This window comes from Strix aluco, chromosome 4, assembly GCF_031877795.1.
Source record: "Strix aluco isolate bStrAlu1 chromosome 4, bStrAlu1.hap1, whole genome shotgun sequence".
Classification (NCBI taxonomy): domain Eukaryota; kingdom Metazoa; phylum Chordata; class Aves; order Strigiformes; family Strigidae; genus Strix; species Strix aluco.
This window is the reverse complement of record NC_133934.1, coordinates 128,458,300-128,596,696: the sequence shown is the minus strand read 5'-3', so window position 1 is coordinate 128,596,696 and position 138,397 is coordinate 128,458,300. Positions and strand designations below refer to the sequence as shown.

The 138,397-nt window shown below is 54.1% G+C and overlaps 4 protein-coding genes across 7 annotated transcripts; 3 read left to right on the top strand and 1 right to left on the bottom strand.

Annotated features, from left to right (window-relative positions):
• The first annotated feature begins 51,456 nt into the window (after positions 1-51,456).
• On the top strand, positions 51,457-72,206 carry FRMD6 (FERM domain containing 6). 3 transcript variants are annotated; one of them, XM_074821144.1, is made up of 14 exons: positions 51,457-51,502; positions 60,055-60,237; positions 61,052-61,142; positions 61,421-61,500; positions 62,265-62,341; positions 63,052-63,238; positions 64,764-64,919; positions 65,873-65,938; positions 66,025-66,093; positions 66,252-66,426; positions 67,438-67,773; positions 67,889-68,014; positions 69,024-69,115; positions 69,235-72,206. In XM_074821144.1, the coding sequence occupies exons 2-14, from the start codon at positions 60,139-60,141 to the stop codon at positions 69,517-69,519; spliced, it is 1,839 nt and encodes a 612-aa protein (XP_074677245.1). In that variant the 5' UTR covers positions 51,457-51,502; positions 60,055-60,138; the 3' UTR covers positions 69,520-72,206. The 3 variants fall into 3 exon arrangements, with proteins under 3 accessions (XP_074677245.1, XP_074677243.1, XP_074677244.1); XM_074821142.1 differs by having other exon boundaries at positions 61,421-61,563; XM_074821143.1 differs by lacking the exon at positions 51,457-51,502 and adding an exon at positions 55,409-55,492 and having other exon boundaries at positions 61,421-61,563.
• A 5,005-nt stretch (positions 72,207-77,211) lies between these two features.
• On the top strand, positions 77,212-102,168 carry GNG2 (G protein subunit gamma 2). The gene is made up of 4 exons (XM_074821141.1): positions 77,212-77,464; positions 97,078-97,144; positions 98,300-98,415; positions 99,460-102,168. Exons 3-4 carry the CDS (start codon positions 98,329-98,331, stop codon positions 99,586-99,588), a joined length of 216 nt encoding a protein of 71 aa, XP_074677242.1. The 5' UTR covers positions 77,212-77,464; positions 97,078-97,144; positions 98,300-98,328; the 3' UTR covers positions 99,589-102,168.
• A 3,469-nt stretch (positions 102,169-105,637) lies between these two features.
• On the top strand, positions 105,638-119,811 carry RTRAF (RNA transcription, translation and transport factor). Its single transcript, XM_074821140.1, has 8 exons — positions 105,638-105,792; positions 107,761-107,885; positions 109,420-109,519; positions 110,724-110,810; positions 111,905-111,993; positions 115,054-115,122; positions 118,711-118,759; positions 119,478-119,811. The coding sequence occupies exons 1-8, from the start codon at positions 105,732-105,734 to the stop codon at positions 119,630-119,632; spliced, it is 735 nt and encodes a 244-aa protein (XP_074677241.1). The 5' UTR covers positions 105,638-105,731; the 3' UTR covers positions 119,633-119,811.
• A 196-nt stretch (positions 119,812-120,007) lies between these two features.
• On the bottom strand, positions 120,008-135,439 carry NID2 (nidogen 2). Of its 2 annotated transcripts, none has more exons than XM_074821138.1 (22): positions 135,180-135,439; positions 134,258-134,566; positions 131,147-131,379; positions 130,478-130,890; positions 129,480-129,629; positions 129,157-129,402; positions 128,697-128,897; positions 128,314-128,535; positions 127,604-127,747; positions 127,162-127,290; positions 126,939-127,082; positions 126,740-126,859; positions 126,409-126,654; positions 125,511-125,747; positions 125,096-125,317; positions 124,758-124,927; positions 123,210-123,339; positions 122,854-123,025; positions 122,081-122,238; positions 121,709-121,832; positions 120,839-120,951; positions 120,008-120,748 (listed from the first exon to the last, which is right to left on the bottom strand). In XM_074821138.1, the coding sequence occupies exons 1-22, from the start codon at positions 135,396-135,398 to the stop codon at positions 120,738-120,740; spliced, it is 4,113 nt and encodes a 1,370-aa protein (XP_074677239.1). In that variant the 5' UTR covers positions 135,399-135,439; the 3' UTR covers positions 120,008-120,737. The 2 variants fall into 2 exon arrangements, with proteins under 2 accessions (XP_074677239.1, XP_074677240.1); XM_074821139.1 differs by having other exon boundaries at positions 128,314-128,532; positions 135,180-135,438.
• Positions 135,440-138,397: the final 2,958 nt, after the last annotated feature.

Genomic DNA, 138,397 nt, shown 5'->3' with positions numbered 1-138,397 from the left:
CAAGAAATAGTGCTCTATGGATGCCAGATACAGGTGCTGGGTTTGGGGATGGCAGAAATGACCCTGTTTAACTCCTCTGTAATGACTCTGGAGTCCCGCAGGAACAGGATCCCATGCTGTTTCACTGTCCCCTTCAGAGGGAGGGAGTCTGCAGGGAGGTTTTCTAACAGCTCAGCTTTAATTATCCTTTCTGCCACTTGTAGGTCTGAGCCGGGATGGTGAAATAAGGCATCCACTTGCCAATCCCTTGAAGGAAACTGCTTTGCAGGTCAGCAGCACTGCAGGGATGGTGCGAGTGGCTGAGAGTCAGAGGGGGACCTGGGGCTGTTGATGGCCAGCCGGCTGAACATGAGCCAACAGTGTGCCCAGGTGGCCAAGAAGGCCAATGGCATCCTGGCTTGTATCAGCAATAGCATGGCCACCAGGGACAGGGAAGTGATCTTGCCCCTGGACTTGGCACTGGTGAGGCCGCACCTCGATTCCTGGGTTCAGTTTTGGGCCCCTCGCTACAAAAAGGCCATTGAATGACTCGAGCGTGTCCAGAGAAGGGCAACGGAGCTGGTGCAGGGTCTGGAGCACAGGTCTGATGGGGAGCGGCTGAGGGAACTGGGGGGGTTTAGTCTGGAGAAGAGGAGGCTGAGGGGAGACCTCATGGCCCTCTCCAACTCCCTGAAAGGAGGGTGCAGAGAGGGGGGATGAGTCTCTTGAGCCAAGGAACAAGCGCCAGGACAAGAGGGAATGGCCTCAAGCTGCGCCAGGGCAGGGTCAGACTGGCTCTTAGGAAGGATTTCTTTGCAGAAGGGGTTGTTGGGCGTTGGAATGGGCTGCCCAGGGCAGGGGGGAGTCCCCATCCCTGGAGGGGTTGAAGAGTCGGGTTGACCCAGCGCTGAGGGATCTGGTGGAGTTGGGAACGGTCAGTGTGAGGTTCATGGTTGGACTGGAGGATCTTCAAGGTCTTTTCCAACTGAGATGATTCTGTGATTCTGGTGGCTCCATGGGCAAGGGGCATGTCTGTGGTCAGGGCTCCATGGACAAGGGGAACCTGTGCACCCTGGAGGTCCCATCTGCCCCATGGGGCTGCAAGCAGGAAGCACCCAAGGGCTCAGCCTTCCTGAGAAGGGCACTGCCTTTCCTTTGAGTCCTGGGACTAAAAGCTGTAAGCCTTGACTTTTATTTTTTCCTCACTTCTCTGTTCCTCTGAAGCTGCACAGCTCTGATTCATCACCTCGGTCACACTGTCTTTAGCATTGTCCATTAGTTTGAAACTACTGTCATCTTCTGCAGTGTATTAGGTACCGCAGCATCTCTTTCTATATTAGCCTGTCTTACCGTGTCCGAGTCGCTGGATAAATGGAGACTGAAGCAAAGCTTCTGCAGCCAACTGTCTGGTAGGCAATTTAATTTCCCGTGCTGTAGACTGCGTTGAGCATAAAAAGCATGCTGGGGACATGAAGAGCTGGCAGAACACTGGGAGGGAGCAGAAACTTTCCCCACCTGGCTATCACCAGGGATTGGTGTAAGCCCTTGACATCTCATAGAATCATTTAGGTTGGAAAAGACCTTTAAGATCATCAAGTCCAACTGTGAGGGTTGCTCCATGTGAGGGTCTGTAACCTGGTGGCTGCTCTCTTCCCCAGGGAAGGCAGATTTTGGCTGTGAAGTACTGAGTTTTGGTGGCTCCAGAAAACAGCTGGGCAGTAAGTCCCATTTTGGTGTCTGGGGTGGTCGTGGCTGCACCAGCAGTAAATCCTCACTGGAGCTCAGCCTTGCTGTGGCCACAGCTGAGGGCTGGAGAGGGAGGGAGCAGGGGGCTGCTAATCCCATCAGATTTGTTAACGGCTTCAGAGAGCGACTCTGAAGGATCCCTCAGTGTTAGACAAGACCTTCTTAATTGAATTTCTTTTCCATTTAATTTAACCCAGCTAGAAGTAATAGGAAAGGGTCCAGGCATAGACTAATAGTCTCGGTGCCCACGGCTGCACGCGTGCTTGCACAGGCGTGAGTCACAGCCTAGCGTGAGGATGGGTTATCCACAGGCCTGGGGGTGTGGAGGCTGCGCTTTGCTGTTGCCTAAGAGCCCCCACGGGGCTCTGGCCCTGGTTTTTCTCCTCCAAAGAAAAAAAGCCTGGCTCCAGAGGTCTGATGTCTCTAACAGCAAGTTGTCTCTGCTGATGGCCACGCTGTCCCCAGGGTTGATCTTGACAGCCGGCTGCCTCACCGCAGAGCAATCTTCCCAGGCTCTCATCGCGGCTGCAGACGGGGTTGCTCAGGGCAGATGAGTAAGCCTGGAGAGTTTGAAAAGCCAACCTTTTGGGTTTTGTATTTTCAGTTTTACCTGATGGCATAGTCCTATCTTCTGCCCTCTGCCTTGCTCAAACCATCCTGGAGAGCATCCTGCTGTCCCACAGAGGGATGCTTCCCACTCTCCCGTGGCAGGATTTGTGAAGCAATGTGTTGAAACGTGCAGGTAAATAAAGAAAATAAATCCACGGGGACAGGTCCACCTGACTGGATCAAGGAGCACTCAACTGCTGTTTGGCTTGGTTCTCTGGCAGGGTGTTTCGAAGAAAAACCAGCCTGAAAGATGAAAGGTTTAGTCAACGACTGCACAGATGTCTCGGACATCTGAGATGGTTCATCCAGGTTGTGGTTGTGGAGCTTCCCAGTGACAACTGGGAAGGGGTGGATCGTCTTTCATCTCTCACCCAGTGCCTAATTTAGTCATGAAGGACACTTGTGCATCTTTGGAGCCATAAATCACTCTAATGGTTAGGTTTTAATCAGAGACGGCAGGCTCGCATGCTGAGATCGTATCACATACGCTGATGATCATCTCTTCAGTGGGAAATGAGGCATTTGTGCATGTGTATTGTGTGTGTACGGGATAAATGAGTCAAATGGGCTCTTGCTAAGAAATTATGCTGGTTTAATCCCGAGCTTTGTGCATCACAGTTGTTATTCTGTGAGAGATAAATGGGAACAGCAACAAGCTTGTACTTCTAACGGGGGAGTGAGTAAATCTTGATAGAGACCTCAGTGTGTGATCTGTATTCACAACGGCTTGTCTGGCCTCTCCTCCTTGGGTTTTATGTCTGCTTTTTGTTTTAATCATTTAATTGTATTGGATTTTCTGAAGGGAGGAAGGCTCTCTTTATATGAACTCCTCCTATAAGATTGAAATATGGAGTTTAATTATCTCCCCTTTATTTATTTAAATGCCAAGGGCTTGCAATCCTTAGCAGGTGCTTCTGCAAAGCTGCTCTCCTCGACGGGATGCTAAAATGAGACGCTTCCAGGGGACATGACTCATTTGCAGTGTGAGTTACTTGTTCTGCTTCACTGAGAGCATAAGCAATATCAGAGGAGACGCGATTACTCACGGCTGCTCCTTCAGTCAGTACCGAGCTTAGAAACTATGCAGGCAGCACAGGCGCGATCCGGAGTGTGCCTGCACAGTGAATTATTGATAAGGGAATAATAGCAACTGGAGATAATCTCGCTTGTGGAATATGGGGAGTAAATCTTTGCTGCTGTACAGGGAGTAAGTCTCCTGGCTAGAAGAACAGTTCCCAGCCAGGGGAATAACGGCGGTGGGAGGTTTTCCTTGAACGAAGAGCATAGAAAAAGGCCCTGAGAACTACGTGCAGCATTGCAGGGAAGGGGTCTGGCTGCAAGACTGTTTTACTCACAGACCTCACTCTTCGTTTGGGAACTTCAGTATACTTACCCCTGTACTCAGCACTGGTGAGGCTGCACCTCGATTTCTGGGTTCAGTTTTGGGCCTCTCACTCCAAAAAGGCCATTGAATGACTCGAGCGTGTCCAGAGAAGGGCAACGGAGCTGGTGCAGGGTCTGGAGCACAGGTCTGATGGGGAGCGGCTGAGGGAACTGGGGGGGTTTAGTCTGGAGAAGAGGAGGCTGAGGGGAGACCTCATCGCCCTCTACAACTCCCTGAAAGGAGGGTGCAGAGAGGGGGGATGAGTCTCTTGAGCCAAGGAACCAGCGGCAGGACAAGAGGGAATGGCCTCAAGCTGCGCCAGGGCAGGGTCAGACTGGCTCTTAGGAAGGATTTCTTTGCAGAAGGGGTTGTTGGGCGTAGGAATGGGCTGCCCAGGGCAGGGGGGGAGTCCCCATCCCTGGAGGGGTTGAAGAGTCGGGTTGACCCAGCGCTGAGGGATCTGGTGGAGTTGGGAACGGTCAGCGTGAGGTTCATGGTTGGACTGGAGGATCTTCAAGGTCTTTTCCAACCTCGATGATTCTGTGATACTTAGCGAAGAGCTGCAAGTCTTCCCAGAGGAAGAGGTCATTTAAACTTTGGAAATAAAACAGGCATCCCCTTACCTGTCAGGGCAGGCGGAGAGGAGTGGGTGCCCAAAGTAGAAATTGGTAAACAGGGATTCCCTGGACTACCCTTGTCTGAGCCGGCGGGTGGGATGGCCCAGGGTAAGCCTGGTGTTGTGCTTCCAGGAGCAGCCATCAGCCATCCCGGAGATGTGACTGCGCGGTGCCTTGTGTTGCGTGCTCAACAAAGAGCAGTGGGGTGTTTGGTGGCCCCATGTCCACGCTTTGCCTCCCAGTCCCGCTGCATGAAAGCAGGGAGGGGGAAACCCTCCCCAAAGTGGGGAGAGGGAGATTGTCCCCTGCCGTGAGCAGCTTATGATGGCCAGGGACTTGTGATGGGGCATCACAGCACCCGAGGGCCCTTTTGTCTGTGCTGCTGCTGGGGCTCAGCTCACCGAGGATTTAACTGAAATATAAACTCAGCTCCTCCTGGCTGGAGGGCCAATTTTAGTGGCCTTTTAAGGTATAAAAAATACTGATGTGTGGTATCTGGACAGCCAGAGCAGAGCTGCAATTCTGGGGAGACAATCATCAGCTGGCCAGGGAGGTAGGATGGCAGCAGTGCGAGTCTGGCAGGTAACATTTTTTGCTCCCAACTTAAATAATGCAAGTGCATCTGCTGGTTTCAGGAAGTTTTTTTTCTCCCAAAGTGGTTTGCTGCACACAGCAAGGAGAGAGGAATGTCTCATTATGCCCCATAAAGGATGAGAGGTGCCTTGGGGCTCTGCGACCGGAGCTGCCATGCTTCAGATATGCCGTGGGCTGGCATGGGGTTCGTGGATGCGCAGAGCGATCTGTCTGCAGAAAACACACGGGTAGGGCAAGGCTGGGCAAATACTCTTGGCGAAAGGACCATCTGGCAAAAACACATGATTTGCACCAACCTGATGCTGTTTGGAGAACCAGCCTAGCTTTACTGGTTAGCCATCTGGTTTTCACAGGCTGAGTTTGCACCGGAGGGGAGGGAGGGACTTTTTTTTTTTTCCCCTAACCCCAGGGTTATGTTGTTCATGTTCAATATTGGAGAAGAAAAGGCAGGCTGTGACTTGGGGAGGGTGCATTCATTTCCCCATATCCATACAGACCTCTGGCTCTCCCCACGGTGGACCACAGCCTGCCTGGTGGGTTTGCTCTGACCTCTAAGGGCAGCTGAGCCTCAGCTGGAGGAGATGCAGGGCTTCTCTGTGTCTCCAGCACTTTCATTTCCTCAGCCAGAGGACAGAGAGGGTTGTGTTGGCTTTGCTGCTGCCTCCAGCTCAGCTGCTCTGCTGGGAGGGGAATTGATTGCAAAGGTGTGGGATGAGTTGGTGCCTGGGGAAAACTGAGCAAACATGAGATGACCACCTCACCTCAGGGAAGGGAAGAGATATCTGCTGTAGTGATAGGACAAGGGGTTATGGTTTTAAACTAAAGGAGGGTAAATTCAGGCTAGTATAAGGAAGAAATTTTTTATGATGAGGATGGTGAAACAGTGGTGCAGGCTGCTCAGAGAGGTGGTTGATGCCAACTCCCTGGAAACATTCAAGGCCAGGTTGGATGGGGCTCTGAGCAACCTGATCTAGTGGAAGATGTCCCTGCCCATGGCAGGGGAGCTCAACTAGATGGCCTTTAAATGTCCCTTCCAACCCAAATTATTCTATGATTCTATGAAAACGAAGTGGCATGCCTGAGGTTTTGCAAGGCACCTGTGACAGAGCTGGAAAGGGAACTCAGATCTAACAGGCTTCATGCTGGGAGTCATAACCAAAATATAGTTTTCCATTCTGCAGGCAGTGTTTTTCTGCTTGGTGCTTCTCCCAGGGTAATCAAACAGCCCTGTGCACTCCTCTGCCTGGTGAGCCTTTGCTCTCTGTGTTGGTGCCTGGGCTCTGGAGAGCCAGGCTAATTGCTTGCTTCATCTTGCCGTTGAGCTCCATAGCAGGATTAGAAGATTGCAGCCCAGATGAAACTAGTGGGGTGGTTTTTGGTTTTTGGTTTTTTTTAAGGTCCTAGGCACTCTGCTCCCATGTGGGAGCCTGTTGCTGATCCTGAGCTTCTCGCTGCTGGCTTGGCAGGAGCTGAGGGATCGCTGCAGACCCACCATGCCATTGCAACCATCCTGAAGGGTGTCAGGCACTGAGGGTGTGAGCTAGGTGGGCCTCTGTGTCCCACTGAGCACTTCTAATTAGTGCATGCTGAGTATTTGACTATAAATAATACAATAACGTCAGTGTCCCAACTGCAGTTGCCATCGGTGCTTGTTGCCACCTTTGCAAACACGATGGATGGAGGACAAGGTCTTGTATAAAAGGATAACCAGGAGGTACTGTAAAAGCAAAACTTCCTGGTGTGGAGAAGTGAAGGGCAGTCTCACTGGAGCAGTTACTGACCCCCCCATTGCCTTTAGCTCTGCTGGGTTTTCCCTGTACACACACAGGTGTACCCGCAATCACATGCACGCCTGCTGTCGGTGCATCCTCCCATCTGGACCAGTGCAGTGTGTGTAGTGTTGTCCCTTCCCCAGCCGTGTCGGGTAATGGCCTCAAGCTGTGCCAGGGCAGGGTCAGACTGGCTCTTAGGAAGGATTTCTTTGCAGAAGGGGTTGTTGGGTGTTGGAATGGGCTGCCCAAGGCAGGGGGGAAGTCCCCATCCCTCGAGGGGTTGAAGAGTCGGGTTGACCCAGCGCTGAGGGATCTGGTGGAGTTGGGAACGGTCAGTGTGAGGTTCATGGTTGGACTGGAGGAGCTTCAAGGGCTTTTCCAACCGAGATGATTCTGAGATTCTGTGGGGGGACAGTCTGGGGACCACCCATCCCAAAAGTTGCTTCTGCAATGGGGCAGGTGACAGCAGGGATGAACCAATGCTCAGACCCCGATGATGACTGCAAAACCAATGTGTTCCCAGTTCCCTGTGGTTTGCAGGCAGTCAGGATTTAAGTGAGCCATAGAAAGCTGTGTTTTCAAGCTCAGGTGCGTGCACAGGTAAGAAAGAAATCTGGGCTCTGTGTGGATCAAATGAGTTTGCTTCTGGTATCCCTGCTGCAGACCTTCAATGTTGGGAACTGGTAGGGCTCTGTTACCAACCCCATGTTTTGTCAGGTCGCTGGCTGGGTGTTGTCTGGGGCACCCTCTGTCGCTGTGCATGGCTGGAAGGGGCGCTGGGGATGTTTCCCAGTCACAGGGATAGTCATTTCAGGGATTGTGGCTTGGCTGTGCCACCGTGGAGAGCCACATCTGGACCGTATTTCTGGGAATCTATAGAGCTGAGCTCTGTGTTCTCACTCAATTACAGTGGGACACTTGTCAGCAGTTTCTTGTTTTTATTTCCTGCGACTTTCCAAACTTGGTTGTTTGGGTTTTTGTTTAAAAAAAAAAAAAAATATCGGGGTGAAAAATAAAACAAAACAAAACAAGAAAAACTCCAAAGCACATGACATGGGTCTGAAGCGCACCAGGAATGGATTTTTTTCTGGGCAGGAATGACTATGCTTCTGCTATAGTGGTGTGTGTGCGGGGAGAACAGGCTTCCTAGAGAGGTGGTTGATGCCCCAAGCCTGTCAGTGTTTTAAGAGGCATTTGGACAATGCCCTTGATAATTTGCTTTAACTTTTGGTCAGCCCTGAAGCGGTCAGGTAGTTGGATTAGATGATCACTGTGGGTCTCTTCCAACTGAAGTTATTTTATTCTGTTCTTCTCTAAACTGCTGTGGGTAAGAGATGCTCAGTGACCTGTTTGTGGGGCAGAGCCCAGGAGCACCTTCAGACCTTTCAGGGAAAAAGTGGCCACAGAAGGATGCAGAATCTGTCCCCTGATACCCTGGTCCCTGCCTGTGTTCTGCGTCGCCCTCCTGGTATGGGCACTGGAGATGGGACAATCCTTTAGCCAGACCTGTGCAACACGAACCAAAGGTCCTCTTCCAGTAATCTCTGCCTACAAGCACATAATTAATTCTGATACATTGAGATGGGAACTTTATTTAATTGTGGGTGTAAAAACAGAATACTCATAGGGTTGCTGACATCTGCAGTTTTCACTGCCCTGATATGCATAGGAGCTTTTAAATTACAGTTGTCATTAACACCATCAATGCTAACACGTACATTTAAAACAGACTAGTGCTGAATGTTTTTTTTAATTTATTGAACCAAAGTGATCACACTTGGACATTTCCTTGTTTTCAAAAGAAATTGTTGAGCTGACTAAGCTTCTCATTCTGTCTCTCATTTGTAAGGCTTCATTTCATCACCTTCTCCAAAAAGACCTGCTCATATTGTGTAGCTTTAACAGACCTCATAAACATCACAGGGCGATGACTGTCAGTGTTGGACCTTAATTTCCCCCCAAATTCTTGATGCCCTTTGGAATGGGTGCTGTGGAGTCACTGAATCTGGCTTTTGCCAGCACGTTATCCTTGTGTGTGGGCATTGAATCAAACCCCATTTATCAATGCAAGATCATGATTGCTTGGCTTCAACAGAGAGAAAATCCTTCCTGGCCTGAAAACCTTGGCAGCAGGTTGGCAGAGCGGGCAGCCGGGCAGCTTTCAGCCCTCCTTCTGTGTCAAGGCTTGGCTCTGATGCCGTCGGTCCTTCACTGGAAAGCTCCTGCCTGGTTGGTGATGTCAGCCAAAACATTGTTATGACCTGATTTCTAGGGCTTTTTCTAAGCATTTGGCACAAAGGTGCCTCCTGCTGAAATCTCTCATGTATCTTTTTCTGTATTTGTACAGGGTTGAGCATCTTCAGCGCAGACTTGGATCGGTGATCCTGCTCCTCAGGAAGACTGGCAGGAGACCAGCCTACCCAAAATGTTTCCCAGCCCCTCTAAGCGGGTACCAGGAGCATTTTCCTCTGCCTGGAAGGACAGTTGAGGGCAGACCTTGGTGGCAAGAAAAGTCTAGTCTGCTGCTGTAACAAGATTATTTGAGCATTTTCCTTCAGGTGATGCTACTCAAGGCCATTAAGGCTGGTCAAAGCGAGAGTCTATGTCCTGCCAGCTGGTGGAAGCTAATGGGCACTGCTTTGCTGCTGGGATGGAGACAACTGTTTTTCTCCCTTTCTTCACGGGCTAGCTGCAAATCAGCACATCCCAACCTTGTTCCCAAATTTTTGTCTTCCTTGGAGCACCATCACCAACAGAGCTGGCTTTTTGTTCAAGGCTAACCATGATAAAAAGCCCCTGGAGGTGAGCGTCTTCTCTCTGGCAATAAGGGATGCAGCAAATAGCTGAGAGACCCCCATGTTCACAGCTTGGCCATCGACAAGGTCAGTGATATCAGGATCTCCTGGGCTGCAGAAGTTGCACTGGGAACCTCTTGCTTAAAAGCTACTGGTAGAGCTACTGTTTGTGAACTTGTCTTTTCCCTTTTTGGATTTATGAACGTTTTTGGTCTCCATAGTATCCTGCCCAGCAAATTCCACACTTTAGTGATGGGTCTATCCTTTGGTCAGTTTTAAACCAGATGCCTGATAACCCCTCCAGCTGCCTCTTAGTTCTTGCCTTGTGAGAAATCCCAAATTGCCTTCTCCACACTCTGGTACTCCAGTCCTGGTCTTTATAGTGTCTCCTGTCTGCACACCTCTGTGCCTTGGCCATTTCCAAACCACATGTGGACTATTTTGCTCTGAGCCCTGCTCCCAAGTTGTGGAGAGACATCTGCAAAAGAAAAACAAGGCTCTCCTGCAATATTTATCACACAGGAAGGTTCAGCATCTGTTGGTGCCTCTGAAGCTCCCTAGGACCAGCATTCAGCTGCTTTTCCAGGTCTCCTGGAGCCTCTGCTGAGCTTCATGGTGGCCCAAACAGAGGGTGACACCAGCACCTCTGAGAGCTGCTCTGCATCCTGGGGCTGCCCCGTGGTACAATGTGGTGCCCTAGTAGTGCAAAAAAGTTGATGGGGGTAGACTTCTCTACTGTGATTTTTTTTTTTTTTTTTTTCCTTCATCTGCCTTGCAAAAATCCCCACCCAAAACCCTCACAAATTCTGGGTTTTGGAACCTCCTTTGTTGTCTTTTCTTTCCTGTTTGTGGTTTCTGCACAGGACCAGCTTTTCACTGCTCGTATGGCTCTGGGGAGCATAAGCTGTGGGAATCACTGCCAGTATTTGGATGAAAACCAGCCTCAGATCTCTCACTGGTGGGTCTATTTGTTGTTTCCTTCACACTTGTGGTAGTCAATACTTCTAACCTCCTCATTAGAGCTCTCCTCTTGTACTTTATCTCCTGAGTTAATTTGTCCTGTGTCATCTGCTCTCTCCATGCAATTATTTTCTTCAAGGCTGAGGAGGAAGCACCTGACAGGAATCCTTTACCATCTGGGTACCTGCAGACCATGTCTGAGCCCAGCTCTTCATCAGTAAACCCAAAAAAGTTCTGTCGGATGGAGCTTCTGGAGCCTTGTTTTACCAGAGAGGTTTTCTGGCTTGCAAGTGCTGCTGTTTCTGACCCCCAAAATCCACCCAAAATGCTCCAGCATCCCATGGGATTGATCAGTGGGGCTGGGGCTTGATCTCAGAGAAGATCTTCTGCCCTTGTGCGTCCTCCTCCAGCTCTGCAGCATCCCATGGGGCACTTCCATCCACCATGGAGGTGAATGGGGTGCCCTGTGGGAATGGCCAGGGCCCCAGGGTTGGTTTGGGCTCTGCTGGGGTGCTCACCGCTTTGCTGCTTATTCGCTGAGCACCCAAAGGTGTGTTTCTTCTTGGCGCTGACTGGCTGCGTCTCAGGCTTTGCCCTCTCCCATTTGCTGGTCTGAGATGTCTCATTCAGTCTTGGGGCTGCTCTGAAATGCAAATCCTTGAGTCCCTGATCCTGACTTGTGCGTCACCATATAATTCATGGCCTCAGGGACAAGGGGTTCAAGTACAGTCCAGGAGGAGAGTCATGGCACGGGGAGAGAAGAGCGGTGAATGTGTCTGGGATTGTAACACCCTGCTTTTATCTGATAGACCATGGCTGTGATTTGAGCTATATGTGATGCATCACCATCTCCCTCTGAAGCTGGATTCAATTAAGACAGCATTTTGCTTAAAAATGCTATGTTAAGCAGGGGTCTCTGGAGTGGGAGGCATGGTCTGGTGGGGCAACGTCTGATCTGCTGCAGCCAGTCCAGCTACTACAGGCTCATCACCCACAAGTTTGGCGTTGTCAGGCTTTTGGGTCAAAGTCTGAGGATAATGAGCTAGAAGGGACTGCTACCAGCCCTGGGGAAATTGTCTTGGAAATGATGGATAAATGGGGAGGAAGAGGAGAAGGGTCCACCCTTCCCATGCAGCCCAAGACACAGTACCCCTCCATTCCCAGTTTGGGAGTGATGTCACCGTGCAGGGAGGTTTCAGGATGCTTTCCAGCTCTCTGGCAGGCTGGGGGCTGGCCATCATGCGGGCACAGCTCAGTGTCACCTCCAGGAGAGCAGAGGTGTGGGAGGAAAGAGCTTTGGCCCTATAAATTTTCTTCCTCTGTAGGCAGTGTCACCTTGGGGCTGGCAGGTAGCAGCAGCCGGAGAGCTGGACTGTAAATCACTGCTGCCTGGTGTTTTTAGGCTGTCTCCTGTGTTTCAGATCTGTCAGCGGTGAGTCAGAGTGGCCCTGGATGACACCACTCTGGTTGCTCACCATGTGCATCTCCAGGATTTACAAGTGCAGGGATCAGAGCTCAAGTAAAGAGCTGAACAGAGACCAACCGCTCTGTTAACTGGGGAGGCTGCAGCTCTGGGAGGAGCTGGGGGGGCTCCTGGGCTGGGGGAGGTGGAATGTGGTGTGCCCGGAGGTGGATGTGCAGGTGCCTCTGCATGGGGACCAGGCATGGCTTTGCTGGCTGAGCTTTGCTCTGAAGGAACCAAGTGAGATGGAGATGTGCCTTTGAAAACACAGCAGGAGAAAAGGACAATCCAGTCTTTGAAGTGATGCTGAAAATAATTTATATTTTTCTTCTTTTCTCCTGCTCTCTTTGCCTCCTTGTACTCCCAGATGTGTGGCATGGGGACGCCCCATGGGCCTGGGCAGACTTTACTTTGAGAAAGAGTTGTTGATGATAAGGAGAAGAGCACAGGGAGGGGAAATCCCACTGCAGACTCCTAGGGGATTCATTCAGCCATTCTCTCTCTGCCCATAAAATGGCCACAATGAGATGGTTTGGACTTCCTGGTGTTTTGCGAGGAGGAATTCTTCACACACGATGTTTTCAGCAGCTTCAGTAATATTTGTCGGTGCAGACAACAGAGGGAAGAACGTCTCTGCTGGTGCTGGATCAGGTCCTGTGTGTGGTCTTGGGGGGTGGCTGGTGTCGTCCTGAGCCCGCAGACCTTGCCTGGAGACTCACGGCTCTTCTGACGTGCCACATCTCCCCTCCAAGGCTTGAGCTATTTAGCAGATATGTCAGGCAGGAATGCAGAGGGGATTGGGAAAACGGCTCCCCCTCAGGACAGAGGGGTTTTGACATGGACAGGCAGCTAGGCAGGCTGTGCAGATCTGGGGGCAAGGAGGAAGCAGGAGAAAGCAGACCCTTCATCCAGCCCACCCCTTCTCCAGGAGCAACTCAAATGTTTCAAGCTCCTGCCCAGGAGGTTCAGGGCTGGGCACCGCTTGCCCCACCAGACCCTGGCTTATCTGCAGGAAGGACCGAGGGTAGTTTTAAGCCCTTGTTGATAAGCCATCTGATTTACCTGTAAAGCCCAGGGAGGAACGCAGAGCCAAGCCAGTCTGGAAACAAGACTCAGCAAGTCTCACAGCAGAGACCCAAAATTCCTCCGATCCATATCGGGGCAAGAATCATGGCAGCAGAGCAGAGCCGCCCCGGGTCAGGAGCGGCAAGAGCCCCTCGTGGGTGCTGAGATGCTCTGCAGGAGCAAAGGTTGACCTGGGCTGCGAGGAGAGGACACATAAAGATGGGGACGTGGGCTTGAAAAAGCCCAGAGGAGGCAGAGCTGAAATCTTGTTCGAAGCTCTGCTTCATGCTCTTTTTTTTTTTTTTTTTTTTCTGATTTTTAATTGGCATTTATCTACAGCATCAAATTCTGGCCTTGTTTCTTGTTTTGTGCCTCTTGCAAGACCCTAGAGCTCAAGATAAGTCTCCAGGCCTTAGAGAGACAGATCCAGGCTGGTGGGGCGAGAGGTGTACCAGCCTGGGGTCAGATGAGGGGACTCTGGCTTGTCCTTGGATGGGGAGCTCTCACAGCCCGACATCAGGCAGCAGCAAGGGGGTCGTGTTTGTGTGTGGCAGTGCCAGGGTGCTGTGTGCCCTCTCTAAAGTTATTAATAAAATTCACAAATGCATCAAGATCAATCCCCGTGCCAGCTTGGCTCATCAATACTTCAGTGCTCTCTCCTCACCAGTCTCTTTGAAGGGATTATTTTAATATGCACATCGCTCCTCAGACGTGTGTAATGAGGGGTCAGGCCGGATCCCTCAGGCTTTTTGTCTGCAAATAATGTGTCTGCAGCCGTGCTTCTCCCTCCTTGTGGGTCTGGCAGAAGATTTCTCTGTAGCTTCCCAGCTCCCGGACACCCGTGGTGCATCCTGACCTCATGCTGCGTCAGCTGCTGTGACTGGAGAAAAGCTGCGTGCTGAGGACAACAACTCTGTCCTGGGGCTGTGGGGCCAGGGAAGACCCCAGGGCATCTCCCCCCACAGGTGAGTGCCCGTTTCCTAACACGTGGGGTGGTCTTGGGGAAGGTGAGGATGAACCTTTCTGCTTTAGCCCAAGCCAGCTGTTGAATTCGGCTGAGATTGGGATGTCAGTGGACACTTGATCGGGTTAATCTTTTTGGAAACCTCTGCTGAGAAGGTCCCTCTTCCTTCATCCACTCCCGTGGAAGACGTGCCCATCCCACTGCCAAACTGGAGCTTGCCCTGGGCTGCTTGCTCACCCCATGCCAGCTCCACAGGACACTGGGCATGGGGCAAGCAGAGCCCTGCTCCTGGTGCCAGGGGTTTTTGGGATGGGGTCCCATGGCAGCAAGGCTTCTGGGAGAGCTGGAGTTACTGGTGCCATCCTGCACGCCAGCAGAGCTGGGTATGGGCTTGAGGGGGACTGTGATGGTGACCATGGGCCACAGCAAGTGACTGTTTTCCTTCTTTTCCTTACAAGCTGGAGGGCTGGGGCTTGGGGTTTTTTTCCTCATCCTTGTTTGAAAACTCACTTACTGTAATAACAACTCTACTGATGTTTACCTGCTCTAGTGGAAGATGTCCCTGCCCATGGCAGGGAGGTTGGAACTAGATGAGCTTTAAGGTCCCTTCCAACCCAAACCATTCTGTCATTCTATGATGTTTGAAAGACAGGTTTCCACTTTCTAAGCGACTGCTCATCTCAAGAAGTAGGCTGAATGGATCAGGAGGAGGGAACCCTGTGTGCTTAGGGATCTGGTGGAGTTGAGAACGGTCAGTGTGAGGTTAATGGTTGGACTGGAGAATCTTCAAGGTCTTTTCCAACCTAGATGATTCTGTGATTATTTTTTTTTAATTTTTGATAAAGGAACTGGACAATTATTGCTCCAGGGAGTGTATGCAAATCGTTATTAAATGTGAGGTCTGAGAAGGTGTGAGGAAGAATTCCCTCTGAGTGGCTCAGCCCCAGCACCAAGGACGTTACACCTTGATGTGCAAGAGAGTTTGGATGGTTCAGCCCACCTGAAGAGGGGCATCACAAACCAAAGGGCTGGTGTTGCTCCAGGGCATCCATCACTTTGGGGTAAGACTATCTTTGAGGAGACAATTGCCCTCCCACTGTGGAAAATAGGATGTGTTGAACCACAGAAAGACCATCCCCATGTCCTTGACTGCCATCCCATTATTTCCAGCTCACCATGGAGGCTGGGGGAAGGGGCTGGCACAGAAGCTGGTAATAGCCCTCTGCAGTGGTGGCAGCCATAGGGTGACAGCAAACCACGGCCACCACGGCCCCAGCCCTTAGCGGGGTTCTGCACCAACGTAATGCATGAACCCCACAGTGAGGGTGTCAGTGGCAATCCCGTCCTGCTTTTTGCTTTTCTCCAAAAAGGACTGCAATAGTAAAGTCAATAAATAAGCTAAAATATCCTTGAGGAACTGTTGTACAGGCTGGAGTGGGGCATGTGCTCCAGCTTTCCCTTCTGGCTGCAGCTTTCACCTTGACCAGACTCTGTAAGGCTGCCCAAGCCACCAGCAGAGAATTAATTGGGCAAATTATGAAGCATTTTGGTTGCTCTGAGCAAATTATGGTTCATCAAGGAAAACTTTCCAGAAACTCCTTTTCCACAGCACTTCTGCAGGGCTGGTTAGTGTGCAGCTGGGCTGTGAACTGACAGCTGGGGGATATCTGAAGTATGTTTTGGGGGGCCCTCTCATGAAGGATGGTTTTGAGGTCAGCCCTCCGATGGGCTTATTCACGCATGGCTTTTGCAGCCCCTTGGGATGGGACCCTGTGGAGGAGATGACCTCCATGGAGGAGACCATAGAGCAGGTCTGCAGGCATGTGCAAACCAGAGGGCTAAACCCCCTCCAGTGCCATAGAGCCGGGGAATGTCGGCTCTGGGGTGGAGCGGCTGCTGGGACAGGCGAGGTGCAGCAGGCAGGAGGGCAGGGACAGGCAGAGCCGGCTGAGCCGCTTCCCACGCGTGTAGGCAGAGACGCCCTCGGCAGCGGCAAACCTCTCCTGCCCCACCATGACACCCCCGGGCTTGGGCAGTGCTGGAGCCACTGGTGGCATTTCCCTCCCTGCGTGTCCAGATTTTGTGCACCATGGCTGGGTGGGGGGCTCAGAGACACCCCCCTGGGCTGGCAGAGGATGCTGGTGCTTGGTGGGTGTTTGCAGCTCCCCTCCAGCTCTTCCGCCACCACCTCCTCCCTCCCTCCCTCTCTCCTTCCTCCCTCTCTCCTCTCTCCTCCCTTCCTCTCTCCTCTCTCCTCCCTTCCTCCCTCCCTCTCTCCTCCCTTCCTCCCTCCCTCTCTCCTTCCTCCCTCATTCTCCTGCCCAATTTAAGGATAAAAGAGAGCCTACAGGCAGCCCTGGCCCTTGCTACCCACCCTCCCAAAGATTTGGATTCCTCCTTCCCTCTGTCTTTTTGCAGCGCTTGGCGCATGGTCCCTGCTCCAAAGGAGGTGAGCGGTTCCCGGGGCAAAGGGAGGTGGCGCACCACATCAGATGACATCTGATGTGAAGATGCTGGGGGCAGTAACATCGTGGCCCTCGGGGCTGAGCCAGAGATGATGGCATGGTGTGCTCTGCTCCAGCTCTGCTCGCCTTCGGTCCCTGGCATGGAGCTGCAGGGAAGGTGGCTGATGTCAGGTATCACGGCTAACATGGTTCTCCCAAGCGACCCGGCCTCTCTTCCTCCACGTGGACAGAGTTAGCTCATTTTCTTCTAGAAGACAAAAAAAAAAAAAAAAGCAAAGCAAACACCTCGGCCTTTGTTCAGGGAGACAAGGGCCGCAGCCCACTCAGATGGAATTTATTTTGTGCTCAGTAATTCAATCCATTCGGGCTCAGGATGTGGCCAGGAGAGTTGAGCCAAAAAATGCAAGTTTAAAGCAACTAAATTTTATGCTGTGTATACAGTTAAGTTTGGGTTTGGCTGAGACAAGCAGTTTCCATGGTTTTTGCAATTTCTGTTGTAGCAACGAGCTCCTTATGCAATGGAAGGGGTGGGAAGCATGTGGTCCTCCGGCGAGCCGCGGCCGAAGAGGGGCACGGAGGGAACCAAGAGAGCTCAGATGAGGGACAGGGCTCATCACAAGGCGATTAATAGTGGCCCAACTGTGTGACCCTCACTGGGGACAGCATGCCTGGCATGGGTGAGTACATCCCTGTGGTCTGGCCTGGAAAAGGGTGGATGGTTTTCTCCAAATCCATTCCCCCAACCTCCAAACACCTTCAGTGCCATTCAGAGCTGCTGCCGGTGCCAGGATGTGGCTGCTGAGCCACGCTTTTCCTCACCAAGGTATCCCTCTCCCTGCCATTATAATTTTTCAATGTCACTTTAAAGCGAGGGCTGGAAAAGCTGAGCGTTGCCAAGCCGTAGCCCAGCAGCTGGGCTGCAGATGTGCGGAGAAGCCCACACCAGCCAGCAGCACCAGTGTGTGTCCCCGGCCCCTCCGGCCTCGTCTGCCCTCCATGCACAGGGAACGCATCCTTGGACAGGGCTCCTCCTCAATTTTGCACAGCACCTTGCACCTCTGTGTCCCTCCGTGGGGCTGCAGAGCTCCTTTGCAGTCCAGTCTGCAATAAAAAGCATGAGATCAAAACCAGACAAAATCCCAGTGCTCTCAGGAATAACACACATTGTTTTTCCCCTTGATCAGGGGAATTATTATTTCAGCTTGCCAGCTTGCTCGGACCAGCCGTGCTCATCCTCTGCTCATCCTTTTGGCAGTAAGAGCTTCGTGTGCTGCCTGGTGGGTGAGAGACGCACCCCACTGCCTGGAAGAGCATCAGGGCTTGGGCAAAGCAAACCTCTGTAGGGAGGTTTTCTAGTTAAATGGCATCAAGTGGCCCTTTTTGCTCGGGGATCATTCCCATGAAACCGCTGTTTTTTCAAGAAGCTAATCCCAGCAACCCAGCTGAGCCCAAGGCACAGCCAGTGCCTTGGCTGTGATTTGTCCCCAATCCAATGGTGGGCTGGATGGGATTCCCCTCCAGTTATACCCTGTGCCTTGTGGTTACTGTAATCAGGGCCAGTTTACAAAAAAATTATCAGTTCATCAGGCTAGCCACTTGTGTAATATGCCTACCAGCAACCCACAGGCTTGGAAGCAGCTCTCCAAACGCTTGCTTCTCTTACGCTTTGCACTTTTGACTGCCCTGTTGAAGTTAATCCTCCTGGCTGCCAAAGGCTTGTGAGAGCCATTCAGTGATGGATACTTCATCTTACACATCCAGCCCAAGGGCTTCCTGATGGAGCTTCTGTGAATTGAGCAACCCAGTGGATTTCTATCCCCCAAACTTCTCCAGTATCCTTCTGAACCCATGTAGCCATTGGCATCCTCAGCATGGATCTCAGCAAGTTAAACACGTGCTGTTTGGGGACCCACCTTCTTTTGGGTGCTGTGAACGGGGCTCCTGCTGGCATCGTTTGATGCCTGCCTGATCCTGCATCGGCAGAGACAGGGCACAGCCCCTCCTTCCCGAGGCCACCAACATTTCGCAGCCTGCTCTTGCCTTATCTTGCAGCCTCAAGGCACCTTTGGAAATGCCCATCCTTGCCTTGCTCGCCTTTGCCTTCCCTGCACTGTGCCACCCTGTCCTGCCTGTCTCCGAGCTTATCTTCCTAGTATAACTCCTAGTATAACTTCCAATCTGCTCCCTCCCTGCTCCATGTCCACCCCAACACCTGGCACTTGCTGGTGGGGTAGCTCCTCCAGGAAACATGAGATCTGCAGCTTTGCTTGGCCTCAGAGGACTTGCACCATGTGTCAAAGCGATTGGCATCACTTTGGAGGCTGCTGTTGGCCATATGTCATGAAATATTAGGATGCTGGTGCGTTGTTTCAGCCTCTGGCAAAACCTGTCCTGCCTCATCCTCTCCCTGCTTTTCCACCTTGCAGGGCTGCCCCTCGTTCCTGGGTGGCTGAGCCCCTTTGCTGCTCCCTGACCACTGCTGGTACCCTCACCTTGACCCCAAGAGCCTTCTGCATCCACCTTTCTGCTTGGAGGTGGAGGGGGTTGTGCCCTGGAACTCATCTGTGTGCCTGACCCACGCCTGCCGCCTCCTCTTCCTCCCCCATCGCTTCCAGCAGAGGTTTGAGATGAGCTTCTTCAGAGATACTTGGGTGTCCTGGTCCTGCAAGGGGTCAGTGCATGCCTGGGTGACCTGCATCCCTCCAGCATTGCTTTGAGGGTGCTTGTGTCTTACCAGTGAGGTGCATGACACTGCAGAGGTGACACATGAGGTGTGTGGAGACCTCTTGAGAGGTATCTCTGTATACACGAGGAGGGCACGTAGACCCACAGAGCTGCTGAATAACATTTCCACAGGCTGGCCCGTAAACTGTTAACACATTAATTAAAAGAAGAAAAAGGACTTGGTCCCATTAAGCTCACCATCTGTTTTAATTACCCGCTAAAGCTCACAGAAAGCTTTGTACACACTATAATTGCATAATTAAAACGAACTGTTGGGAGATAGATGGCACAGAGATGACTGGGGAGAGAAAAGCAGTCCTTGCTCCTACTCTGCTGTCGCTCACAAGCATCATAATTAAAAAGGAGCAGCACAGCAACTCCTTTTTGGGCTGAGCTTAATATTGCACAGCCCCTGTTGACTTCTGATAGCTTTCTGAGACCAACTGTGTAGTCTCCAGAGCAGAAGCAACAGCGTTGTTAAACCCCACTTTGCTGATAGCTGGATGAAAGCCCCAGGTGCTGGTCCGAGACGGACAATCGTTTCTGTGTGTTGCGAGCAAACTCTGCAAATCCCGAGTTTCCAGCCCAAATCACCACCTGGATGTATCTCACCCCATTGCAGATACAACCAACTGCGTTGCAGCTTCTCCCCTGCCCTTGTGCCTGTGGGTGGGGGGAGCCCAGCAGAGCCAAGAGAGTTTGTTTGACAGCTCCTAAAACCAGGTCACCAGTTCAAAAGGAGCATGGCCAAAGCCTGCCTGGTTGCTCTTGGACATGGCACAGGCTGACTTGTTCTCATGGCAGAGGTTTTAAAATCAAAATATTAGTCTTAAGAAGAAAAAAATAAAAAGTATAACAAAATTCCTGTGAATAGCAGTGGGAATTCTTCCCATTTTCTTTTTTTTTGTTTGTTTGTTTGTTTGTTAGGGTTTTATTATGCTGGTGTTATTGAACTGATATTCTTGTTTCTTCTTACACCTTGTTTTTCCCAGAGCATCGCTCTTTCACGTTCCCTGCAAACCTAATTTCTGGATTAATACTTTTCTTTGCCATTAAACTTCTGATCTGCACTGAGAAAACATGATGAAGTCATTGCAAGTCCTGAAAACTGGAAAAAGTCCCTCTTGTTTGAAGCCCTCTGGGGGTAAGTCTCTGACGAGGTCCAAAGCACAAGTGTTTGCGGACAAAATATGACTCTTGCAATCTGCCCACACTGGATCAGGCTAGTAACGAGTTCATGACAAGCAACGCACTGGAACGTAATTAGAGAAGAACTCTGTAGCCAGCCAGAACCTCCCAACATTTTAAATGTCAGCTCAGAAACACATGAATTGTTTGGAAGGGTCTTCTGGAGCCAAGGTAAACTTTGGGGAATTGGGGTAATCTGCCAGCACGCCTTCAGAGCAGCGAGGTCCTGGTACCGGCTCGCTGCGGTGACTCCTCCTTGGCACCGCTGTGACGGATGATTTCTGCCACATCCCATCTCCCATGGGCTGGTATTTTATTATAAAGTAATTTTCCTGGCAGAAAACAACATTTTCGTCAAGAACGAGGTGTTTTGCAGGAACATGGCTGACCCTCCACACAAGGGCATGCTTTGACTTTTCCGTTAGAGACAAACTTTCCTCTCCATGACAAGACGGGTTATCTTTTTTAATTGGAGCTGGAATAAAAGATCCAGATCCATCCCAATGTCCAGTTCCTCTTTGGAAATTTGTTTCCTAGGAAATTTCAAAATGTTTTTGAAGCAAGTTTGCAAACTTGCTAGGGCACACTCCTAGCAATCCTGGCAGGCAGCAGCTCTGAACACCCACAGCAGAGCCTCCAAGAGATGGAGAAAATCCCTCCACCAGCAATGGTTCATTCATGCAGATGATGCTGAATTAAACGGGCTCCTACTAGAGGATGACCCAAGCAAACCCTCTCTTGCAAGTGATGCTTTTCTTTCTGTCTTCTCCTCTCCTGGAGTTTTCTTCCAGACAAAAAGCTGGCGCTGGTTCCTCAGCTCTGCAAATAACCTGGGGAAGGGAAGGAGAGGGTGGGGAAGCCCTCGGTTGTTTGAGGTCCCGAGCCTGGATTTTGGTGAGGCAGGGGGCTGAATTGGGTTGGGTGAATGTCGGTGACCCAAGTGCAGATTTAAAGACCCAGCTGGGATTTACACAAGATACTTTGTGAGCCAGCCCCAAAGCTGCTGCCTGCAGACACCCATTTCTGTTCCCACTTTCCCAGCCTGGGATGGGAGTCAGGGATTTAATGCCTGGAGTCAGAAATGAAGTCCAAGCAGGTGCCATTGCCAACTGTCATGACTGATTCAGCCCGGCTGTGACCCTGAAGGCAAGAACATCCTTTAACATCCCACCGGGAAGCACATGGGAGAACCCAAGACAGCAGCTTGCAACCCAAATAATGCCAAAGGGAGTATTTTCACACTCACCATGCCACTGGGCCATCCAGCTCATCGCCATGGGATGCTGCTGGGACCAAGAAAACAGCCAAGCTCAAGAAGTGCTTGGATGCTACATTTGCTCATCACCCCGCTTCCAGCCTGGGGAGGCTGCGATGGCTTAGGGCAGCCCAGGTGGGTACAGGCCCTTCACCTTCTTCCTCTCACACTGCCCGAGGTTTGGCTGCTTCTCGGTGTTTTATGAACATAAAACATTTTGCCTGTGAATTTTGGCTAAACAGCACATCCTGTATTTTACCATCAGGCTCCAAGGCAGCTCAGCCGGCTCCCAGGAGGCAGTTCGTTAGGGGAGACCATAGCGAGATCATTTCTTGCTAGAGTGACACACCGGTTCATCAGTGCAGAACAGCACCCAACCCTGCCGAGGCTTTCCTTTATTTCTCATCATTAGAGAGAATTAGAGAGCTCTACAAGATTTTTAACTCCTCCGAGTAGTGGCATCGACACCTAGCAGGAGATGCAGGGGTTTATATCTTCACAGGGTCATGCAAAACGTTGTGAAGTAAAGAAGTGGGTCATAACAGAGCATGGTGGAAACCAGTGAGCCAGAGATGCCCAGTCCTGGGTCAGAAAAGCACCTAATTGGTATTTTCTTGGAAATCCCAGAACTGCCTCCCTGTCTGCCATGTCTGGACCTTTGGACAGATTGCCAGTGTGAGCAGTGACCCTGTTAGATGCCAGTTTTGGGGCTCCAAGGAAGTGCTTGGAAGGGAGTCAGAGACCACAGCCATGCCACGCACTGGCCTCTGGTAAGCGATGCTCACTGGAGCATCCAAAATGATGGATGCTGCAGCTGAACCCCCAAACCAGCAGAGAAGCCCCCAAACAGAAGCCTCCAGATGACTCCATAGGTGATCCTGCTGCCACCCCTGAATGCCAGTGGTTTTCCCAGGCTGGGTTTCCTTGCCTATGTGTCCCTCAGAAAAATCCCAGCCTAGGACTGGGAAGGAAATCTCACGGGTGGCTTATCTCAGATGTATTTGGGTGCAGGGTTCATCTTCTCTCCTTTTTCCTCTTAAACATACTTTAAGATTAATTGAACCAAGTGCTGGAGTGAAATAATTGCCCTTCCTTGGGGAAAAAAAAAAAAAAATCAGGCAAATTTTTCTTTGGAACATGCAGCAATAGGACTTTTTAGCTAGTCCAAAACTCTCTGTGAAACATTTTGAGTGTGCAGTTTGCCAAACCATGCCTTGGTTTTGTTGGCCGTCATAATGGGAAATCTGCTTGCAGTCGCCACGTCCTAGGTCTCTCCCACCACCTATGTGCTCCATGGTGGCCTTCCCTGGAGAGAAGAACGTGGCAATTCACCTCAAATTGACTGCTCACGGGTCAAAATAATGAAGCATCTTCTGGGAAACCTGTCCTCCTTCTGGAGGTGGTCTTATTGGGAAGGTCCATCAGCAGTCATGAAAATGCTGTTGCTCCCCTGGGCAGCACATTGATTTTTAATGTAATTAGGAACCACTGGGGTCTTTCAGCCAGGCATGACCAACAAGCATGTGGTCTCCTGAAGGACGTGTGTCCAGGAGCCCTGCATGGGCAGAGGGGCCAAACGGCCAGCGCTTTGTGCAGAACAGGTGAATGGGCTCTCTGCAATTAATAAAAACATGAACGTAAATGGCAATGATCTCCACAGCCAAGCAAAGGAGGCAATAATGCAGAAAAAGGAATAAAAACAGACTAGTGCTCTGAGGGCTGATGAGGCACTCAGAATTTTGGTGTCTCTTGCACGGTTTATTAATTGGGGTGATGTTTTTCTATTATTCTGAATGAGCACAAGAATCTCAGAGAAGATGAAGTAATGGGGCAGATATGGATGTTTTTGGTGTAGGGGCCAAACCAGAAAACTGGGAGGGTGCTGGCATAGAGGGTCCAAACCAACTGTGCTTTAGAGTTCTCAAAAAAAACAGATTTTTGAGGGCTTTTTATTTCACTATTTTTAACAAAAGCTCTGAAAAACGCCTTGTCTGGACCCACCCAGAACTGCTTGTGGGACCAGCGCCGAGTTTATGCTTCTGGCGTCAGGCTTGCTGACCCTTTTGTGCAGCAATTTTTCTTCCCACTGAGGTCAGCCGCTGAACAGAAAGCACCAGTTGTTTGGAAGCAGAAAGCTTCATGTAGAAAAACATCCAAATGTAACGATTCGACACTGGGAAACCTTCCCTCCCACCCTGGCCTCGCTCAGTTCTCTGCACAGAGCAGCTCTGCTGCTCCCCGGCCCCCTCCCATCGCAAACCCACAACTCATCCCTGTCCCTCTGCCCTGCTTGGGCACGAGGCCACCCAGCACTTTCATGATAAGCACGGCCACGGCGTGCCCTCCCGTCACGGAGATATTGTGTGTTTGGTCACGGGTCAGCTCACTGGGAAGCCCAGTGGTTTTTTTTTTTTCCTAGAAGTGAAGGCGACACCTTGATTTTCCTTCCCAAGCTGAAAGCAGATGTCTGCCACGCTTGGCAGGTATCACAGGAGAAAACAAAGCCATCAGGCTGGAGTTGCAACGGCTCAGATAGCGCTGTCAGAAATTGTCTGTCCCCGTGGAATAATACAGGGCAAACAATTCCCAGCCCATCTGCTTGCTGGTTGGAGGTAGGATGGGCGGTGAGTGGCTCAGGCTGCTGGCGGGCAACCTGTGATGCCGGTGGCACAGCCCTGCCTAAACTCCGCAGGGGACGGGGACATCCCAACACGCAGTGTGCTCATGGCTGTGTGCTCCTCGCCCTCCGCTCAGCCACGGGACGCAGTTTGCAGATCCCCTCTCTGGGCACCTCCTCGGTCTGGGGCCCGTTGTAGATGCAGAGGGAGTTGGTTTCCCACCTCCGCATCACTTTGAATTTGTTCTCCCTGGATTTGCAGGTCACTGCCACGGCTGGCGCAATCCTCCTGAACTGGTCTTGCTCCTTTCTCTGCAGGGACAGTCCCAGTTGATTGCAGGATTTCTCCTGGTGGAGCTGGGCGTAGCTGTTATGTTGCCATTAAAGACCTCCTGACTTCCTTCTCTCCAAATGCCGGTGAGCCACGGGCGGGACAAACCTCCAGTGCGTTGACATGGACAAATCAACCCCTTGTCCTCCTTCGATGCTCCCAAACCCAGGGAGGCTTTTCTGCCCCACACTTGGGCACTGCTACTTCACACCCCATGCTACTGTCTTGCCTCCTTCTCCTTGTCCATGTCATCCATGAGAAAGCCAAGGGAGGAGATGTCTCCTGGACACATTATCACCCTGCAGTGACTTGGACATTGCAGGGCCACCAGTGGCTGAGATGGCTCGGCTGGCATATGCGGGGCAGAGCCCACAGGAGCTGCTGCCCACGCCGACAGCTCTGAGGCCAGCGCAGACCCCACCACCAGCCAGAGGAGAGGCTGCAACACGAAAATTGGAGGCTGCGCCTCCACCCCCCGCCGTGTCTCGTCAAGCCAGGGCTGCTAGTGCAATCCCACACAGTGCAGATTGTTACCAGTGCGCTCCTGGTGGCACCGGGGCTCTCGGGATTGGAAGTGGCTCTGGAGCAGCTGAGAAAAACACAACGTTAATGATGCTCCCCATGGCAATGGCAACTTCACTCCCAAAGAGCAGCTCCAGCCTCCAGCATGGCCCTGCCCAGCCATGTTTCCTAGACCACATGCTGCTTAGTATTTTGTGGTGCTCTCTAGTTTGTTTTTGCTTTTTAACTACTGCCTTTATCAGCCCAATTTAGCATTGCAGGTTTCCCAAGCGGAAATTGTGAGCAGGACAGGTCCCTCCATGCCATGTGCCTCTGCCCCATCACAAGCCAGAGCTGCCTGGCAGAGGCTGCTGGGGCTCTCAGGATGCTGGGGAGCTCAGGATGCTGGGGCTTTCATGAGTCTCTGCTGATCTCCTGGCCAAACACAAATTGGGGAGCTCATCCTTCCTGCTACCCTCCATCTCCATCCTGTGGCACGTGCCACTTCTTGTAGTACGTGCCATGTAGTACACCTCTTCTGTGAAATACATGCCAAGATCTCACAGGGAAACCTGGAAACCAGGCAGAAAAATTTAGGGAAAAATTACCTTGGAATGATCAGCTTGACTGCATTTCCAACATCCTCCCTTACCAGCTGCAACCCAAAGGAGGGAAGATGTAATAAACTGTTTTAAAAGTCATATTTCAAGTTAACTAACCTTTTTCTGATGCTCCAGAACAGCCTGTGCTGGGCTGAGCTGGAGTCTTGGAAGGAAAGTGAAGGGTTGTTCTTGCTTGGTCTGAACTGGTTCGTTGAGTCATCCTCTTAGTTAATACCTGGCATCGGCACAGCACACAGTCGTGCCGGTGGGGAAAAACACACTCAGGGAAAGTTCAAGCCATTTGTGCTCCTCCGAACGGGGGCAGCAGACAAAGACTTCTTGTTTTGCAGGCAGGGAAGAGGAGAGAGGAAGAGACAGACGAGGAAGGGCAAGGGATGGTGGGATGGGGCTGTCAGCCCGGGGCTGGAGAAGAGGCGGGTTCGGGATGCCTGCCCGCGGTGTGCTGCGCACTCAGCCCCAGCCAGCCGGGACACATTTTTGCAATGCTTGAACTGTGTCAAGGAAGAGGCATTCCCCATGCCAGAGGGGTGAGTGCCTCTATGGGGCAAGACGAGACAAAGCGCAGGTCGCAGTGGGGTGGGAAGAGCAGGGTTTGGGGAGGGACATTGGGTCCCTGGAGAAGAGCCCGTTGGTGGTGCTGTAAACGGGGAGAAGCTGGGATGGGAAGAAGGTGCCTGATGCATCGGAGGTGGGCAGGTCGATGGATGATCCATGGGTACAATGGCTCGGAGGCAAGAAGAGGCTCTCCCCACAGAGCAGGCACAAAGCAATTCCCCTGGGAAAATACTGCAGGGATCCTGCGTGCAAGGCTCCCACCAGCCCCCGCTTGCTGCAAGAGCCCCTTCCACCTGCCCCCAACTGCTCCATCCCATGGAAGAAGAGGTGGTGGGAGAGGAGCAGCCGTTGAAGGACCCATGTCCACAGTCATGCAGCTGACCCCAGCTCAGGCACCACAGGAGATCTCAGCAGGTCAGGGCTGTGACGAGACGCGTGGCACGGCATCGGGCAGGCCAGCCTCCTCCTCCTCACCTCCACTCCTCTCATCAAAGGGTGGCAGCTAGGTAAACACCTCCTGCTCTGCTGGCTGCCTTCTAGGGCTCTATTAGGAAGGCAAAACTGGTTTAATTAGGGGTGCCTTCAAGCTGGCCATCGAGCAAGAAGCAGGTGGGTCTCCAGGGCAGATTTATTAGCTCGTACTATGGACCATCACAGAAAGTATTAGCCAAATGTGATCTAATAAGCAAATAAATAATCTGCAAATCAACTGCAGCACTAACAAGTTCCTGCATTTACCCATTGCCCTGGAACTGCTCAGGGCAGTGAGGTTGGGTAATTTCTCTTGCCTCAAATTCAAACCAGTGTTGCTATATGAGGAGCAAATCTGCAAAAGCCGTGGGAGGAAGGGGAACGGCTCCGTGAGCAGAGCGTCCTACCAGCGGTTCTCCTGGTCACCCTGCGCTGCTGCTCCTTGGCCCCTCGTGCTCCTGGACAAGGGCACATCCTGATGACCAGCTCTTGTCCTCTGCCCCAGCCCACCCCCTTCAGCATGACTGTACCCTGTGGGATGAAGACAGCAAACCATGGGTGAACTCTGGCTGGGCAGGGGCTAATAGAAATTAGTCCATAAAATCATGGCACTGCACCGTATATTATCTTTACATCTACGTTGTCCCTCTCATCTCAATGTCGCTGATCATCTGAGTCAGAGTCTGCAACAACTTCTAGACCAGGTTGGAGACAGAGTGAATCATAAAAGTCATTTTGCATTGGCTTGCTCCTTGCATATTCCTAACCTTAAATCTTTACTCATCTTTAAGCAAGGTTTCCACATTTAAAAGGGGTGTTCTTTTTTTATCCCAGTATACTTCCCAAGTAATTCTTCCCCAGTTGCCTCTGTTGGGAAATGAGGCCGTTGTGTAGCTGTGAGTGTGCACCCAAATGGTGTTCACAGCAGACTTTGGATTTAACAGCTGATAGAATAAAAGAAAAAACAAAGCAAAAACTGTTCGCTTGGAAAATGAGAAGTCATTCCAAGGCAATTCAGAGAGCGAACGACATGGCGGGAAAAGACGATGACCACAGAGCCATCAGGGCTGCGTGGGGACAGCAGGATGGCTTCGATTGCTCTGCAGAAACACTCTGCCTGGTGCACCTTGGCATGGCTGCTTGGGGAGGGCCCATCAATAACGGGGTTCCCTGCGTGGGGATTAGTTACAGCCTGAGCAGTGAACCCTCCATTTGGAATAGGCATCGTCTTGACGGAGAGGTTGTTATCCCTGAGGCAGGAGGGCTGTGCTGGGAGGACGTGCTGTGGTGTGCTGGGACCCCTGGGTTTGAATTCCAGCTTTGGGGCTGCCGTGGGGTGACGCTGGACATGTCACTTAAGGCTCAGCCACTCGATGTTGTGTATGGGGGGGGAATGGCGCTCTACCAGATAACCCCCTTTTTGGGGGTTATTCATCTGAGCAGCCAGCTGGATGGTGGAGTGATCCCCCTTTTAATACATTATTTTCTTAAAATTTTTATTATTTTTAAGCTCCCTACAAAAAAAAAAACAACCCTCCCGGTGGTTTGGGTGTGCTCTGCCGCATGCACGGGGGATGCTGCACACCATTTCCCAGCGGTGATTTTTCAGCGATCCCTGGATTACTGGGGAAAAGGCTGAGGGGTGGCTGGCTCGGTACCCAGCCCAGTGAAACCCCCCGGAGCAACGTTCCACTTCATGGAGGCTTTTCGGTGGACAACTGCCTGCTGGGATCTCTTTGCCAGTTTTCAGTCCTTTAATGTGGGCTTTACTGATGCTCTTTCCCTGCCCACCAGAGCTTACAGGCTTCTTGCTTGCACTGATTTTCTCTTTTTTTGTGGTCACCAGCTGGCTCTGTGAAATGGTCCAGCTGGACAAAACCCCACTAAAAAGAGAAATCCTTATCCAGCATCTCCCACCTGCAAGGCTGTGGGTCCTACCCAGGCATTGAGCTTCTTGGGGCCTTTTGCGTAGCTAAAAGATGAGACTCCAAAGCACTTTGCAGCAAGGAGTGACATGAAGCAGGTTCCACTGGTTAATTAAATGGCTGCTTTCCTAGGATTTCTCTGAAGTCAAAATTGCAACTTGCTGCATCTCAACGCTTGGCCACCTACGGTGAGAGTCACTGGCAGGCTGCGGTGCTGTTTGCAAGGATTTCCAGGGCTTCAGCTTCCTTTTGCCCTTTGGGACAGCCCTTCCTGGAGTCTGTGGCTGCCTAGGCTGTCCCTTGGCTTTTGGGACAATTTGGCAGCAAAATGGGTATACAAGGAGTTTCTGAAATATCTGTGTCCCCACCCTTGCACCGGGCTCCTCTCTGTGTGTTCAAGAGAGTCAAGAAGCTGGCAGTGGAGCATGACCAGCTTGCAAAGAAAGGTTTTGCTTTCTGGGTTTTAGACCAGGGTCAGCATGAAGCAGTCACAATCCCCGTGAGCTGTGGGACAGGAGCCCCTGCTGTGGCCACCAAAACCTCCCAGGATGGTGACAGAGGACACCACCCCAAGTGACGGAGCCATGGAGGGAGATCAGCTGGCCCTGGGAGAAACTCTCTCCCTCTTGCCCCCGGGGTGGCTTAATTATAACCTCACTTTAGTAGCTCAGGGGCCCTTTGATGTGGGGAGCACCCCAGACCTCATGCAGGTATCTCAGAGAGGAGATGGCTCCACATCACCCAGCCGTCTAGACTCCCGGTGCAGAGAGGACCAGCTGGGAGGGTGTGATTCAGCTTGGCTCGCAGCCGATGTCGGCATCCCACCCAAGGTGACTCTTAATAAAGTAAGTGGCGATGAAATTGCAGCCCTGAACGGAAGCCACGGGGCTACGAGACACACCCGGGAACCCATCTGTGCCCCGGGCATAGGGTGAGCTGCTTGGCGCAGGCAGGGCTGGCAGGTCGCTCTGCCTCCCATGGCTGCTCCTGCTCCATCAGCGGGCTCCCAAATTCACTACATGGGCCGTTTTCCCTATATCCCAAATTATCCCTTTGCATTATATGCAACAATCAGCGATACCACCCTGGTGCTGGCCAAGGGGGTTTGTCCCCCAGTTCCCCAGGCTGAACACGGCCTTTGAGCTCTGCCAGCACCACCTCGGGCGTTTCTCTGCACCACCAGCCAGGGACAAGCCGTGCCTGAGTTATGCACAATTTGGGGTGAAACCAAGACTTAATTGAAGCATGGGTGTCACCAGAATAGCTGTTGGCAGGCGGTCAGACTAATTAAAGTCCATTTAGGGGAAAGGAGCTGCCTTTCCCATGGCGGGAGGCAGCAGCTTCGTGCACTCAGATGAAGTCATGGACGTGGTTGCAGATACAGGGACACCGCTCGTTAGACACCTTTGGGGGAGGGACCATTGTTTGTTCAATTAACTGGAAATAAAGGACCTTGTCCTGGCTCACGCCAGGGAGATGGGAGCTGATGGCACCACTGGTCTGTAAGGACATCAGCTGTATGGTCAGTGGAGCTCCTCCAGCAGAGAACGGGGAGGAGCCCTGCCAGCACCAGCGAGGGTGTCCAACACAGGGACCTGATGGCAAATGCAAAATAAATGTATAAACTCGGTCCTGGGCGAGCTCCCTGTTAGGGCATGCGTTTTCTCTGTGTGCTGCAGTGGCCCCAGCGCACTGCAGCCCTGCAAGGTCTCCCATCACCTGGGAGAGTGATCCTGCACCCGTGGGTACCTCCTATTTGGCTTTCCCAGCTCCCTAAAGCCCTGACTTTGGAAGTCTCTGCCGGTGTCTGGCAGCCATGGTGTCTCTGGGCTGGGGATGTGCCTTGCAAATTCCCTGCCCATCTGGGTGCTGCTCCCCTGAAACAACTAACAGGCAGGATCAGACACCCCACCAAGCTCCTGGTGGGGGGCAGAGAGGGGCTTGCAAAGGGCACAGGGCTACCAAGGCTTAGCTTCCCTCTTGGTGTTCTCCAGGCTCTCTGGATGAGTGTCTGGGAGCTTCTTCCAGACTGTGGTGATGTGGGGAGCTGGTGTGGGGGCCAGGCTGGCTTTCCTGGAGATAGGGTCCCTGGGGAGATCTAAGTCTCCAGATGATGAAGCTCAATTTGAAGGGTCCAAGGCCAGGAAGTGGAGGATCCTTGGTGCTCTGCCCATGCACCTGCACCCTCAGGCCTGTTCCTGGACATGAAAAATACACCTGACCTAGGTCTAATGGTGATGGTGTCTTCCCCAGCATCTCAGGCTGGTGTAGCGACCCCTCTGTGGCCACCACCATACCAGGGGATCCTTTGGAGGCCCCCATTCCCCAGCAGAGCCTGCTGCAGGGTCTGCAGACCCTTGCTTTCCTGCCCTTCACTGCAGTGCTGGGGTAGGAGGACGGGATACGCTGGGGGCTCTTCCGCTCCAGCACTGTTTCTGCAGCTATCTGGGGCCACCTGAGAAATTCCATGGATGCACAGGAGTGAAGGGATGTGGGACCACAGGTCCTGCAAAGCCAGGGAGGGGAAGCAGAGGAAGGGCTGATAATTTGGCCAGTGGCAAACAGCATGCTTCCTAAATCCAGAGAAGAGGCAGACCGGAGTCCCTCTCCAGCTGGCTCCTGCGCTTGGTGGCACTTCCCCCACTTGCCTGGTGCTTTTCCCACTTTTGATCTTAAGAGACAAATAAAAACACCTGACAAGTAAATGACACCATTCCTTCCCAGCCCTTCCCCACCATCTGCAGCACAGTGAGGGCACATAACCTCTCCCCTCCAGGACCTGCAACCATGACCTTTGGAAAACTGCTGCAGCCAGAAGTGAAGACCAAGGCTGAGAAGTTATTTCTTCCCCCAGTCTCACTGGGTTTTGGGTCTGGTGTCCCTTGGCCATGTGCCTTCTGCAGACCAGCCTCACAGGAGAGACCAAAGCCAAGGAAACTCCAGCTTTTCACAATTGCCAGGCTTTTCCTGAGGAAAGGGCTCCATTTTCTCCCCAGCCTGCCCTCGAAGGGTTGGCTTATCCCAGATACTGATTTCTACCACTTGCTGCTCCCCCGATAAAGAGCCACGTGAAATTTATCTCTCCATCTTTCATTAAAATAAACCAATTAAGCAATGTTCAGGAACCTCTGATCTGGGCCAGCTCGGTCAGCTGGCGTATCCGTGTTTCCAAAGCATCTTCTTGCTCTGCTTGCCCTCACATCAAAGCGAGCCAGGGAGCAGCCCCGTCCTTGGAGCACTTCAGCAAAGTATGTCAGAAGATTCGGGAAACAGCTGATTTAATGCCGAGGAAATTAGTAACCAAATGAGTTCTTAGCCAAACGGCTCCTCTTCTTGATCTTGGGAGAAGTGGTGTTTAAATTCTCTATCTCATGGTTTTAGACTCAGGAAATGTGATTACACATCTGTCATTATTTTACTCTTCTGTGTTGATGGCTCATATTAAACAAACCACATTCCTGCATTGCTTAGTAATCTCTGCTGTTCCCTTTCCTTGCTGAGGAGACAAGTCCCAGCTTGACATCAATATACCTGTTGATCAGAGCTCCACTGTTAACCAACCGGCAGAGCTGTGTAGACACCAGCTGCGGGGAGCTTTCGCACCACCGGCCTCTTTTCTCCTGCTTGCTGCAACTTTGCATCCCCCTTTTTTGCTAACCATCGTTTGGCCGAAGAGCAGGAGGAGCCAGGAGAGATCCACGCACCGCTGAGACCCATGAGTTTCTCAGAAAGGTGCTCGAGCCTTCCCCCTTCTTCCACCGAGCAGGTAAGAACATGCGCTTTGGGGTTGGACAGCAGTCAAAAAAGGGTAGGTCCCTCCAAGCGGAGCACAGTTCCCAGGGATCCTGGTGCCTCACCAGCCCAGGAGGACGTGGAGAGCCCCACGGTCCCACCAGCTCCCGCGGGATGGGCTCCCACCAGCTGCGCAGGAGGAACCTGCCTTGAAGCGTCCCACCTCTGCAGGGACACTGAGCTTTTCTCTTGGTGGCTTTACCTTCCAGCTCTGCTGAGATAACCCCGAGCTCGCCATGGAACTGCTGGAGGAACCCGACTCGTAGATGTTCCCAGCACCAGGTAGGAAAACAAATGCCTGTTTTTAACGGTGTTGGGCTGCGGAAGGGAAAGGAAAGGTGGTGCAGATGGTGACCTGGTGCTGGAGGGGCCATCTTAGCTGGCTCTCGGCCGAGATGTGGGGCTGCAGCGTTGACTGAGAAGTGCCTTTCCATGTGTTACCTGTGGCTTGCGAACAGCTGTAAGTGCTTTCTAGCTGCTGAAAACTCAGCAGAGGATCTCAGGGCAATCATGGTGTTACCAAGCTTTGTCTTCTCCTGGTGAGGACACCGTTGGCCAAGCATTGGCAGCCCTGCTCCTCAGGGCCGTGTTTTTCCTTTATCATGGCATTTGGGCACAAGAGCTGTGCCAGGAGTGGTGCAGATCCCCGGGGATGCTTGTGGAGGACGGTGCTGTCTCGGGAAAACCCCGAGCTCCCCGTGCAGTGCCTTTTGGCTGGATCCGCTTGGTTTTCTCTCAGTTTTGTTTGCACGATCTCCAGCGGTTGCCTGCGCCAAGGCCCAAATTTCTCCTGTCCTGGCAGGTGCCGGAGAGGGAAAGGTTGGGGTGGAGGGGATGTGCTCCCCAGCCACAAGCCCACCACGTTTGTGCTGGGACTGATTTCCTTGGGAGAAGCAAGGCTGGTGCAGCATCGCCCTGTTCTCGGCAAGGTGACTCGGAGATGAATCCATTTGGTTTAAAATAACTCCTTTTGTTCTCCGCCATGTGAGATCCTGGAGCGTTTTTCTCCATCAACCCCTACAGGACAAGAAGGGAAGGTCCCGGTAAAGGGGGACCGAAATGAAATGGTGGTGGGAGTGGGAGGGCAAGGCTCGGCGTGGGCAGCGGGACCGCTCCTTGCTGTGGGAGGCTGGGCGGATGGCCTGGGGGCCACCGGAGGATTGCGGTCCCTGGGCACCTCCGGAGGATTGTCATCCCTGGGCACTTCTGCTCCCACCCGCTGCACCCCAGCAGCCAGGAAGAAGCCGATTCGCTTGGTGTAGGGCACCAAGGGCTCACTCTTACCCACCCACCCACCCAAGGGTGCTTTGGGGAGTGGGTGCAGGGCTATGCCTTAGGGTCAAGGTGCCAGTTGCTAACAGCTCATGCATGTGCCATGACCTAGAAATGAGCTGGAGTTGCAGATTGCTGGACTATAAAGCTGCCTGTAGCTTTGGGGTTTTTATATATATAGCAGCCATGCCTTGGATGATTTTGGCAGGCCCTCTGGATTGCCCAAACCATCGTGACATGGAGAGCTGATGCTCAAGGTTCCTTCTGGCCATGGGTATCGGCAGACTGGGTGTCTTGCTGACCATGCCACTGCAGTTTCAACTCCTCCTTGAAAGCCTGGTGGCACTGGGGGATCATCCCAGCTGCCCCATGGGGACCCTGCTCCCCTGGGCAGGGGGCTCACCTGGACCATGGTGCTGGGGCCAGGACAAAAGATGGGGCACCCCACGGTGAGCCAGCGGTAGCAATGAGGGATGCCCACGGTGCACACCTGGCCCACTCTCTGCTTGTGGCTGCCCAGAAGCCAGTGCCACATCATGTTGGACCCAGGGGAGGATGAGGTCTTCCTTGAGCTTTTGGGCCATCTAGAAATAGCTTGCATGAGGGACATGCTGTTTCTTCTGGACTGGTTTCACCCAGGGACCCCACGGAGCTCTGTTTGCTCCTTGGGGATGAGGCAGCAGCGTGGTACCGGGTGTGTTGGGTCACCAGGTTTGAGGATGGGGGTTTAGGAGCACTTCAGGGCTCGCTGCTGACCTTTGCTTCTTTGAAAGCAGCTGCAAGGTGTGAGGTTGGCACCGACGTCAGCAAACTCCTCCGGACCTGGCAAAACACGGGGCCGGGCGCTCTCGGCGGGCAGAGCGGCTCGGGAGGAACGCCTGTAGGACGGCTCTTTTTAAACAATTAAGAGCTTCTCCAGCTCGTTTCCTTCCATGCCCTCACAGAGGAAATCAGCTTAATTAGCAGTCTTAGTGAATAATTAATTTTCTCAAAATTTTTTGATAGCTTCTTTAAAGGGAGAGGAGGGCCTGAGCTGCTCCAGTAAGGCACAAGCTGCCGCCGAGCGGCTCTTGGCACGGCCACGGCTCTGCCCGCAGACCCCGAGACCCATTTGCTCCCTTATGGGTGGTGGAAACGTCTGAAAAATGGTGTGAGAAGGGACCAGTGGCACGGAACTGTTTTCCAAGTGGTTTTCCATCCCCAGCATCCCGTGGAGATAAATGCAGCGTATCGATGCAGAGCGTGGATACGTGTAGCAGAGCATGGACGCGTAGCCCTAAATCCTGCTACCCCCCTTGATTATCCACCTTACAGAGAGTGGTTTGAGGCTCCCTAGCCATAAAAATCAGGTTTATTTTCAGCTTTGCCTCTCTGCTTTTAATAACAGGAGGGTCTGCTGTTGTTTAGACCTGAGCGGAGAGACTTTAATTACTACTTCTGTGCTGAGAAGGATGTAAATATGGACTCGGGGAAGCAGCGAGGGTTATTAAAGCAAAAAGGCTGTAATTGCTGTGCCCCTCCCTCTCCATCAGATTTTCCTCTCTCTCCGGTTTGGAGAGGACCGGCTGATCCAGTCAGGCTGTCTCTGGCCATGGGTTGCAGGCTCTCCCCGGGCAGCCCGCTGGCAGGGAGGGACGTATCCAGCCAGCACCCACCCCAGTTAGGGCTTCTATCAGCCCAGCAAGGACGGAATTGCCTTTATCCAGGCAGGAAAACACCATAGATTCCCTGGGTTTTGGCATGGCCACCCGGAGATGTTTGCAGTTGAGGAGCAGGACAAGCGTTTTGGGTGGGTTTTCCTTGGGGAGATTCTTTTGCAGTTGAAGAAACTTCCAGCCCAGCTGTAAACAGCCTCTCTTGGATGCAAACAGTCCCATGTCTTTTTTTTTTTTTTTTTAGCTCATATCTTTGATTTCATTTAATAATGAATGAATTATCAGAAATATGTGCTGGCAGGGAGCCCGGGTTTTGTCAGGAGGTGAAAGACTTCAGTAATGCATTGGTTGAAAATATTTTAAAAAAAAGAGAGAGCGAGAACAAATAAAAAAAAAAAAAAAAAAAGTAAGTTTGTGCCAAAGCCTCCGGGGGTGGGAAAAAACCAACTCAACTACAGAACTTTTTTGCTCTCTCCTTTTCTTCGTGCCTGTGCGGAGGGTAGGATTCCTCTCACCTAACTCATCCGACTCAAACAGCATGGTGTCAGCTAAGCCCGGTCCCCGGTGGGTTGAGGAGGGGAGATGGGAGCTGTGCCCACCCTGAGGAGTCCAATCTCCTCCGAAACCTCCAGCACAGCCCCTCAGAAATGGGGGTGCACAAAGATGACACCCCCCCAGCCTTGGGCGATGCTCTTGACTGAATCTAAACCTGCGCCCTTCTCCCAAATAACACATCCCCCTGCCATGCCCGTCCCCCCCCGGGACAGCACCCCGGGGAGCAGGGAATGGGTGGCAAGGAGGACCTTGGCCCCACGGCCAGAGCCTGTGGGGTGAAGCAATCGCACCCAGTCATCGGGCAGGAACGAGGAGAAGCTGGGGTGCACGGGAGCGGAGGGGAAGGCAGTGCCTCCCCGCCGGCATGCACCGACACGCCAGGCAGCACTGGCATTGCCTCCCCGCCGGGGTCAATCCAGCCCTTCAAAGCCATCCCTTTGGTCATCCTGATGGCTCTGGATGTGTTTGCCAGCTTCGGGGTTAGCGTTTGGGATCCCCGCATTGGTGGTTACATCTTCTTCTCCCACGGCGGCCGTGGGTTTGGCTGTGCGGAGGGGGGGTTTCCCACCCGCCTTGCACTTGGCCAGTTTTGAGGTGAAAATAGGGAGATAAGGAGTTGCATCCAAAAGGCCTGGCTCCATCCAAGCTGTTTGCTCCCGCCGGCCAATCTGGCTTCGTTTCCCTCAAGAAAGTGATTTCTCTCCTGCAAAAGCAGCAGCGCTGGGGCGAGGCGGGTCCCTGCGGGGATGCTCGGGCCCCAGCAGGTCTGGGTTCGGTACCCGCAGCCTGGCCGCGTGGCCAGGGCAGGAGATGCGCCCGCGCCAGATTTCAACCCACTCTTTGCAGACTGAGTCAGAGTGAGTCAGTCCTCTGGATTGCTCTCCTGCTGCCCCCGAGCCAACCCAGCACATTTATTAGTTAATTAGTTTTCATTTCCTCCTCCTCTCTTTCCTTCCCTTTCCAGCCAGCCCTCTCCCCTGTCTCACCTGCCCCTCTCTCAGTGCAAAGAGGCAAAGCAAACCATGCTCTGGAGACCCCACAAGCACCCCCTCCCAAAAGCATCACCCTTGGGCTTTGCTTCCCACAGACAGGTCCCAGGACACCGGTTTTTGGTCCCCTGTCCATGTGGTGAGTGGCAGGAGGGACCCACGCTGCTCCTAGCAGCTTTCTGGGGTGTCTGCCAGCCTTTTCCCCCCCTGAGACCCACTTCTGGTCCTTCAAAGAACCCCAACAATGTCAGGTTTTGACTTGTTTTTCTGTCCATTATTTTCTGGCCCTTCCCAGCACTCCCCATTTCCAGCACAAGGATGCTGGCCGAGCAGCTGGTGTGCCCCGTGATGCAGGAAGGGTGCAGGCTGTTATTTTGGTGTCCTGACAAGTTATTAACAGAGACGGACGTGTGTTAAGGAATGTTCAGTGGCTTTGCAAACAGCTTGTCCCCAGGGCTGGTTTCACTCCGTTTCCATGCTCTTCTCTGCTTTTGGGAGGTTTTATCCCTGGGGAAGTGACCGAGCAGGGCTGTCACCCATGTGCTGGGTCCTACAGACAGGGCAGGTGCCTGGCTGAGCCCTGCACATTGGCCACCCTCAAAAACCTGAGCTTTAGCTAAAAACCAGGCTTGGCTAAAAAAACCTGCAATCTCACTGCGAGGAGAGGGTCTGTCCCCCACTGGGAGGGGGATGCGGATGGGTGTGGGGATGGGGATAAGGATGGCGATGGGGAAGAGGGGATGGGATTGGGGAAGGGGAAGAAGAAGGGAATGGGGAAAGGGAAAGGGAGCACCCTCCTGCCCGCAGTGCAAGGCCTGCCTGCGGTTCTGCCTGCTCGCTGGCTCATCCAGCTCAGCTAATAAGCACTTTAGCTGCGCCTCGGCTTCCCCACCTGGGTGGGGAGGATTTTTCCAGCACCGAGGGTTTGCAACTCAGGCATAAGAAAGCAGACGGGAACAAGCAGGTAATTTTTATCCCCGGGAACTAAGCAATGTCATTTCACTTGGAAAATGCATGAATTTTCCTGCCGTTTTCTCCTGTCCTTTGTTCTTCCTCATCTCATTTCGCACTACAAGAGGGAAGGAGAGACTTTCGGGAGCTGGGCAGTTTTAATGGAGCATGTTAGGTCTGATAGGTAATCAGGTCCATCTATTTCATCTCTGCCAGAAAAAAATCTCAATTTCTTTGGCTTTGCTGATTAAAGTTTAATTACCTTGAATGCAAACGATTTATCAAAGGAACACAGATTGTTTCTTTAAGAAGTTCATGCGTAGCCTGGAAAGCAAAGTGTTTATCGAGGTGCTCCTCTGAGGAGGGTCTGCTCAGTGTAAGACAAAGCATTTGGGCAGAGGCAGGGAAAAAAGTACCTTTGCTTTTTTTCCCAAACAGCTTTCTCCCCCTGCAAAAGATCTCCCTGCGCACTTGACAGCATCATGCAGCCAATGTTATGAGTGGCTTACATTTTCCTGGTCTTCAGGTTTGCAAACCTATTGCTGGGAATTGCCCAGACTGGGGAAAAATGGGGCCTTTGCTGGTTTTCCATGTTCTTTGTGTAAGTTCATATGCTGGGAGATCTGATTGCAAAACCAGTCCCAGACTCAGGGAGACAAAAGCGCAGGTGTTCACACTGCACTCAGCATGCCTCTTTTTTTTGGGGGGGGTGGTTTAATTTCTTTATCTTACTTATCTTTCTTAAAGATGCCTCTTCAAGCCCTGAGCAAGACTCACTGGGCAGCCAGCAGTGTTAGCAGAGCTGATGCAAACTATCTGCTCCCCCCAAATTAAAGGGAATGGCAATGTGGGAGCTCAATTTTGAGCATGAGAAAGTAGCCTGTGCTCTGAGAGAGCACCTCAGCTTTGCATCCCGATGAATTTAAAGCAGCTAAAGGGCTGAGCATTGCTGAGCCGGGATTGTTACCACCATGGCTTTTACTTATTGCAAGCCCAGTCACACAGTTAGTCCCTCTGGGGAGATTCAGGGGAAAGGACCGTGCCGTACAGTGCTCCCCATTAAAGCTCTGGGAAATAGAAAACAACATAAATGACGCTGTGTTTCCTATCCTTCCCCAATAAACCCCCATGTGCTGCATTTCCAAAGCCACCAGAGGACACCAGGTTGACCATGTGCTGGTTGTCCAACTTCCCCCCAGCCTCTTGCAGCCGGGCGCAGGTAAGAGATGCTTGGGGGAGGCTGAACCTCGCCGTGAACCCCAACCCCGGACACGCAGGCCATGGACGGGGCTCACCCCCAGCACCGGCACCTTGGGCAGGGCACCCACCGGGCGAGGGGTGGCCGGGCAGCCAGCCCCCGAGGAACCAGACACTCCCAACAGCAGATAAAAGGGATGGTGCTGGCTGCCTGCCTGTGGAAAGTCCCAGCTCACTCCTCGACGCCCAATCTTCTCACCTCGAGCTGTTTGCAGACGTCTTCTCCCTGATTAGCATAAGCAAAGCTAAGCTGGCTGGATGCTCTCTGCAAGCTCTTTTTCGACTGCGCTAAGCTGCTGCGCTCCTATTGGTATTTGAGGCTATTTTTAATGCTCTTTCCTACTCTGCCAGGCCACCTAAAGCATTACCAGCAGTGACGAGGCCAACCTGGCACGTCTCGGCTGCCTGCACGGGCAGGCAGACGCGTCCCGGTGGCCTTTCATCAGCTGGGCAGTGACAGTGGTGGCAGCAGGCACAGCCCTGCCTCGCAGCCATCACCCGGTGCTGGGTCAGCCCTGGAAACTCCTGTTCCAGCCATCCCCTGGGCTGGCAACTCATGCGAGGTGCTGCAGGAAGGATTACCTGCTTTAGCATCCTCAAACGCCTGATTTCTAGCTGATAGCAAAAAAATATATAAGACAAGCTCCAAAACATCACTGTACTTAGAAGCAAACGCAAAGGCATCAACAAAATCGATCTGCAGAACTTCAACAGCCATTTGCATAATGCAAAGATATTATTAATTGCCAATTAGCTGTCAAACAGGACTAATGGCACCCGGTGCAGGTAGAGCAAATGCAGCCGGCCCTCTGCAACTGGAAAAACACCCGACGCTGTGTAATTAAATGTCTCCTCCACTCTCACCCCACCCGCCTGGCCCGGGCACTGCTGTGGGAAGCTTCCCACGCCACTGGGATGGGGCAGTGCTGGGATGGGGCAACGCTGGGATGGGATGCTGCTGGTCCCACAGATGTGTTATCCTTCCCTGGTGTCACTGGGATGGCCGGGGATGGAAGCATCTCACTCCATCACGTGCAGAGAGTGAGCTGGTGTGGGTCAGGAAGGAGCAGCACAAGCCTGGGTGCTGGTAGCAGAGCTCTGAGCAATTGCTGCGGACGCTAATTGGGGTGTCTGATGGCCAGGGGCAGGACGAGGTGTGGTATCGGCTTAGGCTGGGTGTGAAGCCCAATGCAAAGGAGGGCAGGCTTGGTATTTTTCATGCAACAGCTTAAGATCCTGTCATAAACACAAACAGGGGAGTGTGATAGAGCATCCGATCCTGCTCCACAGGTAGGGTTGTTTGCTGAGCTCGGTGATGGAGAAATAGAAAAGGCCTTTTCTGCCTTGGAAACCGGCCTGATTATATTTGAAAAACAGGGATTTATCCTTGGAAAGATATACTGTAAGCATTATTTTCTCTGCCTTGTTTGTCTGATCACCTGTTAGGATCACTGGCTGTGCCAGTGCACATCTGCAGCTGCATCCCATACCCCTGCAGAGCTAAGAAAGCCTCAGCCAAGGGACATATCGCTTCCTGGCCGTGCTGTAAAAAGGGGAAAATCCCCATCGTGGGCGAGGGCTGCTCCCCCCTGGGCTGGGTCCTACCACGGGAGGGACTATTCTGCCCCAGCCCCCTGCACTGGTACCAGCACAAAAAGGCTCTTCTTGAAACTTGAAGGCTGGCGCGGGGGCTCTGATGAAGCTGACGGAGCCCAGCCAGCCCCTGCTGGGGACATCCACAGCCACCTGGCACCGGCAGGTCCCCACCAGCCCGGCTGGTCGGACAAGGGGGTGGCGGGGAGAAGCAGTGCCAGCCTTCGCCCCAGGGACAGCTGCCGGCACAGCCCGGAGGGCTGCAGCCTGTGCCAGGCATAGGGGCCCCTGGCTGCTCCAGGGAATGATGCTGTTGCTCTTTCCTTACATACAGAGCATATATTTTGGGGCTTTCTGATTTTTTAGTTTTAGGTTTTGAGGGCTCTTTGGTTTGTAGGTGGTGAGATGGAGCAGCTGGTGTCAGCGTAGCCCCAGGGACCCCCAGGCTCACCGGAGCACCGTGGTGCTGGTTAGAGCCATCATGCCCCACTCTCACAGGCCAAATCCTTCCCTTCTCCAAGATTAATCATGGAAAAGAAAAGGGTGGGGAATGCCGAGCTGAGGAGAGGGGCTGTGCATGGGACAGCCATCCTACCCTACAGCCCCGGGGCTGAGCCAAGGGATGAGGGTCCCAGCAACGATGTGCAGGACCCCACTGTGGGGTATCCATGACTATCCAATTCATTTCACAAGGGCCGGTGTAAACCACAGACCAAAAGAGACGCTGTTTCACATAACGTGGCCGCATGCTGTGGTCTGGGGCTGCGGGATGCTCGGGTGCATGCAGGCTCCAGCCCTTCACGGGGACAAGCTGCTCATCTCCAGCCAGCACTGCTGCCTGATGCCGGGGGGACCGGGATGCTCTGGTTGTGGGGATTCAAAACCACCCACCGCTGGCCGGATCCGGGGCTCACAGACAGCCTGCTGCCTACGTTGGCAGCACCGCTTCAGCTCCGCAACATGCTGGGTCAGCACAGATTTCCCATTATTAATTAGGCTATGGGGCCATGCAGCATCTCTCTAATCACCGGCGACCTAATAAGAGCCGCTCCGCCAGCCACAAGCGTGTGCTGAGGGATCTGTGTAAATCAGGGGAGGGGGATGAGCTGCCTTGTCAAATACAACAGCAGGAGGGGTGTAAATCAGGGGGAGACAGTGCAGGGGGCTCAGTTAGCTGGGGTGGCTGTGCTTGGGGACACCCTGTTTTACTGCAAAGCACCCAAAGGAGATGAAGGAGGTATCTGTGCCATCTGGTCTGGGCTTTGGAGCAGGATGGGGTGTGTGGGTCAGCGGGATGGGGTTATTGGGTGGGATCATGCAGGAGGAACCCCGGTTCCTCTGCTCCACGTTGGAGGGGACGGCACCGAGGTCATGGCAGGTGAGCACAGGGAGAGCTGAGGCCACTCACAGCCAGCTCCACCCCGGGGTCAAGTGGTGCTGGGGGAGTAAACAGCAGCTTTGCCACAGCCTGGGGTGCGAAGGACAGGGGGGAAATCAGATTAATCCTGTTTTTCTTATACTCTGAAAAAATATATCTATATTCCAGCATGCTTTCCCCTGGCCTGGCTTGCTGTGTGCTTGGTGGGTGCAAACCCCCTCCTGCGGTCCCTCCCCGAGGGTGTCCCTGGCCCCAGGGGTTGGTGATGTTCTGATATTAATGCCCTGCTTTCCTCTCCTGCTCACCACTCCGAAGCTGAGAGTGCTTCTCCAAAAGCCCAAAAGCCCAAAAATACACTAACCCTAAATGCAGCAAGTGCTGACAAAGCAATCGGAGCCAGCAACGGTGCTGGAAGCAGGATTTTGGTGAGGGTGACAGACCTGTTTCCCAGACCTTTCCTGGGATGCCCCCAGCATCCTTCACCCCTTCACCTTTATTTGGGTAAAGCCTTGGGCAAAGAAATGTTGGCACGGGGCAGTGTTGTGCAAACAGAACCCGCAGCAGGGCCAAACAAGAAACACCTGGGATTTCTCCCCCGCTGCCCATCACTGGCTTCCAGGCTCTTTATTTTTAGTATTTTCTTAAAAATTAAAAGTTCATTGGAAATAAGTGCCCTGAGGCACGGAGGCTCTGTGCACACTGGCACAGTGGGAACCACCGTAATCCCCATCCCTACCTCCAGCTCCTGGGATGGATGAGAGTCAGGGCACTGCATCTCATGCCCCTGCATTAACGGGTGTCAGCGCTCTACTCTAAACCTGTGTTTCCCAAGGCTTTATATCTGGATCATAAAAATTCAGAGGGGGGAAGCTAGGAAAAATTAAAAAAAAAAAAAAAATCACATAAAAAGGAGGTGGTAGTAGCCACAGCTGCTTTTGCTTTATCGTGCTCGTATAGCTCATAAACAGCTTGAGTCTGCAAAGTGGAGAGCGCCCGGGCCAGCGGCACGGTGCCGGCTCCTGCCGCTGCCACAGGCTGTTAGCGGCACCCCCAAAACCTCCTGGGGATTTTTCGGGTGTCATGAAAATGTGAGCATGCATGAGATCAGATCAGGGTTTTACTGACTGGGGCACGTAGGCAAGGGCTGCAGCTCCCAGTGTTGGGGTGGGACCCTGAAAAAGGGGTAGGGGGGCTGGTGGGGCAGCGAAGGGCTGGGGTGTTTTTGGGGTGGCGCAGCTGAGTCCCCAAAGCTGTGGTTCCTCCCTCCAGGGGTTCTCGGGGGTCTGAAAACCAAGGAAACTCCCTCCTGGAGATGTAGGACCCTGGGTTGGGGTCAGCATTGGGTCCACTCCTCCATCTGCGGGATGCCAGGGCACCCACAGCACCCAACAGTGGGTGGCCTGGGCACTGCGTTCACCCCCGGGGACCTCCCATCCACGTCAGACAGTGCTGGAGGGAATCCAGGATGGAAAACATCTGGTCCTCCTGGAGCAGGCACATCCCTGAGCCCGACCCGGCCTCTGTGTCCCCCCGACCCATCCGGGTACCCCACACACCCCAGATGCAAGGGGAGATGATGTTGTTTCAGGGCCGTATTTTCCAGTAAGTTGAAATCCAGTGGTGCTCTGAGAGGCAGCATTTGCCCACGTCCTGCCTGCCCTGCCTGCGCCTGCCTTCCCCCACCTTGCAGGGGAGGCTTCACGGCCTTCCCGAGGGGGTACGTGCTCTTTGGGGCAAAATAACCGCGCTGGGTGGAAAGCTGGGGTTGATCGCCTGTGCCTGACTCACCATTTAAACATGTTCTTTTCTTTGTGCGATTAATTAGGAGTCGCATGTGCGAGCTGGCAGGGGAAACCCGCGGCCGGCGGAGACGGCCCAGCTGCCGCTTCCCGGGGAAATGGCGCGTCTGGGAAATGTTTCCACTGAAAAGTGCCCTTAAAACCAAAACAAAACGGTGCCTTTCTTTGCTGCGGGGAAGGGAGGGAGGGAGGGCAGCGGGTGCTGGAAGCGCTGCTCGGATCTCAGGCACCCGCTGCCTTCGCGCCAGGCCATGGTCTGGCGGCAGCATCACGTTCTGGGAGAAATTGGGCAGCTGGTAATTAAAAGAGTGAGGTCGTCGTCTTCCAGCCACCTCGCTAGCTCTGCTGGGGCAGCGAGCACCCCCTTGCACCCCAAAGCTTGTGCTGGAGAGGGGGTACCCTGAAGCTGGGGGCTTGGGGAGCCCATGGGCTGGGTGGGGGTGACAGGAGCGATGCAGGCGCTGGCAGGGGAGATGACAGCTGCGGGCACGGGGGGAATGCTGAGTTCCCTGGGTTTTATATATATATGTGTGTGTGCGTATGTGTATATATATGTTTATACATGTGTACACATGCATCGCATGTGCATTCCATGCAAAAAGAGCAACCCAAAATACCGCCCTGGCACACTGAAATAAGGCACTGCAGTTTTGCAGCCCCCCCCAATGCATTTGCTCCCTTGCTCTCGAATCTCTGATACTACTTCATGGCTAAATAAGTAAATAAATACATAAATAAAGCGTTTGCTGCAGTGAGATATTTGCAACCGGTGCCTAAAGTTGTGGGGTTTCAAGCCTTTCCTGGGTGGGGGGCAGACATGCTGTCCCCCTCCAGCCTCCCCCGTGGGTGCTGTGCGCTCGGTGGTGACACCTCTCCGGTGAGATGTCCCAGGGATCCGGCCCCGGGTGCAAAGTGCCCGGTGTTGTTCACCATGCAAATGGCTTTTTTGGCCCCGGGGTGGGTGATGGAGCAGGGTGGGGGATCTCCTTGGGGTGTAGGTGGGGGTGGGATGGAGCAAGGGAGGGGGGAAGGAGAGGCACTGAGTGGAGGGGGGAGGAAAAAGGAGGTGGCCAGAGTGAAGGGACGCAGGGCTGCGGGGACCCAGTAACGTGCCTGGGGAGCTCGGCTGCAGCAGGCTGGCCGTTAATTAAATACAAAGGGACTAGCAAGCTATTTGTGGGAGCCCATTAGATAAATATTAGCCAAGCTATGGATCCTCGTGGAAGCCTGCTCAGTCCATTTCTTTAAAATCAATTTGCATTTGGTTGGGCATGTAAAGGATGCTGCGGCGGCTTCAAAAAGCAAAGCAATTGCACAAATCCTGCCCTGCACCGCCGGCACCCTTCATGTGAGGTGCCTGGTTTGGCCCAGCCCCAACACCCCAGCGCCTCACGGCCGCCGGTGCTTTCTGGGGGTTGTTTTAGGCTGTGTCAGCCGCTGTGTCGGTGACCCCGGCGGGGAGTGGTTCCTGGCCTCCAAAGGGGATTTTCACCCCCCTGCCGCGACGCAGAGCCCTAGCAAGGGCTGTTTACACCAGCCCTGTAACCCCTCGGGGTGTAAGAATGGGGTTAGGTGGATATCCCCGCCTGCCCCGCGGTCCTCCAGCACGGCGGGAGGAGAGATGCTGGGGGTGAGCCCGTTGTGCTGGCGGGGTGCGAGGGGGCTTTGCCCCTGCCTTGTGCCCACCAGCACCGCGCGGGCTCCCAGCCCCTCTCCCCCTCGGTGTCCATCTGTCCCCCAGACAAGCGGAGCGCTGACCTTGGCTGGGGCCGCTGGGAAGCCCCGGCAGCACAAACAGCACTTCACAGCAGCGGTAAATCATTGATAGATGGGTGACGGATACATCGGGCCATGGCCAAGCTCCTCGCCGCCTCGGTGGGGGACAGACGGGTGGCCTGGGCTGGCTTTTCCCTGCTGCAATCCTGCGTATTTACAAAGCACGAGGCCAGCGTCCTGTTTCCTTGGGCAAAGAGGTGCCCGCCTGCACCCCCGGCTGCCCACCCTCCCTGGGGATACAGGTGGCATCCATCCACCTCACAAAGCCTGCCTGAAACCTGCGCTGGCAATGGGCAGCTGCAGGGTTTTGCAGCCAGCTGCTGGCCCTGGTTGTTTTTGAGACCTCATCGCCCTCTACAACTCCCTGAAAGGAGGGTGCAGAGAGGGGGGATGAGTCTCTTGAGCCAAGGAACAAGCGACAGCACAAGAGGGAATGGCCTCAAGCTGCGCCAGGGCAGGGTCAGACTGGCTCTTAGGAAGGATTTCTTTGCAGAAGGGGTTGTTGGGCGTTGGAATGGGCTGCCCAGGGCAGGGGGGGAGTCCCCATCCCTGGAGGGGTTGAAGAGTCGGGTTGAGCCAGCGCTGAGGGATCTGGTGGAGTTGGGAACGGTCAGTGTGAGGTTCATGGTTGGGCTGGAGGATCTTCAAGGTCTTTTCCAACCGAGATGATTCTGGGATTCTGTGATTCTGTGATATGGCGAGAGCTTAATCTAACCATCGGCTTAGAGCACAAGGGTGCAACTGGAGTCGTGCTGGCAGAGAAAGCGCGGTGGCAGATCTCCAGTTCCCGCAGTGCCAATGGGAGGCTGGTCCATGACCCTTGGTGCACAATTCATTCCTGCTGTCACTGCAGTTTGCAGAGGGACGGAGAAAGCCCAGCCCCACTCCCCTACCCCACTCGGCGCTGGCCCCTTATCCCAGCTTTATCCCGGAGCGACGCTTTCCCCTTCCCTCTGCTCTCGTTTTGCAGCGAAATGTGTCGCTTCGTCACTCCCTTTCTGGCGTTCGCCCCACGGACTTCCCCAAGCCCATAATCAAAACCCGCTGGCCAAGGGCAGCGATGGAAAGCACGTGTGTGCCGGGGAGCGCCGAGGAGCGTGGAGGTGGATCACCAGGATGCCGGGGGTGGGATGTGCTTCCCACACCCCACCTCCTCTTCAGGACCCCCTGCACCCTGGGCCCTGATGGGTGCCCTGGGCCTCTGCAGGCTTTCACCACCCAAATTGCATGGATCGCAATTAATTTTCCAGCAGAGAAATTTGCAGACCGGGTTTCCTCCTGCCCCACCAGGCTGGTGTGGATTCTCTGATGTCTCTTAGCAACCTCCCTGGGGGGACTCTCGCTGGGGTTTCTCTCCTATTTCAGGGGACAGGAGCAGCTCTGAGACATCTGCCCCTCTGTCGGATGTGATTGAAGTCAGCCGAGCAGCTCTGAAGCCAGCAAGCAGGCACACAGACGGGCTAAAAATATTCCCCTGTTTCTGTGATCTTTCCTCCCTGTCTGCCCCTCCCCAGCAGCCGCTGCCTTTCCTGCTTTATAACACGTTTCCACGGGCTTTTCAGCAGCTCAGGCCGGCTGAGAGCAAACCCTGGGAATAACCCCCAGGCCCAGAGCCCCAAAAAGCCCCTTTAGGGCCCCAGAAAAGGGAACGGATGGGAGAGCAGGGACAGGATGGGGGTCGTGGGCTTTTCTACCGATGGACTGCAGAGATGCCGAGTGCAGCCTGTGTTTTACCGTGCAATGGGCCTGGGGGGACCTGCCCTGTGTCAAGTCCCTGCCCATCTCGCCCCAAATTTATCAATAACTTGATAATAAAACCCAGCTTGGGGTCCCAGGTCAGGGAGGAGCCGGGGGTCCGGTGGGGGGAGGCGATCCCACCTTTCCGTCCGGCCATCCTGAGGAATCTCACAGACTCTAATCGCATCCGGCTGCTGCGACTCGACGTTAAAGAGGATCCTGGGTTATAGGCAGCTGTAAATACTGCGGGGTAGATTAGCAGAATATACTGTATCAGCACTACTGGCAGAGCGGCAAGCAGGGGGGGATGCCTCCCCGCCAGGATCCACGCTTAGATTTTCTTGATGTTTCCAATACTTGTGTATTCAGCCTGGATTTTCTCCCTTTCCAGCCCCGTTTGACTTAGATGTCATGAATCCCCTTTTTATTTTCATCCTTGCCACTTCCCACGTGAAGAGAGAGGATGGCAGGGTAAATACAGAGGGAGATTTGGGGTCCCAGTTAAATATACAATGATCCCCAGCCAAAACCTGATGGCAGCACCCCCTTTGTGAGCATCCCCAGGGTGGCCGGGGGGAGCCAGGGGTAGTTCTGCATTGCTGGCATTCCTGTTGCGGCGCGATGGCTGCGTGCCACCGCCGGCCAGGGCCATCCCGCTCCTGGCCACCCCCTGGCTACTGAGCTGGGGTGTTCCCAGGCCACCTCCCCAGGGAGCTCCCCCTTTCCCTGGGGCCAGCTTGGGGGTGTTTAGCACCATCCAGGCCTGGCTGCTGCATGCCGGGGAGCGGCTTTCCCAGCTCGCTGGCTGTTCAACTGGGATGGAGTGGGATGGATGGAGTCAGGGCTGTCGGGGGGGTCGCTGCCTTGGGGGGTTACACCCAGGCAAATAGCAAAGCGGGGTGATGTCGGGGCAAAAACTCTGAGGAGGGGTCCTGATGTGTGCCCAGGCATTTAATCATAAACCCAATTAAAGCGGAGGCTTGATTACGTCCCTGGGAAGTGGCCAAAAATCAGTGTTCTCCTAAAGGGCCCAGAAAATGCTGGAGGAAGCACCCGCTCCCCAACACGTGGCTCAGATCCCTCCACCCTGGTTGCTCCCGTGCGGTGGAACAGGGGGGACACGTCTGCTCCGGCCTGGATGGGGCGGGAGGAAGAGCTTCCTTTGAAATCCCCCGTGAAATGCAAGAAACGGAGCAAGGTCCAGCTCCTCGCTGGAGTTTATAGCAACGCGCCGGCTGTTGTGGCTCTGCGCCGGGGTTTCTTTATTTATTTTCTTCCCCTTAAGGGCTGAGAAAGCATCCCCAGCCCAAGCACAGCCCTTTCCCAGTAGCTGGGATTTGTTTTCCTATCTGGCCTAGGGAAGAATTTCTAAATCTCAGCTGCAGCCAGAGCTGGAGCCCTGATGCCATGCCAGGCGTCGTTGAACAGCGGTGACCCCCCTGTCCCCAAATGCACCCCACAAGGCTCGCTGACTGCCCCCCCCCAAAAGCCAAGCATCACAGGCAGACGCTGAGGTCCCTGTGCTGCTGGTCCAGGGTAAATTTTCCTAGCGGGACATCCAAAAAATCAGCTGGGTGGATGCTGAGCACCAGCACACCCCGGGGGGGGGGTTGGAAATGATCCTTGTAAGAGGGTCAGCCCTTGGGAAACAGAACGGGGTGCTGAGACCCGGATGGATTTAGTTGTTACTCTGTTGCTTTGTTTATAATTTTTACCCCATTAGCAAAATCATCAGGAAACTATGTATGAGATAAGAGAGCTCACACGTTTGTGCCACCATCCCTGCCAGTAACAATGCTGTTATTGAAATGCTGGGATGGAAGATACTCGGCTGGTGATAATGCGGGATCACAGTGAACAGCTGCTATTTCCCGTCCTCTTAATATAAATATATCTAGTGCGAGAAAAATCTGTATATTTTATGTGAATGGTATTTTCAGTCATAACCACAACACCTTTTTTTTTTTTTTTGAGATACGCCTAGCAATGCAATTAGCTCAGTGAAACCTTGCCCAAAACGAAAAAATGAAGAGTTCCATTTATTACATTTTCCATCTGTGTTTCCGCTTCTTGGGACTTTGAGCAAGATTAATTCCAGAATTGTTAAAGAGAAATGTCACCGGAGTCTTTGGGCTTTTCCTTTCACAAAGAGAAGAGGCAGACCGGACACTGGCTAACGTCCATTTTTCCGAGCTCTCCCCACATCGGAGCCTGGGATGGCTCATGCCGAGCGTGGTTTTTCCCGGAGACACTTCTCCGGCCACGAGAGCCTCTCGCGGCGATACGAGACCCAGCATTTCTCGTAGGCTACATATCAGCATTAGCATACGTGCCATCCACGTACGTGTTTATATATCGCCTTGCTGGTATTCAAGAGCTCTTCCTGCTGCTTTATTTAGCCTCTGCGGCAAGGCAGGCGCTGTGTTACTGTATTTCTGTGTTACACGAGGCCAGGGGGGTGCAGGCAATGGGGCAGGGGCCGTGCAGGACACGCTCAGCTGGACGGACTCAACCTCCAAAGCGATGGGGCTGTGTTCCGCTCGCAGCCTCCCCAACCCCTAAAATGTTTTATGAGTTGGACTAAATGAGCCAAACGGCAGCTCTGCCACACACCTGGCCCCTAACTGGCTAGCCCCCTGTGCTATCTGCAGGAGAGGTGTTTCCAGAGTGAATTTTTTTGGGGAAAAAAAAGCCATTTCTGACTGGCGTGGTGGTCCCTGCTGCGGTGGCGTTCAGCACGGGCGGCTTCGCGGGGACTCGGCACGACACAAGCAGGAGTGAGCTGCTGGGTGGAAATGCTTTCTCAATTTCATGTGGCATGGATCAGAGCACGAGGGCGAGTCCAAAGCCGAGGGTTTTCCAGCCCCGGCTCTGCCGAAAGCCAGGCTGTTTTTTTCCATGAGGAGAGCGACGCGTTGGATTCCCACCGCTGGTACCGCGCACTCGCATAATGTAATTACCCAGCACGATCTGTTGAGCTGCAAACAGATTTTAGAAATGAGTGTCAGGGTATTCGCAGCAGAGCTGCTCTTTATTTAGGTTTGGGAACAAGCGGCTGTTCTCTCCCAGAGCCTCGTAGAGACTGTGGGGGCAGAGCCGGCCTCACAGGTCATCCCGAAAAATGCCTATAGACACTTAAAAACGCGGAATAAATAACTACTCCAAAAACAATCTCACCAGATGGCACTTCTGATGAAGGAGCGGCTCGGAGATGCTTTGCTGCTAATTTACGGTGCTGTTGCTGCTATTCCCATCCTGGGTCACCTATGGAGAGAGACCCGTGTGTGCCTTAGCTCCGTTCCGTGTGCTGAGCAGCGACCGGCCCGCGCACGGATGAACCCAACTCACCTGGGATCCAGCTCCAGGACATCGGGGGGGGCTTTAATGGAATAAGGATTTAGCCCTAATCCTTCTCCCGCCTTAATCCCGCTCCTAAATACTGGTTTAATAAACCAGGGGTACAGCCATAATAAGACAGGGGTGCAGCCAGGGCTGGGGATACTGGGCTGGGTGCAGGGGGTGGTTGGGGTCCCCTCTCCAGGGGTGCTCGGGTCCCCACGGGGGACGTGTGAGTCCCTTCCCCGGGAGATGCCCAGGGCCCCCCAGGAGGATGCTCAGCTCCTCTCCCTGGGTGTGTTTGGGTGGGTATATTCTCTGGGGAGGCTTATGCCCCCTCCCCAGGACCTACTCACGTCCCCCGGGGGGTTGCTCAGGTCCCTCCCAGAGCAGGTTCCTGTTCCGCCAAGGGAATACGGGACACCCACCGCCCCACACCCCCCCGCCCGGGACCGGGGCTGGAGGCGGGAGGGGAGGGCAAATTTCCGCGCCCCCTCCGGGGCAAATGCTCGGCTCCCCTCGCCGGGGCTGGGGGGCGAGATGCTGGGGTCCCCTCCCTGGGACTGCTGGGGTGTCCCCCCGGGACTGCCCCGTTTCGTCCCCCCCCCACCCCCGGGGCTGTCCCGGGGCCGGCGCTCAGGCGGGAGGCGGTGCCGGTGCCGCTCGGGGCGGTGCGGGCCGGGAAGGGGCGGGGGCGCTGGGCTGGGCTGGGCTGGGCTGGGCACGGCTCCGCTAGGCTCGGCTCGGCTCGGCACGGCTCGGCTCGGCACGGCTCGGCTCGGCAGGGCAGCGCGGTCCCCGGAGCCGCAGGTAGGTGCGTGCCCGGCGCTCCTCACCGCTCTCCCGGCCCGGCTTAAACCCGGCCCGGTTTAGCCCGGCCCGGCTCGGCTAGGCTCAGCTCGGTGGAGCTGCCGTCCTCCCGGCCCCGGTGCTGCTCCCCCCCCCTCACCCCCCACCCACCCCCATCCCGGGACTGTCGCGGGTGGGCCCGGCGTGGGGTGGCGTGGGGCCGGCGCGGCTGCTTGTTGCGCTCGGGGGATGAGTTGGTGCCGGAGAAGTGCGAGAGGCTCCGGCTGCAGGAATGCGAGTCATTTCCTCCGCCCGCCCGCCCGCGGGGAGCTGAGGGCGACCAGCGGCCGGGCTGCTCCACCGGACCGCCCCCCCACGGCCACGGCCACGGCCGCCCCTCGCCCGCCGGCTGTGCGCGCCCCGGCTCACGCTCGCCCACGGGGCCCCCTCGTCTGCGGGACCCCACGCCCCCGGGTCACGCTCACCCACAATTTCCCACACCCATGGGACCCTTTGCTCGTGGGTCATGCTTGCCCGCAGGACCCCTTGCCCCTGGGTCATGCTCGCCCACGGGTCCCCACGCCCATGGGACCCCTTGCTTGTGGGTCACGCCCACGCATCCCCTCACCCATGGGACCCCTCGTCTCTGGGTCACACTCGCCCACGGGGCCCCTCATCTATGGGACCCCACGTCCCCAGGTCAAACTCACCCACAGGACCGCACACCCCCAGGTCACACTTGCCCATGGGAGCCCTTGCCCCCGGGTCACACTCACCCACGGGTCCCCATGCCCATGGGACCCCTTATGCCTGGGTCACACTTGCCCATGGGTCCCCTCGCCCATGGGACCCCTTTCTTGGGGGTTATGCTCATCGTTGGGTCACACTTGTCCATGGGACCCCTTGCCCCTGGGTCACACTCACCCACGGGTCCCCCCTTGCCTGCAGGGCCCCTCACCCTTGGGCCACACTCACCCACGGGTCCCCTCTCCTGTGGGACCCCTTGCTTATGGGTCACACTCACCCTTGGGTCCCATCACCTGTGGGTCCCACCAGTGGGTCCCTTTGCCCATGAGCCACACTTGCCAGTGGGTTCCCTCACCCATTGGTCCCCCCATCTGTTGGTCCCCTCACCCCTGGTCCTCTCATCTGTGGATCCTCCTGTTTCTGGGTCACAGTCACCTGTGGGACCCTGTTGTCCACGGGTCCCACTCACCTATGGGTGAGCTGAGGGGGGTGCTGTGGCTCGGGGTGCAAGCTGGGACCTGGTGGTCTTCATGTTTCCCACCAGGGACGCAAAGCCCCTCCAGGTTCTGGATGTGGCAAGGATAAACCCACGCAGCTCTTAAACTGGGTTTTAACTGACATCGTGCCCTCGTGGCAGCGAGGAAATCGGGGCTGAGGTTTCCCAGGATGGAGCTGAGGTTTCTCAGGACCGTTCTCGGTGTTCCCGTGTCCTTTGACTCACACGGAGTAAGGCAGTCCCCGCCGTGCCCCTGCCCACCCCTGCCACCTTTGCTGTCGCCTTGTGGTCCCAAATCAGCTTTTTTCTGCTCATGGCCGAAGCGTTTCTGCTCATGAGGATGTTTTTCCCCCTCTAAGCCAAACTCTGTTTTTCCAGAGATGCTTCGACATGGAGCTGAGCATGCAGAGCTTTGCTGCTCTGCCCAATTCCTGGGCTGGTTTGTGTCGGTGTTTTTCCACGGGCCTCGTTCGCCCTCTCCAATTCTTGGATAGAGTGAGCATTAATTTGAGCTCTCTTGCTTGAAAGTGATGTTGTTTCGTTTAAAACTCCCAGTCCCGAAGGCGTATTGGGGTTTGGTTATAGGTACTGGCTTTTTACTATCGTTTTGTAAAGGGGTTTCTTTTTTTAAACTGGGTTTTTTCAGGCTCTTTAAACCCCGAGTCTGTAAGCAATTATTCCATTACATGAAAGTCAGTACGCTGAAAAAGATTAATTCAGACCAGATGTAAAAATAAATGTGAATTTCAAATTAAGATGATGTCAGCTCCCTCCTGCTAAAAAAAAAAAAAAAAAAAAAAAAAGGAGCCTTTGGACTCCAGATGGAGTACACAAATGATGGCGGTGGTTAAAATATCTGCCTGCTTGTTAATTGAGTTTTATGCTTTTTTTTTTTTTTTTCTTGTCTGAAAAGCAGGCTTAGGATATTTTTCAAACAAACAACAAAAAAATTGCTGCTGGGGCAGGGAAGTTTGTGGAGGCTCTGGCGTGGCCAAGGAGCAATCCCAGCCGGAGAACTGGAGAGCGGCATGGCTGAGGGAAGAGAAATCCCCCTTTGCCCGCGCCAGGATTAAAAAAAAGTGACTTGGTTTGGCTTCGTTTTGCTGGATCTGGAGCTGGAGGCAAGGATGCCGCGGACGGCAGCGGGGGCAGAGGGGGCTCTGGGTAGTCCAGGGGCAGTTACGTGTGTTTTGGCATAAAATGGAGCTGGTTTTCGGGCTCTCGGCTGTCTGCAGAGCGTTTTGCATCCTTTTTTTTTTTTTTTTCGTCCTCCCCATGTGCACAAAGCGCCGCACGTTCCACAGAGCAGGGATGGGTTTGGGCGTGATCCCACGTACAGGAGTGTGCCCGGAAGCGGGGTGCTGGGGATGGGGCTCCCCAAAATCTCTTTCCCCCAGGAGAGGAAGGGTTTGACCAGGGCCAGAGCATCGTGGTTGGGGGGGGGGGGTTAAATAAGGAGGAGGTCCATGGTTTGGAATCTCGGGGCTGTGCTCTCTGCGGCATGGGGATGCGGGATGGTGACACTGGTGCTTTGCGGTCCAGGGATCCTGTGGGCAAGGCTCAGGGCAAAATCCCAAGGGATTTACAGCTGCTGCTGCTCGTGTGGGCCGCAGCCTGCCCACGGAGCGGGGAGAAAAGCCACATTTCACGTCCACGTGCGTCCTTCGTGATGCTTGTGGTCCTGGGAGCGGCACCTGAGCTCTGGGAGGTTTGGGCTTGTTGCTGGTGATGCTGGAGGATGGTTCATAAAGCCCCCAGAAACGTGGTGGGGGGCAGGATCCGGAGCTGGATGGGGGAGCTGGGGTGTCCTGGGCGTGACCCCTTGCCCCCCAACCCAGTGTTGATACAACTGGATGCTCTTAGCAGATACCGCTCTAATTCCAAAGGCTTGGGGCGCAGTTTTCCGGAAGGAAATAAAATGGAAGGGGCTGGTTCAGTAGCAGAAGAGGGAAGAGGAAGAGCAGGCGCCGTCCCTCCCTCTCTGGAGCCTGTGCCAGGCGAAATCCATTTCTGTGTGCGTCCTCGGCGGAGGCTGTGCCGCTTCATTTATATTTTAGTGCGCCAAAGGAAGGGAACGAAGAGGCCTGGGATGGCTCTGCCGTGGGCTGCAGGCGGATGGAAAATCAGCATTTCCAGGCTGGATTCAGCTCCGTGCGTGGCAGAAGGACAGGCAGGGCGAGCGCTTTCCCGAGCTGCCGTGGCTCGGCCCATCTTCCCCCGTGCCCTGATGTGATGTCCCACGGGGCTCGTCCCCAGCGCTGGCTGCGATTGCAGCTGTGACACAAATAGGAGGGGACAGAGGGGCCATTATCTCAGTTTTTGGATGATGCGCTTGGCTCGGCCCTTTGCAGCTGTCCCCTGGTGTCCCCAGCACCCGCTCTGCCCATCGCTGTTGTCCCATTGCAGCAGCCAAAGGGGAGGAAGAAGAGGAGGAGGAAGAGGAGTGTTGCAGAGGTGGAGACAGGCAAGCTCCTGGGGGAACCTTCCTTGCAGAGGCTTTTTGGATACCTCCAAAGATGCTTGGGGGCATCTTCTGGGGCTGGTGGGGCTGGTGGGGCTGGCCCCCGGCTGCCCAGGCTGAGTTTCCAGCATCCAAATAGCTTTTGTGGCGGATGAAGTAATGTAATATTTATAACTGAGTCCTTTTTCCCAGTGAAGGTCTCTTTCATCTGCCTCTCTTCATTAGGAGGAAACTGTTGAGTTCATGAAGAATTGGAGACGATTTTAATTACGGGGCAACCACAAGCAGGAATTAATCTGGCTTTTGGGTTAGTAGAAGCTGCATTAAGTGACGGCCTTAAAACTTGTAATAACAGCTCACGCATACCTGCGCCCTGTGATGTGGGGTAAAACTGACTCTAAACTCTTAAAAACAAGAAATTCCTGCCCTGTGAATTCATCTTCCCAGCTCGCTCTGCACTTTGGACTGTCTCTCACTGCAGGACAGCCCGTGTCTATGTTGGGGTCCCATGCCATGTCCCTTCCCTCGCCCCGGGAGGGCTGGAACAAAAGTCTGGCGGTGGGTTAGGTATCTGGTAGATCAGGATTTTTTAAAAAAATTTTGGCAAGCAGGGGATGAATTTGGGTGATGGAGAAACGGGCTGGATCTGTCTGGGGGCTGGGGATTGTGGCTGGGTTGAGGGGTTGACACTGTGATGGTCTGGTGGGTACCATGGGGGTACAAACCTGGTGCAAAACTGTGAGCATGGAGGTTCAGCCACTTCTTTTAAATGTAACTAAATACGTGGAGGAGGGAAGAAATACTGCACATGCAAACCAGCCTCCCTTCGCATGCGCACAAGCCGCGCTTTTGCTTCTTTGGAAGAAAAACCCATCTCAGCCGACAAGTTCAAGCGATGTTAAATCCCCGACCCTGGAACTGCATCCGAATTTGTATTTCCGATGAGAGCCTGGCACGCTGCTCCGGCACCTCTGCCTGAACCGGGCCCAGCCTCTGCCTGCCCTCGGCCGTGTTTGCAAGACCCCGTGCTGAATAAATCCCCCGCCGAGTCAGCAGCGACAGCCCGAGCTGCTTTTCCAAGCCGCGCCGACCGGCAGGTTTATTGCGTGATGTTTTCTTTACAGCAGAGCTTTGCGACGGGGTTTATCCCGTGGCGTTGGTACGAGGGAGGGAGATGATATTCTGGCAGCCTGGGCTGAAAAACACGGCGAATCGAGGAATTTTCTCCGCATAGCTCTGGAGTTACAAGGCATATAAGGCGTTTGTACTCCCTTCCTATGGAGTTTTAATGCTCTTTTCCCTACAGCAGGGAAAACGTGGCTGGAAGACCTGGATCTCCCAGTTCTGCGGAGGCTGATCCGTGCCTGAGTCCTCACTCCCAGTGTTTTTTCCAGCCGGCTTTGCTCTCCGGATGGAAAACCCCTTGCAAAACTGCCCAGGGTGGAAGTTCCCACTCGGGTTGTGGGATGACCTGTGTCCCCCCCCCACAGCGTGGCATTCCAGGGGGGCTCTCCCTGCAATCCAGGCTTTTTTCCAACTCGGATCTGGACACGTTCATGCCTCTCATCAGCGCTTGCGCCGGAGCAGAAGCGACTTGGTGAGGGCAGCGGCGCGGGGTTCCGGGGAATCAAAGCTGACATTGTAGGAATGAGCAGCAGATGCTCAGAAAGAATTTGCCGGCGTCTGGCCGAGGCTGCTGGAGGCACATCGGCCTGGAAAGGCCTTTTTGTGCCCGCTTGCTTAATCTGTGGCGGCTCCAGCTCACAGAGGGCTGGCAGAGCCCCGGGAGAAGCTCCTGGAGTTGAGGGGGGTCTCGCAAAGCCGCTGGCCACCCTCATGGTGCTCTATGTGGTCATCTGATGGTGTGTTATCGTTCAGCAGCAGAAACTGGAGCATTTTCTATACAAATACCAAAATATATGTTTGTTTTCTTTTTTTCCTCTGGTGTTTTGCTTGCTCTCGGAGGTAGGATCCTGCTGCTGGGGGTGATGTTTTCTTTGGCTCCAGTGGTGCCATCCTCACCGAGTTGCACGATGCCCGTGCTCCGCTGACACCAATGTGTGTTTTAATCCCTGACGCTGAGGGACCAATTCAGGCTGCAGGAGGAGGAGTAAATATATTGACCGGCATGGGGACAACCAGCCCTGGGATGCCAAGAGCAGCGTGGTGCCACGGGGGAAACTCTCCCGGGGGACACCGGTGGGGCCCGATGCCTGGTTTTTGAAGGCAGTTTGGAGGCAGCGAGGTGATGAGCGGTGACACCAGGGTTTTCGCCAGTGCCCTGAAGCTTGGTTTCATTTCCAAATGCTTTTAAGAAGGTGTTTTCCTCAGGGAGCCTGTTGTGAGCAGGGCTTGGTGCAGAGGCTGTGGCGGAGGAATGACCCGTTCCCAACAGGTTGCTCCGGGCTCGTTCCCTCGTCCGCAGGTGTGCAGGGCTGGTGGTAGAGAATAACCTCCTGGTGTTGGGTTTACTGGTAAATCAGGGGTGGTTCGTGCCTGCGGCGGTAGTTTTGTCGTGGGGAGATGCTCTGGTGCACACGTGGGGGCTGCAGGAGAGCTTTGGGTGGGAGCGGGGTGCGGAGGGTGCTGGAGGGTGCCCCCGGGCACGGCTGCTTTGCCGGGGATGTGGTGCCCTCCCTGCCACGGCCCCTGCAAGTCGCTTCACGCCCAACCCCGCGTCGGGCGCGGACGTTTGCCAAATACCTTCAGCCCCGTTTTGTTCACTGCTGTGATTTTTAGTGAACCTTGAAACCAAACCCGCCCGCTGTGCTGTTTGCTCCCCGCTGGGATCAATCGTGTCCGAGCACGGCCGCGATGCACGCGAGGCACGGATGCAATGCGCGGCCTCAACGCATCGTCACAACGCAGGGATGCAGCGCGTGGCCGTGCCGCACCTCTGTGGTACACGGATGCAGCGTGTGGCCACGATGCATGGACGCGATGCACAGCCACCATGCGTGGCCATGATGCATGGATGCAATGCAGAGCCACGATGTATGGCCACAATGCACAAATATGATGCACGGATGCAATGCAGAGATGCAGTGCATGGCCGTGATGCATGGATATAATGCATGGCCACGATGCACTGCCACAATGCATGGATGCAATGCATGGCTGTGATGCACGTCTGTGATACATGGATGCAATGCATGGCCACAATGCATGGCCATGATGCACAGATGCAATGCACGGCCACAACGTATGGCCGCAATGCGCCGATGCAATGCATGGCTGTGATGCATGGATGCAACGTGCAGCAGCAATGTGTGGCCATGAAACATGGATTCAATTCACGGCCACAATGCACCATCACAAACGCGCGGATGCGATGCATGGCCACGCTGCACCACCATAATGCATGGATGCAATGCGTAGATCGAATGTATGGCCACGATGCATGTCTGTGCTACATGGATGCAGTGCATGGCCATGATGCATGGCCATGATGCACAGATGCAATGCACGGCCGCAACGTACGGCTGCAATGCACAGATGCAATGCATAGATGCAATGCATGGCCGTGATGCATGTCTGGGATACATGGCTGCAACACATGGCCACAGTGCACCACTACAACGCATGGATGCAATGTGCAGCTCCGATGCATGGCCACGAAGCCTGGATGCAATGCGTGGCCACAACGCATCGCCACAGTGCATGGATGCAATGCACAGGTGTAGCGCACGGCCAAGATGCACGTCTGTGATACACAGGTGCAATGCATGGCCGTGCTGCACCGCCACAATGCACAGATGCAGTGCATGGTCACGATGCGCGGCCACGATGCACAAATACAGTGCACAGATGCATGGCCACAATGCACGGATGCAACACACAGCCACAATGCACGTGCCATGCATGGCCATGGTACGTGGATGCAATGCACGGCCACGCTGCACAGCTGCACGAGGCCTCGGTGGTGCACATCCAGAGTGGTGTGGGGAGGGAGCATCACCCCTGGCTTTCCCAAGTTCTGGAAAACCCCAGTAACTACCTAACACAAGTCACCTCAGGGCACTTTTTTCCCTGCTGTACAAATATGCAAGTTAAACTGTTTTGGAAGCCAAAGGCGTTTTCTCATGTAGACCAAAGCAAATATTTGATGAAGAGGGAGACACTATACTGTCCTCGGTGCCAGCGTAAATCTGTGGGTTAGAAAAAGGGTGAACTACTTTTTAGAGTTTAAAGATTCTTGCTGGTGGCGTCACACGTGCATTTGTGTCCCTGGAGCTGGTCACGGGGTAAAAAGTGCTTAAGGAATATTTGCCCTTAAAAAGAATTGCCTGGGGTTAGTGCTGGGATGGATTCGCTTGGCCTGGTGCGGATTTAGGTGAACGCTGGGAAATGACAATTCCCATCTGCAAATCCCTGTTAGTCCTTGGGTTGTTTTATTTAACCACCGTGAAGAGCTGGAGCTGGGAGGAATGATGCTGGAAAAGATGTGGGGGTTCTGCCGTGACACCCCGCACCAGCCCCTTGTCTTTTTGCTGCTGACAAAATTTTTTGCTTTTCACCACGCTGCTCCTCTTCGGCAGAGCTTTTTTTTCCCTGGGTTTGTTCCCAGCAGATAGACTTATTTTTTTGTTAATTATGCCAGGAAAGCCTTTCCTGAGGTTTTTCTGAGCGCGAGCCGGGAGAATAAAACTGCTGGGTCAGGTTTTTTAGGCTGGGCTGCGATCCTGTGCTGCCCTAACCGCGGCGCCGGGGGTGGGATGCGGGGTGGCTGCGGTGGGGTGTGCTCAGGGGTTTTGGGGACCATCCCGCTTCAGGGGGGGGAAATGGTGATGAGTGGCAAGGATGCCCACATCGGGGTGCGGGAAGCTGGGGGTGCCACGCACAGGGCTCAGCCCCCCCTTTCTCCCGCAGGGATGGCGCCCGCGGGGACCGAGGCCGCCCCGGCCCGCCGGTGAGGTGCCCGCCACCTGCCCCGAGCCCTGAGCCCGGACCACGATGAACAAACTGACCTTCCACAACAACAGAGTCATGCAGGACCGCCGCAGCGTTTGCATCTTCCTCCCCAACGACGACTCCCTCAACATCATCATCAACGTAAGGCAGTGCGGGGGCCAGGGAAAACCCCCTGAGCACCGACGTTTTCCTCACAACTGGGTGCATTTGCAAGCTCTGGTTTTGCTTCTGGGTTTAATTTTGAGCCTGCCTGCTCTCGCCCAGCCGGAGAAATGCACACGAGTTATTCCCCCTGAAGGCTGCAGCAGTGTTTTATGCTCTTCTGCTTCTTCTTGACTTGACGGGCTGCTGGCAGCGCCGTGATTTTCAGTCCTCGCTCCACGCATCCGCTGTGGCTGGCAACTCAGCCTCGTGTACCCCAGTGAATAAACAGGAGGGGGTTTGGCTCTGCTTCGCATGTAGCATTGAATGTGAAATTCCCCCGCTTTTCATTTTTTTAATTCACCACCACCCAATATTCTGTTTTCTTCCCCCAAAGCCATCTCCCTGCCCCAGGCTGGTTGCAGCAAGGTCTCCACCACCATCCGCCGCTCTTGAGCTACCCCATGGTCCCCCTGGTGCATCCCACAGAATCACAGAATCATCTAGGTTGGAAAGGACCTTGAAGACCATCTGGTCCAACTGTTAACCTAGCACTGACGTTCCCAACTACACCATATCCCTAAGCGCTATGTTGAAATATCCCATCCCTGGGAGAGCTCTGATCCTGCACCCCAGGGTGGGAGCCTACTTTTGGGGTCTTCCACATTGGCCCCATAGAAAAATGAGCCCCACAGCACAGCCTGTCACCCCCCCCCAGTCCTGCTTGGGGACCCAGTGGGGGGTTTGGTGCCTCCTGCCCGGCTCAGCTGGGCACAGATGCAGCGAGGACCACGTGTGGGGGGTTTTTTTGCAGGTGAAGATTTTGTGCCACGAGTTACTGGTGCAGGTGTGTGACCTCCTGAGGCTGAAGGACTGTCACCTCTTCGGGCTCAGCGTCATCCAGAGTAAGTCAGGGGTTTACACTGTGGGTTCGGTGCCCATGGACGGGCCAGCCTGATGCCATCACGGCTTGGCAAGGTGTGATGCCACTGGGTAGGGGGGGAGTGTTTGCCCAAAAGTGGGGGAAAATTTATCCAGCCCTTTGGTGGCCTTTTGTTGGGTGACGAGAAGGTTATGGTCCCCCCCCGACACCACCCACCGATGGGTCGGGGGGGCCAGGGCAGGGCTTGACGGGATACAGGGGACACAGGGGGGATGCTGATGCCACCTCTGTCCTGCCCAGACAATGAGCACGTGTACATGGACCTGGCCCAGAAACTCTACAAGTATTGCCCCAAGGAGTGGAAGAAGGAGGCCAGCAAGGTCAGCGGTGAGGTCTTGCATGGAGAGCTGACGGCAGTAAGGCCACCTCTGTCCCCGTCGCAGGTCACTTCCAGGACACGGGAACGCAGCTGAGGGGCGAGGGGGGGGGCACTAGGCTGTTAGCCAGCACGGGGCGGGGGGACGGGCGTGCGAAAAAAAACCCCTAGATGATGCTTGATGACCGTCACCCAAGTGCCACCACATGCCCTGGCTGGGGACGCATCCTCCACGCTCCCCACCCTGGAGCTGTGACTTTTTCCATCCCTTATTTCCTTACACTTCAGCAGAATTTTTAAGCTGTCCCTTTCTTCCAGTTTCTAAAAACAAGCCTTTGGGTTTTTTCCCCGCAAAGCACCTTTTAATTATTTTGATGCGATGTGCCGAGGGGGTTGGTGTGAAGGCTCCCGTGCTGGCACCCAAGATGGGGACTGGTGGGCAACGGGCTGGGGAGGGGTGGGAGAGGGACAGTGGTGGCGGGGCCCTGCGGACCCCTGGGGGTCTTGAATCCAACCGTCTGCTTCTTTAAATCCAAACCCCCTTTGTGTTTCAGTGTATTGGGAGGAAAAAATGGGTGTCAAACCCTAATTCAGGAAAAAAGTGTGATTGGTGTTAGCGAGTGAACTCTCCCCTGCGGCTTTCACCCTGCGGGGAGCAAGGGGGTGGCCATAACAGATCTGGCCCCAGGCGAGCCGAGGCAAGGGGCCGAGGGCTGAGGCGTGATGCCGGGGTCTCCGCAGGAGCCCTGAATATCTCCTCCGTTTCAGGGGATCGACCAGTTTGGCCCCCCGATGATCATCCACTTCCGAGTGCAGTACTACGTGGAGAACGGCAGGCTGATCAGGTAGGGTGCACCCCCCCCACCCCATCCCCACCACGGTGGACACCCCCCCAGGGTGAGCAGCTGGCAGGGGAGCACCCCAGGGTGCCCCTGGCTTGGGCTGCACAGCCTTGGGATGCTGCGGGATCCTGCGGGATCCTGTGGAATGTTGTGGGATGCTGCTCGTGCGTCCCAAAAGCTCGTCCCTTCTGTTGGGCCTGTTTGTGGCTTGGTGCCAGGAGCTGGTGGGGACACTCCTCCCAGCCAGCGATAACAAAGCTTTGGGGGGGGGCTGGGGACATTGTTTTGAAGGTTTTGTCACAGTTTAACCCGTGGAACAACCTGATTTTAATTCACGTGCGTGCCTGTGGCCGGGCGGGAGCTTCAGGTCCTGTTTTGGGGGAAAAAGTGATATTCAGGGTCTTGGGTGCGTGGGGACACGGTGGCATCTGCAGCCATGCAGGGATGCTTTTGGGGGAGTTATTCTGGCTGTGGGAGGCCTGGAAATTTCAGCACAGTGAAGCAGCTGCAGTTTTGCACCACTTAATGGGAGCCCCAGCTTTCAGGAATGGAGGAAAAGGGAGCGAACGACTCAGCACCCAGCCCTGCTCCTTCTGTAAGAGTTTCCCAGTGGGACAAAGGTGCTGGAGTTGTCTCCCACCCCCTGGTCTCGGTCATGGGTGGGTGTCCCGCTGGCTCCTCTCTCCTCCCCTCTCTCCTCTGCTCCCCAACAGCGACCGGACAGCACGTTACTACTACTACTGGCACCTGCGGAAGCAAGTGCTGCACTCGCAGTGTGTCCTGCGCGAGGAGGCCTATTTCCTCCTCACCGCCTTCGCCCTCCAAGCTGACCTGGGTGACTTCAAGCGTAACAAGCACTATGGGAAGTACTTTGAGCCCGAAGCCTATTTCCCCGCCTGGGTAAGTGCGCTGAGATGGGGTCCTTGCTTCAAGCTCGCGTGAACCCCCACGAGGTTTTGCGTGTCCAGAGAAGGGCAACGGAGCTGGTGCAGGGTCTGGAGCACAGGTCTGATGGGGAGCGGCTGAGGGAACTGGGGGGGTTTAGTCTGGAGAAGAGGAGGCTGAGGGGAGACCTCATGGCCCTCTACAACTCCCTGAAAGGAGGGTGCAGAGAGGGGGGATGAGTCTCTTGAGCCAAGGAACCAGCACCAGGACAAGAGGGAATGGCCTCAAGCTGCGCCAGGGCAGGGTCAGACTGGCTCTTAGGAAGGATTTCTTTGCAGAAGGGGTTGTTGGGCGTTGGAATGGGCTGCCCAGGGCAGGGGGGGAGTCCCCATCCCTGGAGGGGTTGAAGATTTGGGTTGACCAGTGCTGAGGGATCTGGTGGAGTTGGGAACGGTCAGTGTGAGGTTCATGGTTGGGCTGGAGGATCTTCAAGGGCTTTTCCAACCTTGGTGATTCTGTGATTCTGAGGCTGCTGATGCTGGGCTGCTTGGAGTCTTCCCAGCCTTCCAGCGTTCCTGCTGCCTATCTCTGGCTTAGTCCTGGTTATTAATAACCTCAGACAACTGCAGGGCTGCAAATAGCTGCAGACAGGGAGGGTTGGGGTCGGTGTGGTGGCTCATACCGCTGGTGGGGATTTCCCTGCGTGCCACAGGGATGCTCACGGGGGCTTCCCCATGTGCCACATGCCCACTGCTGTTGCGTGCACCCCCTCAGGCTTTGCAGCCCTTTGGGAGCGTGTCCTCTGTGCTGGCAGTGGCCACGGGTGTAGGCAGCTCCTGAGATAGTCCTGGAGGGAAACTGAGGCAGGGCACGGGGTGACAGCCAGCTCTGGGTCACCTCCGACTGGCAGGCAGAGCCGGGGTGATGCCACCCCGATGACTTTGCACAGGAGCAGAGTAGGAAGTGGTCCTGTATGGCACATCAGTGACACAGGCAGCTCCCGGCTTGGACCCCGTTTTGGCAGGGCCCCTCCTTCAGCGGGGACCCCCCTTCAGTTGGGACACCCCTCCCCACAGCAACGGCCTGGCGCCAGCCTCTGCGGGGTACCCAAACCCCAAACAGCTGAACCTCCGCCGTGGTTCCCTGGCAAGGGGAAGATTAATTAATGAAAGTTGTGGGCACCGTTGCCCATTTTCTGGAGTTTTCCCCCAATTTACCAGCTTCTCTTTTTGTTGTACGTGTCACTGAGAAGCGATGGCCCTGGGGCTGTGTCCCCAGCCACGCAGGGACCCTGTGCATGGCTCTCCCTGCCCCGGCATGGGTGTCACCGGTGGTGTGAGCTCCACGGGACGGGCACTGAGAAGTTGTTGGCTGCTGTATCCATTTTATTTTTGCTTGCAGATCTCTATAACGGGGCGTATCCCTCCAATTTCCCTTTTCCCTTGAAATCACCACTGCCTGGGAGCACTGGGACTGGCGTCTGACCCTGAGCAAGCCCGGAGCAGCTCCCCTGGATGAATTTCTCTTCTCCTTCAAACAGGTGGTTGCAAAACGGGGCAAAGACTACATCCTGAAGCACGTCCCAAACATGCACAAAGATCAGTTCGCCCTGACGGCCTCTGAAGCCCATCTCAAGTACATCAAGGAGGCCGTCCGGCTGGACGACGTGGCTGTGCACTACTACAGGTTGTACAAGGTGAGCCCTGGCCGCAAGCCCAGGCCCGGCTTCGGATTCAGGGCTGCTTTTTATTGAAAGGAGCAACTGCCGAGCAATTTCTAAGGTATTTTGGGAAGAGCTGCATTTGAACTGACACTCGCTGGCTGGAGCAGAGCAGGCTCGAGGCAGTGCTTCGTTCCCAGAGGCAGCGAGATGCAGCTTTTTATAGTCCTGCCATTTTCTACAAGTTACGGAGAGACGAGAGGCTTGCCAGGGTGCGAGAAGGCAGCTTCAAGGTTTCTGGGGTCTTATCTTTTAGTATCCTCTCCCTAAGAAATATACGCTGGGTTTTTCTCCCAGCAAAGAGATTTGTTTGCTGCGAGCTGGTGCTTCACAACCCATTTTGTAACGTCCTTAAGTTAAAGAGGAGAAGCCTTCAGAAGAGCACAGGGAATGACAAGTACAGAGAGCATCTGAGCGCAGCAGGGGAGTACATTGTTAAAAAGAGCTGTAAAAAAAAAAGAAACAAACCTTGTTTCCAGCCCTCCAAGGAGATACATGTGGGGGACAGTGGTGGTGTGCGTGGCCGCAGCCACCGTGGTGCTGCCAGTGCAGGAGCAGGTTGGGCTCAAGCTCTGTTTCTGAAGGTCTTTCCAAGTTTTCTGAGGTTAAACTGCTTTTCCAGACCCTTCAGCTGGGGTGTTTCTGGGCGGTGAGGAGGGCAGCAGGCACCTGGGGGTGAGACTGGGGAGGGTGTTAAGAGGATGCGAGCGTGCAGTCTGTGTGCATCATTAATTAAATGGTTGGACTTGATCTTAAGGGTCTTTTCCAATCTAAATGATTCTACGATTAAGGTGGCACCTACAGCCATTGGTGCTGCACGGGAGATGGGGTGACTGCAGGAGGTTACCTGGGCTGGGGCAGGGGGGCAGATTTATCCACTTCGTGCTGCAAATAGTGTATTTAAAACCATCTAATTTTTCCCCCCTTAGGACAAAAGGGAGGTGGAGGCGTCCCTGACGCTGGGGCTGACGACACGGGGCATCCAAATCTTCCAGGTAGGCAGCTGAACGAGGGTGATGGCTCGGCTCCCTGCCTGCTGCCAGGCAGGTGTGTGCAGCCCCTGCCTCTCCTCTTTTTGCAGAACTTGGATGAAGAAAAACAGCTGCTTTACGACTTCCCCTGGACAAACGTGGGGAAACTGGTGTTTGTGGTGAGTGCCACCATCCCCGGGCAGAGCATCTCTGCCCCTGTCGCTCCCGGGCTCTGGTTTGGGCGTGGGGGTGAGGTTGCACAGACCTCAAGGGGGGTGATTGCAAGCTGGGGGAGTATTTTTCTCTCTGGGGCTGATGTCCCTCCTCTCCCACGCAGGGTAAGAAGTTTGAGATCCTGCCAGACGGGCTGCCCTCGGCCAGGAAGCTCATCTACTACACAGGCTGCCCGCTGCGCTCCCGCCACCTCCTGCAGCTGCTCAGCAGCAGCCACCGGCTCTACATGAACCTGCAGCCCGTCCTGCGCCAGGTCCGCAAGCTGGAGGAGAACGAGGGTAGGTGACCCCCCCCCTCCCCCGCGGTGAAAATCCCACCTGAGCCCAGCTCCCACACGCCTTTTCTGCCTGTACGTCCTTGTGCCAGCCCCGTGGCTGGGAGCGTGTTGGGGGGTGGGTGCCCCCACGTCCCCCTCGACTGCGCAGGGGTCACCCTGGCCCTGCCCCACAGGCAGATCCTGGCTGGGCTGGATGCCCACAGACCCCCCCTGGCTGCTTAGGGATGGGCACAAGCCCCATTGCGGTCTCTGGTGGGCCAGTTCCTCCCAGTGCCTCCACGCAGCTCTGCCCAGTGCCCCGTGTCCCATCTCCAGGCTCAGAAAGCCCTTGTGCAAATGTGATATCTTCCTCCTCATCTTCCTCTTTCTCCTCCTCCTCCTCTTCTTCTTCCTCTTCATCATCCTCCTCCTTTTCTTCCTCCTCCTTTTTTTCCTCCTCTTCTTCTTCCTCCTCCTTTTCTTCCTCCTCCATTTCTTACTCCTCTTCTTCCTCCTCCTCATCCTCCTACTCCTCTTCTTACTCCTCCTCCTTTTCCTCCTCCTCCTCTTCCTCCTCCTCTTTTTCATCCTCATCATCTTCTTCCTCATCATCATCTTCCTCTTCCTCATTTTTTTCTTCTTCCTCCTTCTCCTCCTCCTTTTCCTCCTCCTTCTTTTCCTCCTCATTTTATTTCTCCTCCTCCTCTTCTTCCTCCTATTCCTTCACTTATTCCTCTTCCTCCTCCTCTTCTGCCTCTTCCTCTTCTTCCTCTTCCTCCTCCTCCTCCTTTGGAGGGATGGCATAGCACAGAGCACAGCAAGTTTGAGGCTCCCCACCCCACCATCCCTAGATGCCACCGGGACAGGGTTGGCTCCTGGTGTGCCACCCCACTGGATTTGGGTGACAGTGCCCCTGGGTGCCCCTGGGTGCTGGGGGGGGACCATGCCCTTCTCAGGGGGGGGCCAGGGCACCCCGCGGAGGGGATTGAGGTGCAGGCTGCCGCATGCCGACGACGTGACGCTGGTCTCACAGAGAAGAAGCAGTACCGCGAGTCCTACATCAGCGACACCCTGGACCTGGACATGGAGCAGCTGGAGAAACGCTCACGGGCCAGTGGCAGCAGCGCCGGCAGCATCCGGCACAAACGCCTGTCCCGGCACTCCACCGCCAGCCACAGCAGCTCCCACACCTCGGGCATCGAGACTGACCCCAAACCCCGGGAGATGGGGCCCGAGGATGGCTTCTCGGGCGCCGGCGCCCATCGCAAGCTGAAGACCTGCAGCTCCATGACCAGCCACGGCAGCTCCCACACCTCCGGGGTGGAGAGTGGTGGGAAGGACCGGCTGGAGGAGGACTCCCAGGATGATGGTGAGACACCAGCGGAGCCTGGGCTTCCCAGCTTGGCTATCACCAGGTAACTGGGGTTGGTGGGTGCTCTGAAGGTGCACAGCAATGACTTGTCCCACCTCCTCCCTGCCTCCAGAAATCGAGATGCTGGTGGATGACCCCCGGGAGCTGGAGCAGGCTGGCGAGATGGAGGTGAGCCCTGACATGTGCGTCTACATCACGGAGGACATGCTGCTGTCGCGCAAGTTCAACGGGCACTCGGGTAAGGTGGCAGCTGCTTTTAGTTCCAATTCAGAGAATCACAGAATCATCAAGGTTGGAAAAGCCCTTGAAGCTCCTCCAGTCCAACCATGAACCTCACACTGACCGTTCCCAACTCCACCAGATCCCTCAGCGCTGGGTCAACCCGACTCTTCAACCCCTCCAGGGATGGGGACTCCCCCCCTGCCCTGGGCAGCCCATTCCAACGCCCAACAACCCCTTCTGCAAAGAAATACTTCCTAAGAGCCAGTCTGACCCTGCCCTGGTGCAGCTTGAGGCCATTCCCTCTTGTCCTGTCGTTTGTAATTCCCCAGTGCAAGTCACACCTTTGGTGTTTGGCAGAACGAAATTAGCCCGAGACATCCATTTGGGACACCAGAAAAAGCCATTCACCCAGTGGGTTGAAGGAGGGATGGGGTAAATTTGGTGAAACTGTAAAAAGAAGGGGTTTCCCAGGAAAGGTGCAGGTTTTACTCAGAGCAGGATGGATGCTCCGTGAAGCCGCCCCGTGGCACAGGGACATGTGCCCAGGCACACCAGGTTATTTGGAGATACCAGGGGATAATGGCAGGAGCTGCCCGTGGGTGATGGGCATCATTTTGGTGATGTTCTCAATTGCTGGCCTCCACTCTCATTTTTGTGAAAATCCCTTCTTGCTCCCATGAGCACGGATGCTGTTATGACATGTGTGTGCCCGGCTTCACCGGAGCTGTGCCTGCACCCAGAGAGTTGCCCACTTTTCCAGCTCTGTGCTGTGTGCTACTGGGAGGTCTCTGGGGTGCCAGGCTTCCTGGGGTTGGCTTTGGATGCCATTTTGGTGCAAATCTGTGAGGCTTTGTAGGTAAAGCTGGTTGCAAGCGGAGCCGCTGGGGTGACGGCACCCCATGGAGTGGAGGGTGCCTTCGCCCCAAAGCAAGGGCAAGCTCCCAGGGGCAGCAAGCATGGATCCTGAGAGCTGAGAAGCCTCAAAATAACCTTTGCACCCTCCTCTTCCTCTCTCCTCCGCACAGGGCTTATTGTGAAAGAGATCAGCTCCTCCACCTCCAGCTCCTCGGAGACGGTGGTGAAGCTGCGAGGCCAGAGCACCGACTCCTTACCCCAGGTACGTCGTGCTGGTGGAGCTTTGGTGAAACGCAAAGTCTTGCTGGCACCTGGGTTTTGGGTTTCCCCAAGCTCCTTGGCTCCTCGGCGGGTCCTGAGCCTCCTCTCTGCTTTGCCCAGACGACGTGCAGGAAACCGAAGACGTCGACGGACCGGCACAGCCTGAGCCTGGATGACATTCGGCTCTACCAGAAGGACTTCTTGCAGCTGGCCAACCTCTGCCAGGATACGGCCCAGAGCTACACCTTTGGCTGTGCCCACGGGCTGGAGGAAGAAGGGCTCTACTGCAACGGCTGCCTGGCCCAGCAGTGCATCAACATCCAGGAGACCTTCCCCGTCAAAAGAACCAGCAAATACTTCTCGTTGGATCTCACCCATGATGAAGTCCCCGAGTTCGTCGTCTGAGGGCCGCGGGGAGCAGGACTGGCTGCACGCCCTCAGTGGGGGAGGTTGGGGCTCCCTGCCCTGCGTCGGGGGCCGTCAACACCGCCTTTCCCCCCCTGCGCTGCTCCCTGCAAACCGAGGCCATGGAAACCATTGCACGTGGAGGATCGCCCCAACAGTGGGCGGGGTGGAGACCCCCGGGCATGGCAGAGTCCCACCGGCGGTCCCCCAGCATCCTTTCTCCTCCAGATGAGTTGATGCCAAACACAAGTTGTCTTATTTCGTCTGGGAGAAACACAACTCGTTTAAGCGAGCAGAAGCCAACCTGTGTTTTCTCACTGCCTCGTGGCAAGGTGGCCTCTTCTCCTCCTTGCCCCCATCCTCAGTGCTGCCGGTGGCTCCAGCGGTGGCTTGGTGGCAACCGACGCCGGAGAGGAAGTGCCAGACTCTTGTGTTCAAGTCAAGCCAAAGAAATGTAAATACCCTAAAGGCCAGTATGGAGAGGGAGAATCAAGCAATAACCAGCCGGGGATCTCCGGGCACGGGTGATGTACCGTGGAGGAAGGCATGGCCAGCAGCTTCTGGGGCAGAGCATCAACCCAGTTCTTCCAAAAACACGTGCTGGAGGTCAGACCAGAGCGGTCCCAGCGCGGCAGCTGGTGGCTGGGAGCTCTTGGAGCTGTTTGCAGCTTGGTTTTTTTCTTTTCTTTTTTTTTTTTGAGAGAAAAACCCCCAAACCAAAAAAAAAAAAAAACCCACCCAAGAAAACTGAAAGCAAAGGAGAATGGGAAAAAATAGGTCACCTATAAGGATATTGCAATAATGCATCCCAAACTTTGAATATGTAGAGATTACATATATAAATATATCGAGGTATGTATGTTTATATATGTCTGGATCTTATAGACCCATTTGCATTTTACTTCTGCTCTAAAATACCTTTTATACAAAGGATCTGCCTCTCTTCTTTAATGAACCATATAAACAATCGTATTTTTTTTCTAAGCACTAAGGTGAGAAAATAGCCTTTCCTCTTGAGAAGAATATGTATGCAACCGCGTTGTAAGTGTGGCTCTTCCCGGTGCAGTCGCCGTTGTATTTTACCAAGGCTTTTCATGCGTCTTTAAGTCTCTTACAGTTTGAATAGTTCTGCTAAAGGATGATGGTGATGTGCTAGGAAAACCCAAGGGCAGCTTCTGAGTGTGTTCCTAGGGAAGCTAACCTGCCCAGGGGTAAGATGTACCATCGGTACCAGAGGGTAAAGCATTACAGCAGCTAATATTCACAGCACAATGCCTTTTTAGTCGATATTTTTAATTAGAGTTTAGCTATTGACAGCCAAAGTTTTGCCATATTTTGATATACCACCTTTTTTTAACTGGAAACTTTTCTTAAAAAAAAAAATAATTATTTTATAAATAAGCACAATCTTATTTTTATAAGAAATGTTGGGGGAGGGAGCCAAGAAGGGGGAACTGGTACCAAAAGAAAAGGAGTGTAGCTATTGGCACAGTGCAAAAAACCTCAGTGTTATTGGGATGTGGGAGCTGGTAGGGGAGAGCACCGGGTGCTGCCGTGGCTCTGTGCTGCGGCACCGGCACCGCGTGTCCCCACCCCAGAGCTTGATCTCCCCCAGCACGAGGTGACGTTGGATATTGTGGGAAAATAATGTAGGTAGCCAAATGCTGGCGGGAGGCTGGTGGCCCCTAAAGCCTCTTTATCTCCCCTAAAACCTCCCAGGGCAGCCAGAGGGGTGCTGCCTGGGGGCTTGGGGCTATGTGCCCTGCTCTGGTTTTGGGGGGCCCCCAGCAAACACCCCAGAAGCCTCTCTTGTGGGCACCACATCCCAGACTGGGATGCTGGGGTTTGCTAGCAGCACCCCCACTCCAGACCCCCATCCACAGCCGGGTTTGTGGTGTGCCGGGGGATTGGTGTGAGCACCAGCAACCTGTGTCTGCCGTGCTGGAACCACACAGGCTGGAAAATCCCCTAAATTCATCCCCAACCTCTTTTTTTTTTTTTCCCTGTGAGGCAGCAGGGCCGCAGCACCCAGCTGGGGGGGGTCCTGCTGGCATCCCCTCTGCCGGCAAGCCTGGGTGCCCTCCATGGGACCCTCACCCACTACTCTGCAGAAACATGTAGTTGGAGGGAGCAAAAGGGTAAAGTAAAGAAATGCTCGACGCTGTTCAGAAAGCACTGGGGGGGCAGCTACACCACGGCCTCTCCATTTCTTGCCCCCTCCTCTCCCCGCCCCATTATCCTGCAGCCGAACCCGGACCGAAGCAGCCCAGCCAGGGATGGAGCGATGTCGGGGGGGCTGCGATGGAGCTCACCCCATGGCAAGCGGGAGCGGGGCCGTGCCGGGGAGCTGGGGGGGGACACAGAGGTGCCATTTATTCCGCAGGTGGCCAGAGTGGCCACGCGGGTCCTGCGGGGGCAGGGGGCGGCTGTGCCCGCCTGCCCTTCGTGCCGCTCCCCGGGCAATAATGAGCTATCTGTCTGCAAGAACGAAATAGTCCTTTCTGTGAAAGGATCTTCCCGTCAGGGCGATGGGAGAGCCAGTGACTGTGTTGCAAAAAAAAAAAGAAAACCACAAGGAAAACTATACAAAAAACCCCGCAGCGAAATTATTTTGTACCAATGAAGTTTGTTGTGTGCCTTTTGCGGTACGGCTGGAAATGACAATAAAGTGACAGTTGTTTGTATTATTTTGACTCTTTAAAATGCTCCTGGGCTTAAGTGAGTGATGAAACACGTATGAATTTAACAAATGTGTTATATTTATTGTGCTCTCCCTTCCAGTGACACTGCAAGAGCAGAGGTTAAGGCAACTCCTGCCTCGGGTAGGGGAATGGATGAGCTGGTCCTTTCAATCCTGGTTTTTGGTGATTTCTATGAAAGTGGAACCCAGTTCCAGTGCTTCGGCACTGGGAGGAGGCGCGGGGGGACCTGCAGGAGCTGTCACCAGGATTAAGCTCCTGAAATAAGTGGGGGCACGGCAGGGGGGGGGGCGCAGATGGGAGTGCCTGCTCTCTTTGCAGCTCTGCTACGCCAATGGCTCCAGCTGGGCACCCCAATGAGTGGGGTGCTCAGGGGGGTCCCCAACCAGTAGGAGCTGCGGGGGGGACACTGGGGGCTCTGCTCAGCCCTGTTTGGTGGCTGCTGTCATAGAGCTGGGTGGGCCCAGTGGGAAGGGTGGGGGGGTCAGCGCTGCACGGGGCTGGGGCACCCCCCTGCTTGCCAAAGGGGCCACCCTGGGGCGTCAGCTGGGCTCCAGCATCCCCACAAACTATCAGCCCACAGCTCACTGCAGCCTCACACTGGCCCTGGCTGGGCTGCTGAGCAAGGCATCATTTGCTTTTTTCCTAATGATTCCCCCCCAAAAAACGCTCCCCTGTTTCCAGAGCAGGCTGGCAGAGCTGCTGCCTCTTCTCGTGAGGATTTCCTGAGGCCCCGCTTTCTGCAAGCGCGTGGGCAGAGGGGACTCATTTTCTCTTTCCTGAGTTGATGTTTTTGGGTGAAGCATGTGGAGTCTCCCGTGTCTGATAGAGGGTTTGTGCTGCAGCCTTCCCCTTCTCCAACACTCAGGGCCACCCTCCAATCTCCTATGCCACTAGCACTAATTAAACTCCTCAGAACATAATTAGCCAGCTCTTTTCTTCTTGATTTTGCCAGGTTTGCTGATCTTGGCACCTACTTCCTCCAGCTAAAGAAAACTGTTGTGTAAGGTACTAACAACCACAGCCTTTCCATGTCCCCCTCCCCAGTCATCTGAGAATCTCTTGATTCTCAGCATATTTACCCTCTCGCATCCAACCTTCTCCTAATTGCTGAGATACAAGTGGGAGAGAAGGAAGATCAGGGCTGGGTGCTTGGTCTGATGTGATGGGTTCACTGTTATTAGCAGCAAAATCCTGATTTCCTGCACAAGATGAAAATGAAGATATGGCCAGGAGGGACAGAGAAGGGATCTTACCCCTGGACTCGGCACTGGTGAGGCCGCACCTCGATTCCTGGGTTCAGTTTTGGGCCCCTCACTCCAAAAAGGCCATTGAATGACTCGAGCGTGTCCAGAGAAGGGCAACGGAGCTGGTGCAGGGTCTGGAGCACAGGTCTGATGGGGAGTGGCTGAGGGAACTGGGGGGGGTTTAGTCTGGAGAAGAGGAGGCTGAGGGGAGACCTCATGGCCCTCTACAACTCCCTGAAAGGAGGGTGCAGAGAGGGGGGATGAGTCTCTTGAGCCAAGGAACAAGCGCCAGGACAAGAGGGAATGGCCTCAAGCTGCGCCAGGGCAGGGTCAGACTGGCTCTTAGGAAGTATTTCTTTGCAGAAGGGGTTGTTGGGCGTTGGAATGGGCTGCCCAGGGCAGGGGGGGAGTCCCCATCCCTGGAGGGGTTGAAGAGTCGGGTTGACCCAGCGCTGAGGGATCTGGTGGAGTTGGGAACAGTCAGTGTGAGGTTCATGGTTGGACTGGAGGATCTTCAAGGGCTTTTCCAACCGAGATGATTCTGGGATTCTGTGATTCTATGTGAAGATGAAGATGAAGCCCCTGTTCTCCCATGGGGAAGCAGCATCAGTAAAACTTCCTGAGCAGTTGGTTTCTCCCAGCACGTGTCGCCATCCTGGGGGCCTGGATGCGACCACTTGCCACTCTAACGCTGGGACCGCTGGGGCTTCCACCACCCCCCCAGGAGCCCAGGGCATCCCTGGGACCTGCGCTGGAGCCTGCCTGCCTTTGCCACCCATCCCTCTCCCAAACACCCTGCAGGAGGGATGGAGATGGAGATGTAGGGCTGTGCCCCTCTGGCCTGGGGTATCCCCACTGCCCCCCTCCTCTGGCACCCTCATCATCTGTGGCAGAGCAGTGCCAGGGAGCACCCTGTGCCTTTTCTACAGGCTCTGAAAATAATTGCATGTTATCAGCGATTTCCCTTTGTCCTCTAAAAATAACCCTCGTCCTCGGCGAGGCGGGTGCTGACCTTTGGGTCTCAGCCCCTAATTGCTGATTGCTGCTAACACCGGACATTTTTGGGTCAGCTAATTGCCTCACGCAGGAGGGAGGAGCACGAGGGAGCGAGCGACTTCTGGGAAAGGGGGCTGCATTGTCTGCTACTAAGTATAGTCTCCAGATTTCATCCTTGGCCTATAAAAACCCGACATTTTCCTAAAACCAGATGTTGAATGGTTTTTTTGCATGAGCCTGCAGAGCGTGCCAGCCCAGGGGGAGAGGGAAGGGGCTCTCCCCTCCCCGTAGGCTCTGTTTGGCGAAGGCTCATACCCCCAGTTACACTTTTAAATGAATCCGCCTCCGTTTTGAAGGCATTTGATGGCTTGGCCTCTGTTGCTCCTTCATCTCACCACGGGAGAGGTCCCCGGGGGTGGAAAGGTCCTCCAGTTCCCACCCCGGCGTGTCCTCAGGCAGCCTTGCACCCACGCTGGCCTTTTCCCTGGGATGCTCCCCGCTGCTGGCAGCCCTTCTGCTGCTCCGCGTTACCATTTCACAGATTTAAGCTCTCACAAAAAGGCTGCACTCGGGGTTGTTTCATCTCCAGTTGCTCCACTGGCAGATTTTCCACCTCCTGTCACCGTTCCGTGGCAGCCCGAGAGGTCGAAGCCTTGAGATTATGTAGGGTGACAACGTGCAAACGCCACTTTTACGGAGCCAACTGCAAAATGTGCTTTAAAAAGTGAAATGTTGCGGTAGCATCTTTTTTTTTTTTTTTTTTAAATTTTGCCGCTGGATCAAAACAGGCGGTGCTTTCTCCTGCCGTTAAGCAGCGCTGGCTGTCCCCAGGCGGGTGCCTCACAGAACATCCTCCTTTTATCAGCCCTTCCAAAACAAACCTTGCTGGACATACCCATGGACATCACCCTAATCAGGCCCCAGCGACTAATTGGTGATAATTACAATAATACCCCACGTGCCGGTGTTTCTTTAGCCTGGGGACCTTCTGCACTCTGAAATGATCAGTGGATCCAACACTTTGATTTACTGCACGTTCCTTGCGTTGTGTTTGTGGGGGGGAACCCTGCCAGCCCCGGCCCCATGCTGGGTGCTGCCCAGGGTGGGGTGGGGGGGGTGCCAGGGCCCCGGGGGGCAGCTGCGGGTGGGTTTTGTGGGTGTCAGGGCTGAGCAGGGCAGCGAAAGAAATCAGTCATTGAGTGTTGCTGTGGAAACGGGAGGGGAAACCTGGTTTTATGGCAGCCTCTCTGCCACGAACCCTGCAGAGCTTGGCTGGCCAAGGGGAGACACGCAGCCCCCCTCCACCCTATGCCCACCGCTGCCAGCCCCGGGGGGCTCCCACTAGCCACCTTTTGGGGGATGCCCCGTGTCTGTGGGGAGCTGCATCCCACTGTGCTGCGGCTGCTGGGGGCACTGGCACGGCTTGAAGTGCCCTGGTTTGGGGTGGGGGGGGGGGGGGTGCTGCACCCCAGCTCTGCTGCACTCCCCAGCCCTGCCCGGGGAGCACATCAACATATCTTCCTGTTTGAGACGGGGCTGTTGAGCCTTCCAGAGGAAAGATTTGAAGGGATAACCGTGAGCACACAGAAGTTTCAGGGTGCAGATGGAGGGAAGGAAAAGGCCGCCTTCGAAAAACCCAACCAGCACTCGCCAGCTCTCTTGTGCTTCCAAAATCTTCCACTTGAAACCCAAAAAACGTGGCATTTGGGCTCACATGGATGAAAAAGAAAATACAAAATACTGAGTGCTGGGTGTTCCCCTGAGCTGTGCCCTGGAGGGGCAGGTTGGGGCTCCAATGGGAACTTTTGAGCTGGGAAGGGCTCAAGGGGGCAGGGGAAGGGCTTGGGGGTGCTGGGGGGGGGGGGTTGTGTTGGTCAGGATACCCCACACCAGGGCAGAGGTGTGAGCTGTGGGGTGTGGGGGGGCTCAGGGGGGCAGAAGAGGGGATCCAGGCATGGGGTGTTTGGAGCTGTGAGGTGTGGGAGGGCGAGAGAGGGCAGGGATGGATGCAGGGGGGCTACGGGAGCAGGGATGGGTGAGGGGTGCAGGGTGTGGGATGGAACTCGGGGGGGTGTGGGGTGCAGGGTGTGGGATGGGTGCAGGGGGAGTGTGAGGTGCAGGGATGAGTGGGTGGGGTGCAGGGGGGGGTGCGATGGGTACAGGGTGTGTGGTGGGTGTAGGGGGGTTGTGATGGGTGCAGGGGGGGTGCGATGGGTTCAGGGGTGGTGTGGGGTGCGGGGATGGGTGGGTGGGGTGCAGGGGGTGTGATGGGTGCAGGGGGGTGTGGGGTGCAGGGATGGGTGGGTGGGGTGCAGGGGGGGTGTGATGGGTGCTGGGGTGTGTGGGGTGTAGGGATGGGTGGGTGGGGTGCAGGGTGTGGGATGGGTGCAGGGAGGGTGTGGCGTGCAGGGATTGGGAGAACAGTGGGTGGGTGTGAGGGTGTGGGGTGGGCACGTGGCACGTGTGGGGTGCAGGGTCGGCGGGGTGGGGAACAGGGACAAGGGGCAGCGGAAGGGACTGGGGCAGAAACGGGCAGGGAGGGGGACAGAGACCAGGCCGGGGAGGGGGAGAGGGACTGGGACAGGGCGAGGGGCAGGAGGCGGCGGGGTTTGGAGAGGGGCGATCTGCAGAACCCGGGGGATCGGAGAGGAGAGGATAGGATAGGAGAGGAGCAGCAGCAGGAGGAGGAGGAGGAGGAGGAGGTGGAGGAGGAGGAGGAGGAGGAGGAAGTCGGGGCCGAGCCGCTTCCTGTAGGCAGAGGGATGAGCGCAGACAAAGCTGGGTGGGGACTCGCCGCTCGGGGCTGCTGCTGACCATCCTCCGCCTGCCTCCGGCCCGCAGCCCTCCCTCCTCAGCCCTCCCTCCATCCCTCCCTCCCTCCCTCCGTCCATCCATCCCTCCGTCCATCCATCCATTCCTCCGTCCGTCCGTCCATCCGTCCGTCCGTCCCGCCGCCGCCGCCCGCCCCGCGGGGGGACTCGGGGCAGCACCGGCCGCCTCCAGGTACCGCCGGGCACATGGGGGGGGGGGGGGGTGAGGGGGGGCACTGGGAGCACTGGGAGGACTGAGACTGACAGCACTGGGGCACACTGGCACTGGACAGGGCGGTCCCCAGCCCCGGCCGCCCGCTGCCAGTGGGTCCCCAAATCAGTAAAAAAAAAAATCCCCCAACAATCCCCAATCCCCGCATCGCCCCCACCCCACGCTGGCCGCCCCACGGGGACCCCACAGTCTCGGGTGACGGTGGCACCTGCGGAGGGGGGATGGGGGGGGGTGTCGGGGGTCGGCTACCGGGGCTGGGAGCTGGGGGAAAGGTACCTCGCACAAAGAGTTCAGCCTCCCCAACAAAGGTTTGATTTAGAGCGTTTGATCCTCGGTTAATCAACGGCTTTGCCATCACAGGAAAGGCTTTTTCCCGTGGATGAATGAGGCGTAGTGTTCTTTCTTGCTCTATTTCTTTTTTTTCCTCCCTGGGAAGAAAGGGGGAGACTTTCCCAACCCCAAATCCCTGCAGGAACCTCAGCTGGGATGGATGTGCCCCCCCCCAGCCTCGGTTGTAGGGAAGGGGGATTTGGGGGTGATGACACGCCCCACCCCGCCATCCCCACGGCAGCCGCCCTCTTTCCAGTATTTCCATCAAAATCCTTTTTTTTGGTTTGTGGGGCGAACGCTTCGGGAAAAGTAACCCTGGGAAAATCACCGGTCAGCCGGGAAGATGTGCTGGGGGAAAGGCGGTCCAGGGCTCGCTTGCCCCAGCAGGAGGGGAATCCAGCAAAAAACTTTTGCCTTCTTGCCTCCTCGGTGGAAAACGGGTTTATATTTAAGGAAAATCTTGAAGCACAGCGATCCCCTCCCCAATTACTAATGAGTTACTAATGAACTTAAAGCCTGCTACCCCAAAGGGTAGTGACTGGGAGCACGTACTATCCACTACCCCTGTACCTGCTGCCTGCAGGGCAAGGGGATCGCTGCAGGTCCGGAATGTTATTTATTGCCCTTTTTCCCCTCTGGGCCCCCAAATTACGGAATAACCATCGCCAGCGAGCTTGTGCTTCCCGGCCAGGAGAGGGAAAGGGGCCGGGGCTGTGTGGATGGCAGTGGCACGTACCCTGGCAGCAGGCTGGGGCCAGGCATGGAGGATTTTTCCTTATAACTGGATTTCCCTGAATGCAGCTGGAGCATGCGATTTTAATCCTCTTTTCTACCATATGGCCGCTGGCTGGATTGAAATATGACTCAATTAATTATGGCCAGGAAAGCCCCGGGGTGAAGCCTTCCTCCAGAAGGATGATTCGAGGTGCTCCCGGGGTTATAACGGGGCCTTTCTCCACCTGTGCTGGGGGGTATGGGGGCGCGTGGCTCAGCCCCAGCTCCCCACGAGGCTGGGCATCGGTTTTGGAACTGGTTTTGGTGCTTTTTTTTTGGCTTTTCAGCCTTGCATTTGCTTGCAAGAGGAAGCAGGGGCTGCTGCTTGCTGCCGCTGGCACCGTGCGCCGCTAGCTGCTCACCTGCGACACGAGTTTGGCGGCCTCAGCATCGCTTGCATGACAACTGGAGTCAGCCTCACCTCCAAAAAGGGGTATCCCCAGTTTGCGGGGGACCCACAGCTCCCCCTGCTACTAGCACAGTGCCTACGCGTGCCCATCCTCTCCCAAATTCCCCGGGAGCTGCCAGCTTTGCTCCCAGCGGTGCACGCACCGGTGTTAAGGATGCTCATTGCATTTTCTCCGGGCTACTCGCAGTGGTGAGCCGGTGGTGGCTCCGTGGGGCACATTTTGCTTGTGGGCTCGGATGAGTGGCCGTACCGTGGCCGTGGCTGGCCCCGGTGGGGACGAGAACCGGCGTGCACCAGAGCCTGGCACGGGGCTGCCTCATGGCACCAGGGTTATCGTTTTCCACTGGGGAAATTCTGACCCACGGGGGTTATCAAGAGCAGGAGCAGGCGCCCAGTGGCATTCCCACAGCTGGATGGCTGTGAGCTGATGATGAAGCTCTATTATTATTATTATTATTATTATTATTATTATTATTATTATTATTATTATTATTATTATTATTATTTTGAATCCCCAAGCCATCCTGCTGCTTTGCCACCCTGCGCCAGGGCATCTGCGAGCAGAAAACACCATAAAAAAGCAAACTTTGGAAGGGTGGTGGGTGATGCCTTCCCACCTGACGGCCCCGCAGATGTGGCTGCGCCCGCTGAGCTTCCAGTGCTTTGGCCTCCGAACGGCGGCGGCCGAGGCACCACTTCTCCTTTTGAAACCCAGTGAGTCACCGAAGGAGGACAGCCAGGCGCCGGCGCAGGCTGTTACCATAGTAATTAGGGCTGGTGAGCCGGCGTCGGAGCCCCGCGGACCCCCCCACGCCCCCAAAAAGCGCTGCCCGGGGGTGGCTGTGCCTCTCCGTCCCGCGTCTCGGTGCCGAGATGCTCGAGGTCGGCCACGCTCGTGACGTGTGCTGCTGCTGGGACCACAGGGCTGCACCGCCTGCTCCCTCCGGCTGGCCCATTTCCCCATTTTGGGTTGGGAATAAGGGGTTTGCCCTGGGAAAAGCACCGGTTTTGGCACGAGTTGTGTCAGTTCTCAGTGTGACTTCTCCAAATGTTTCATTCCTGCTCCCGGAGCGGGATGCGGGAGCAGGATACGGCCGGGTGTGTTCACAGCCAGCGCAGAAGCAGGAGGAACGAGCAAAGGGATTAGAGTGGGTTTTCAATTTTTCTTCCTTTTCAGACTCTTTTCTCACTGTTTCTTCCCCTCCGGTTTCTTGCTCAGCTGCTTCATGGGGTCACCGCAGCTGCTGGGAGGAGGGATGAGGGGAAAGGCAGAGGGAGATGCTACCCCACACTGCAGGGCAGGGCATGGGGGTGCAGCAGGGTTCGTTAGCAAGGGGATTTTTGTGCTTGCCCTTGCACAATTTTATTGCCTGCTCGCTTCCAGTGGGGCTTCAGCCCTTCCTCGTGTGTATTTTTTTTTCTTCGGTACGCAACATGCATGGTGCAAACACCCCCAAAACTGGTCCCTTTAAAGCACAGGAGCAGTCTTGCCCCCCCCAAACTCATGGGGAGAAGTGAAAGGGGGGGGGGGGGGGCTCCTGCTTCTGCTGCTCGTGGGGGAGCGCGTGATGGCTGCGGGGGAACGCAGGCTGTCTCTCCCGGCTTTCCGCACACGCTTGGCACGAGCCGTTTGGCACTCGCCCCGTTTAGAGGCAGGTCTGAGCTGGGGAGAAGGACGGGCTCCAGCTGCTGGGAGGACACGGATTTGGCTCTGCACAGAAGTAGGGTCTGATCCAAAACCCACCCAAAGTCGCTGGGATGGTGTCCATGAGTCTGGGCTTTGGGTCAGGCCAGTGATTAATTAATGATGGCTTCGATCAGAGCTGTGCAAGCGAACCGCCAGCGCTTTGCGGGCTGGGAGGCAGCGGGAGCTGGATGCAGCCAGCCCCTGGGCTGGGCGAGGATGTGCGAGGATGCAGCCGTGCTGAGGCTGAAGTCTGAAATCAGGCATCTCCTGCCTTTCGTGTAGGCTTGATGGACTTCAAACATCAAACCCAATTTCTCACAGGCTTGGTGAAAAAAAAAAAAATCCCCAAAATGGCATTTTACCAAACCTTAAAAAAATCACCACCTTGCTCTTCGCATACAGTTGAGAAACCCTCAATTCCTGGGCAGGAGCTGCACCAGGACCTGCTTATCCCAGCAAACACAATTAGTTTTCACCTTATCTCGTCCTTGCCTTCCTTTTCACACAGCAATTTTCTTCCCCTCTTGTCTGTTATTGTTGTAACTCGGGCTAATTAGTTTATCCAAGGGAAGGTCCAGGTGTTGCCGGATTGTGGTCAGCAGGTACCAGCATTGCAGGGAGGTCTCCGGTGGTGGGTGATGCTTTCGTCTAGCATCCAAAATCCAGCTGAGCAGCAGGTCGGTTATTCTCAGGGGTGCTGCTGTGAACCCCAAAGTGCCGTACCCAGCACAGCGGTGCAGGGTGGAGGCACTGCTGCAGCAGATAAGCTCCTTTAGCTGGGTTGCTGTCTTGGTTTAACAGGTTTATCTTACTCTCCTGACAGCTTTGGGAAGGAAAGTGGGCTCTGTCCCTCCTGTGATGCTCCCTCCTGGCCGGGAAGGTCCCGGCTGGGCAGCTGGGTTTGTAAAAGGGAGTAATTCGGGTGGGAAGGAGCAGCCTTGCCTGAGCCTTGGGGATCTCAAGCATCAGTGCTCCTTCTTGGATCATATGAGATCCCACCAAAGGGGAGAAATCCCCAGCACAGAATTGGATCATCTAGTCCAATCAGTGTGAGGTTAATGGTTGGACTAGATGATCTTCAAGGTCTTTTCCAACCTAGATGATTCTGTGTGGATATTCCCACTGCAAACTCTGCTGTGTTGCTGGTTTTACCCCTCGCTGTGTCAGCATCCCTCCTCCTGCTGCCTACAGCATCCTCCTGACTGGGGGGCTGGGGGGGGTGGGGCTGGACCCCAGCCCCGAAGCCTGGCTGTAGTCTGAGCTGCCTCCCTGAGCAGCCTGTGCCCATCCGTGCAGGCAGAGCTGCCTGTACCCATCCCCGAGGGCAGAGCCACCAGCTGCAGCCGGGCACTGTGGGGACGTCGGTGCCACCGGCACCTCTGCACAGAAACACAGACCTGATTATGGAAGATGCCCTGAGTAAGTGGGTGCTAAATCCCCTTCCTCCGCCTGCCCGTGCGGGAGCAGCTCAGCAGCCCCAGCGCTCCCCTGGCTCAGGGAAAACCGTGACGGGGTTTGGGTGGGTTTGTGTGTTAATTATAGTCGGGTCGTTTCAGTGCCTCTCCGTGTCAGCGCTGCTGTGGTAGGAAACCTGCTTCCTTCAGCGGCAGCGCAGCCAGGGATGGATCCTGTGGCTGGATCGGTCCCCACAGCATCCCCGGCACACGAGGAGGCTCAAACTGGGGAGGGGTTCACCAGTGGTTTGGGTTTTATGCCAAGTGGTGGCGAATGCCAGCATCACTCCAGCCCTGGGCTTGTGCAAGGGCAGGATTTGTGCTCACACTGACGCCCGGGTTTGCTGATTCTTTTAATAAAAATTTTTCTTGGCTTATTTGCCAATAAGGAAATGTGGCGTTGAGTCCTCGCAGCCAGGGAGAAGCAGTGGTTGTGGTGGGACCAGAGCACTTACAGCTCCCCCAGCCTGGGGACAGGCAGGGTGTCCCCATGCACCCACCAGCGCCCGCAGGGACATGGAGGAGCTGTGTTTTCTCTCTTGCCTGCTTCCATCTGAGCCGTGTCCCAGAGGAGAAGCTGGGAGCTGAAGCTGGATGAAGTGCAGGAGCATTTAACCTGTTGCAGCATCCACCCGGGATGGTGTGGGGAGCACTGGGCATCTGAGAGTCACGAGCCTGAGGTGTGATCCCCTGAAGGGAGATGCTGAAGGGACACTCCAGGCTTTGGTCACCTTAAAACCCCCCCCCGAGTCGTGAATTCCTGCAGGCTGAGCGCACTGCACTAACTGTGGGTTTGGAGGATTTGTGCTTTTTGGGCCATTTTGGGTAAGAAAGCACCAGTTTCTAGCAGATGTGAGATGCTCGGTATTGACTTAATTCCTTTTTGGTCCCCGTGTCTTTGGTTTTGCTTTGGAGTGGGTGCAGTGAAGGGAGAGAATCAGAATAAAGAAGGTGTTGAGAGTCAGGAAACAGATCTCAAATGCAACAGGGGTGCCAGAAATGTGTCTTCACGATCCTGCTGTCACAGGGGATGCCAGGACAGTGCCAGCATGTCTTTGCCTGTAGCAGGCATCATCGTTAGGGCTTCGTTATGTTTACAGCTGTGGTGCCAAATTTGGGGTAGAGCTGGGGTGAGGAGCACTCCCAAGATGAGCTTTGGGCTCTGGGCTTGTCCCTCTCCTTCCTCCACAGCATCAGGTGGGTTTGGGTTTTCCAAAGGGCTGAACACAAAGAGCTGTGTGCCCTCAGCCTCACCGTGGGGCTGGACTGGATTGCCTCAGACCCTCCACGGCGAGTTATCCATCACTCATGGGGGCTGAGAAGATCAGGATGGTGATTGCCAGCCAAGTCGGGGTGGGGGGCCAGGGCTTCAGCTTGCTCTCCCCACTGCCGTCAGCAGGAGGAAGGCGACAAGTGAGCCATTTTCAGCAGAAATCACCTCACAAGAGTTTATTCTTCATTTTGATGTGTTTCTCCGCAACCAGACTTTGGGAGGAACAGGCAGGTGTCAGGGGTGCAGAGAGTAACTAAGCATCCATCATCTGCTCGTGGGGTTGAGGCTGTGTCCTATGGAGAGCCCGGGGCTGTGCACGCAGGGGACACTGTAGGGCAGGAGAAGTAGGGGGGATGAGTTGAGGAGACCACCTTCTCCCCCACTGCTTCTTTTGCTTTCACATCTGCAGACACCATTCTGATGGGGATTAGGTGTGTCCCCAGCGTCTGTAGAGACCTTCTCAGCTCAATATGGTGTTAGTGGCTCCTCATGTACAGGCTGCATCCAGCCTGTTGAGGTTTATGGCTTTGGGGGAAGAATAAATGTCCCTGGAGGTCCCTGTGTGCTCATGGAGCCCAGGGGCACCATCTTCTCACTGCATCACTGCTCCCAAACCCTCCTGCCAGGTCCTCGCTGCCTTTCACCTCTTGAAAGGGTCATCTCAGATGGAGGGGCATCAAGACCAGGCCCATTTTTCTAAGGTATTATGGGGGCACAGGCAGCCTTAGTGCTGGTACCTGTTAGGAGGGGGATTATCATGGGTGTTTCCTCTCTGCAGCCGTGGGAAGCCCTGAAGTGTGGCCTGAACGTACTGGGAGCTGTACAAAGCGCGTTAGTCACCCTCGAGGTGAACAGACTCGATTTTTAGCTGCTTGGTTGTAAACCTTGTGACACTTCCTGCTCTTTCTTCTTATCTGATGAGACCAGACCTCTCGTGATCTCCATAAAGTTTCTCTTCAGTGGAGCTGTGCTGTTTGCTGCTCTGACCACAGCCGCTCATGGGAGGTGTCTTGGGCTGACGCTTCCCCTCCACCCCACAGCGAGGCTCTCGTGAGCCCCGAGCTGCTGCAGGACAGCAGATCCTTCACGAGATGTGTCCTCCTTCCTGGGGTCCCAGCGGGTGTGCAGAAAACATCTGACCATCGCATTTGTGTGGTGGAGACTTCCTCACCCATGGCTGCCCATGTGTGAGGAGGTTGGGTTTTGTCCTCACGGTTGGGTTTTGGCTTCCTCACCTGCTCTGGAAGACGCTCCACTGGCACGTCATGCAGTTTTATCTCACTTGCATTGTGGTTGCGTTGGCTCCAAGGGTTCCTTCTGCTTGTATCAGCTCTTGAATTTGACCCATTTTGGCAGGAGCTGGATGAAGAGCATGGGGAGATGGTTACCTCTCTGACAGCCTGAGGGGGAATAAGCTTTGCTGTGAAGGTGTGTTAAGGAAGATGTCTCTGGCTGCAGTTTTGGCTGGAGGATGCATTAGTCCCAAGAGCTGGTGGCCATGGGGAGAGCTGCTCGAGGATTTGTGCCACCTCCCCTTTGTTTTCATTTTCTGGATCCCTCAGGCACTTTGCAGTGAGTGAGCAGGGATTTCAGTAACGAACCAGCATAGTCTTTGACTCATTTAGGTTGGAAGGGGCCTCTGGGGGTCTCTGGTGCCACCTTCTGCTCGAAGCAGGGCCATGGGCAGATCAGTGTTGTCCCCATGGACATCGTATGGGTCCATGTGGGTCCAGGTGCCCCCAAGGTGTCACACAGAAACATGGCCAGGTCTTCTCCACATCTCTATGTGCTTTCTTGGGGACCTCCTACCCCTTAGCTGGGTCTGCAGTGATTTGGGGTCCTTAGGGGGCTCATCAGCCATCCTCTAAACCTATTCAGACCTCTTCTAATCAGTCTTCGAGGGCTCCCACCTTGGATGGGAATGCATTGAACGTTGACCAGGTCTGGTGGAGTCCATCTGGTTGTGTAGGACCTTGCAAAGAGGTAAAGGTCTGGTGGCTCTGCCATGGGGCCAGAGCTCCAGCGTGCCCTGAGGACAGCGTTTCAGAAAGGCTTTAGGTTCAATTATTCAAGTCACGCTGACCTGATTGCGCTTCATCCCTTGTATTTTTAATATCATGGAGACGTGATGGTGTTTGTGTGGTGCTTGCAGGGCTTGGACCATCAAAATACGTTGCATTATTTATCAGCTGATTTAATATAATTGCTGCTCAGCCTCACATCCTCGCTTGGGGGGTTTGTATTTGTGTCCGGTGCTTCCCTCACTCCACAGCTAATGCCGGCGGGGGGGGACCCTGCCTCCTCCCTCTGCACTGTGCCAGGGGGGAATAAAAAGATGATTTTAATGCAGCAACCCAGGCTTATAGGGATGTATAAGTAACAAATGAGGGAGGCACCGATATTTTTTTTTTTTTAAACTTAAATCTAAGCCCTGTGTAAGTGTTTCCATTAATTGATGTAACAGTTAGACTGTCTTGGAATCAATGCTGCTACTCCATCCTACCTGGAACCAAAACCCAGCCCCGCAAAGAGCAGCTGCCTTCATTGATTTTCATAGCTCACGTTGGAAAAATATAGAAATCAACTGTACAGCCCCGTGCTGAGGTTTCCCAGCAGCCAGGTAGGCAGGGAAAGGCGCTTGCCCTTGGGAAGGCAGCTCGCAGAGCAGCAGGGCCCAAACACAGTGGCTCTGGCTCGTTTGGCAGAAGGATTAAAGCTCTGGGAGGGGGCACCGGGGGGGGGATAAATGAAGCACGTGGAGCCCACGGCATGGCCAGGATGGATTGATCTCCGGCACAGAAGGTATCGATGCACGGGAGGGGAGGGCGAGCCGGCACGGGCAGCGCCGTCTTGTGCTGCTTAATCCGCTGTTTGCAGAGTTTCTTTGGCTTTAAATTTTTTTTTTTTTTTTTTTTTTTTTGCAATGCTTGGTATTGCAAGTGTAAAAACACCGCCCAGGCTAGCAGCTCTGGGGTGGCTTTCTCCTCCCGTCTGCGTAATATCAGTGTTTGCTGAGCATGTGTCATTTCACGATATAGCCAGAATAACGTGTGGTGGTAAAAGCAGGGCCGTTGACTCAGCAGGAAGCGTGGCAAGGATGCTTTGCCTGCATTTTAAGGGGCAAACAGGCTGGTTCAGGGATTTGAGGCTCCATGGGAAAACCAAGATACTGTATACGGAGGTTAGTAAGCGATGAGCATGCCGGGGAGGGGATGAGGATGGGCTCAGTAAGCCGGGGGAATAGCGTGGGAAAGGCTCCAAGGGAGCAGCTCGGGAGAGAAAAGCAAAGTGTGCTGTTTTGCAGGAGCATCGTGGTCAGGAGAAACGCAGGTGGGTGAGGACTTGAGCAAAGGGAAGCTGCCGAGCCCACGGCCATGGTGCTGCCGCCTCTCGATCCCCCTCCATGGCCCTGTCCCAGTTCTGCCACCGTGGCCGTGCCCTCCTCTCCTCATCGCATCGGGAAGGACCCAGGTGTACTCGCTGCCCCCGTCACCGGGTCCTACTTTAGACCGAAATGCATTAGGTTACAGGCAAAAAAAGAGGCAGCAGCGGGCCGCAGAAGTTAAATTTAATTGAGATAATATGGGTCAGCTCACCGACCGAGGACGGAGGAGCAACCTACTTCTCCCCAGCCAGCCCCAGCTAACCTGGTTTGCAGCACTGCCAGGGCTCCGCACCCCTGCCCAGGACTGGCAGCTTGGAGAAACCCCTCTGGTAGCCTCAAGTTTGCCAGCAGGGAAATAACAGGCCATGAAATGCCAGAGGCACTGCAAGCCACAATAAATTAGTTTTCAAAATTATTGATTGTGAAAATACAGAACAACACAGGGAATTTTTTTTTCTCCCCCCCATCACCCGTGTTTCGTGGTGATCCTCCACCTGCAGCTTGGGATCTGGCCATCAGCAAAGGCTTTACTCATTTAATAGGTATCTTAGTGATGCTGTAGCACAACAGCTTTGTAGTGAAACCTTTGCAGGGTACGGGTAGCTGCAAGATACAGGGTTTTACCCCACAGCCCATGCCTAAAGCACACCCAATCTCAGAAAGTAATTACAAAGCTCTCCCATTTCCATGGGCTACACCCACTGTTTGAGTAGTGGCTCTAAAGGCACGAGCTCTAGATGCTGTGAAAAACCTGAAAAAGAGATCATGAAGGAAAAAAAAAGCTCCCAGCCTTGCTGCTTTGATGGTAGGGATGGGAAGAGAAATACCAGGTGGCAGCAGCACCGGGGCTTTGCTCTACTATAACAGATAGGCTGTGACCTGTTTGCTGTATTTGAAGCTTGAAATAGAGCCTTATGAGTAATGTGGTTCAGGTGCTTATCACTAATTAATTAATTCTTTTGTACGGTGGATACCTAATTAAAGCAGTCTAAGGTAATTCCTGGCGGGGCTTAAACTAATGGGACAGATAACGGGGTTGTTTCTTTGCTGATGTAACTTGTTGGGTGATTCCCAGCGGCTGGAAAGGGTTATTAGGCTTCGTGTGAGTGTTACTTAAAATAAAATTCTAATAAACGTTTGATTCAGGTGAAATGATTTCTCGTTGCAATGATTTCTACAGCTGAGGGCTTCACGTGCTGCAGAAGTTATTCAGGTGGAAAGGCGAGGCTCTTGCATCGTAAGCTAAAGGAGCAGGTTTGGTTTTATTTTAGCTGGGCTGAAAAATGCTTTTATAGAAGGATAAGCCCAGCAACATGGCACAAGCTATTGCAAAATCCACATGCTCCTTCTGATTTCCTGGTGTCATGGGAAGTCTGCCTCTTAAAAATATGCCATTTTAGCCAAATCAGGGCAACTCAGTGGCTTGCCCCAATTCCTTCAGGGTGGCTCTACCCCCATGCTGATGGGCAGGTGGTTGGTAAGTCACCGTGGCCTTGAACTCAGGGTGACTTTGCATGAGGCTCGGGGTGGGTTTGTCCCTTTGGGAGAGGTGTTGACACAGCCAAATACCCAAACCCTTTTGCAAATGTGATGCTGGGTTAAACACCTCCGCCCTGCAGTTCTCCCTTCCCTTTGCTTTCAAACCTCATTTTGTACCCTAAAGGTCTGTATCTGGACCCTGGCAAGCAGGATGTTAAAAACTGAAACCCAGGAATGGATCAGTTAATTAACATGAAATAATAGCTCTTGGCTGCTTCCCTTAATTAAGGGTCAGGAGTTCAGAGCTGTATGAACAGATGTTGAACTCCTTTTCCTTGGTACGGGAGCTTATTGCTTCCTTGGCAGCTTGAACCATCTCTCTTTTTTTCTGGGAGAAGGGGCAGGGAACTGGGATTTCTGAGAAAGGTGTGTATGAAGAATTTATTTCAGAGTCAATTTGAGTTGTTTTGGGGAAGGAATCGAGAAATCATAGGAGTGTCTAAAAGGTGATTTTGGTTTTCTAGAGGTCTCTCCATGGGGAAAAAAGAGCTTTTTTTGAGGGTTTCTGCTCTTTTCTGGCCAGCTGGGAGGTGGTGCATGTTTCCTAGAGTCTCCTTTACAGCAGAAACTTCTGCCCCATGAAGGACTACCCAGCCTGCTGCCACTTCTTCAGTAGGAAACAAGTTTCATGGGGTGGATTTGGTAGTCAAGAGACAATCAGGGTTTCAACGGGATTTTTTTATTTGGTAGATTCATTCGTGCTTTTACTGTAGAGTTGCTGCTCCATCGGTGCAGGGGTGTTGGTAGAGCTGGGTTATCACCAGCTGCCTCGACATGGTTAAATCAGGGTCACTTCAGCCTGGGAAGTATTTTGCCAGGCAGAGAATAATCATAAAGACAGGGTTTGCTGTGCTATATAACGAGGGTACAGGGTGTTATAAGAGAGGAACTAGTCTTTCTTTGGCCGTTGCTGCAGTAGCAATGCAAAATAATACTCAAGTATTTTCAAGGATATCTGTGTAGTGTTTTAACTGACATTAAAAGGTGCATTGACCAGGGCTGCAGGTAATGCCATTGACCTCCAGCCTGGGCTGACCCCCAGGCAGGGGAGAGACCCTCCAGTGTGGGAGAAACCTGGGGGTTTGTCATGCCCTGAGGCTTAGCGGCCACTTTTCCAATGGTTTCGTTGACCTGATGGGGAGAAATCTGGATGTCACACTCGAGGGAGGATGTGGGACCACGGGAGAGCCCCGCATGTTGGTGGAGGGGGAAGGAAGGTGAGACCTCTGCTGTGGGGGGTGCAGATGCATGGGGAGGGGAGGTGTGTGCCAGTGGCTGATGGCCGAGGGGCTCCCATGAGCTCCTCTGCCAAAAAACACCTGCAGGACCCTGGAGCGAAGTGTGACCCGTCTACATCCCTCCTCAGCACTTCTCCTCTCTGCCTGGTTCCCTCCTCTTTCTCTTTTCCATATTTACTGGGCCATCTGTGTGCTGGAGACACTTCAAAGATTGTGGAGATGTCTCCATCTTCCAGCCCAACAGGGAGGTTGGGGATGCCCTAGACAGTGTGGGTGCTGCTTTGCAGGAGGCAGCTAATGGGGCATTTCTGAGAAACCCTGGTTTTCCAGGGGGCACCGGTGGTTTTAGGGAATTTCTGGAGCTGCATGTTCTCCTCTCAGGCAAGTTTCATAAAAATAAAATGCCAGCAGCTGAGAGCAGTAGTGTTTTTTTAAATCTGGGTAGGATGAAGACTAACTGCAGCTTGAACAGGGGAGCAGCCGTGTCGTTTACTGCCAGGGTTTTGCTGTAAGCCTGCCCGGGGGTTTGCAGGGCAGAGGCTCGCCGTGTTCCCACTCCTCCGCTCACATGCACTGCAGCGAGCTTTCAGCTTCCCACTGACCTCTGGGTGTGTTTTAATATTTCATTAAATTAAAAAAAAAAACACAACAAAACAAGACAAAACAAAAAACCCTCCCATCCCTTAAATCATTTTCATTTTTAGTGAAGTGCAGTGGTGATGTTGCTCAGCCCTGGTAGGGAGTGCAGGAGTGGAGCCTCTGCTTAAGCCCTCTGCTGCAGGAGAGCCCGAAAGGCGGTGCTGGGGATGGCGTGACAGGATGTGTGCCCTTATCTGTCTCTTCTGGTGTGTCACACCAAAACGTGACAGCCAAGGCCTTTTTCTTTCTGTTCCACAGCACAATCAGATAGCGAGGAGCCCGGCTGCCCCCCCCCTCCCCAGCCCCGACAGGCGTTGCCCCTGCTTGTCCCCAGCAGGCATCATGGAGAGCACGACGAGGGGCTGAGTGGAGGTCAGAAGTGAGTCAGCAAAATGATGGGTGTTTTTAATCTGGATGAAAACTCAGGCCACGGGAAGAAGGCGATGCTCAGCAGCAGATTCGCTTGCTTGGACCACTGGACCATGTATTTGGGCAACCTTATTCCCCGATATTTGGCCAAGCTCCCAAGGCACAAGACCTCCCAGTGCCTGATCTGCGCGCACTGCTGGGTTTGCCCCTTGTGCATTAAAAACAAACACTTTTTCCCAGGTTTTTCCCCCAAATGGCGGCTTTTTGTTTTCAGGGGTATGTCCCCAAAGGCCTTGGGGCAGGCTGGGGAGGGGGGTCACACAGCTTTTTGGCTTGCTGGAAATCTCCAGCTTCATCAGCTGGGGAAATGATGCTGCTGTTAAACTCCTGACCTTCAGCACAGGGATTGGCAACCCCGGCGGCAGTGCTGGAGCCTTGGGTCGATGCTCCTTTCCCGTGGTACCCGCCTGGAGAGAGCCACCATTTCCTATGAATGGTGGCAGGAGGGACCGGAGCAGATGTTCCAGTTTGTGCTGGCTGGTGGCTGATCCTTCACCCGCATCATTTCTTAAAAAAACAACAAAAAAAACCCCCCACACTAAAAAAAAAAAAAAGAAAAGGAAGTCAAGGTTGATTTCTGTTTGCCTTCGTTTTGAGCCGTTAAGACGCCTGTGAGAAAATAAAAAGCTGAGATTCTCACTTTCGCGTGACGCCCACGGCGCAGTGACTTCTCCAGGCAAAAGGGACATCCCTACGAGACCCAAAATGTCCCCGTGGGGCCGGAGCCACCCGGCTCCATCGCAGCTGCCCCCCCGACTCCTCTCCAGGTCTGTATGTGCCTCTTGGGAAGGAGGTTTCTCCTGGAGCCTCAGCCCAGGTGGGCTGTGCTGGGACACACTCGAATCTCCAAAGGGATGGACGTTGCTAAAACCTTTACTGCTTGCAGAATTTATGGGAAAAACGTGCTGTTGACTGCAGATATTAATGAGGTCTGGGCTGGAGTTGTGGTCGGCTCCGGCAGCACGAGGTGGGTGGAGGGGACATCCTGAGCCAGGCTCTCTGCAAAGCCAGTTCCAGCGCTGAGCTCTTTATTTAATGCCCCAGCAAAATTAGGGAAGGGAAAAATCTTTGCAGCAGCTCCCTCTCGCTCCGTATGCTTTTGCATTGCCTTGATAATCAGATTTGCTGGGGGAGCCAGGGCTGGCTGAGCCAGCGGCAGGCTGGGTCTGCCCCAGTCACTGCTTTTGGGGTGAAATATGGCTGAATAGGGCCACACAAGGCTAAGATGGGCAACAGACTTGGCACCCTCCCTGATTGCAGTGGGAGGCCAGGCACTAAAACCCCCTGACACGGGTGAAACACCGGCATCAGAGCCAAAATGGGCACCCATCCCACCTCACCCCTGTTTGGCGGGAGGGATCGGATGCTGGTGTGATAACGAAGCCGTTTCCATGGAAACAGGCTGGTTTTTCCACTCGGGCATCTTTTAATTTATTTATTTATTTGCCGGCACATCTCTGACCTGCAAGCTGCTTTTTGGTGATTTAAACACCATAATGGCCATCGGGTGTAAGAATTGGAATGTTTGAAAAGGGAATAAAATCCCTGTGGATGGGGGCTGAGAGCTGTGGCTGTAACAGCCACTGAGGATTAAGGTCCTTTGCCCCAGCGATGGGGTGTGATGGGAGCCCACAGGCACAAATCTAGCTCATAACGTTTTCTTTGCTTAAGGAAATAATGAAACACGTGTAATTTGGGCGTATTAAAGCTCCTTTCCCAGCCAGGTCTGCAACTGCTGTTGAGATCAGTGCGACTACACCAGCTCCCACTCCCTGGAAACGTGGCTTTTTGCTATTTTCTTTTCGTCTGTAATATTTTTATATTTTTCTGTATATATTTAGTAATTATTTTTCAGCCGAGCTGCCTATTTTTAGCCATGGCTTTTAGCAAAAGCAACAGGATGGCTTGAAAAGCCAGCCAGCCCCGCACCAGGGATTCCCACGCTCCAGCCAGCCAGTGACCGGCAGCACCAGCTGCGGGGGGGACGACGGCACGGCCGTACGCTCAGTTATCTGTTCTGGATGCCACGTCACACCTGGGTTTTGGGGAGAAAAAGGCAATTTTCAAGGAAAACCCACTTGCCTCAGCAGGGACCACGCTGGCCCTGCGCCCCTGGGATGCAGCGAGCTGGGCTGGCCTCAGCTGCTGGGTGCAGGGGCCAGGACGAATCCCAGCATCAATGAGAGCTGGAACAAATCCCTCCGTTACAATACCCAGCCTGGCACCTTTTCTAGACCAAAAAACCTCTGGGTGATGCCTGCCTGGTAGGAACAAGCCTGAGTCCTGCGCTCCCCCAAATCCTGGCTGCCCCAGTGGGGTTCGCCCACTTTGCTCCTAACTGGGTGGAAAATACTGGTGCAGCAGTGATGGAAAACATAACTTTTTAACTGAAACCAAGTAGCAGGGAGGCTCCTGCTTTCACTCTGAAAAGGAGCTGCTCTCGGTGGTGGGTGATGCCGTGCGGTGCTCTGGGGAGCTGCTTTCGGTCTTTACGGCGGAGGTTTTGCCCTGGCAGGTGTCAGCGCTTTCGGTTTCTTTCCCGCAGAGCTGCCGCTTTTCCTTTCGGTTCAGCCAGGGGGTGTGGGGAGAATGTTTTTCTGCCAAGCAGAGAAAAACCCACTGGGAGGTGAAAAAAGTCTGGAAAATTGGGCGATGGGAGAGGATGTGATCCACGGGTTTAAAAAAGCAGAGGACCAGCATTGGGTGGGCAAAGGCTGCAGACCCCTGGAGGCGCAGGAGGTGTCTCGTGACACCTGGAAAATCTCACTCGATGCTCGTTTGCACCTTCAAGAATGTAAGAAAATGCTTTGCAAGGATCCGGGTGTCCCAGCCGGGGTTAGCGCTGCCTTTGAACAGCCATGGACCCAACCCAGTGCAAAATGTGCTTCGAGATACCCCTTCCGTAACGATAGCTGCCTATTTAAGGTAATTGGGCTAAATAATCAGCCTTAAAATGCCATTTTTAAAATTTTAGGAGAATTCCAGTCTCCACCCATGTGCAACTTGATATCAAACCCAAGCGAAAGGGGGGGAAAAAGCCAGGCTCAGATTTTGTGGGTTTAGGGCTGGTGATGGAGCCGGTGCAAGGCACACGGAGGCCGGGGACCCCCCTGCCCAAGCGCTGGCTCTGCAGCCTTTCGGCACAGCTCTGTGCTGACGAGGAGCTGGCAAACGAAGGCTAATTACTCTTGCAAGCAGGGCTGGCAGCTGCGGGATGCCAGAGCCCCACAGGAGCCCAGTTTGGGAGGGAGGAGTAGGATGGCAGCTTACAGGGGGGTTCAATTCCTCCGGCGTCAAGAAATGCTCCTTTCGCAAGCAGCTTTTTTGGGTTGTAGAGGGCGTTTTGCCTCAGTCGAGGGATGCAGGGGACGGGAGCAGCGCCGATGCTCTCCCCTGGGTGAGAAGAATATTTAAAGGATCCATAAATGTGCTGGGAGGGAGAAATGCATGCAAAAAGCAAGGTAGATGTGTTGAGCTTACTGGGATGGAGGAGGGCTGGTTGTCCCTTGGCCTGAAGCAGTGGTGGCTTTTAACTCAGAGCAAATTAAACCCCAATCTCATCCCGTTGGGCAGCAGCTCGCTGTGCGCATGCTGGAACAGCAACAGTGGGCAGGTCACAGGCTGGGTTTTGTTACTCCATGTCATGGGTAAAAGCTGAAGATTTTTGGCAAAGCTGGAGCAAGCAGACCAAGAGCAGACACAGCTGTAAATGCTGGATCGGTGCCCTGACATCAGGGGCATCCATCGCCGTTTGCCCAACTAAATCCCAATTTTTGGTGCCTGCTTTGTCTGGGTGCTGCTGGTGAAAGAAGGAAATCATTTGACTATCAATCGCTCTTTCTTAAACACAGACAAAAATAAATCAGGTGTTTTCTTGGAGCGTAGGTACCAGCTAGCAAAAATCAGCACCAAAATTTCCAAGTCGAGATGTTTATTCCAAGCACTTTTGCATCCTTTTAAATGAATTCAGCCTCTTGCCACATGCAGTAAATAACCTGTGACCCCTCTGCATAACAGACAAGTATCAAAACAACCTGGCGAGGTCCTGAGTTGCAATTACAGTGCAGAGCCCAAAAGAGATGATATCCATGTACTGTACATGCTAAACATCATTAGCGTGAAAATAAAATAGCATCCTTACTCATTAACCTGTGGGCTCCAAGGCAGGAATCCTATTATCCAGGCACACAAGCCATTAAGCGGGTGAAATAAGACGCCGTCTGTATTCCCTTGTGAGTGTCATTAAACCCTTTTCTTTGCGGGCAAAGTTTAGCACAACAGTGTGAGAACAGCCCCGTGACGATGGGAGGAATCGGGAAATATTGGGAAGCGCAGTGATTTTTAGCTTTATGGTTGGGATTTGGACGGCGAGGGTCAGGACCTGAGCTCTGCCAGGGCTGACACGCTAGGAAATAAGCTGCCTGGAAAGAAAATTTCCTTCTAACAGCCATTCTCAAATATTTTGGCATTTTTCCTCCAATCTGAGGATTTATATACATTCTGGGGTGGTTTTAATTTGTCTGAAATCTTATGCTCTCAGCATCTACCCACTGTCTACTTAAATAAGTATTTTCTAGTTCAGCACAGGGTCCAGCGGCAGAACCCCGCACCTCCTTGGGTTCCGGGGAAGAGAAATAAATACAGATATTGCTGTGGTGTGGGGCAGTGTTGTTCCTGGGTGAGTGCAGTGGGCAAGCGTTTTAGTCACCCTGGTGCTGCAGAGGCTCCTGCCAGGGTGTAGTTTGATTGATTGCAATTAGTAGTAAAGAGGCTCTGGGGGTGAGAGGAGGATGCTCTAGCAGCTTGGCTTAAATCAAATCCAAACGAAAAGGCATGGAGGCTTTGGGTTTAATCCTGGTGGCTCCACAACCTCCTGGGGGTACGGTGGGGTGTCCTCATGTTGGGATAAAAAAAGCTGCTTTTGTGGCTGCCCTGTTTGAACAGCTTCGTGGCTGCCCAGGCGGTGCCTGGGCTCTTGCAGGGGTTATTTTTCGGTGGGGGATATTCACGGGCTCGCTTCAAAGTGTCACCTGCTATTTTTCTGTTATTCATGTTGAAGGAAGCATGCCCAGTTGCTCACAGCACTGTAAAACCGTCACTGGCCCCAAATCGGTTCAAATTCCTACATGAAGTATCTGCAGAGGGGCCAAGCATGGCCGGCTCCCAGTGACACCAGGGTCCTGCGAGGTGGCTGAGCTGTCCCTGCGTCCCCAGCATCGTCCCAGCAGCCCAGTCCCAGCGGGGTGGTCACACAGATGCCCCCTCCTCTGCCCCAGTGGGGTCTCGGACTTCTCTGACCTTGTTTTCGGGGCTCTTTTCCATCTTAGTGCCTCCAGGACTAGATGTAGTACGAGCATGGGAGCGTTTCCTTGCATGAGGGTGGTAGCAGGGTTAGATACATCTATTTTTTCAAAAGATCAGGGCTGTAGCAGCCATACAGCAGCTCTTAGTCCTCACCGCTCCTGTGCCTCCTTCCATGACATTAAACTTCAGTCCCTAAGCGACTCCCTGCCACCGGAGCAGCAACAGACCACGGTCCTCTGTATGAAATGGCACAACATCACTGAGAATAACATTTGCTGCATTAGAAAAGCCTCTGCAGCATCCAAACCACACAACAGCATTTTGGTTGATGTACGCCTCAGCGAATCTATATGGCCATGGGCTTTCCCATCTTTCTGCCATGCCAGAAATGCGGTGGCACTGCCACCGCCGTCCACTTCATGGCTTTGCAGGGAGAATTGAAAGCAAAAGGGGGAGAGAGGTACCCTGCTAGCCTGCTGCTCGAACGCCTCTCCAGCCAAAAAAAAGGGGGAGAGCTGAGAAAAACCAGCGCGGAAACAGTGTGAAACCTTGAGCTAAACCTCAAGCGATGCCGCAGAGCTTTTTGCCTGATGAGAGCGGACCCAGCCAGGAGCTCAGGCTGTTGGGGATGCTCAGTGGGAGCTGGGCTGCAGCAAAGGGGGGAGGATTTTGGCAGCCTTCTTGGGGGATGCTCTTTCCACCCCTCCACGTGCTCTGTGCATCAGACGGTTAAATTGCATCCCCTCTCGCCGTGCATCCTACAGCCTGCTCGGATGTGCCACGGCGGGGCTCGCCCTAAGCTGGGGAACAGCTAAAAGCCCTGCTGCCAACAGCCCTCGGATAGTTGCCCGCTGACTTAAAACCTCTTCCTGTGCTGAAAACCTTGCTGAATGCAAACAAATAATGTTGCTGGGGGCTGTGCTTGGAGGGCACAGGAGGGAGGAGGGGGATACGGAAGGAAACCCACAGCCTTTCTGCCTCCCCGGCGGGGTACGGAACTCAGCGTGTGCAAGGGCTCTGGGTTTCCTGGTGCCATAAATAATGTTCTTGTTGCGTTGACTGGCATCACAGTAATCTGGCTCCTTTTTTTTTTTATATTCTCTTTATTTAAAGGTAGCGAACGGCTGAGAGGAGCAGATCTTCCCCTAGAGGCACAAATCACCGGAGAGACCTGCTTCTGGTAAAAAGATAACTCCTACTTGTACTCCCCAACGGGCAGGGGTTGGCTGGGGAGGGGTCTCCTCCTGAAACGCTGGCTGGCCCCGGCACAACTCGCTCTCCGGTCACCTCCGAGCATGGGCACCTTGCTCAGTGCCAGGTTGCTTTTTCCTGTAAGTCCCAGGATGGGCCTCTGTCCAAACATTCTTATATCCCCCAAGATGGGCTTGAGCTGAAGGTGTCCTCCTTAAAACGCCACAAGCTCCTCATTTGAGGGCTGTGCCATCCTTGCCCCATCACCTGAGGGGCTGGCGAGGGGTTCACTGTGCCCTGCTATTGCAGGACATCCCCCAAAACCCTTATTTTTGAGCTCACAGGCAGTCCCAGCCAGGAAGGGGGGGGCCAGCACAGCACAGCTGTGCCTCCACTGTAAAATACTCGCTGCTTGTGAAAGCATCAGCTGCTGGAGGAGCTGAACGCTGGGTTTCTGGCCACCGCTGCCGGAGCTTGCGGCTGTTATAAGGTAACGGAAAAACATCCGTGATCGAGACTGCGTGGACTTAATGAGCATCCCCCGCCTGCCTGGGGTAGAAATCTCAAGAAACAGGAAACTCCAGCATCCTGTTTAGCATCTCAATGTTCAAGTTGGCAGCAGAGACAAAGCAAGGAAGGCTGAGGGACACCGGACACAGTCTGGGCACTGGCTCGGGGCAGGGGAATGAGCCTGGCACCGGCAGCTCCGGGCAGCGCAGGGCTGCTCAGGGCAAGCCCGTTCTCTGATTTCCTTTTATTGCCACCACAGCCTTTCCTGTAACAGCAAAAGCCAAAGTACAGCTCAGCTGGGGTCCTGCTGCTGCTCTAGAAGGTCCCAGTGTCCCCGAAGCACAGCTCATAGGGCATCCTGTGCTCTGGGGACGACGGGGAGGGCACAGGAGGGTACCACTGGCAGCGTGTGACTACCCGCATACCCACAAGGGCTGGCGGCTCCCTGGCCCTGTATAAACCCAGGATTAAATGCTGGCTGTAATGCCTAGGTCTGCATCTCCCATCCTCACACCCTCATTCACACGGCTCGGCTCTTAACAGCTCCACACATGCAACCCCAGCCCATGATTTTGGGGATTTCAGCTACTGGGAGCAGCTCTGTGCTCAGCCCAACATGTGTTTGTGCCCGCAGCTTATCCGGAGAGCGTGCCTGGCCCGCCCATGGCTAGCAACAACACTGCTAGCATAGCGCAAGCCCGCAAGCTGGTGGAGCAGCTGAAGATGGAGGCCAATATCGACAGGATAAAGGTAGCGTGGCTCGGGGGTTGGCTGTCAGCTCAGGGGGACGCTGCGAGGTGGTGTCTGCTGCTGAGCAGCTGCCAAAAGCACGTTGTGGGAGCCGGGACGCGGTGGCAGGGTGGTGTTTATGGAGGATGCTGGTCTAAGTGATGGTCAGGGGTGAAGGCAGCAGGAGATGCTTGGCTATGGAAGGCAGCGGGAAGCATCGCCTGGAGTCCTGCCGGGGGGGGGTGGGAAGGAGTGACTGTCCCTGAGGCATCTCACCTTCTTGGGAACAGGTTAAACCCATGCTGTTTGTCACAGTTGCTGTTAAAACTGTCCTTTGGGCAGTGCTTGGCACGCAGCTTTGAGGTTAGCGGGGAAACCACTGAAAGCAACGTTGTCCTGAAGCGTTTTTCTTATGGATAAGCCCAGTCCTTTCTGGGAGATGTCCCCTCTGCTCAGACCGCTTCTGCTCCACCCCAGTGGAATTGTTGCTTCTGGGCACGCGAAAGCTCATCGGCTTCACGCTTGAGAGCCCAGAGGATTTGTCTTCTCCACTGAGGTGGTTTTGGACGACAGCCAGTGCCGGGGAGAGAGGTACTCCGGGGCCAGCTGCTGGCTGCAAGCATGTCTGGGTGCTTGCAAGCAAAACCTCCCCTCTCAGGGCTGGGGCGAGCTCCGGCGGCTCGTGTCCGGAATAAATAGCCAAGTCGTTGGCTGCAGGCAGCAAATGTTGCTATAGCAGCTGTGGGCATCCCTGCTGAGGTATGGAGGGAGAGCTGGCAGGGAATCGGTGCCTGCTAAAGGCGGTCCTGGCTACGATCAAGTCGGGTGAAGGATGCGAATGGGAGAAGGATGTAAAGGATGCTCACGGGAGCGCGTGCTGACAGGCGAGCTTAGAGCCCAGAGGTGAAAAACCAGCCCCGCCGAGGACGTGCTGTTGGGTCTTTGGTATGATGTTGCACACCCCCTGGGCTGGGGATGCTGCGAGCCCAGCCCCACCGGCAGGATCTCTCAGGTTGGATGTCCCCAGCGCAGCCTGTCCCTAATGCAGGGCTCGTTTTATTCCAGGTGTCAAAAGCGGCAGCAGACCTGATGGCGTACTGCGAAGCCCACGCCAAGGAGGACCCTCTATTGACCCCCGTCCCGGCCTCAGAAAACCCCTTTAGAGAGAAGAAGTTCTTCTGCGTGATCCTGTAAACCCTTGAGGAGCCTGACCGGCACTCAGGCCACCCTGAACACTGATGTAGAGTTTTTAGGAACGGGGACGACCTGCTAGTCCACAGAATTTAAACAAAAATAAGTAAAATACACAGCCTGGAAGCTACAGAGATGTGCATGTTTAACGAACCTGGCCACCTTTGGGGGAATAAGATGATCTGCATTGCAAGGCAAAAGATCTGAAGTCTGTAGAGTTGCCTAGAAAGAAAAAAAAATATGTAAAGAATAAATTTGTGTCACTTTTCTGCTCACAAAATTGTTTGATTGTTCCATATTTAAAGCACCAGAGCTGTGCTGAGCAAAGTAACTGCTAAGGATGTGTATAACCTTCTTGGAATGATATTGTTGGTTTCTTTCCAAAATATTATTTTTTATTTAAGTTGTCAGATATATAGCGACAGGTTAGATGACTATGATGTTACTCAATGTTTGGTCTTGTGCTTTTTAATTTCTGGCGGTAGCGTAGCACAGGGGTTGAGCGGCCCCGCGGCGGGTTAGCGAGGACGCCGGCAGCTCCTGCCTGCACCCCACGTGCTGGCAGCTCCGTGTTTCTAGCGAGCCCCACTTTCTAACATTTTGTATATGGTTATAGCTTCGGCTCTGCAAGTAAAAGTGAATCATGTGTCGTGGTTGGTGCTTCATACTCCTGTGACGACGTTCGGTGGTAGTGCATGAGAGTTTATCTTTGTTCATCCGCTCCAGACTTTTCTTTTCTATCGTTTGACACCACGTGCTGGTGGGAGAAGCTGTAGGGAGGAAACCGAGGCGATGCCGAAAGCAAAGACAACTCCTGCCTTAGATGTGCCTGAAATACCTCCTGCGTTAGGGTAGGTGCCAGCCCAGGCGACGTGGGGTAGCTAGAAATCCGAAAATCAAAGTTGACCGCTTCTTTCCGGGTCTTTCCTCTTCTCCTACACCTCTGTGCCTCTGCCCTCCTCGCTTGGTTCTTGTCCTGCTCTTTCGGCTTCCCGGCAGCATCTCCTCCCCACTGGGTCTGGGCTGGGATGCTGCCCCATGGTGGGATGCTGCCCCGTGGTGGGATGCTTCTGCCCCTTCCCGCACCCGCTGGCTCCCCCGTTCCCGCTGCTGCCCCGCCGCGATGGGTAGGGGCAGGGGGAGCAGTTTGGGGAGCCGCGGCGCCACCCCTTCACGGAGTTGCCTGATACCTTGTTTACACGCAGCCTGAGCTCCGCGTCAGGCTGGGAAATTATTCCCAGGTCCGGTTCATCCGCCGTCAGCGTTTCGGGGGACGCATGCCACCTTTTTTGCCCCCGCCTCGGGTTAATACTTCTGCGGACGTGGCTTGCCTCTCCTTTCCGCTGCTAAACACCTCCTGGCTTTCCCCGCTCATCTACGCTCCTGGGAAACTTTGGGAATCATAACTTGGGGATCTGAGTACAAAATTAGGTGGGTGTCACATAAGGGTTTGTGGGGGTCTGTAGTGACCCCACTCAACTATAGCTCTGAATCAGGTATCAGCTTAAAAATCCCTGTGGATTCAAGAGGGCAATAGTCTCTGGGTACCTTTTGGCAAATCTTTCTAGCCCGTTAACAAGTGCATTTTGGTTTTTCTACCTTTTCATACTCTTTTTCTAGTCTTCTACAGAGAAGACCAGTTGTTCTAACACTGGACTCAAAACTTTTGGCATCTGGGAACGTTTATATGACACGAGTAGCCTAGATGGTCCCAGCCTTCCCGCGGTGGCTTTCAGCCCCCCTAACCTCCCTGTTTTGATCTTTTTACTACAGCTCACATAGCTTTAGGATGAAGGATGGATGAAGTCGTTTGCTCTGCAGCTGGTTTCACTCTTGGTGTTACAAGGCAGACATGTAAATACCCCGTCCTGGGTTTGTCTTTTCTTTTTAACACTGATTTACCGTCACAGAGGGTGAAGCACAGCCGGTCTGACCCAGGGCTCACACCCCAACCCTTCTCAAATGCTGTCATGAAGTGGTTTGTAATAATTTTTTTAACGACTTGTGTATTTTACAACTCGAATTCTTAATAAATAAACGAATTTAAAAAGCTGCATGAAGAGTAGGGGAGGGGGGGGAGGAATTTTGAATTAGCCTAAACTACTCATTGAAGGTGTTTTACGTTGCTGGTCTTTATTTTATGTTGGTAGTGGTGTTGACATTGGTGTGCTGCCAGGTATTTCACCCCAGTATTTATATTTACACAGATATGTCTTTGTTAGCCAAGTAGAGATCGCCTGCCAAGACCGTTTCCCCCCCCTCACAACAAAAATACCACCAGTCATCTCTCCATCCCGATGCTGTATTTCCAGCGTGGTATTAAATGACATTCAACTCTACCCCCAGGCTTTTAAAGAAAAATTTCTGGAGTACTGGAAAAGGACTTTTTTTTTTTTCTGCCAAGGTTGCTGGTGGCAGGGGCAAGTCTGTCCTGCCAGTGCCAACCTGCCACTGCCAGGCTTTTGGGGAGGGGGGCGGCTGTAACTGAAAGCCAGCACGGGGAGGTCGGCGTTGTGATGTAGCGCATCCCCATCCCATGTGGTCTGTGTACTCGTTGGAAATAAAATTTTGAATTTGTTTCAAGCTTTTGGAGACGATGCTCTGTGTGCGCCGGCCTCTGGGGCAGGTGGGTTCCCATCCTGGTTGTGGCTGGATCCCGTTCCCAGTGGGTTTAGGCGGGCTCCCCGCCGGGGCGTGGGGTTTGGCAGGAGCTTTGGTGCTCATCGGTGAGAGAAAGTGAAGTTTCTGAGGGGTTTCAGCCCCTGCTGAGCTGCAGCTTTCTGTTCCTGCAGAATGAGCCAGCTCAGGGGGGATTGGGCTCATTCAGGGTGGGACACTGCTCCTTGCTCAAAATCACCATCGTGCAGAAATTGAAAGATGCCTAAAAGCTCTAACTTTGGTGTCTACCCCTTTTCCCACCCGCTCTCCTTCTTCTCCCCTCCCTGGCAGTGAGTACAGGCTCTTCCCAATGCCACCTCCAGCATGCCCAGCACAGGATCCAGCCCACTGTGGTCCAGCCCATAGCCCAGAGCCGGAATGGCCTCATCTGGGGCTGTTTTGGGGAGACTCTGAGGATCTTTGCTGCAGTGGGAGGCCGGGGAAGGGGTGATGGAGAGCAGGACAGCAGCTCAGCCCCACGCCCAGTTTGCGCCTGGGCTGCAGCAAAGCAAAACATCCCCTGTGCTCCCCCTCGCACCCACCTCCCTTCCTCGGAGCTTTCCAGAAAGATGCTCTGCTCCTACCAAATTTAGCACGTCCTGAATTTTCACTCTGGTTTTGAAGGGCCCTCACAGGCGAATGATCTCCCAGCTAAGCAGCCAGCTGCAGTTTGAGTCTGTTTAGCCTCAGGTCATCTCTGGGGCCAGGAGCAAGGTGGCAGTGTGGGTTTTGCAATGAAACCCATCACCACGGAGCCCGGTGCCGACGCCATGTAGGTATTTTAGTTTTCTACGCTGGTTAAGAGCATCTCAGCAAGAGGGTAATGTTGCCCACCCCTGGGAAGATGGCAGAAGCGTGCCCTGACTTTTCTGCGCCAGCAGGCTCAACTCTCAGCTCCCCATCCCTTGCTGTGTCCGTCGGGCCAGCTTAAAAGAAAAAAAAAAATCGGTGTCGCTGCGAAGGAGCAAGCCAACTGTCGCTCCTGCGATGCCTCTCGCCTGCTCGGTGTGCCAAGCCAGGCGACGCTCAGCTGTTGCCATACCTCGCTGGCACTCCTCCATTTCCAAGGCTTGCTCTGTGTCATCCTCACATCCCCAGGCTTCAGCTCTGGAGCGGCAGCAGCACTGCCGAGCCAGCAGCATCTGCCGAGCCGGAGGAGGTGTGGAGCTCCCGGGGAAAGCGGAGGCGAGATGTTGCTCCCCGCATGCCACGCTGCTGCCCGCCCCGACGCCAGCGCGAGGCCCGGTACGGCTTGCTAATGAGAAGAAACCCATTTGCAGTAATTGCATTCATTAGATGCGAGCCCATTAGATTTGCAGGATGCAGGGGGAAGAAGAGAGGAGAAGCACAATCCCTGGTTGCAGCTACCGGGGATGGCTCTGCCCTGGGGTACTTGCAGCATGTTGCTGCAGGAGGGGTCAGACCCCCCCAGGGAAGAGGAAGATCCCCAAACCCAGGGTGAAACAGGATGGGTTAGGAAGGGCATGGGCTGTCCGGAGGGTGATGAAGGTGGAGGAAGGGTGCAGAGCCTCATCCCGCTGCTGGCATGGGACTGTGCTGGCCACGGGCTACGTATCTTCCCCCCACACCTACACAGAGGTTTCACTACCTCCATCTGGGGCGAACAATGTGTGACACTCACATGGCTGAGGGCACGTCCCCTCAGGCAGCCACACACCCTGGGGATGGTCCCAAGCTCCTTTTAACCACGCCGGAGATTTTGTGCCTTTACTGCTCACTTGCATGTCACCGCTCGCACACGTGTTGGTGACACGCTGAAGTGCTGGTGGGCTCTGGCTGCAAAAGCTGAAGGAGGCAGAGCTGGCTCTCTGCCTGCTGCAGGCAGGGCAGGGAGCCCCTGCCCTTACTTAAACCACTCCAGGAACGAGCCAGAGGAAATTTGGTGAATGGGAAATAAATGGTCCTAAAGGGAAAGAGAGGCAGAACTCTCCCACCCGGCTTCCCCCGGGGCTTGGGGCGGCTGCGGGGGGGGTTTGGCTTAGCCCCGTGCCACCCTGCCATGGCAGTGCCGCAGTCGGTGGCTGCGCCGGCTGCCAGCTGGAGCACTGGGAAGGGCTGGCGCAGAGAGAAATGTCAGGATGAATATTGCATCGGCTCGTCGCGCTGTCAGCACTATGTCTGCAAAGTGCCACCCGAGCTGGGGAGGGAGGGAATCTCACTCCCAACCCAGGCTCATTGCCTTCTCCAGGCAAAACCACCCAAAAAAACCTTAAACGGGCATCCTTCACCTGCCGGCTGGCGCTTAGTGCAGAGCCCTCTTGCAAGATGCCACCAGACCAGAAACTTTTCCTGCCTGTAAAACACATAACCCATCCGGAGGTGACTGAAATAACTCTGGGACCAAAACCTGATGAACAGCAGCAGGAGCGTTCACATGGAAAACGGTTTAATTGCGAGCTGGACGTGGCACAGAAAGGAGAGAGGGCTCAGGCTCGGCAGGCAGCTGCATCCCCTGCCCATCCCTGCCCAGAAACCCCCTTTGCTGCTTCCCAGGAGGGCGATGGAGCCAGCTCCAGTCTTGGGCAAATCTGTGTGAAATCAGGATAATTCACGCGTGGTTTGAAGACTGTGAAAAAGGCCAGGTTTCTAAACTCTGGAAAGCAAACGCAACATAGATACTGAGAAGGGAAAACCAGTGCCCCTTCTGCGGTGAGTTGGTTTTTTCCCCTCCGGAAAGGTCAATTCTGCTCTTGCCTAATTTTGTGAGGGACTTCTTGGCATCTGCACTGCCATGCTGCAGTGGCGTTGGTGCGGCATTAAAAAGAGAGTAAATAGAGGTGGAATCACCAACCCCCCGAAGCCGACAGCAAGTCCATGCCCCCACCATTGCTGCCCAGCCTGTGACCCCTCATGCCCCACAGCTCTGAGAAACGCTCTCAGGGGCACCAAGCCCCACGGTGCCGTTCATGGGGGGCATGGTGGGCCCGGGAGATGGCCCCAAGAGCGTGCCCAGGAGCTGGGGGTGCCCGTCCCAGTGGGGGGGGCACCGGGCTGAGCCCCCCAAAGCCCTTCTGCCCCTCAGGTGGTGCCAGGGACGCTGTGGGGCAGATATGGGCTGTCAGAAGGCCCCCCGGCCCCACGTGCAGCTCTGGGCAGCGCTCTGGGGTTGCCCCAGTGCTCCCCAGTACAGCCCAGTGCTCCCCAGTACAGCCCAGCGCACCCCCCCAGCTCCCCACTGCGGCCTACCCACAGGCCCCAGCCTGCCCTAGGGCCCGCCCCTGCCCTAGGCCCCGCCCCTGTCGCTGTCCGCCCGCCGTCGTGTCAATAAAGCTGGATGAAGGGCCGCTTCCCTTCCCGGCAGTCCCTTCCGCCCTCTGATTGGTAGCAACGGCTGCCGCTCGTCGCGCGCTGACCAATAGGCGAGCAGAGAGCGTGGTAGGAGGTGTTCCTTCCTGTCGGCTCGGTCTGAGCGGGGCGAGCGGCTGGGCCCGGCCGTCAGCGGAGGCGCCGCCGGCGGCAGCGCCGCCATGTTCCGCCGCAAGCTCTCGGCGCTCGACTACCACAACCCGGCCGGCTTCAACTGCAGGGGTGAGGGGCTGCGGCGGGGCTCTGTGGGGCCGCTGCACTATGGCTTCATTTCCTCCCCGCCTTCCCGCCGTTCTCTTCACGCACCGACGACACTGCCCTTTCCCCCCCCCACCTCCGCCCGGTTCCCTCTCCGAGGCCGGGGGCTGCCGGGGCAACTCGCCCCATTCCCGTTGTCATCCCCTGGCCTCAGCGCTTCAGAAACCTCCCGGCCTCACCCCCGTGGTGTCTCCCGGGCGGGGGTGAGGGGCGGGCGGCTGCTGAGGAAGGAGGGTTGAGGCCGGGAGGGTCTGCTGGGCTCTGAGCCTTAGTGCAGCTCTATGGGCTCAAAAGTTTTAGCTGCAGCACGGTATTTAGGGAAAAACCCGAGTTTAGGTCAGGAAAACCGGGACCCGCAGGCGTTGCAGTGGGTGTGCGTGTGTTGTTCGGTTTCGGTGGCTCTTGGAGCAGAAGCAGAGGTGCGATCCGGGGTAGGCAGTGTCGGTGCCGGCCTCGGCCTCCTCTCGTGAAGGGTCTCGACACCTGGTGCGAGGGACCGGAGTCACCCGTGCCACAGAAAACACCCTGAGCTACTGCTTTAACCTGCCTGGAGCCCAGTGTGTCCTGTACACGAAGCAAGGCAGAGACAGTGTGGTGAATAAGAGTAGTCTAATAACATGGTTAGAGCATTTCCTAATACACCGATACGTATCAATACTTTGGTGTTTGATTTTTGCAATGCTTAACTTTTTTCCTTGCTTCAAAGGGCCCTGTAACAAGTTTATTTATCCAACGTGATCAATTGTAAGCTTTGGGTTATCTCTGTAATAGGTTGTTTTTCCTTCAGTGCTTCTGGTAGACTTGCTTCTCTTCCAAAATATGTTGTCTACTGGTCTTCTTTTGTTGTGGGTCTTAAGTTCCTTATGGTTAACACTCTTTCACTTTTTTTTTTTTATCACTTTAAGGTTACTGGAAGGGTTCAAGCCCAGGTTGGAAGGGGCTTTGGGCAACCTGGGCTAGTGAAGGTGTCCCTGCTGGTGGCAGGGGGGCTGGAACTAGATGATCGTTAAGGTCCCTTCCAACCCAAACTATTCTGTGATTCCTGTCAGTGTAGAAGTTTTAAAAGGTCTTACTGAAAGCTTTCCTTTGCATGTGTTGTGACCATGTCTCTGTTTCTTAAAGCACACTCAGTGAAAGTAGGGCGCTTATATCAGTTAGAAGACACTTTTTGACAAGCAAACATATAATTTTTGTCCCTGATGGGCAAAAATGGTGTGCTTACCCCCCTCTGAGATGCAGGAGGATAGTAAAGCTCATCCAAAGCCAAAATATCACAGCTGGATTTTGAGGGGCTGGTGATACCTCAGAGCTGTGATCTGCTGGTTCCAGAAATGAATTCTGTCACCGAAGCGCAGGTGCAGGCTAATTGCTTTGTCCAGTACAAATATCTTTGTTTGGACCACAGTCTTTGTATTGTGGAATTCCAGCTCCCAAATAATGAGATGTTGGGTCAACAACCAAGAAGAGTTGTGTCAACAGCGAAGGAAGAAAATGTCTTTGCAGAGTCATGAGATGTGTGTGTTGCTATTTAGAAGAGAAGGGAGGTTACTGCTACCTGTAACGTGTTTGTCGAGATAACAGAGTTAGGAACTGAATTTCTCTGTCGTTGTTTGACCTTTCCTTCTTCGCTTAAGAAGTTACAACTATATTCCCCCCAAAGAAATCTGTTGGCTGATGCCTCTTGGTGTAGTCAGTCAACCATAGCCAGTTTGAAGTGACTTGAAAAAGGAAAAACACTCAGTGTTGAGTTTTGGTCAGAGGTTGTCCTGGAATACCTGATTTTAGTGATAAGAGATACCTTTTTTCTTTTTACGGTAAAATATGAAAGCGCTCAGGGGCATCAGTATCTGTATGAATTGGATCAAAACTTAAGGGCTTGGTTTCGCCCTTAAGCTATTGGGTAATTCTTGCTTTGTTTACTTCTCCCATCAGATGAAACAGAATTCAGAAATTTTATTGTCTGGCTCGAAGACCAGAAAATCAGACACTACAAGATTGAAGACCGAGGAAATTTAAGAAACATACACAGTGATGACTGGCCCAAATCGTTTGAAAAGGTATTTTGTTATTTCTAGCACAATTTTAAATGACAATGTAAATTATGATTAACAGCTTTTGTAGTTGTTGAATGTAAATGACTGAATATTTGTCCTGTCTCTGAACTTTTACATTTCTAGGAATTTAAATGTATTATTGAAGCCAAAGTGTAGGAGTTAAGATGGTAGAACTTTTTGCACATAATTTTCACTTAGCTTTGTTTTTGCAATAGGTGGGGTATCCATCCTAATCTGTATTTTGCCTGATTTGATTCAGCTCTTGAAGTACAAAGAAGATTAACTACAAATAAACAGCTTTTTCTGCATTACTGATTCTTAAGTACCCAAAGGAAAATGGATTAGGCTAATGTACTCTGGGCTTTGCAAGCAAGTGGAAGCAAGCTACTGCAGCTCATCTCTGCACCTCTTGTTATTTCAGATAGATGATTTTCCACTGCGAGTGCAAAGCATGGCAAGCAGCCATCGTTTTGTGAGTGATCTCCTGTGTGCTTGTGAGCGTTCTGAGTCACCACAGGGCTGTTGAGCTTTCTCTCTTGGTCCCCATTTCCTTTCTCTCCAAACAGCCCTGCGAGGAGCTGAAAACGCTGCTCTGTAATTCTTGGTGTCCATTCATCTCACTTTTTTTTTTATTTCCCCCCTGTGGAACCGCTTGCTTTACTCGCTGCCCAGGAGGACTGGAGTTGCAGTGCTCGTGCATTGCAGAAAGGAGCGTAAAGCATTCAAATATCATGTACATAAATGTATGTGATAGTGGAATTACTGGCAGCTGGTACCGTTGTGGCATCAGCAGTATCTTTCTTGTCTTGGCCAGACTTTCTTTCTGCCAGGAGAGCCCTGCCTGCTAGTGCTCTCCAGCCCCTGTGCCCTTTCCCTCCGTGCTGCCGGAGTAGAGGCTGTGTGGCACTTCTCTCTCTCCAGCAAAGGGGCACAGTGGAATGTCACTACATCCTGGACTTGGGAGTTTTGGCATCAAGGCTGGGCTTAGTCCTATCTTCTGGCTTCAGAGGCAGCATCCCGGCCACATTTTGTCCTCTCTTCTTGTACACAATCACTAAGAAAGGGAAAAATGATTTCTGCTGCCACTCAGAGTCCTCTGATATCGGTATTGTGAAAGCCTTAGGTAGCATCATTCCTCCTTCCTGCTTTAGATGGGAGGTTTTTGCCGTAAGTTGTTCTCTGTCCTTCCCCTTTCCCTTGCCTCCACTTGCTGTGTAACATGAACAGAGAGCAAAGAAGGGGGTATTTTGATTTCTCTGGTTGCAGTCTGACAATAACATGAATAGCGCTCATTAGAAAGCAGGTGCCTTTACTAAATGTCAGGCTTGAGTTAGCAGTGGAGTTAAAGCACTCTAAAATGTCTCAGATGGATCAGATGCCACAGCAGAACATTTCAAAATGATGCTTCTTGTTAATAACTATCTTCTAACAACTGTAAGGTCTGTGGGAACGTGGCTGATTACAAAACAGTTCTGTGCTCCTAGCTAAATTCATACAGGTCGTAAGATTTATGTTTTCTCCTCTTTCTGCTCCTCAGTATATGAAAGATGTGAACTGTCCTTTCAAAATACAAGAACGACAAGAAACAGTGGACTGGCTTCTCGGCTTAGCGGTCAGGCTCGAGTATGGAGATAATGGTATGAGTGAATTTAACATTTCAAAATGGTAGGGAAATGTGGTTTTCTATTTAATTTTATGAAGTATTTGTCAAAATAAGACAATGTCAAAAATATATATTGTTAAAAAAATAAAAATATAACTTCATCTGCTTGGTTTTGCACCGTATTCAGATGTGAACTGTTTCTCTTCAGCTCCCACGGGACAGTGCAGTAGCAATCTTGCATTTATTATTTTATTTCTGGTTATAGCAAAACCCATTGTATATATTTATACCCCTCTCCCTGTGGGATTGCCTTTATGAGAACTTACTCTAAAGTGTATTAAATGCATTTTCTTTAGAACTATATTTATTCGAATAAGCTATTCTTAGACCCTTGTTTTACAGGGAGTAGATCCTGAACCCTTGGGAACTAGGGCAAGGTTATGAAAAACTTGAGTTAAATCTCAGCAGTCAGCAGCAGTTTCTGTTCCGTATAACGAGAGTGCAGATACAAATGTAATTACTGGTGGCAAACATAATAATGGCCAAAGTAGTGTTTTCCATTACCTTGAATTCCTGCAGGGCTGAGCTCTGCCCAGGATAGGGACAGGATATAAATACCTGCAATCTGTAGAGCTGGTTCTCAGTCCCTCATGATGGAGAAAGTGAGCTGCCTGTGACTCAGGGTCATGTGAAGATGGAGGAGCCAGGAGGTCCCATCCTCAAAAGGCTTGAAAACCCCCTGTGTGGGTTGGAGATGGGTGCTGCAGTCTATAAAACAAAATCTTCCCTGGAAATGTTTTACTCGCTGGTCAGAACCAGTCTGTAGTTCTTGAGCCCTACACACGCTGCGCATTGAGGCAGGGCGCCAATGCTAGTTGAACCGATGGGTTTTAAAAGTGGTAGAGCTGTAAGGTGCAGCTTGTTCAGCCTTCTGGGATGAAGACTGTAGGAAGAGCTTTAATCGAGAGCATAATGCCCTACATAAGTGTGGAGCATGCTCTGATGCTGCTCTTGGGTAGCACATAAGCTCTCTGCAGATGGGAGCTGGTAGGGTAGCTCACTAGAATGGCAGCCTTTGGGCACCTTAGTAGGGAGCCCCAAAACATCTCTGGGTGAGCCCAGAAGGCTCTTGGGCAATTACCACACCCCCAAAATACAGCTATCACAAACTACAGCTTGGTTCTAAACCTTTTGTCATTAGCTCTAATGGTGTTCATGTCTGCTTCTTAATTTAACAGCTGATAAGTATAAGGATTCTACCCCTGATGGTGCTAAAAATACTGACAATACTGCAAAAAATGCAGAACCGCTGATTAACTTGGATGGTAAGTGAGCAGCAACCTACTGTACGGAGGCATTGCATGTGGATGTGTTCTGTGGCCTGTATGTTCTTCAGATTTTATGTGATTACAATACTATGATACATACAACTTTTTGTAGGAGTGCAGGGTTTGTATATTTTTACCGTTGGCTGAAACTGCCTCTCTGTGAACAGCATTTTGAGAGTTACTTTGAGTAACTGTCTGTGTTCCTGCTAAAGGAAAAAGGAGCTGCTCTGTGTGAATCCCAGGTGTCTGGCTGTGCACTGATGCAGAGCTTTTCCTGTTGGCAAAAAGGGGAAGGGCAGAGGGGAGGATCTTTCCTGCCCAGAGACTTGATCAGATATGAATAAATTGTGAGGGCTCTTTTCAAGCAATGAGGAAGCACCTGAAGGGTGTTTACCTTAACAACTTTGCGGAGAGCTCTATAAAACAGGAGTACTTACTGTGGCTTAGGGTGAAATAGCAAGATAACCTTTTAACTATAGATTCTTAACATACCTTTAAAAAAAAAAAGCTAAGGAAACACAATGACAGGCTGTTTACTTCCCTAATGTCACGTGTTACGTGTTGGCTTGCCTTCCCCAGCTGTGTGTCTCATAATCATTTTATTTTTTTTGACTGCTAGGCACGCTCACAATAAATGGAAGTGGTGGAAAATAGCTACTAAAATTAGCCCTGAATCCCCCAAGTCTCTCCCATTGCTCCATCTACAAGAAGACAACTAGGAATTGGTCCTCCCCTCGCCCAGCAGGCACAGTTCTGCTCTGCAGTGATAGATATAGAAAAGAGAATGCCTTTATGTAGCTGGTTTCATTTTCAAAGACTTAACACAGATTTCCTGTGTGGTAGGACATATGCAGTGTGTTTGGCGTTGAAAATAATGCTGTTTGTGCTTGGATGGTGTTCTGCAACCTCGTTACAAAGCCTAGTGCACGCTCTGATTGCTCTGTAGCCAGACTAAATGGTTGCTCACTGCCGTGTATCCGTGGCCTTGCCCATCCTTGAGAGCAATCCGATAGCGTGGAGTCAGGAAGCCAATTCTGTCTCTTGGAGCCAGTTAAACTAGCATATATTTTTAATGATGATTATTTTTACAGTGAATAATCCCGATTTCAAGGCTGGAGTGATGGCTTTAGCTAATCTGCTTCAAATTCAGCGACATGATGATTACTTGGTAATGCTTAAGGTGAGTTTCACAGTTTTCAGACCTCCTTTCTTCCTTCTTTTCCCCAGTGGTTGGTATGTGTGTAATAGCTTGTGGTGCAGGGTTACTGATAACTATGACTTTTTAGGCACAAACAGAAAGTAAAACTCATTCTGTATGTGCTTTTTCAAGCGGATAAGAACGCAGAGTATAAATCATGGAAATTAATGCAGGGATAATTATTTTAGTAAACAGTTCAATTGTAGCTGAGTTCTTGGAATTCCTACACTGAGAACTGTTGTTCAGGATTTGAAGTGCTCTAGGTTAGCTGAAGTACTGCTTTATGTGTTTTTAATGATCCTTAGAAATGTGGAGGAACACACTCAAAGGAGAAGATTGTATTCCAGTGCTAGAAATTAAGAGAAACTTGAAAATACAGAGGCTAAGTGATGCAAAGGATGTTTTAAATCGGATGTTCTAGGGAGGACCCACAGTTAAAATCTTCCTCCTCTTACTTTTGGTCCTATGAACTGTTTACTCCTTGTCATTACTGAAGTCAGTTTAATTCAGTCTTGACAACTATTCATGGCTTTTAAATGCAGTATATCGGCTAATTAATTTTCTAAAGCATCTTTTTTTTTTTTTTTGTGACTTTGAGAAAATTTGTGACTTGCTGGTGGAACTCTAGCTATCTGTAAATTTTGGGTCGAACTTGTACTGTACCTTTGAAATACTATATTTACAGGGACTGTAGCAATCCTGAGTTCCTACTTGATCATGTCATAATATGGAAATTAGCTTACTTTTGTTTGGCACCAAAATAAACTCATTTCACTGAAAAGATAGTAAGGTCCATTCATTACAGTAGCTGCCATATTTGCTAAACTTATTTTGGAGAAACTAAATGCCGTGGATGTTGAAGTTTACATAGTGTGTGTAAGTCTGTAACAGGTATACTTACACAGTGTTACCCAACTAGCCTGGCTGCTTAAGGAAATGGTGGCCTGCTCTTATCCCATCAACCACTTTCTCATTTTCTCCGCTATGGTATCCTCCTCTGCCTTCCCAAAATAGCCTTTGAACCCTTCATCAGTCTTTAGAGAGCGGTGGAGATCTCATATATCAAACCCCTACAAAAAAAAACCAACCCCAAAACCCTACAAAAATCAGTGAAAAGGGCTATTGGGTAGAGAGAGAAGAGACCCTGTGAATGGCGATGTTGAGGATCTGCCCTTATTAGACAGAGTTCCTTCAGGTCTTCTTACAGGATTGTCTCGAGGCTATCAAACTTCATCTGGATTCATCTAATTCGGTGCTAACTCGAAGAGATAGCAGAATGTATGTTCTGCATAAATGTATTTACACTTCTGTTGCTATTTCTACATTGCTAGTCTCACTTTTTTCAGACAGTGGTTGGACAAAACCACCAGCCTGAATTTTCTTGCTTTTAATTAAAGTGAGAATAGATTCCTGTGGTGGCAATTTGTGTCACATAAACATCAGCAATGCTAGTTTTCAGGGTTTGATGGTATTAGAATGTGTCAGTGAAACTCTTAATTCTACACCACAGTCAGCGGGTTTGCAGTGCGCGTGTGGAGAATTTATGATCCCTATTCAGGCTTGGACACTCGGGAGTGGGTGCTTGGGGAAGGCCAAAGGGTGCAAGGATGCTACAGACATCTGGCCAGAGTGAGCAGAGAGATACTTGGAGTCCCATTTTATTAATTTAAATCTGGCAAGTTGATCAGAAAGCATTTGTGTAACACAGTTGGATAGCCTTTATCTAATGCAAAAGGCACTCAAACTTCTCTTATACAAGGCTTGGCTTCACTGCTGGAATTTAAAGTTAAACTCCTCATCAAATCACACTTTTGTCCAGGCTGCACCCTTCAGTTAGAAGGATTTCTAGAAGTATTCAGTGGCAACTTTCTAGTATCATTTCAACTTTCATCATGACTAAAACCGGGAGAAATCTTGCGGGAGAAAGATGAAGTGGTAAGACTGCTTCAGTCACATTTGGCTACTCGTCAGGGAAGGTCTTAAGAATATTTTTGACAGACCCAGTTCTTTCTGGTGGAAGTCTGCCTGCATGGTATTCCTTCAGTTATTTTTAGAGGCATTTACAGCTGTAGGTATCAGTAACTGATAGCTCCGATACGATTTCATGCTATGTACTGGAGCCAGTAAAAACAGATGAGCAGCAGGATTGTTAAAATCAAGGCTGTTCTTGTTCCTGTGTCTAAAAATAATTCCTTTCTGCTCTCAGTGTTTTTAAAACCTGGGTGGGCAGCCTTGCTCCAGGTTTCTGCCTGTAGAAGATGGTTCAGCACCTACTAAAAGATGCTGGTAGCAGGATTTCCTTCCTGAAGAAGCTATATTGCTGCAGCTTTAAAAGTCTGTAATCTCAGAAGAATAAAAATGGTGCTGCCGCTTTGGGATTGTGATCAGCTCGTTCTGGAATCACAAGACCTTTAAATAGAGTCCAATCATAAACCTAACGTTGCCAAGTCCACCAGTAAACCATGTCCCTCAGTGCCACGTCTACACATCTTTTAAATCCCTCCAGGGATGGTGACTCCCCTTCCCTGGGCAGCCTGTTCCAGTGCTTGACAACCGTTTTGGTGAAGAAATCTTTCCTAATATCCAATCTAAACCTCCCCTGGCTCAACTTGAGGCAATTTTTCTATCACTTGTTACTTGGAAGAAGAGACCGACCCCCACCTTGCTACAACCTCCTTTCAGTAGTTGTAGAGAGGAGTAAGGTCTCCCCTCAGCCTCCTTTTCTCCAGATCAAAAATCACAACCTTTATTGACTGTTCCTAGTACTTTGCAGTTTCTGGCCCAGTAGTGGCTGCAATTAATAATGTAATGTCCTTGTCTCTTCTGGTTAAGCTGCCAAAGAGACCTGTGTAAGGTACTACTTGTGAAAAACAGTGCTACTTGAAAAGGTTTATGGTCTGAAAGAGTTTCCCAGAAAGTTTTTCACAAAACTGTGGGTTTGAGGTTATTCTAGTTATAACGTTGGCTCCGTTTCCCTTGGAATCGCCAAGAAATGCATCAAGACATAAATTAATTACTCTCGCCTTTAAATGTTTTTCCCAGGCAATTCGCATTTTGGTTCAAGAGCGCCTGACGCAGGATGCCATCGCGAAGGCCAGTCAGTCCAAGGAGGTTTGTATAGTCACTGCATGAGTCTGGTGTTAATTATTCCCTATCGAGTAGAGAAGCGTAGGCGGAGATGTCTGCCATCTCAGTCAAAACTGGGTCTCTTGAAACCCTTCGTTTAGTAGGATGGTGGAAACTTGCTTTATCTTCGCCATCCTGATTCTAAAAGACCCAAAGGATTATGGAGAGTTGTGTACAAAGCTCTTTTTGTTTCAGATATATCATACCTGTATGATATAGCGTGTAAATAGCTGTTCCCCTATCTTAGTTACTTGCTGGAGGATTACTCTTCCTGTGCAGCGCAGCAGGCCTATAGTATGAGAAGAAATGTATGACCTGGCCTTTCCTTAGAATCAGCAGCGCTGGCTGTGTAAACAGGTTGAAACATTCCTTGTATGGAGTATTTTTCTTTGTACGTACACCTCGTACGTGTTTGAGGAACGGGATGTTGGACGTCCGACTCCTTCCTCCCGCCCTTCCCCAAAAAGAGGTGGCGAAAGAAAATTAAACCTCAGATTTGACAGAATTATTTTCTAACCACAAACTGTCTGTTTGTAAGATGTTCCAGGGGATGTCTGTGGTTTTCCAAATTGTCATTTCTTAAATATCCCAGTTCTCCAGCTCCTCTCGGGCGTTTGCCTGCAGCGGCTGCTGGCACTGGTCTTGGGTGCAGCCGGGGAAGGCTCCTGCCCTGCAGGTGGATGTTCAGGAGTGTCCCTGCTAAAGGGACTGGATCTGGTCAAAGAGGGCAAGTCCCTTCATCTTTTCTGGCAGCTGCTCTTTATTTGTTACCATAACACTGCTTACGGTGTTTACTAAGTGGCAGTCAGGTGCTCTGAGTTGCAGTGTGGTAATTGGCAGAAGAGTTGAATCAGTAAATCAAAGCTATCAAAGCTTTGGTCTTGTATATCCATGAAACCATTAAAAGAGCAGGAAAATATGAAAGCAGCTGCGACTGCTGTACTCATTTTAGGTTCTATAACATTAGTAAAAAGCTGCTTTTAGTTGTTGTTTACATAGCTGCGCAGCTGACATGCAGGGATCAAAACGGGATTTTCTGTGTGTTTAGCAGAACTAGCTGCTTTAAGGAACAGTGAATTTTTTTCATGGTAGTCGTTCATATTCGATAGGTCTTCAAAGCATCATCAAGTCGTAGCTGAAATGTCACTGTGTCACTGAATGTGATATATGTCACTGGGAGTGTATTGTCGTTAGGAATGCTAAATTTCAAGTGAGGTGGAGGAAAGGCAGGGGGTTGGAGGCAGGAAAACAGTTTTATCTGTGCCAGCAGCGATCATCGACATCGTAATGGATCAGATGAATGAAGAAAATATCTTTAAAGCAGAGGGGATAGCTGGGTTGCAGGGGAGGAGGAGAGGAAAAATAAACGTCTTCTGATTTTGGCTGGCTTGTTAATGGCCAAAATACTGGCCAGTGACACTTTGTATATTAAGCCTTGACCCTGGAAACAGGTTATAAATGTCTGACTGCTGCATGGCAGACAACTTCATATACAAAATGTCATGAGTTGCGTTCTTGGCAATATCAAGATAGAGTGGGAAAAGATAAAATAGATACAAAGCTGTTCTGACTGAAGGATACGTATGAGGACTGTGCTGAGGAAACTTAGACGGCTGTGCTTGTGGTTTAAATGTACCAAATAGATTGATCTTGGGTTGTCAAGGTATGGTTTTCAAGATAAGACATGACACTTACTTTCTTTTAGATTATATTTTGAATGGTTGGCAATTCAATGGACTCGGTGTCTAGACAGGATTGAGATTTATACTGACAGACTTACACGCTGTCCTGGGCTTTCCTTGCCTGGCGAGTGTATCCTAGGTGGGATCAAGTACAACAAATATCCTTCAGGATCACTTTAAGGATGCTCACAAAGGCATATTTGAAAGCACAACAAAGTGGGTATATTTTCCCCCTGCTCTGAAATCTGGAAACTTTTTTTTCCTCTCACTCCCAGGGAATCTAGTTTTCCTTTTGACACAGCTCAGGGGAGATGGCTGCAGTGGTCAGGCCCGTTGCAAGTGTTTTGAGCCACATTTTTAAATTAGATTTTGGGGGAATGAGGCTGTGAAATGAAGTAGTCTCTGTAGTTGCAGATTTGAAGGTGCTCCTCATTTCTCTTCCCTGTTTGAAGCTGCTGTGTTTGTTGTAGTCGTAGCAGCAGTGGGTGCCTGTACAGCCCAGTGCCTGCTGGAAAATTGCTGCTGTGGGCTACGGGGCTTGGGAGAGGTCAGTCCAAGACAGCTCTCACCAGCCAAAAGGGAGCTAAAATACTGAGGGGTGGGAGGAAGGCAGGGGAAGGAGCACTGTGCTACCAGGGTGTCTCAAAGAGCACCTCTGAAGGTGCCACTGTGGTCACTCAGCGTTGAGTGGTCCTGGGCAATTCCAACTGAACCAATGGTTTGCTGCTCCTGTGGCTCTGAGAACGTACTGCAGTGACAGTGAAGTCTTTGCAGCCTTAAAAATAACCTGATTCTTTAAAAAGTGTTATGTACGAAGCCTGATATTGCTAGAATCTGAAGGGGCATTCTTAACAACAAGCTGTTAAAAATACATCTGCAGTGTTAAAATTTAAAGATTGCAGTGAACGTCCATTTTACAGTAAAGGCCATGAAAAAGAAACGCTTTCTGAAAATGGGGTATTAGTTTCAGTCAGCATTTTGTATTTAGTTAGCGTTGTTTTAATCAACTCAGAATTTTTTTCATGTATATAAAAGCCTCTAAAAGAAATGCTGTTTAGAAGATTTGGTGGCCCATCGTTGTAGGAACTAATGGTGTTGGGCTCAAATGTTTTTGTCGTGCAAGGCAAATGTTGAAAAAAGTTACAGAGGTAGTAAAAGCAAATTCTAAGATTTGCATTGTTTAAATCCAATTTTATATGCATGTTGAAACATGGTGAGTGAGTGTTTAGCATGACAGCTCCTCCCCAGCTGGAGAGGGTAAAAGAGCAATGCTTATAAATGACCACTAATAAAACTTTTCCTTGTACTGTCTTATTAGAGCAAGTGTTCAGAAAATTGAATGTTTAGCTTTATTCCTAAGTTTAACACTTGAGAAAATACTTCTGAGGATGTTGATGGAGGGTTGCAAGTTCAGTGCCTGAGAAACTCGCTTGATTACGGAGGATTTTTATAGCTTTCAAATCAGGCAGTGCTTTGAAAACCAGCAGCTGTTTGAAGGCAGGAGTTTCGAAGAAAGCCGTTTGTGCGTGCTTTTTTGTTTGTCTGGGTAGCGATGTCGCTGGATTGGGTGTTCTCTCGCAGCCCTGTTGTTAGCCTTTTAAGGATTGAATGTGGGCAGTGTGTATCCAATGGGGTTCGCTTGACAAGTAGGGCGATTATTAAGCCTGAAGATGTTTGGTTTTTTTTAATTAATACTCTGGGTTTGACATTTCAGGACACAAAGGTGCTCGTGTGTAATCGAGCACGATGACTTCTTGAGGTGGTCACACATGTCTGTATAAGCAAAACCCATGTCCTCTCCTCCAGAGTTACCTGCTGGAGAACTTGATTTTATTTTCCAAGTATGCAAAATATTTCTAATTATATCTGAACACGCTTTTTCTTTTTAAAGGGTTTGCCTGTTGCTTTAGAAAAGCACATTCTTGGTTTTGACACAGGAGGTAAGCAGTTCTCTTAATGTTACTTTTAAATAGTGATGTTAGCCTTTGACAAAGTATATTACTGTCAAATACATAGCTAATGTGTACAGTTAAAAAAGCCTGTAGTGGAAAGAATTGCTCCCTCCCAGCTTGTTATTTACGAGCACTCCCAAGCATTTTGTTTTGGAACAGAAAGGCGTAAATCTTAGCTGTAGGATATGTTTGAGTAACGTTTAAATAACAGCTTCTAATGGCAGCCACGTTTGCAAGGGGAAGGAATGCATCTCACTACTGTTGTCTTGTAAATCTTGCTTCTACCACCAGAGGACCTCTGTGCTGCTTTTTAGCTGTGTTTTAGCTGCATAATTTACCAAAAATCGAATTGGAGGCCAGTGCAAGTTGGCATGACCTGATAGATTATTTTGTAAGCAATAGCCAGATGACCTGGGACTCCACTAGTCTGGCTTCACTTTTGCCCCGTGAACAACTAAATTACTACTTGGAATGCTTTGGAGTGACCCAGCTTGGCTGTAGGTTGCTGTGAGGGCTGTGGGAAGCTGAGCGAGGTTTTGCAGAGCACCCTGTCCCTCTCTAGCAGCAGGGAAAGTTTCCTATTTCAAGTATGAAAACCACAAGCACGAATGAAGCGCAGAGCATTAACTTAGATTTAAGCTTTTCTTAAGACCTTCTTGTCAGATGAAAACGATTGATCCGACTTCTCTTTTTGCACCTCACTCAGATGCTGTTCTCAATGAAGCCGCCCAAATTCTCCGACTGCTGCATATAGAGGAGCTCCGAGAGCTGCAAACAAAAATTAACGAAGCGATTGTAGCGGTTCAGGCGATTATTGCTGATCCCAAGACGGACCACAGACTGGGGAAAGTCGGGAGATGAACAGATAAAAGCTTTTAGTCTCTTGTGTACTTAGTGCAATTAGGAACTCTGTACAACTCTGGCATGCAGTTTGAAAGGGTATTATTTTACTGTTTTGAAAGAAAACAGGAAATGGAATTCTGACTTCTAATGAATTATCATTTTTCTTTAAATAAATGAAGTTGGGGAGAATAGACAAATTGTTCTGATTAGCTCTGTGTTGGCAAATACTACTTTTTTTTTTTTTTTCATTGTGTTTGGCTTTGTGTTGAGAAGGGAGTGTTACATAAAGGCTCTGCAGCTTCCCCTTTTGCTGAGGTCCTGCCATCTGAACTGGCTTGCTGCTCCTCCACAGCCTACCCTACAACTGAAATATTTAAAAACTAAATCCAAAGGGGAACTGAAAACAACCATTTTATTCAATTATTGAAGTAACCTAGAAAAAGTGAAGCATTACAACGTAAATGGTATTTCTGAACATGTATTGGTCTACAGTGGGTAGGTCTATGAAGGCACTTAGAACCAACACCCATGAACAGATCACTTCTAGCATATTCTTCTAATATAAATACTAAAAGACATGCATTGAGGCAGTGGTGAAAATACAGAATTCTCTCCTGGAAAAACTTCAATGCCTTTGCCATAGCACGTAACTGTTCTGCACACCTTTGGAGCATGCACAGTCTCTCTTTTCAGGGCTGTAGATTACTTAGACCCAGCAAGATACTGCATCCAGAGCTCCCCCATGGCGCTTATTTTTGGATAAAAGGACCCGTTGGTCAGATTGTCAAAACTATTAAAAATTAATCCATTCTTCTTCCAATAAAAACATTTGAATAAGCTACATTTTAAATTTGCTTGCATAAGCAAGAGTTAGAGTAATGGCCTTAAGATCCACAGGACCATTCTTTTTTGTAATATATCAATGTTTTTTGCTTTTTAAAAAAATACAGTAGTAAAGACTTGAGGTATAACTTCAAAAAATACTTGATAATCTTTTGCAGGAAAGTAGGTCGCTTCGTTGGCCTCGGTTAAGGGTTTTCCCCCATAGTTGTATGCAGTGACAGTTTTCTGGGTCTGAAGTTCTTTTGGGTACAAAGATTGTTGTTTCTCAAAATAGCAGTTACTATTTCCTTGCTGCAGAGAGAAAGGGATATTTTTAGCGTGTCAGGCATATAACTGCTGTCAAGACAATAAGGAGGGGGGTGGGTTTTGTTGCGTTTTTACCTCCAGGGCAGTAGGGATAAACTGCAGTTATTCCATAGAGATGTGATCGCTGCTCTGGAAGATACTCATCGGTAAAGGAGCCGGTTTCTTTATCAATTGCTATCACACCATCCCTGGTGATAAAAGGGGGAGAAGTGCTTTACCCATCTATGAAACTTGTTTTTTTTCCCCATCTATATGCATTTAAGAACAGACGTGGCTCAAAAGATGGGTCTGAACACCTGCACAACTAAGTGGAAAGAAATTTGCCCTGTAAAATCTACATCTAGCTCACTCAGTGCAGTTCTCCTTGGTGATGCAGCATCTCAGAGCCAGCCTTCCAAGGAGAGATTAGCTCCCTGAGAGTCTCCTCCAAGTGTGGCAAGCGCTTAAGTGTTTGTTGTAATCTGTTAAGATTTGATGGAAGTTTTGAGAGCTTCCAGCTGGAGGGGGAACAGAGGCGAGTTCCTGATGCCGAGGCCCTTGGGTGGTGGGGGAGAGGGAACAACCGAGGACAGCTTCTTTTCTTTGACTTAATCTAGATTCAGAAACTTGGGCCAAGTTTTCTTTTAAAAAAAAAGCCCAAAACCCAGCTCTTTCTGTCCCTCCCAGGAAGCTGGGGTTATTTCTGAACAACCGTCGAGATTTACAAGCGGGTGTTACTGAATGTGGCACTGCAGGAGACCCGAGAGAGCGCTCTGGTGAGGGGCCAGGACTCGGGGACTGGGGAGCAGGGCTGGGGACCGCCTTTATTTTTCCCCCCCTCTGGCTCAAAGCCCCTCGGAGCTGCTCACTAGCACGGCTTGGGCAGGGAGTGGCAGAGGCTGGAGCCCCAGGAACTGCCAGCTCAGCGCTCCCGGCCGCGGGAGGCAGCGGCTTTTCTTTCCTTACCGTCTCCAGTCTGTGTGGTAGAAGTGATTGGCGTAACTGATGATGCTGAAGGGGTAGTTGAGGTTGTTCTGTATGACACGCCGGCCCGTGCCGTCGGGGAAGGTGCACTCCAGGTGCTTCGTTCCTTTTCAAACACAAGACAGTTACCAGGCCACCAAAAAAACCCCCACCCAAACACGTTCTTTGTATTCACTAATTTTTGAAACAGCTTCTCGGCCTAATGATGATGGAGAAGCAACTTGTGTTCTTACACCAGGACCATGGAAGGGGGCAGAGAATCCCACAGATAGCAACAGGCTAAAGACAGATTTAGCTGGTTTTAACCCTCAAGGTTTAGTGTGTTGGAGTCTGAGCCCTTCTTGGTGAAGTTACCTGCGTCTGCCCAACAGAGCAGCTTGGAGAAGGGGTCGAAGGTCAGGCCGTTGGGCAAACCGATGTCTTTATTCACCAGGACCCTCCTGTTGGCTCCGTTGACAGTAGAAGTTTCAATTTTGGGCGCTTCACGATTCCAGTCCGTCCAGTAAAGGTTGCTTGGGAAATAATTATATAATGAACAAGCAGGACACACAACACTAAGGAGTGGTAGGAGCTTATCAGCTTCGTTACTGGTTCTTGTCAGGAGAGAGGCCTGGTTTTCCCCTTAACAGTGCCTGAAATAAATCTTTGATTTGAAAAAAACCTAAAAGAAAACCAGAACGATGTCAAACATGTTTACGACCCGAACCGTGGCTCCTACATGAGGGCGAGTCTTAGGAGTAGCACATTTTGTATCGCAACAGCACCCCAGAGGCCCAACTTGTGTTTTCAAAGGCCGGGCAAGTTTCAAAGCTTTTAAGAATAATGGACATCCCGCCACTGAAACAGCAGGTTTAGCCAAATGTTGAATTACTAAATAAAAGAGGGGGTGGGGAACAGAGCCAATCCCTCCTACAGGGTGTGCAGCTTAGAAGAGCTGCTCCTGGGGTCAGGCTGGGGCCTTGGCACTGCTGTGTGCATTTGACCCTCCCCTGAGGGTCCTACCTTGTCTCACCACAGATACCTGGCTGAAGGCAAACAGCCCCTCTCAGGTTTTTTCCCCTAAAATATGTCTCCTACTGCAAATCTGGTGCTGTGCCAGAGCCCTGCCTGGAAATGCCACTGCTCACCCTCGGACGGGGTCCACTGCGATGGCCCGGGGGTTGACGAGCTCCGTGTCGAAGAGCACCCGCCGCTCGGAGCCGTCCAGCCGGGCTCTCTCGATCTTATCCAGGCCACTGTCGGTCCAGAACATGGCTCGGCGCAGGTGGTCCACCGCTAGCCCCTCGGGGCTGATGAGCCCTGCCAAGGGATGGCTGTGGTCAAGTGCCTGGGGACCTGTCACGGTGCCCCGAGCCACAGCCAAGGGACGCGAGTGCGGATGAGGAGCCCCAAGGTGGGACAGCCCCGGTGCCACGATGGGCACAAACTGGTGTGGATCCGCTCGTGTGGCTTTGGGGGGATGTCACGGGTGGTGGGAGCACACCTGAGTTGATAACGGTCTCCGGCTCAGCGCCTGGCTCCAGACTCGCCCGGCTTATGGTCCGGCCAGCCACGTCGGTCCAATAGATCGTCTTCTCCCGGCAGTCGTAGTCGATCCCCACCACGATGGAGCCCTGTCAAGGTTGGGAGAGGGACACAGGGTGAAATCAAGCACCCACATCCCTCCAGCCAGCACCAGGAGCTGCTCAGGGCACTTTGCGAGATGTAGTAACGTGGAACGACTCTTGAATCCCTTTTTCCTGGCAAAACCCAACAGCGATGGGCTCCTGCTGCACACCCCCGGCTGAACCCTGCCACGGAGGATTTGAGGCCAGCTGTCGCAGGCGCACACCCACGTCCAGATGGGTTTAAAACCCTTTGGCTCAAGGAGAGACTGCTCCAAGAGTGAAGCCAGCCCCAGGAATGACCAGCAGGAGGGGGAAAGGGAATACTTGGCGAGGTGTTTTAGTTCCCCAGGGTGCCGCGGGGGTTGTGGCTCAGTTTTCAGCGTTCCTCTCCCTCGGTCTGGCCTGAGTGGGGATGCACATGGCCACGCTCCAAGAGGAGTCTGAGGAAGGGAAGAGGCAAGTTTGCAGTAGATGTGCAGCCCATGGCCTGTGACCGATGGCCAGGGAGTTCTGCGAGCACTTGCACTCCTTGCAGCCCCAGGTTGTGACGCCCCCCCTCTTCCTCCATCTTTGCCCCAAGGCAGCTGGCACAGCCAATATCCCCACAACACAACATCATGAGGTGACCCCTCAAACCATCACAGAATCATCAAGGTTGGAAAAGACCTTGAAGATCCTCCAGTCCAACCATGAACCTCACACTGACCGTTCCCAACTCCACCAGATCCCTCAGCACTGGGTCAACCCGACTCTTCAACCCCTCCAGGGATGGGGACTCCCCCCCTGCCCTGGGCAGCCCATTCCAACGCCCAACAACCCCTTCTGCAAAGAAATACTTCCTAAGAGCCAGTCTGACCCTGCCCTGGCGCAGCTTGAGGCCATTCCCTCTTGTCCTGGCGCTTGTTCCTTGGCTCAAGAGACTCATCCCCCCTCTCTGCACCCTCCTTTCAGGTAGTTGTAGAGGGCGATGAGGTCTCCCCTCAGCCTCCTCTTCTCCAGACTAAACCCCCCCAGTTCCCTCAGCCGCTCCCCATCAGACCTGTGCTCCAGACCCTGCACCAGCTCCGTTGCCCTTCTCTGGACACGCTCGAGTCACTCAATGGCCTTTTTGGAGTGAGGGGCCCAAAACTGAACCCAGGAATCGAGGTGCGGCCTCACCAGTGCCGAGTCCGGGGGTAAGATCCCTTCCCTGTCCCTGCTGGCCATGCTATTGCTGATACAAGCCAGGATGCCATTGGCCTTCTTGGCCACCTGGGCACACTGCTGGCTCCTGTTCAGCTGGCTGGCAATCAACCCCCTCAGGTCCTTCACAGCTCAGGCAAGAGCGGGCCAGGGTGATGCAAAACACGGAGCTGCGGCACCAGCCCATCCCCAACTCCCACCAGTGGTCCCGCACCCCGCGCCCGGTGCTGGAGATACTGTACATGCAGGGAGAGCAGGGTCTTGGCTGCCTCCTTCTGCAGCCGTGTGCCGTTGAGCGGGAGGTAGCCAATTTGCTGTCCCTGAGCGTAGAGCAGAAAGGTCCCCGTGGCCGGTGGGGACACATCGGGTCGGGGAGATGGCCGGACGCTGGGTGGTGCGACGCTGGGGAGACCTGGCACATAAATAAAAGGGGGGACAAGGGAGAGAGATGGCTCGGGGAGCATCATCCCCTTGGCTCCGCCCCTGAGCGGCAGCAAGGTGCAGTGCCAAGCGCCCATGCTGTGCTAGATTTAAGGGGGGGGGGGGGGGGGGGGTCACTCTTGGGGTGCCAAGCTCTTACACGGTGGGGTGCTGCCAGGCTCCGAGCGTGTCCCCTGGATCTCCCTGCCGCTCTCGTCCACGCACCAGCAGTACCCGCTGTCCCCATGGCACTGCAGTGGGGTGAAGGCTCCCCCCGCCTCGCACTGCGGCACGTACTGGTCGCGGCGGGGGCTGCCACCGTAGTGCTCCATCAAGCTCTGCCGCCAGCGCTCGCACATGGTACGGGGCCGCTCCGTGGGCTCTGGCATGGGGACGGGTGAGTCACCCCCTCCCGTGATGGACCCCGCGCACAAGCTTGGGGGAACTCAGGGCTTTGCTGGAGCCCTGCGTCCCCCTCTCCTTGCTGGGTGCCCCTCCATGCTCTCAGTATGCCGGACGGGCACCACAGAGTCGGGGTGCTACGGAGAGGGGACGGCACCCCCCAGGGCACTGACCTGGGCTCCCGCAGCGAGGCGGGGTGCTGCCCGGCACCGTCCGTGTGCCGGCGATCTCCTGCCCCGCGGCGTCCACGCACCAGCAGTGCCCGGTGCTGCCGTGGCACTGCAAGGGCCGGTACCGACCCTCCTCATCGCACTGGGGCACGTGCCCGTCGCCCACAGGTGAGGGTCCCGGTGGCACCGCCCGCGGGTACAGCCGTTCATGTTCACAGGGGGTCAGCTGTCGGACGGGCTCTGCTGGCAGCAAACGCCCCCACCTCAGGCTCAGGGGGTGCCATGCAGCTCCCCTGGACCCGTCTGGCACCCAGGTTTGGCCCTGTGTCACCCAGGGCTGAGTGATACTCTGCCGGCACTGCCTGACCACCCGCCTTGGGTTGGGGGCAGCCCTCCCTCCAGCCCCCTCAGCACCCCGTGGCTGTCCCCTCCATCGCAAGATGACAGAGGAGGTGCCCCAACAGCCACTGCCACTATAACCCCGTGGGGCCAGGTCACCCTAAAGACCCAGGAGCCCCCGTGAAGTGCCCAACCACCCATTTGGCATCACCCTGCATCCAGGCCACAGCAGTGAAGCTGCCAGCCGGGTGGTTGGGCAGAGGGTTCCCTCTGCTCGCTGCAGTCCCACTGTCCCCTCTCTGCTGGAGGCTGGGCCCAAAATGCTGCATCTGGGCAGGATGGGCAGGGACAGGCAGGGCTCTGCCTGCTCCAGCGCCTTCTCAACACCCTCTGCCCCCGAGCACAAGCCAGCCAGGGCATCTCCTCCCCCACGGTGCAGGGAGACGCTCTGCCCCAACAGCTGGGTGCCCGCTGATCCCATCGGGGTGCCAACAAGATGCCAAAGGACCCCACTCCACCTCCCCTCACCCCCTCGAGTGCTCCCCCACCCCGGGGCACTGACCTGGGCTCCCGCAGCGAGGCGGGGTGCTGCCTGGCACCGTTCGTGTGCCGGCGATCTCCTGCCCCGCGGCGTCCACGCACCAGCAGTGCCCGGTGCTGCCGTGGCACTGCAAGGGCCGGTACCGACCCTCCTCGTCGCACTGGGGCACGTGCCCGTTGTTGACAGGCGAGGGTCCCGGCAGCACCGCCCGTGGGTACAGCCGCTCGTGCTGGCAGGGGGTCAGCCGCTGCGTGCTCCCTTCTGCTGCTGGAGAGCCAAAGCAACACCAGAGTGAGGATGGGGGAAGCCCCCCTGGGCAGAGCCGGAATGAGGGTGAGCCGGGCAGCCTTACTGTGCGTGCACTGGAAGCCATCGCCCTCGTAGCCGGGTTGGCAGCGGCAGGAGAAGGAGCCCGGTGTGTTGTAGCAGGCAGCAGCCGGGTCACACGGGTTTTCAGCGCACTCATCCACGTCTGCACACGGGGAAGATGGGGATCAGCCAGGGCAAGGCACCCCGGCAGCTACGTGGTCCCTCCCGTGCCCCCACCATACCAGAGCAGTCGATGCCGTCACCGGTGTACCCAGGGAGGCACTCGCAGGCGGGGCGGCCCCCGGCACGGGGCAGGCAGCGTGCCCGGTCGCCTGGCGCACAGGGGTGGCTCCCGTCCTCGCAGGGGTCACTCGCTGGTGCCAGCGCTGCAGGGACAATGGGGTGAAGGGGTGGCCGGGGTGAATCCCATGGGAGGGATCCCAAAACCGTGGGGCTGGCACTTACGCACACACGCCTGCCCGTCCTCCGCTGGCCGGTAGCCGCTGCGGCACTCGCACCGGTAACTGCCCAGCACGTTGAGGCAGACGGTGAAGGGGCCACACTGGCTCAGGCCCTCGGCGCACTCGTCTACATCTGGAGGAAGGGGGAGACACCAGGCACCCCGGTAGTGGTGGGACACCCCTATTTTCAGGGTCTGGCCGCTCTCAGCCTTGAGGGGGGGTGTCCTGCCTCAAGCTGCCCATCCTCTGTCCCCACAATGTTCCTGGAGCGCTTCCCCCGCTGCCCCCAGCACCCTGCCTCAGTTTCCCCCCCCTTGATTCACCCAAATCCTTGGTGTGTAGCTCCAGAAGACCAGCACCCCAAATGGCTGTGGCCACTGTGATGCCCTGCGGGGGACGGGGTACCCCAGCCCCCCCCCCCTCAACTGCCTGCAGCCCCCACTCACCTCGGCAGCCCCGTCCGTCCCTGCGGTACCCGGCTGCGCACTCGCAGGTGTATTCCATCCCCACGCCGGGCTGGCAGCGCGCCGTCACCTCACACACATGTGTGTTGTCGTGGCACGGGTTCACCGGGGGATTCTCGGCATCATCTGCGGGCAAGGGGGGGTGTTAGGGGGCGGGGGAAAGGCCTGGGAGACACATGGAGTGGGGAATCACCATTCCCATTTATATCTGATGTCGGCATTACTGCTGTGATGCAGAACTCTTGTCCCATGCTGGGACCCATGGCTGTGCCACCCAGTGCTGGGAGTGCTTCACAGAATCACAGAATCATCTCGGTTGGCAAAACCCTTGAAGATCCTCCAGTCCAACCATTAACCTCACACTGACCGTTCCCAACTCCACCAGATCCCTCAGCCCTGGGTCAACCCGACTCTTCAACCCCTCCAGGGATGGGGACTCCCCCCCTGCCCTGGGCAGCCCATTCCAACGCCCAACAACCCCTTCTGCAAAGAAATCCTTCCTAAGAGCCAGTCTGACCCTGCCCTGGCGCAGCTTGAGGCCATTACCTACGGGTGATGAGGCTTCAGCTCAAGCTGCTTGGGGAAAAAAAAAAAAAACAAACCAAAAAACAAACCTCTCTTTGGGCTGTTTTTAAGCAAAGCAGGGGCTGGCACCCTGGGGTGAGCACCCTGGGGTGGGTGCTGGAGCTCACCTTGTGCCGAGCCGACGCGGGCGGCGAGGGCGTAGCGCAGGACGTGCTCCTGGCCGTCGTAGAGGGCGAAGGCCCGTGCCACGCTCAGCCGCTGCCGGGCGGGCAGGCGGGCGTGCGGGCAGCCGGCGAAGGTGACATTCTGGCGCAGGCGGTAGGACAAGGTCTGGTTGGCGGTGCCCGCGGCCAGGATGTATTCCCGGTGAGCAGAGGATGTCACAGCTGCTGGACGGCCAGAAAAAAACCCCCACGGGGTGTGGGAGAAGAGGCTTCAGCATCGCTGTCTCTCAGATCATGGGGGGAAGCATGGTGGGGATGGGGTGGTTTTGGGCTGCTCCGGGGCGGCGTGTGAGAAAGCGAACGCGGGGCTGAGCACGGGCTCCTACCTGAGTTGGAGTAGTGGTAGAGCTCCTTGTAGGGAGCGATGTGGACGGTGACGTTCTCCGGGAGAAATGGCACCTGGCCCTGGATGTGTGTCTTAAGGTTTAAATAATTGTCTGGCCCCAGGCCCTCGGCTGTCTGAGTGACGTGGACCGTCTCCTCCCCAGGGTAGAAGGTCACCTCCAGACTCTGGGTGAATTCAGCGCCTGGGCAGGAAGAGGGAGCAGGCGGTGTTTGCTTGCAGGATTTTTAGGGAATACGACCCCCAAAGCATCCTTCCCTGCTCCTCTGGCACACCCGCGAGGGCTCGCAGCAGGGAGGTGATGCCAAACCCGGGGAGACGATTGGAGGAGCCGTGGGGCTGCCCCAAACCCGCACCCCTCATCGCCTCCCGGGGCCACCCCACCAGGAGCCACATCCCACAGAGCAATGGGGCTCAGTGACACATCCCAGGTCCCCGCTCACCAGTGATGCTGAAGCCGTTCTCGGCACCAGGCTCCTCCAGGGCGAAGAGCCAGGCGAAGAGCCCACCGATGGGCAGGAGGGGCAGGAGGGCCCGGGCAGCGGGTTGGGGCACCCCGCTGATGGCCGTGTAGGTTCGGCCGTCGCTGCCCACGATGTAGGCGTGTAGGTCAACGTCCTGGAAGCGGACGGACGCCCGTCCCACTGTCAAGCTCCCGCTCACCTTCCCGTTGAGGCGATGCACGGCCCCTGGGTGGGGAGACGGGCACCCCTGGCAGTGGCCACCCAGGCACAGGGTGCCCATCCCCGCCGGCCGCCCCGCGTACCTTCGGGCAGGCACTGCCGCCCATTGCCGTAGTAGGTGGCCCGGCAGTGGCAGCAGACGCCGGTGGCGTAGTCGGTGCAGAAGGCGTGCGGGGAGCAGCGCCCGTGGTGCTGGGCACACGTCTCCTTGCTGGCCGCGCTGTAAGTGAACACTGGGGCCAAGGGGAGAGGGTTGGGGACACGGTGACAAAGCCACCCCTCATGGGGGGTGGGCACCTTGCCTCCCTGGCCCCAAAACCACCGTTGGGAGACCGGCCGGTTCCTAAAAAAGCTGCCTGGGATGCATAGGGGAGGGCTTTGAACCTGTTGCCTGATTTCAGGCAGATCTGACAGAGGGTGAGAGATCGAGTTCCTGCATATTTTTGGGAGACAGCCGGCCTGGGACGGGGCTTTGCTCCCCCAAGCACATGCCACAGCGGCTCTGCAACCTGTCGCCTGAGCTTCCTGTCCCCGAGGTTCCCTCCTCACAACACGGAGCAAAGCCTTCGGGCATGGCCATATGGCTCCGGCAGCCCCTTGGCAGCAGGATTTGGCCAGGAGGAGAGGAGCTGGGAGGGCAGCAGCTTTGCAGGAGCGATGCCAGCCCACACTAGCTCCAGCCCCGGCTGCTCGGGAAGAGACGAGCTTGCAGCAAAGAGGCCTTTTTTAGGGGGCCACCCATAGAATCATCTCGGTTGGAAAAGACCTTGAAGCTCCTCCAGCCCAACCATGAACCTCACACTGACTGTTCCCAACTCCACCAGATCCCTCAGCGCTGGGTCAACCCGACTCTTCAACCCCTCCAGGGATGGGGACTCCCCCCCTGCCCTGGGCAGCCCATTCCAACGCCCAACAACCCCTTCTGCAAAGAAATCCTTCCTAAGAGCCAGTCTGACCCTGCCCTGGCGCAGCTTGAGGCCATTCCCTCTTGTGCTGGCGCTTGTTCCTTGGCTCATGAGACTCATCCCCACCTGCCACGAGACGTTCCCGTTCAGTCATCGCAAGGGCTGCAGCCACTCACCGTCGGGGTTAAAATGCACGTCTTCCTCCACGCCGACACCGTGATGCCCGGAGCTGTAAGAAGAGGGGTTGGCAGAGTACCTCTGCCGGGCACCGCCATCCTCATCGGGGTGCAGCCAGCGGCTCCGCTCCTGCCCCGGGGACACGGGCAGCCCCTTGGGGACGATGCCCAGCAGCGCTGGGGCGCGGGGTCCGTGGTCGGGATGCGGTGACGTGGCCTCTGCGCCACGCTGAGCCGGCAGCTCCGTGGACGCGCGGTTGTTGCGGCTGTAGAGCGCACGGCCGTAGTCGCCGAGGCCATGATGCACGGGGCTCTGCACGGTTCCCCCGCCGCCCCCCGGCTCCACGTGCTCCAGGGGGGCCACGCTGCCCACGTGGAAGACCCACACACCGGGTACCCCCACGTTGCTCTCCCTGCAGAACAGCAGCACAACATGCATGTCCATCGTGCCCACCCCAAAGAGACCCACCCTGCTCCACACCAACCGCCCCCAGACCCCCAAAACAGCTCCCAAAAAGTGCCTGTGCACGTGGGGCCGAGCTCCCCAACACAGCCCATCGCCCCCACCTCACTCCCCTCCTTCTTCCAGCCTTCAAAAGGCTCCAGGGGTTGGGAAAAGGTGACCTTGCTCCCCCAGACCACCCCGCACAGCCCCTCAGCACCACGCACCGCTCCAGGTGCCTCAGAGCCTCCTCGCTGCTGGCCAGGCTGTGGAAGAGCCCGTCCCTCTTCGGGTCGTCACCGTCCCCCCGGCTGAAGCCCACCCTGGCCGGCAGCTCCAGCTGGACATTGTAGGATTCCTTGGGCCGTGTCCCCAGGAACTGGAGGCCACCATCAGGGTAGAGGAAGATGGCGTAGGTGTCCTTGTCATCGTAGGCTAGGACCGCCTGGAAGGTGTTGAGCTGGCAAAGGGAGAGCAGGACAGATGGACATCATGGAGGAGCAGGACCCCAGCAGAGGACTGAGACAGGGAAGGGGACGAGGGATGTGACAGCCACCTCCTCACACACAGCAGTGCCCCGAAGCACCCTGAAAGGGCCCTCTGTTGGCCTGCAGACAGAAGAGCAGGAGCAGGGGCTGCTCGTGCATGGTCAAAGCCCAGTCCATCGTGCTGGGAAGATGCTCAGCATCCCCCAAACGGGACCCCAGGACACAGCCAGACCACCCCCTCTCAGCTGCACCAGTGCAGGGCTGTCTCTTGGAGCTGTCACACAGGGAGGGGACAGCCCCATACCATGCCCAGGAGCACACCACAGCTGGCACCCTGCCACCCAGGAACCCCTCATTCCTGTCCCCTTCCTCCTGCCCTGTTCCTGACACCAGCAGCCCCCCTCTGTCCCATCAGCCTCGGAGGAAACCCCCACACTCCCCCTCCGTTTCTCCCTGAGAACAATTTTAGTTTGGTTTCCTCAGGAAAAAACATGCCTGTGCTCCAGCCTTCCCCGCACCCATACGTCCCGCTATAGGCACGCTGGCTGCCTGCCGTGCCGGCCCTGCGAGCCTTGGGGACGTGCCAGCCCTGAGCGAGGCTGCGCCAGGGAGCGGGACCACAGCAATAACTGATGGATGGAGCGAGCACAACCCTTACGAGCCACCAGAGTACCCCCACACACACACCACCCCCCTCACCGTCACCCCAAATGCAGAGAGACCAATGCTTGCAGCGTCTGAGCCAGGCATAGGTCCGAAAAAATAAATATAAGCGCGAAGCAGCAGCCCTTCCCCACGAGCTGCTGGCAGCCGCAAGCGGGGAACGGCGCCCAAGTGAAGGAAAAATGATTAAGCTCCCGGTTTCACCCCGGGAGCAGTGGGCAGGAGGGGTGGGGGCTCCCCCCGTGCAGCCCCCCCCAGCCTGTCCCAGCAGCGTCAGCCCCAGTTTTGGGGCTCAGGGCCCCTGGGGGCATCACAGTGTTTCCCGGCAGCCCCGCGGGATATAAAGAGCCTTGTTGTGTGCGTTGCACACTCGGGCATTCAGAGACCCCGTGCAAACGCGGCCAAAAAGTTGGGGAAGGGGGGGGGGGAAAAAAAAAAACCACCACCACCCCAGGGGCTGGATTCCTCCCCCACGCAGGCCAAATCGGCGGCAGCTGCAGGATTCATTTTGCCTCGTGGTGGGCGGTAAGGGGGGACGCGGTGGGTGACACCGACGTGCTGGCACGGCGGGACGCGGGGCAGAGAGCGAGGTGGGGAGGGGGGGGGGGGGCAGCCCCCGGCTGCTCCTGGCAAAGAGCTGCAAAGGGCAAATTCCAGCTCAAAGGGCAATTTTTCCTCCCGCAGAAGCGAGGTCAGCTCTCACCCCGCTGCGCGGCCCTGGCAAGCGGCACTGCAGGGACTAAGAGAGTCCCCAAGGAGCTGGAGGGGACAGGGCGCTGCTGGCAGCACTGACAGACCTCCCGGCCAGGCAGGACCCCCAAGGCAGGGACCGGGGAGCCTCTAACCCCCCCCAGCCTTAACCCAGCTTTCTGCTTTCGAGGCTCAAAAAGGACGAGCAACGACTTTCCAAAGCAGGGGGTAAAGGCTTCGAGGTCAATCCTGGTTCTGAGCAGCTGGAGGGCGGCGTTTCAATAAACGCCATATTTTGTCAGAAAAAAAAAAGTGGTGTTTGGGGAGTTTTTTAGCAGTTTGGGCTAAGGGGGAGTTCGGCAAAGCACAGGCACAAGCTGCATTTCGGTGCGTCTTGAATGAAGCTTTCCCTGGAGCTGCCTGTTTCCAAGCAAGACCGGTTTCATTTTAAAACCCGATCTAACTTCTCAGAGAGGAAAAAAAAACAATTGGGAAGAGAAGAGGAGGCTGCATTTTTGACGGCTGCGAGGTCGCTGCGAGGCCCCTGATGGCATCTCTTCAGCTGCTTTCCCAAGTTTTAAATTAGAGGAAAAAATGTGCGTTGTTTCCTTCCAAACCTCGCTTTCTTCCCCTGCTTGGCCACCGCTCTCAGCAACCCGCTACCGAAGGGCCCCGGAGCGGGGGGACGGCCGGCAGGGATGGCTCCTGGTGGCCCATGGGGACCTGGTGGCTACTGATGGGCTTTGGGTTCAGCCCAGCACACTGCGGCGAGAGCCCGTCACCCATCGCACAGCTCTGGGTCTTCGTCACGAGCGTTTTCCTCCTGCGGCTGTTCATATCCAGCTCGTCTCAAGAAGCCCGTCCTGCCGCCGAGCGTCACCGTCACCTCCTCGGCACGTCATCAGCTTAACGTGACGGTTCCTGCCCCAGCAGCAGATCCAGCAGTTTCGGGGAAAGGCAGCGCTGTAGGTCCACCCACTCAGAAGCCTTATCAGCCCAAGGGTGGAGAGCTCAGGTCACCTCCCCGACCCGGCGGACCACCTACGAGCTTGTTTTCCAGACTCAAAATCAACCCACGGTGGAAATTCTGAAGCTGGTTCCTCGCCGGCAGCGTTCATCAGCACGTGGGCAGAAGGACCAGCCCCAAGGTCTGGAGACCGATGGGTGACCTGGGCTTCCCCCAGCTCTCCCCTTGGCCCAACTCTGCCTTGCAAATCCACAGCCACCGGCACTGTAAAGCTTGGCCTGGAAAGCTGGGAAAAGCTTGAGCACCTCCAAGTATGGAGTTGAAGGCAACTTTTAAACTTCTTCCGCCCATCAGCAAAGCCAACAGACCCACCGACAAAGCTCCACATCTCCCCCAACGCTCATCCAAGGTTGGACCCACCATCTAACTGCCCAGAAAGAAGAGACTGAGCGTTTTGGGTGCTACGTGAGGAAAGCTCATCCTCCCGTGATGCGTAGGGTGGGCATCCAACCTCGGCCCATTGGCCTCACCTTCTCGGAGGGCTCGGCGCCCTGCGAGAGCTCCTGGTAGGCGCCCACGTTCTCCCAGGTAGCGATGAACGCATCGGTGGGCAGGAAGGAGACGGCAGTGCGGGGGAACCCAGCCTGGATGTAACCCGCAGCCTGGTCCAGCACGTCCGGAGAGTCGTCTTGCCGATAATAGATGTTCCCTCTGTCACCGGAGGTGTCGAGGTCGGCCAGGAAGGGAGCGATGACAGGGAAGTCTGTGGGGAAATCGTCATCCACGTACTGGGTCTCCCTGGGGAAATCCTGGGTGGAGATGACCCCGTTGGTCCCCACCTGCGGGGAGAGTGGCGCAGGGTGCTCAGGAGGTGCAGAGGTGCCTCCGCCAGTGGTCCCCCACCGTGTCCCCCCTCTCCCCGGTGGAGTGGGGCACAGGGCTGGGAGTCCTGAGGCCGCGTGGCCCCATCCGGCCAAGGAGAAAACAAAGACCTCGGGCTTCTCCGTCCCCCAGAGAGCTGCAGCTCAGGGGCCGCCCCAGCTGCAGCCGCTGCTGGCGGAGAAGCAGCTGCAAGGGAGAAAGCCCTCTTGTTCCTCCACGGCCGGAGACACCGGGCGGGAGGGGGAAAATGGGTAGAGGAAAGGGATGGATGGAGGAAAGACACGTGCGGTGGTGCGGGGCTGGAGGCGGCAAAGACACACGTGGAGGGGCAGGGGTGGGGAGAAGGAGCGAGGGGTGTCAAGGGGAAAGGCTGGGGAGAAAAGGGGTGAGTGGGATGGAAAGATGGGGGGGGGGAAGATGGAGGGAGGGATGGGGGGACAGAGGGATGGAGCGTGGGGAAGATGGAGGGATGGGGAGGCCGGGCAGCTGGAGGGACAGAGGGAGATGATGGAGAGGAGGAAGGAAGAGCGGCGGGGGGCCGGGGGGAGGCCGGGGCCAGCCGGGACTCACGTAGAGGCGGCGGGCAGCGCGGCCGTAGAGGCGCAGGGCGCGGCGGAGCAGCACCCCGGGCGAGCTCTCGTCGTCGCCGGGCCGCAGCCGGGCATCGCCGCGGGCCGGGCCGTGCGGCAGCAGCCCCGGGCGGGGCAGGGCAGCCCCCACCGCCGCCAGCACCGTCAGCACCGCCACCAGCATCCCCCCGCCGCCGCCGCCGGCCGGCCCACGGCACATCCCTCCCTCCCTCCTCCTCCTGCCCCAACCTCCCGCCCCGACGGGGCGAACCGGCGCAGCGGAGGAGCGGAGCGGACCCGACGGGACGGCCCCGACCCGCCGGAGGGAACCGGAGCCGGTGGGGCGGGACGGGGCGCGCCGCGGGAGGGGCGGATCTAAACGGCGGCCGCGCTGCTATTGGATCCCCCGGCCCCAGCCCTGACCAATCGGGTCTTACCCCAAAATCCGCCCCGGGCTGCAAACCCCCCCCCCAACTGCCCTTCCCCCGCCCCACCCCGGGCTGGGTACCGCGGGGGCATCCCGGGGGCTTCGGCGCTGCGGGGGGAGAGGGGGGTCCCCCCTTTTTGCCCCGCTGCCCCCCGGACCCTACATCCCCCCCCCTCCGCGCTGTAACGCCCCCGGAGCCGGGCCCGAAGCCAACCGGGGCGTGGGCGAGAGGCTCGGACCGCTCCCCACTCGCCCCCCTCGGATCCTGCTCCCTTGAGGCGCTCAGAAACGTGACTCCTTATCCACAGGGAACCAGGATGGGGTTGGAAGACGCGGGGGGGGTGGTGTTTGGAAAACTGGAACGGCGACCCGACCAAAATAATGTCGTGCGGCTCAACTGGCAAGTTGTCAGCGAGCGGAGCTGGCCACCCCGTGGGCTCCCCACGCACGCACGGCAGCCCCAGCGCGGGGTCACCGCTGTTTATCCTTTCTCAGACCCATCTGCCGTCATCTCCGCCCAGAGAGGCCTGGAAGGGTCAAGGCTTCGAGGACGGGGCAGCCGGCGGGGTTCTTTGGCTTTGATTTGGGGTGGTGGGGTGAAAGGACACCCCTAAATCCATGTGGCTGGCCTCACTGAGTGCTCCTGGAAATCCAAACTGGGAGCAGCCAAAAGCTCTGCTCCATCTTCCTGGAGCGCTTCCCGCTTCCCTGGCTCCAGGCCAGGGTTAGTATCGCATCTGTCCCGAAACGTATACATGCCCGAGGAATGCCAGATAACAAGGAGAGAAGTGTCAAACCCTGTAAGCTGGCGAGAGAAATAAATCAGCGACACATTCGTGGCATTCCCAGCAGGAATCCTGCAGGGAAAGCGGCTGCACGCCCTCCGCCCCGTCCCTGTTGTGGTGACAGGGATTTGTCACTGTGGTCCCCGTCCCCTCCATCCCACATCCCAGCCATCCTGGAAAGCAGCTCCCACCCGTGCCGGGCCTGGGGATGAGCTGATTTGGCAACCTGGCTGTTCTGGCCAGTGTGGCGATGGCGGGGGCCGATCCGGACAGGCTGTGGCCCCCTGGTCTGCAGTCAGCTGGCCGGCTCCGGCCCTTGCAGGGAGACTCCTCGCCTGGCCACGGAAAACCATTAGAGCTTCGAGTGGGGTTCAGGCCAGCTGGACGCGGTCCGCAGCCTTCGAGGAGTTCCTTGTGCCAAAGAAAAGTGGCTTTTCTTTGAAGCTTAAATACCTCCAGGCCTCTGGGGAAATCGGGTACAGCCTGGTGAGACCCTGGCAGGGATGTCCCTCCCACAGGGAACATTTGGTGGCACTTAGGAGGTGGCGATGGGCAGAAGGGGCAGGAAAGTGGGGGGACACAGCCTTGCTGCCCTGTGGGATGTTTGGGGGCTATTGAAAATACAAACCTAACCATCCCTGGTGGGGTGGAAATGTTACAGTTATAAAATGTCTTGCTGCTGCAAGGGAAAGATTCGGGGGGGATGATTTGCAAGCTGCAGTGGCTGCTGTCCAGAGGAGTTTCATTAAGGCATTTATCTTTGAATATATTTTTTAAGGGGCAAATTAACTTGGGTTTTCAAGGGAGGAGCTGCTAACCACAAATTCCCCACGCTGGGTGCAGCCAGCGCTGCCCCATGCCTGGGCAAAAGTGGCCCTGTGGGACCTGAGGACCCTCTGCCACCTGGAAGGGGCAGCTGCCAAGCTTTTTGCACAGTCCTTAAGATGCTAAAAAATGCTTTTTTAGCACCACCTCAGCAAAACTGGCACCAGTCAGTTGAAAAAGTAGCAGCTGGGAAGAGCTGGAGTCACACCTTGGCCTTGGGAGCGGAGTCACGCTGGCACGGAGATCCCTGCGGCTTTGGAGCATCACTGGGTGTGAGGATGGGGATGGGGATGAGGATGAGGATGAAGGTGAGGATGAGGACGGGGATGGGAACAGGGATATGGATGGGAATGGGGACAGGCTATGCTCGTCCACAGCATGTGCTGGGAAAGGAGGTGCTTGCGGGGACTGATCCCTGTAATCGCTTCCATGTGCCTCAGCAGAGCCTTTAGCTGGGGGAGCGGAGGGGAGGGATTAGCCCTTCTCACAGTTTGGGCATAAAAAAAAGAATCAATAGGCATTTACTTGGCGGCATTTTGTGCAGAAACAGATGTGCTGAAGTTGGAGGAGGTGGAGGATGCTCTGTGGGACAGGGCTGGGGAGGGATCCAGCTGGACCCAGAAGCCCCCACCGCGATGGCCACTCGCTAAACCGAGCAAACCAGGACAAACCACTCGGTGCCTGGCAACTCCCCCCTCGTTGTGCTCCTGCCAGATGTGGCTGCCAGGGTGGGCCGGCAACCCCCTGTCCTGCTGAAGGCCTTTGCCCTGGGCTCCCAGCGAGGAGGAGGAGGACAGGCAGGCAAATCCCTGGCGCGGAGGCTGTTTCAGGCAGGAAATCCCGGCAGCCTCTTCCCCAAGAGCTGGCAGCCCTGGGATTGCTGAGCCGAGATAAGGGAAGCAGCAGGAAATGTGCATCTCTCCTGGGGCAGCCGGGAAAGGAAATTTGATTCCGAGGCTGGGGACTGCAGCAGAGAGCAGGCGCTCGTAGGATGCACCAGGGCCACTCGGCGCTTTGGGGTGTCGGGCAGGAGCAGGGGGATGTGGGGGTGCGGGAAGAGCGGGGCTTCAGCTGTCTCCGGCAAAGTGTCCTGTTGCCAGCCAGGTTAGTGGATCACTGTAATAATTCCCTCAGAGCGTTTCTCCTCTGGGTTATCAGAAACCAGTCCTGCTCGAGGTTGAG

Excerpts from the sequence above, each read along its gene's own strand:
- FRMD6 (XM_074821142.1), top strand. The coding sequence starts at position 60,139 with ATGAACAAACTGACCTTCCACAACAACAGAGTCATGCAGGACCGCCGC. Across the intron at positions 66,094-66,251 it reads TGGGGAAACTGGTGTTTGTG|GGTAAGAAGTTTGAGATCCT; the intron begins GTGAGTGCCACC and ends TCTCCCACGCAG. Across the intron at positions 68,015-69,023 it reads CAAGTTCAACGGGCACTCGG|GGCTTATTGTGAAAGAGATC; the intron begins GTAAGGTGGCAG and ends TCCTCCGCACAG.
- GNG2 (XM_074821141.1), top strand. The coding sequence starts at position 98,329 with ATGGCTAGCAACAACACTGCTAGCATAGCGCAAGCCCGCAAGCTGGTG. Across the intron at positions 98,416-99,459 it reads CCAATATCGACAGGATAAAG|GTGTCAAAAGCGGCAGCAGA; the intron begins GTAGCGTGGCTC and ends GTTTTATTCCAG.
- RTRAF (XM_074821140.1), top strand. The coding sequence starts at position 105,732 with ATGTTCCGCCGCAAGCTCTCGGCGCTCGACTACCACAACCCGGCCGGC. Across the intron at positions 109,520-110,723 it reads GCTCGAGTATGGAGATAATG|CTGATAAGTATAAGGATTCT; the intron begins GTATGAGTGAAT and ends TTAATTTAACAG. Across the intron at positions 111,994-115,053 it reads ATTACTTGGTAATGCTTAAG|GCAATTCGCATTTTGGTTCA; the intron begins GTGAGTTTCACA and ends TGTTTTTCCCAG.
- NID2 (XM_074821138.1), bottom strand. The coding sequence starts at position 135,398 with ATGTGCCGTGGGCCGGCCGGCGGCGGCGGCGGGGGGATGCTGGTGGCG. Across the intron at positions 123,340-124,757 it reads AGACCCTGCTCTCCCTGCAT|GGCTCCATCGTGGTGGGGAT; the intron begins GTACAGTATCTC and ends CAACCTTGACAG. Across the intron at positions 123,026-123,209 it reads GGAGACCGTTATCAACTCAG|GGCTCATCAGCCCCGAGGGG; the intron begins GTGTGCTCCCAC and ends ATCCCTTGGCAG.